This window comes from Lithobates pipiens, unplaced genomic scaffold, assembly GCF_037356315.1.
Source record: "Lithobates pipiens isolate NorthernLeopardFrog02 unplaced genomic scaffold, aLitPip1_a1.2 Scaffold_8, whole genome shotgun sequence".
NCBI classification, from domain to species: domain Eukaryota; kingdom Metazoa; phylum Chordata; class Amphibia; order Anura; family Ranidae; genus Lithobates; species Lithobates pipiens.
In genome coordinates this window covers 119205904-119333113 of record NW_027507903.1, presented here as the reverse complement: position 1 = coordinate 119333113, position 127210 = coordinate 119205904, and the positions used below count along the sequence as shown (strand labels likewise).

The 127210-nt window shown below is 44.3% G+C and overlaps 1 protein-coding gene and 1 pseudogene across 2 annotated transcripts; one reads left to right on the top strand and one right to left on the bottom strand.

Moving 5' to 3' along the window:
- Window positions 1-12014: 12014 nt before the first annotated feature.
- LOC143964668 (U2 spliceosomal RNA) lies at window positions 12015-12096 on the top strand (annotated as a pseudogene).
- A 20915-nt stretch (window positions 12097-33011) lies between these two features.
- LACTB (lactamase beta) lies at window positions 33012-125129 on the bottom strand. Of its 2 annotated transcripts, XM_077472069.1 has the most exons (6): window positions 124810-125127; window positions 88068-88134; window positions 81337-81527; window positions 77865-78183; window positions 62520-62685; window positions 33012-34490 (listed from the first exon to the last, which is right to left on the bottom strand). In XM_077472069.1, exons 1-6 carry the CDS (start codon window positions 124993-124995, stop codon window positions 33974-33976), a joined length of 1446 nt encoding a protein of 481 aa, XP_077328195.1. In that variant the 5' UTR covers window positions 124996-125127; the 3' UTR covers window positions 33012-33973. The 2 variants fall into 2 exon arrangements, with proteins under 2 accessions (XP_077328195.1, XP_077328196.1); XM_077472070.1 differs by lacking the exons at window positions 81337-81527; window positions 88068-88134 and having other exon boundaries at window positions 124810-125129.
- Between the last annotated feature and the right edge of the window lie 2081 nt (window positions 125130-127210).

Here is a 127210-nt window from a genome sequence, read left to right as displayed (position 1 = left end):
ATCATGGCCCCCCTCTTCTACCCGGGGACTGCAGCGGGGTGAGCCGCCCCTCCACTCTCCACCTTCCTCCCAACACCAATAAGCCATCCGCCCCGACTGGCAGACATACCTGCAATCTATGCCGACGAAAGAGGACTTTAAACAGCTCATAGCGGAGGTGCAAGCCACTTGCTGCGCTGAAATCCAGTCCCTGCACACTGGCCTCAAACATCTAACTGACCGTGTGGAGATGGTGGAGGAGGTTCAGGAGGCTAAGCTGGCGGTCCATCGTGCTCAGGTGGAAACCTCTGACCACCGCCTCTTACTACGGGATATGCAACGCCACGTGGAAGACCTCGATAACAGAGGTCGCAGGAAAAAACATCCGCATTCGCGGCTTGCCTGAGTCGGAGGGCGCTGAGGACCTTCAGACTTCACTGCAAACACTATTCAACGAGATGTTGGGCGAAGATCCGGACAAGCCCATAGAAATGGACAGAGCCCATCGGGCCCTGAGACCCAAAGGCCCGGCCTCCAAACCAAGGGACGTTATCTGCAGAATCTACTCCTTCCCACTTAAGGAAGACATTATGCGCAAGTCCCGCGCCATCCGCAATTTGGCCTTCAATAACTCACCGATTCAGCTTTACCCAGACTTATCCTGGATTACGCTTCAAAAACGTAGGCTGTTGCAGCCTCTTCTCCGGGCCCTGCAAGACAAGAATGTACTCTACAGATGGGGCTTCCCCTTCAGCCTGACCGCTAAACACCAAGGAAAGTCGACGACTCTACGATACCCGGAAGATCTAGTCCCCTTTTGAGACACTCTGGACATTCCTGTCCCTCAACTGCCTGATTGGGATCTGGTCGCCTCTCCCCCCACCCCGATGCCGGTGATCTGGCAGAAGGTTCCTTCTGCCAAGCGGCGCAGAGGCCCGGATCCCCACCGCAGGTCACCCAAACGTAACTGAAGCACAAGCCCAGTCCAATGGACGTCTCCCCTCTGCAGTTTTTTCTTTTCCCCTATTTTTGGGGTTTTGTTATTCCTTCCCCCCCCCGATTCCCGGAGCTACACATTCTACTTGTTTTTCTTAACCCGGGCTGGCCTAGGTTGAGTCCCGAGACGGATCGACTCCCGGGTTACTGAGCCCCCCCGTGGTTTAGCACTAGTTGGTTCCTTTTGTGGAGTGGACTGTTGGTGCCTCCCTAACCCGATTTTTATTTTTTTAATTTTATTTCTGGGTTGGGGAGTCGATAAGGAACCGTACAGATCCAGTGTCCCTATAGGACCGCTGGACCTGTCATTTGATGTTGTTTTCTTTTACCTTGTATTGTGTTATTGTTTCTCTTCTTTCTCCTCTCTCTAGGCTTTCTCCTCTTCTCGCTTCCTCAGTGAAGCCATGCCAGTGGTTCTCCCGGTCGCCGCCCCTCCTCCAGTGGTCGCTGCTCCTCCCGAGGCACCTAGGCCTCCAACAAACCAGGCTAAGTATGCCCTATACACCACCCCTACTTGATCATGGCTAGGATTATGTCCCTTAATGTACATGGCCTGAACTCCAACAAAAAGCGGCACCTAGCGCTTAGGGAGTTCTGACAGGCGGGGGCAGATATAGTGATGGTCCAAGAAACACACTTTAACCGGGGAGACTCCTTTGCATTCGCCTCCAGACATTTCCCTCAGGTCTATCAGGCCTTCAACCCACGGAAAAGAGCGGGAGTCCCTTTTACTTGCACCTCCGTGCACCTAGATCCACGGGGCCACTACATTATTCTCCATGGTCTGTGGCGTACGCAGGCACTGACCCTATGCATCCTCTACGCCCCCAATGTCCATCAACATACATTTTTGTCTAGGGTGTTTTCCCGTTTGTTTAGGGCGCCCCCCGGGCTTCTGGTGATAGGGGGGGATTTTAACCTTACTCAGTCCGCACTCCATGATCGCCTAGCAGTGGGCCGCCGGGCGCCTCAGGCTAGGACCCTAAGACTCTAGGCTCTTCCGCCAAATCACCAGAAGACGGGGCCTTTTTGACGCCTGGCGAGCTCTGCACCCACAAGACCGCCAGTACACCTTTTTCTCCACTCCCCACAGCACACACTCGCGTATTGATCATTTTTTTGTCAACGCGACACTGCGGGCGGTCCAATCTGCACATATACTCCCCATCTCCTGGTCAGATCACGCCCCCATAACTCTAACCCTAGCATTAGACCTCCCCCTTCATAAGCCCTGCACCTGGAGGCTGAACAACTATCTCCTGCAGCATGCTCCGGCAAAGGCAGAGCTGGAGTCTTCGCTCTGGCACTACTTTGTTGAGAATGACACTCCAGACGTCTCCCTCGCTACCCTCTGGGCCGCCCACAAGGCTGTCATCCGGGGGCGCTGTATAGCCCTGTCCTCAGCTTTGAAGCGGGACGCACGGACCGCCAGGCTACTGGCCGAAAAACGGCTTAAGACCCTTGAGGCCCGCCTTTTGGACACCCCCCCCCCCCCCCCTCCGTCTCCACCCTTAAGCAAATCGTCCAGACTAGGCTGACACTTCGGGACCTGGCGTTGGATCGGTTGAGAAAGCTCTAGTCCGCCTGCGACAACTCTACTATGACAAGGGGAACAAAGCACAGTCCCTGTTGGCCCGGAAACTGGCGGAACGTACAGTGACCTCTGCTCCGGCCCGAATTAAAAATAGGGGGGGGGGATCTTCTGACCCACCCCCAAGCGATAGTGGACGCGTTCGCAGACTTTCATACTGACCTGTACAACAGACCGGACATCCCCCACAACCCCCCAACCTCGGGCCTGTCTAACCGTATTACCCAGTACTTGGAAAATATAGTACTACCCCGACTGCAAGACACGGCCCTCCGAGAACTGAACGCCTCTATCACTGAAGAGGAACTCCTGGAGACTGTGAGGGCTCTCCCAACCCACAAGTCTTCGGGACCAGACGGGCTCCCCTACGAGTATTACAAGGCGTTTATACCTCTCTTGAGCCCACATATGACCAAGCTTTTTAACTCCTTTCTCCAACAGTCCCTGGTCCCGACCGAAATGCTAGGCTCATTCATTTCCCTCATTCCCAAGCCAGACAAAGACTCGACCGCCTACGCTAGTTACCGGCCTATAGCCTTGCTGAACGCAGACCTAAAATTTTTTACGAAGCTCTTAGCGAATCGCCTAAATACGATCCTCCCTTCCCTAATACATAAGGATCAAGTGGGATTTGTCCCCTTGAGACAAGCAGGGGACAACACCAGAAAGATCATTGATCTTATTGACGTGGCGAATAGGGACAACCTAGCATCTCTGGTTCTAAGTTTAGACGCCGAGAAGGCGTTTGACCGCCTCAGCTGGCCCTTCATGGAGGCTACGTTACACCGCATGGGCTTTCGGGGCCCATATCTGCGAGCGGTGCAGCACCTCTTCACTACCCCCTTCTCGCAGGTTAAAACCCCCTTCGCCACGTCCTCAACTTTCTCTATTGCTAATGGCACCCGCCAGGGCTGTCCGCTTTCTCCTCTCCTTTTTGCTCTGTGCGTGGAGCCTCTGGCAGCTGCCATTAGAAGCAACCCCAACATTCGAGGGATTCCGGTCAGGGGCAGGGAATTTAAGATTTCGCTCTTCGCAGATGACGTTATCCTTACCCTGACTCAGCCCAGGATCTCCCTCCCAACCTCCACTCCGAGCTAGACCGATACGGGGAGCTTTCGGGCTATAAAATTAATCCATCTAAATCGGTGGCCCTCCCACTAAACATGGGGGCGGCTGAGACGACCCACCTACGCTCCGCTTTCCCATACAAATGGGAAAGCTCTTCCCTTAAATATTTGGGCGTTCTCCTTACGCCATCATTCCATACCTTGTACCAGGCTAATTTCCCCCCCCCCTCTATCAGGCGATTAGGGAATTAATACGCAAATGGAAGGCCCACCACATATCGCTCATGGGAAGGATCTATTAAAATGGTGATCCTCCCCAAGCTCCTGTATTTGTCCCATACGCATAGTTACGCGCACTCCAGAAGGACCTGTTGAAATTTGTATGGAACTACAAAAAACACCGGGTCCCGAGCTCTGTCATGACGGCCTTACGCTCAGACGGCGGCTTGGCGTTCCCCGATTTAGTTTGCTACTACCAGGCCACTCAGCTACGGGCCATAGCCTCCTGGTTTCCGCAGAGGTCATATAATAGATGGTCGGAGATTGAAAAAATCTGGCTGGCTCCAGTACACACGAACAGTTTCTTATGGGGCGCTAGGGTCGATATAGACTCGGGTCGGCTACTAGGGCCGATGGCCCAGCTCCATCTGCTCTGGCGGAAGCTCTCCCGCGAACACAGTCTCCACTCGGAGTTCTCCCTAATGACTTCCTTCCTCTGCAACCCGACATTACCGGCTAGCCTGACCCACCAGATATCCTGGCCTTCACGCGACCTGTTTCACTTAGGGCACCTGGTGGACCCCAGAACACGAAAGCTGTTGTCCTTCTCGGAGCTCCAGGCTAAACATGACCTCCCCCATCAGACGTTCTACAGCTACTTACAAATTAGACACTTTGCACAGTCCATGGCCCCTCACCTACGGTTTTCCCTGCCCTCTCCTTTCAAGCAGATAATTCTGGAAGGAAGGAGTCGCAGAGGGTTGATCTCAGACATTTATCGCATCCTCAACACACACCACTTTCAAACGAGGGGTAAGCACTCCTACATGAGACGCTGGGAGGGGAAATTGGGTGAGGAGCTCCCCCTTGAGACCTGGCAGGGGGTGTGGCGCCAGGCGGCCAAGTCCTTTCTGTGTACACTGTACAAAGAGAATGCCTACAAAATCCTCTTTTTCTGGTATCAGACCCCGGACATACTCCACAGAATATACCCCTCCACCTCAGATCGCTGCTGGCGATGTCTGAAGGAGCGGGGCTCCTTGGTCCACATCTACTGGGCCTGTCCCCTGATTGCCCCATACTGGCTCATGACCCGAAGGCTGCTCCAGCGTTTATTTGACATTTCTGTACCCCACTACCCTAAATTCTTCTTACTAGGCCTGTCCCAACCCGCACTGGCCAGGCCGGGCCGGAAGCTCCTTAGGCATATCCTGACAGCGGCCCGCTGCCTGATAGCCCTAAACTGGAAAAATCCGTTGCCTCCGTCTAGGGAGGCCCTATACTCCAGGATCAAGGATGTTGAGCTCATGGAGAAAATGACTGCCAGGGTGAGGGATAAGCTTGAGGAGCACGACCTGATCTGGGGGAGATGGTGGCTGCTGGAGGACTGATGGCGAACCAGTGTGGATATGGTGATGTGGACCGCTGGCGTTCTATTTCCTTTTCTTTGTCTCTTTCTCTTTCTTTGCTTCTCTCTCTTCTTCTCTCTTCCACTCTTTTTGTTACTACTACTGATGGTCCTTGTTCTGTTTTAAGTCTGGCATATAAGCTAGGCAGCAGACCCTGGGTGGTCCTTTGGTTCCCAGCACGGATAACTGACTTTTGGTGTCTTTCGTCCCGCTGTGCACCCTTGGTCGGATTGCCTGATCTCGCTGCATCTCCCAATACTGTGTTATTCTGCACTGTCTATCTACAATGGGCCCCTTGTATTTTGGGAACCATACTGCTATTGCTGTATGCCTGTACTATTACTTTTGTTATACAACCACGAAAAATAAATAATTTGGAAAAAAAAAAACTTTATTAGGTAGTATATGGGGGTCCCTAACGCCATATAAAAACTTGACGCGGAACCTAAATAACTAACTGGCTAACCAGCATCACCAGTGACACTTATACGGTGATTGCTGGTGAAAGGGTTAACTCTAGGGGCAATCGGGGGTTAAAACTTTTATTAGGTTGTATATGGGGGTACCTAACGCTATAAAAACCTGGCGGTGAACCTAAAAAATAATTAGCTACCTAGCGGCACCAGTGACACTAATGCAGTGATCAGAAAAACGATCTCTTAGTGACACTGGCAAAAGGGGGTGAAAGGGGGCAATCTGGGTTAAACCTTTATGGGGGGGGGGGTAAGGGGCTACCCTGGACCTAACACTAACTGCCCTGACAGTTTTTACAGTTACAACTGACACTAAATGCAGTGATCAGTAAGTAAATGATCACTGCAATCAGTGACACTGTGACTGGGAGGGGGGGTGATCGGGGGGTGACTGGGGGTTAAAGTGTGCCTATGTGTACCTACATTTCAGTGTAGTGTTGGTGCACTTACTAGGATGTCTTCTCTCCTCGCCATCTGTCAAAAAGACCCCCCCCCCCAAAACAAAGCTCTATATGTGGGGGAAAAAAAAGGACATAAAATTAATTTTGGAGGAGTGGTGTCACCCCTGTCTGAAACTAAATTTGTCAGTGAGCCTACATCCCTAATATCAAAGAAAAGATTCCTTTTACTTAAAAAGAGTGTATATCCTCTAATGGGAATTTAAATAGGACTACTGCAAATAAATAATAGTGTAGAAGTAAAAAAAAAAAGTTTATATTAAAATTGATATTTATTTAGAAAAATATAAAATCAGTGACTATGACATAAACCAACATAGAGTATTTACAATGGATACATGGACAAAAATGAAGGACAAAGCCTATACTGTTGAAACATAGTGATATACAATAGATAGAACCCGACGTTTCGAGGTGTTGATATGTGAACTTCTTCTTCAAGGGTAGTCGGCTTGGTTACAACAACAATTATGTCTATAGTTCAAAAGGGGAAAAAAAAAAAGACAAATAAAAAGAAGGGAAAAAAAAAAAGTACATGCAGCAAGTACTTTCACTATAATATCAAATTACTGTTCAGTGTGCAAAGCCTTATTAATCATTTTGATAACAATCATATTATACAAACGTGTTCAATTACTAACCCTGTATGTATGAAAGCAGGGCTTCTCCAAAACATACACCGTATCCAATGATTAATCGATTAGCTGCAGCTCTGCCGAAATCTGGGAGTTGTAGCAAGGGGGGCAAAAGCGAGGGGGGAGGGGAAACAGGAAGGCAAAGCCAATCTCACAGATGGACACTAATCCCTCAGAAAGACCACAATCCACGTCAGTCCAAGAGCTTCACAAGGGGCACCTACACCCCACATACATCCCGATTTCCACAAACAGACAGGAGAGAGCCAGCACAAAAACAATGGCTCAAAACCAGCCCTCCCCAGTTGCTGGAAAGAAAGCACAAAATATCCCATAAATTGGTTACTATATTAACCACTTGACCACTGGGCACTTAAACACCCTTAATAACCAGACCAATTTTCAGCTTTTGGTGCTCTCACATTTTGAATGACAATTACTCAGTCATGCAACACTGGACCTATATGAAATTTTTGTCCTTTTTTTCACACAAATAGAGCTTTCTTTTGGTGGTATTTAATCACCGCTCGGTTTTTTATTTTTTGTGCTATAAAAGAAAAAATACCGAAAATTCTGTAAAAAAAATGAATTTTTCTTTGTTTCTTTTATAAAATTTAGCAGATTAGTAATTTTTTCTTCATACATTTTGGCCAAAATTTATACTACTACATATCTTTGGTAAAAATAAGTACAAATTGGTGGATATTATTTGGTCTTTGTGTTTTTTTTTTTTTTCACAAAATTGTCATATTATCAGTTTATTTCTCACACACAGCATATGCATACCACAAATTACACCCCAAAACACATTCTGCTATTACTCCCGAGTACGGCGATACCACATGTGTGAGATTTTTACACAGTGTGGCCACATACAGAGGCCTAACATGCAGGGAGCGCCATCAGGCGTTCTGGAACACCCAGGACAATTCTGACATTTCTCTCCTACATGTAAAAATCATCATTTATTTGCTAGAATTACATTACATAGAATCCCAAAACATTATATATGTTTTTTTAGCAAACACCCTGGAGAATACAATGGTGGTCGTTGCAACTTTTTATCTCGCACGGTATTTGCGCAACAATTTTTCGAATGCTTTTTTTTGGGAAAAAAAACAGTTTTGTGCTTAAAAAAAAAAAAGCATAATGTGAAAGATGAAGTTACGCTGAGTAAATGGATACCTAACATGTCACTCTTCAAAATTGCACACGCTCGTGGAATGGCGCCAAACGTCGCTACTTAAAAATCCCCATAGGCGACGCTTACATTTTTTTTTACTGGTTATATGTTTTGAGTTACAGAGGAGGTCTAGGGCTAGAATTATTGCTCTCGCTCTAATGTTCGCAGCGATACCTCACATGTGTGGTTTGAACACCGTTTTCATATGTGGGCGGGACTTACGTATGCGTTCGCTTCTGTATGCGAGCACATGGGGACAGGGGCGCTTTAAAAAAAAAATTATTTTTTTATTGTTCATTTTCCTTTATTTATTTTAGTTTGATCAGCGATTTTTTTTTTTTTTTTTTTTTTTTTTTTTTAATTGTGACTGCGACATTTTGGCAGACATGTCGGTCAATTTTGACACATTTTTGGGACCATTGGCATTAATACAGTGATTAGTCCGATTAAAAATGCATTGATTACTGTAAAAATGTCATTGGCAGTGGAGGGGTTGTATGACCTAATGTGCATTTTTTTTTTTTACTGTAGGGGGCATGGCTTGGCGTGTGACATCACTGATCGTCATTCACTATGACAGGGGACAGACGACCAGTGACAAGCTCACTAGAAAGCACGGGGAGATATTTGTTTACACTTACCTCTCCCTGTTCTTCAGCTCTGTGACCCGATCACAGGACACCGGCCGCGATCGGGTCCCGTGGCCACGGCACGGAGCTCAGAACCGGGTCGCGAGTGCGCCGGTGGCGGCGCACGCGACCCAGGGCTGGGCTCTTAAAGGGCAATGTACCTGTACGTGCTTCTGCCCAGCCATGCCATTCTGCCGACATATATAAGCTTGAGGCAGTCCTTAAGTGGTTAAGCTGCCCTCTGATAGGCTTGTGACCAGAAATGGGAGCAGTAGGACATGGCTGGAGGAGTGCCCCCCGAGTACAGTGGCCCATGGCGCTATCACCCGTACATCCCCTCAAAGAGGGAGAGCGATGTCTCAAGACATCTATGTGTGTGTGTGAGCGCCATGCCGCTCCAACCCAAAGGGGGGCTGGACACGGGGCCCTGGTGGTGCCGCCCCACGTCAACATCCCGCGGCACAGGTGAGGCATGTCGTTCACAAACCATGTAAACATACTGCCCAATAGTGAGGGAGGCAGGGCATGCCTCTAGGGCTGTACCCAAGCCACCCCCCCTGCGCCGAGTGAACACTACAGAGGCGATGGGGATGAGGGAGAGAAAGAACAGAGAGTAACCCCGCCCACCTCCTAAGAACTTCCCTTCCTTAAGCAGCTGAAGGAAACCGATCAACCATTTGTCATTATAAACAAAGAAAAATCACAGCAAATATTGCAACACCACATTACAATGTAATGTTTAAGTACAAAGTCCAAATGCATATACAGTAATAAAAAATGAAACATCAAATATAACAATTTACAATAACAAAAAAAAAATACAGAAAATAATCACAAATCATTAAATGCATATACTGGACATCTCTGAATAGAGATTTCACTTTTAATTATAAAGTGGTTTATAGGACACAGATTTTATCACTCTAAAGATTCCCACTCAGACCCTCCAGAGGAGAATCCTCCCTCCAAGAATGGCCTAAATGAGATTGCTCCGTTAAGGCCAGGTTGCTTAGTCGCATTTAGGTGGAATATCCACCTCTGCTCTAACTGTAGAAGAAGTTTGTTGGTATTCCCACCCCGTATCCCTGAATGTATCCTATCCATAATGATAAGGAAGGAAATTTTTGGGGTGATCCCACTGTGTAAGTCTCTAGCATGCCTTCCAAGTGGAAGACTGGGATTTCTCGCCTTCATTGACATGGGGCGATATCGTTCTCCATTGGGAAGTGTCACATTGCATGCTGTGTTCATATAGCAACAGTAGTTGCATCCACCATAGGTAAAGCATGGATCTTTTCTGCTGAGATTGTTAAACTCAGTGGACACCAGACAATCTTTAAGTGATCTGGCAAATAAATTCTGGACATTTACTTACAAATGGACCAATGGTCGAGGCCATAGATAAAATGTGCAAATATTTATTAGCAATTGTTTTGAAAATTGCATGTTGGTTAGAAAACCTAGTTATAATCTATATGGTTTTCGGTTTTGTTTTTTTGATGATGGATTATATAACAAATTGCTTCTTGTTCTCAATATTGCTCTATTATAGGCCTTTTTTAGGTTTTCGAGTAACCCCGTAAAAGCAGTCTCTTTTAGCAAGAAGAGGACCAAACGGGAGTGATTCGAATGGGAAACAACATAACAAAACGCATCACTGAATTGCACAATCACCCAGTACATCTTCAGGGTGCACAATCGATGCAAGGTAATAGTTTGTCCAATAGGAACACTTTACTAACACCTTCTCACTCGGACACAAATTCACTCTTTCCTAGACTGTCTAATGTAGATTATAAGGCACCGTTACTCACTGGCGCACATGATGAAAGCTCGGCTATGGGAACGACCGATGGTGAATCACAATGAAATAGAAATCTGGTAAGCAAATCTATACTTCCTTCTGATATACTTCCTTCTCTGCCTAGTGTGGACCTGAATGTGGTGAATTTGTCTACCTATAAACTTTCAAAATTAGGACTTCAAATTCTTTCTTGTGGTCTAAGCTTCTGCCCGAACCAGGATATCAATAAATTTGAAGCCATCAAAGATCTCCAGTTATTTGCCATAAGCTAATTTTGAAACAATTGTATTCCAAGGAAATACCGACAACCTAATTTTGAGTCCCAAGAATTAAAAGCCCTGGATACACTAGTTAGCTTGCTGGAGTAAAATTAGATTCCTGAACTGATTGACCAGATTGACCTGGAACACTTACTAGGCCATTTTGATGAAACAGAACTCCCCGCAATACCAAAATTTAAAAAGAAATCGGACAAATTCCCGCCGTTAAGTATGAACTCTAATGTGCTGGCATTTGTCAAGCTAGTAGGCAGTGAGATATGTAAAATTCAGACAAATAAATCCAAGCAGGACAATATGTCAAAGGATGAAAGGCAGGCTTTGAAAACACTGAAGGAACATCTGGGTATAACAATAAAACCCTCCGATAAGGGGGGTAATATTGGTATTATGGATAACAGGTACATTGATATGTGTATGAAAATCTTGGAAAACAAAAAATGGTATTGTAGAGTTAATGCGAATAAAATCACCAAGATCACCCAGGAATTTTATTCCTTGGTTGACCAGGCATATGGACAAAACATCATCACTAGGTCCGATTGGGATTTTATCAGGACAAAACAGCCAAAAATTCCAACATTTTATTCCCTGCCGAAATTGCACAAGTGTATGAAACGTCCCACTGGTAGGCCCAGAGTATCGGGTAATGGATCACTGACTGAAAATTTGAGTACCTTCATTGACGGGCATTTACGTCCATATGTGACCAGTCTTTCCAGCTATCTCGAGGATACTCTACATTTGTTGCAGATTCTGGATGGTTTAAGTGTTTCTCCAACATCGATATTGGTGGCTATCCGTTGATTACGTTGGGGCACTTTATAGCTCTATACCCCATGATAGGGGTATAAGTTGCATCAGACACAGTGTCTCTCAGCCCTTGTACACACGGTCGGAGATTCCGTCGGAATGTGTCCTATCAGACCGTTTTGTCGGATATTCCGACTGTGTGTGGTATGCATCGGACTGTTTCCGTCGGAATATCCGTCGGACAAAATTTTCCAACTTGCTGGAAATATTTTCCCACAAACTGCTCCGTTCGGACATACTCCGATCATGTGTAGCCTACTCCGACGGACAAAGTGCCACGCATGCTCAGATCAAATTTCTAGACCAAAGCTATTGGCTACTAGCCTGAACGTAGTCCCATCGTAATGAAATAACGTCATCACGTTATGTACAATCAGATTTTCCGACAACTTTGTCCGACCGTGTGTATGCAACAGTTTCGGACAAAATCCAACGGATTTGATTGTCAGAATGTCCGACCGTGTGTAAGGGCTCAGGATGATCGCTTCTCAGCCTTTTGGCTAAGATCAAGTGTAGTATCTGTTATCAGTTACCAGGAGGTGGCGCTTGCTTCCGTCCCTGTTCTACGGCGAGGTGGAGCAGGGGTGGCGGTTGCTATGCAAAGCCTGCTGGTGTGAAGGTGACCTGGAGCGGTTCGTAGCCGAAAGGGAAGCCTTCTGATGAGGATGGAGAACCACTGGTCAGCGCCAGGGGAGGGGACCCTGGCCTTCTGGCTTGGATTGTGGCAGCTTTAGCTCCGGTCAGTTTTTCGGGAGGGAACGTTTGTTCCCCTCTCTCCCACCGGGGGAACGGCCTGTACTTCCCGAATGTAATTAGGTAGGAGTGATGGGAGCGAGGGTGAGGCCTGATGGTAAAGGGCTCTCACTAAGCTCCTGGATCTCCATGCCTTTCTGGCTGGGGTGAAGGCTGCTGTGGTCTGGGGGGGTCGGGGATGCTTCTGTTGAAAAGCCTATGGTGATGTGCCCCTGAAGTGGCAGTTCAGGGATGCCTTACATTCACTGTGATTTATTACTTTGAAGTTTGGCACCACGGACACTTCACCGTATAACAAGCTTTTTTACACCTGCCTCTAGGGCCCGGCCTTTTGGCTAGGACCAGAGGAATTTTTGATTCCTGGCCGGAGGGCCTGGCCATTGTATTGCACAATGGCCACCTTTTCATTCTCCTCTTCACTATCCCTTTCCCCACTTTTTATTTATTTTATTTGTGTGGTTTGTCACGTTTTATGTTTGTCACTTTCACGTTTGATGTGTAGGGTGTCGGTCCTTGGACCTATCCTGAAAGTCTTGTGGGAGGGTGGACATAGGCCTTCTGGCTTGGTTCACCCTCTCTTTGGGGTGTCTCCCTTTGGGGGAGCCCCTACCCTAGTACCTGGGTGGGTCTGTTTCGGCAGACCTACCGGAGAAAGGCGGTCAACCGGCTTCGGCTGGATGGGCCATGTATTTGGTACCTCAGTCCCCGCCTGGAGCCTAACGTCCCGGGGGATCAGGGTAAGGTCCTTCCTAGTGGAGGACAGCAGACACCCGTGGCACAGTTTTGTGTTTCACTCTTTATGTGTGTGCACTTTTTTTGGCACCGGGTGGATGTTTTTGGGTGTGTTTTGCATGCCATAGGCTTTTTCAATCGAAATCTCTCAGGATGGTAGATTTTAGACATGTGCAAAAGGAAAACATTTGTTTAGTTTCGTTTTAATTCGTTAATTAATTTCGTTTAGTTATATTCGTTAAATTCATTTTCGGATTTCATTTCGTTTTCTACCGAATTCGAAAAATCGGTCGCATTCGAAAATATTTCAACCAAATTCGAAAATATTTCTACCGGATTCGAAATTATTTCAACTGCATTCTAAACTATTTCAACCGGATTTGAAAATATTTTGCGACCCGACTTTAGGACCATGTATCTCGAAGTCACTTGGAGATGTTGTAGTGCTAGTTATATTGTGTTTGCAAACCAAATTTGGTGTTTCTAGCTATAAGTGACCCCGAGATATGTGGCCCCAAAGTCGGGTCGCAAAATGTAATTCTCTGCTGCAGAAAAGTTCTTGACATTTTGTGATCTGACTTTGGGGCCACGTATCTCTGGGTCACTTGGTGCTAGAAACCCCAAATTTGGAGATGTTGTAGTGCTAGGTCTATTGTGTCAAATTTGGGGTTTCTAGCTATAAGTGGCCCCGAGATACTTGGCCCCAAATCAGGTCGCAAAATTCATTCTCTGCTGCAGAAAAGTACTTGGCATATTGCCCATATCTGGGGTCACTTGGTGGCAGGTGACGTGGCAAGTGGACAATCCACAACTTAGCCATGTGGCACTCGTGGCCGGCCACGTGGCACTCGTGGCATGTCACGTGGCACTCTAAAAAAGGCCTATAATAGAGCAATATTGAGAACAAGATGCAATTTATTATATAATCCATAGACATGTGCAAAAGGAAACAATTTGTTTAGTTTCATTTTCATTTGTTAATTAATTTATTTCGTTTAGTTATATTAGTTAAATTAGTTTAATTCGTTTTCGGATTTCGTTTCGTTTTCTACTGAATTAGAAAAATCGGTCGCATTCGAAAATATTTCTACCGGATTCGAAATGATTTCAACATGATTCGAAATTATTTCAACTGCATTGGAAACTATTTCAACCGGATTCGAAAATATTTTGTGACCCGACTTTAGGGCCATGTATCTCAGGGTCACTTGGTGATAGAAACCCCAAATTTGGAGATGTTGTAGTGCTAGTTCTATTGTGTTTGTATACCAAATTATCTGGGGTCACTTGGTGGCAGGTGACGTGGCAAGTGGACAATCCACAACTTGGTCACATGGCACTCGTGTCAGGTCACGTGGCATTCGTGGCTGGCCATGTGGCACTCATGGCAGGTGTCGTGGCAAGTGGACAATACACAACTTGTGGCAGATGATGTGGCAAGGGGACAATACACAACTTGTAGCAGGTGACGTAGCAAGTGGACAAATACAATACACAACTTGTGGCAAGTGGACAATGACATACAGCATATGCACTTGCCTTGCGATCGACATCCGTGACTTCTTCAATCAGGCATGCTGACAACTTCATTGATACCATAAATATAAATGAAATAAGATGTGTGTGTTTGTTTTTTTTTTGCACTGGTACACTGCAAGTATGAAAAGTTGATGTGACACACATATATAAGTAAGTATAAGTAACCATCTTCCAAAATTTCTAATTCAAATAGAAAAGATTAGAATAGAATAGAAAAAAAATATAATTTAATAGAATAAAATAGAAAGAATATACAACCATCTTCTGAAATTCAGAATTTGAATAGAATAAATTAGAATTTCGAATAGTATGAATTCAAATTTTTAAATTAATTCATTTTAAATTTGGATAGAAAAGATTATAATAAAATAAAAAATAGACTAGAAAAACGATAGAACAGAATAGAATATATTATATTTTATTCTGTTCTATTGTTTTTCTAGTCTGTTCTTTTATATTCTATTAAAATCTTTTCTATTAAAATCAAAATCATTATATACTAAATTCGAATTTCGGAATATGGTTTTATATATATATATATATATATATATATATATATATATATATATATATATATATATATATATATATATATATATATAATTTCTTTCCGACATTCGAATTTCGTATAGAATGAATTTGAATAGAAAAGATTAGAATAGTAATAGAGAATAGACTAGGACAATAGAACAGAATAGAATATAGATACTATCTATTTCATTTTTTATTTTTTTTGCCGATTACCATTTGTTTTAACCACTTGCCGCCCGCCCTATAGGGAATTGACGGCAGCAAAGTGGTTTCATAATCCTAACCGGACGTCATATGACGTGATTAGGATTATGAGCCGCTGCGCCCCCCCGGGGGCGCGCATCGCGGCTATCGTTGTTGCGGGGTGTCAGTCTGACACCCGGCAACTACGATCTCGGTAAAGAGTCTCCGACGGAGACTCTTTACCATGTGATCAGCCGTGTCCAATCACGGCTGATCACAGTGTAAATGGGAAGAGCCGGTGATCGGCTTTCCCTCACTCGCGGCTGCTCCTCTGACAGGGGGGGTCTGTGCTGATCGATTATCAGCACAGCCCCCCCGAGGATGCCCACACTGGACCACCAGGGACACCACTAGACCACCAGGGAAAAGGTAATAAAATCCATAATCCTCCCTAGACCACCAGGGATGCCAGTCAGCACAATGGGTGCCAATCAGTGCCCATAATGGATGCCAATCAGTGCCCACAATGGGCATCACTGATTGGCATGCATTATTGTTTGGCACTGATTGGCATCCATTACTATAACACCGATGCCGCCTATGAGTGCCCACCTGTGCTGCCTATGAGTGCCCACCTGTGCTGCCTATGAGTGCCCACCTGTGCCGCCTATGAGTGCCCACCTGTGCCGCCTATCCATGCCCACCTGTGCCGCCTATCCATGCCCATCCGTGCCAGCTATCAGTGCCAATTTGTGCCACCTATCAGTGTCCGTCCGTGTTGCCCATCCGTGTCGCCCATCCGTGTCGCCCATCCGTGTCGCCCATCCGTGTCGCCCATCCGTGTCGCCCATCCGTGCCGCCTATCAGTGCCACTTCATTGGTGCCCATCAGTGCCACCTTATCAGTGCCCATCAGTGTAGCCCCATCAGTGCCCATCAGTGAAGGAGAAAACGTACTTATTTACAAAGTTTTGAAACTGAAACAAAAAAAAATTTTTTTTTTCAAAATTTTCGGTATTTTTTTATTTGTAGCGCAAAAAATAAAAACCGTAGAGGTGATCAAATACCACCAAAAGAAAGCTCTATTTGTGGGAAAAAAATGATAAAAATTTCATTTGGGTACAGTGTAGCATGACCGCGCAATTGTCATTCAAAGTGCGACAGCGCTGAAAGCTCAAAATTGGTCTGGGCAGGAAGGTGTTTAAGTGCCCTGTATTGAAGTGGTTAATAAGATCTCCTGCAGACTATTAGCATCTATTTCATTTTTTGCAGATCTCCTGCAGACTATTAGTATCTATTTTGTTTTTCACCAGATCTCCTGTAGACTATTAGCATCTATTTCATTTTTTTTTGCAGATCTCCTGCAGACTGTTAGTATCTATTTTGTTTTCTCACCTGATCTCCTGCAGACTATTAGCATCTATTTTCTTCTTCTTTTTAGCAGATCTCCTGTAGACTATTAACAGCCATTTCACTTCTTTTTATTGAAAATCTCCTGCAGACTGTTAGAATCAATTTCATTTTTTAGAAATGTAGATTTTGTAGATTTGATGACAAGACCAGGGGCTTCCTCCTAGATGCCTTGGAGTTTATACTCAAACATAATCATTTCCCGTCTAATAGGTCCCACTTCCTCCAGGTACAGGGTGTTGCGATGGGGACTTTGTGTGCCCCATCATATGCCAATCTGTACCTGGGGGAGTGGGAACGGTCGATTGGCCAATCTGGCACTTTGGCTCCCCATATGAGGAACATTAGTCTTTGGTATAGATTTATCGATGATGTCTTCCTCATATGGAAGGGCCCACAGGATCAGACCTGAAACAGTTCCTCCATAACTTTTTTGGATGTTACTGTACACAAAGATGAGACAGGCCGTATTAGTAGCAGTCTATTTAGGAAACAAACTTCTGGCAATACTATATTACATTCCAGTAGCTTTCACTCCAAGGCATTGCTGGCCTCCATTCCATTTAGTCAGTATGTGAGAATGTGCAGAAATTGCACTGATAACTTGATTTTTAAAAGAGAGGCCGACTTGCTAAAAGAGAGACTGCTTTTACGGGGTTACTTAAAAACCTGTCTAAAAAAGGCCTATAATAGAGCAATATTGAGAACAAGAAGCGATTTATTATATAACCATCATCGAAAAAAACATAACCGACACTCATATCGATTATAACTAGGTTTTTCTAACCAACATGCAATTTAAAAAGAAAATCGCTAATAAATATTGGCACGTTTTATCTATGGACCCGACCATTGGTCCATTTGTAAGTAAAAGTCCATAATTTACTTACAAGCATGCCAGATCACTTAAAGATTGTCTGGTGTCCAGCGAGTTTAACAATCTCGGTAGAAAAGATCCATGCAAGTACCCAGGTACGTTTACCTGTGGTGGATGCAACTACTGCCGCTATATAAACACAGCACGCAATGTGACACTTCCCAATGGAGAACGAGATCGCCCCATACACTATGCTAATTGCCAGACTGAGGGTGTTGTATACCTTCTTTGCTGTGACTGTTTCTGTTTTTATGTTGGAAAGACTATTCAGCCATTTTGGCGTGTCGTGCCTATTGACATATTGTGTCAATGAAGGTGTGTAATCCCAGTCTTCCACTTGGAAGGCATGTTAGAGACTTACACAGTGGGATCACCCCAAAAATTTCCTTCCTTATCTTGGATAGGATACATTCAGGGATACGGGGTGAGGATATCAACAAACTTCTTCTACAGTTAGAGCAGAGGTGGATATTCCACCTAAATGTATCAGCCACCTGGCCTTAATGGAGCAATCTCATTTAGGCCATTCTTGGAGGGAGGATTCTCCTCTGGAGGGTCTGAGTGGGAATCTTTAGAGTGATAAAATCTGTGTCCTATAAGCCACTTTATAATTAAAAGTGAAATCTGTATTCAGAGATGTCCAGTATATGCAATTAATTATTTGTGATTATTTTCAGTTTTTTTTTTATTGTTTTTGTAAATTGTTATATTTGATGTTTCATTTTTCATTACTGTATATGCATTTGGACTTAACCATTACATTGTAATGTGGTGTCGCAATATTTTCTGTGATTTTTTCTTTGTTTATAATGACAAATGATTGATCGGTTTCCTTGGGCTGCTTAAGGAAGGGAAGTTCTTAGGAGGTGAGTGGGGTTACTCTCTGTTTTTTCTCTCCCTCATCCCCGTCGCCTCCGTAGTGTTCACTCGGCGTGGGGGGGGGGTGGCTTGGGTACAGCCCTAGAGGCGTGCCCTGCCTCCCTCACTATTGGGCACTATGTTTACATGATTTCCATGTGAACGACATGCCTCACCTGCGCCGTGGGATGTTGGTGCAGGGCGGCACCACCAGTCCACTTCTGATTACGTCTGTGGCTTTAGTGTCACAAGTCAGTTATCTGGGTAGGTGTATTTAGTAATGATAGTACTTTTATCTATAGACCTGCAAGTACATTTTATTTTTAATATAGTAACCAATTTATGGGATATTTTATTTTGTGCTTTCTTTCCAGCAACTGGGGAGGGCTGGTTTTGGGCCATTGCTTTTGCGCTGGCTCTCTCCTGCATGTTTGTGGAAATCGGGATGTATGTGGGGTGTAGGTGCCCCTTGTGAAGCTCTTGGACTGACGTGGTTTTTCTGAGGGATTAGTGTCCATCTGTGGGATTGGCTTTGCCTCCCTGTCCCCCCCCCCCCCCCCCATCGCTTTTTCATCTTCCCTTGCTACGACTCCCTGATCTCTGTGGAGCTGCAGCTAATCGTTCAATCATTGGATACGGTGTATGTTTTGGAGAAGCCCTGCTTTCATACATACAGGGTTAGTAATTGACCACGTGTGTATAATATGATTGTTATCAAAATGATTAATAAGGCTTTGCACACTGAACAGTAATTTGATATTATAGTGAAAGTACTTGCTGCATGTACCTCTTTTTATTTGTCTTTTTTTTTTCCCCTTTTGAACTATAGACATAATTGTTGTTGCAACCAAGCTTTGAAGAAGAGGTTCACATATCAACACCTCGAAACGTTGGGTTCTATCTATTGTATACCACTATGTTTCAATAGTATAGGCTTTGTCCTTCATTTTTGTCCACGTATCCATTGTATATACTCTATGTTGGTTTATGTCATAGACACTGATTTTATATTTTTCTAAATAAATATCAATTTTAATATAAACAATTTTTTTTCTACTTATACGCTATTATTTATTTGCAGTAGCCCTATTTAAATTCCTATTAAAGGATATACACTCTTTTTTAGTAAAAGAATTTTTTTCTCAAATTAATTTTGGTACAGCATCACATGCCTGCGCAATTGTCAAATAAAGTAAAGCAGTGCCTTATCGAAAAAATGGCCTGGGCAGGAAGGGGGTAAAACCTTCCGGAGCTTAAGTGGTTAAATGTCAGTTGCATCGCCACAGTTCTACTTGAGGCTACATGTACTGTACATGGGGGATTTAGCCCATCGGTATCTAATTACGGCTTTCGGTCATCGGAAGGCACACAGTGCCCGGTCCCACTTCCAAAAGCCTGTCAAAATCAGGCTGAAATATGTGCCAGCTGGACCCTTACCAAGCCAGTACTCATGTTTACCGTAGTATACATTTAGGGATGTATACCTGCATATCGCCCTAAACGTGAGTACAGCATCCAGCTGCTGCATATTTTGGCCTGTTATAGATTCTGACAGGCTGCTGGCAGTGGGGCTGGACACTGCACCTGCAATAAAAAAAACACTGGGATTTGACACTGATAGGCCAAATACACTTTATGGCCACATGCACACAGACTCTAAAGACAACTTTTTTTTAAAAATTTTGGGTAGATTAAGAAATTATCATTTTTAACTTTTTTTTTTGTCATCTCTCTTTCATTAGTTGTGGGGGGGCTGTCCTTTCTTGTCCCTGCAGCCACAACAAAGAGGAAAACTCTTGTAAACAGTTACTAGCTCAACAAGTGTCCCCATTGGAAGAGTCTCTCTTTAGGCCTGGTTTACACCAATGCATATTTTAGTGCACTTTCGGTTTTGCAGAAATACACGGTGTATTTCTTTAACATGGTTTCCTAGGGATGTAGTTCACATCTGTGCATTTTATGGAAAGGGCCAGGGTTTTATTTTCTGGTTTTTGGTTCCATAGATCAGTGTTTCTCAACTGCAGTCCTCAAGGCGCCCCAACAGGTCATGTTTTCAGGCTTTCAATTATTTTGCACAGGTGATTTAATCAGTTTCACTGCCTAAGACCCCATTCACACTAAGGCGTTAAAAATAGCGCCTGCAAAGAGCCTCTCCCGTCTCTCCAGTGTGAAAGCCCTCGGGCTTTCACACTGGAGCGGTGCGCTGGCAGGACGCTAAAAAAAAGTCCTGCAAGCAACATCTTTAGATCGGTAAACGCTCCTAAACCGCTCCTACCCATTGAACTGAATGGGCACCGCTGCCGAACCCCCGGCAAAGTGCAGCTGCAGCAGCGCTTTGAGGGTCGTTTTAACCCTTTTTTGGCCGCTAGTGGCCAAAAACCCCTGCAAAAATGGCAGTAAAGCCCCGTTTAAAATAGAGCTTTACCTCCAACGCCCCAGTGTGAAAGGGTCCTTAGTAATTACCACAGCCATTTCATCTGAGGGAAATTCTGAAAACATAACCTGGTGTGCCTTGAGGACTAGAGTTGTGAAACAATGCCATAGACTTCAATGGTTTAAAGATGTGTATTGTAAAACGCAAAATGCACCTGCAATATGCAAATTGCAACCAGCACAAGTGTGAATCAGGCGTTACTCCTGTTCTAGTGGCAAACTAAAATTTTGGTTTAGGTCTTGATCACCAGGTTAAAAAGAGGGGTGAATTGCCTTAATATGTCCACATAAATAAATACCTGGCAGGGGTTAATCCTTCCCAATTTTCTTTTTTTGATTTGGATATAGAATTCAGAACAGGTGTATTGTGCCGTTGGGTACACCAGAAATGAATAATTAGCACATTGGCTCTGTTGTAAGTAATCCCTCTTGTGGTCAAATGTGGAACTATGCACGTTTCAAGGATTAGTGTACATTGAAATAAAAAAAAGCTTACAAGTGTTCCTTCAATTAGATGATGTCATGATGCAGGGCCAATAAAATGTGCACATTTATTCACAGCTGCACGGTAAAAGTTATCCCGCATTGTTGTACCTGTTATATAACACATCAGAAATTATACAATTTTAATCACTAAGACCCTGTTCACGTGGGGTGATTTGCTCTGTGCTCCAAGCAGGGCCATCTTTTATTGGCACAAGTGCTGCATACATCCCCGTGCAGGTTACCCATTTTGGTCTATTGGGATACGTGGCTGTACAAACACAACCGCTGTGTCCCCTATATCAGTGGTTTTCATCCCTGTCCTCAAGTACCCCCAACAGGCCATGTTTGCAGGTTTTCCTTTATCTTGCACAACCACTTTCAGACCGGACCATTTTGCTGGTAAATGACCAGAGGTCTTTTTACACTTTGGCACTGCGCTGCTTTAACTGTTAATTGCGCGGTCATGCAATGTTGTACCCAAACAAAATTTGCGTCCTTTTCTTCCCACAAATAGAGCTTTCTTTTGATGGTATTTGATTGCCTCTGCGATTTTTATTTTTTGCGATATAAACGTAAAAAGACCGCAAATTTTGAAAAAAAATGATATTTTCTACTTTTTGTTATTAGAAAAATCCAATAAACTCAATTTTAGTCATACATTTAGGCCAAAATGTATTCAGCCACATGTCTTTGGAAAAAAAAAAGTCAATAATTGTATAGTTATTGGTTTGCGCAAAAGTTGTCACATCTACAAACTAAGGTACATTTTCTGGAATTTACGCAGCTTTTAGTTTACGACTGCCTATCTCATTTCTTGAGGTGCTAAAATGGCAGGGCAGTACAAAACCCCCCCAAATGACCCCATTTTGGAAAGTAGACCCCCTAAGGAAATTGATAAGAGGCATGTTGAGCCCATTGAATATTTTATTTTTTTGCCTCAAGCGATTGAATAATGACAAAAAAAAAATTTTTTTTTTTTTTACACAAAGTTGTCACTAAATGATATATTGCTCACACATGCTATGGGCGTATGTGAAATGACACCCCAAAATAAATTCTGCTGCTTCTCCTGAGTATGGGGATACCACATATGTGGGACTTTTTGGGAGCCTAGCCGCGTACGGGGCCCCGAAAACCAAGCACCGCCTTCAGGCTTTCTAAGGGCGTAAATTTTTGAGTTCACTTCTCACTACCTATTACAGTTTTGAAGGCCATAAAATGCCAAGATGGCACAAAACCCCCACAAATGACCCCATTTTAGAAAGTAGACACCCCAAGCTATTTGCTGAGAGGCATGTTGAGTTCATGGAATATTTTATATTTTGCCACAAGTTGCGGGAAAATTACAAACTTTTTTTTTTTTTTTTTTTTTTAACAAAGTTGTCACTAAATGATATATTGCTCATGCATGCCATGGGCATATGTGAAATGACACCCCAAAATAAATTCTGCTGCTTCTCCTGAGTACGGGGATACCACATATGTGGGACTTTTTGGGAGCCTAGCCGCGTACGGGGCCCCGAAAACCAAGCACCGCCTTCAGGCTTTCTAAGGGCGTAATTTTTTGATTTCACTCCTCACTACCTATTACAGTTTTGAAGGCCATAAAATGCCAAGATGGCACAAAACCCCCACAAATGACCCCATTTTAGAAAGTAGACACCCCAAGCTATTTGCTGAGAGGCATGTTGAGTCCATGGAATATTTTATATTTTGCCACAAGTTGCGGGAAAATTACAAACTTTTTTTTTTTTTTTTTCACAAAGTTGTCACTAAATGATATATTGCTCACGCATGCCATGGGCATATGTGAAATGACACCCCAAAATAAATTCTGCTGCTTCTCCTGAGTATGGGGATACCACATATGTGGGACTTTTTGGGAGCCTAGCCGCGTACGGGGCCCCGAAAACCAAGCACCGCCTTCAGGCTTTCTAAGGGCGTTACAGTTTTGAAGGCCATAAAATGCCAAGATGGCACAAACCCCCCCCAAATGACCCCATTTTGGAAAGTAGACACCCCTAAATTTAGGGGTACACTAGTGAGACTAGGTAATAAATGGCGGGTGCCCTGAAACTATAAAAAAATAACTAACCAACCAGCGTCACCTGTAACAGTTATATGGTGATCACTGGTGAAAGGGTTAACTAGGGGGCAATTAGGGGGCTTTATGCGGTAGTATATGGGGGTCCCTGGCGCTATAAAAAGCTGCAGCGAACCTAAATACCTACCTGCCTAACTAGCGTCACCTGTGACACTAATACAGCGATCAGAAAAACGATCGCTTATTAGGCTGGGTTCACACTGGAGCGATGCGGGAACGCCACGAATGCGCGGCGGGTTCCCGCATCGCATGCCTCCCGGCGGCAGTTCACACTGCCCTATGCGAACTGCTGGGAGTGTCAGTGAAATGTTACTGACACCCCCAGATCAGTTCGCATATCGCAGTGCGATCTGCAAACTCGGATCGCATGGTGTGAACACCCATGCGATCCGATTCTGCTGCGGGCCAAAAAAAGGGTCCCGTGCGAATTTGCGGCGGGTGCGGCGAATGGCTGAACTCGAATCGCACAGAGATCGGATATGATTTGCACTGCAGTGCGGTGCGAATCACATCCGTTCTCATAAACCGCTGCAATGTGAACCCAGCCTTAGTGACACTGGCGACGGGGGGTGATCACGGGGTTAAACCTTTATTGGGGGGGTTAGGGGGGTACCTTAGAACTAAAGGGGGCTAACCCTAACTGCCCTAACAGTTATTAGTCACAAATGACACCCGCCGGGTGATCAGGGGGTTAAACCTTTATTAGGTAATAAATGGCGGGTGCCCTGAAACTATAAAAAAATAACTAACCAACCAGCGTCACCTGTAACAGTTATATGGTGATCACTGGTGAAAGGGTTAACTAGGGGGCAATCAGGGGGCTTTATGCGGTAGTATATGGGGGTCCCTGGCGCTATAAAAAGCTGCGGCGAACCTAAATACCTACCTGCCTAACTAGCGTCACCTGTGACACTAATACGGCGATCAGAAAAATGATCGCTTATTAGGCTGGGTTCACACTGGAGCGATGCGGAAACGCCGCGAATCCGCGGCGGGTTCCCGCATCGCATGCCTCCCGGCGGCAGTTCACACTGCCCTATGCGAACTGCTGGGAGTGTCAGTGAAATGTTACTGACACCCCCAGATCAGTTCGCATATCGCAGTGCGATCTGCAAACTCGGATCGCATGGTGTGAACACCCATGCGATCCGATTCTGCTGCGGGCCAAAAAAAGGGTCCCGTGCGAATTTGCGGCGGGTGCGGCGGGTGCGGCGAATGGCTGAACTCGAATCGCACAGAGATCGGATGTGATTTGCACTGCAGTGCGGTGCGAATCACATTCGTTCTCATAAACCGCTGCAATGTGAACCCAGCCTTAGTGACACTGGCGACGGGGGGTGATCACGGGGTTAAACCTTTATTGGGGGGGTTAGGGGGGTACATTAGAACTAAAGGGGGCTAACTCTAACTGCCCTAACAGTTATTACAGTCACAAATGACACCAATGCAAAAAAAAAAAAAAAAAAAAAAAAATGACATTGGTGTCACTGTGACTGGGGGGCAGGGGTAATTGGGGGGGTGATCGGGGGGTAAAGGGGGGGTGTGAGTGTGCCTGGCATGTTCTACTGTGTGTGTGAGTGTTGGTGCAACTTACTGATCCGCTCTCCTCCGTGTCGGAACGAAAAATACCGACACGGAGGAGAGAATACATCACTTCCTCTCCTGTGTTTACATTACAGGAGAGGAAGTGATGTCACCGGGGATTTCTATTCGTCGGGAGCGATCGCGAGGGGGTGGCCATGAATGAATGGCCGTCCCCTCGTCCGGGATCGCTCCCGTACGAATACCGACCGCCGCAGGCACCGGGCGGGGGCCCGATCGGGCCCCCGACCCGCGGGAGGCAAGGGACGTACATGTATGTCCTTATGCCTGCCCGTGCCATTGTACCGACGTACATCGGCGTGCGGCGGTCGGCAACTGGTTAAGTCAGAGTCAATGGCATGGTATTTTGGACAGCCATTTTATCTAAGAGAAATTCCCAAAACATGGCCTGTTGGGGGTACGTGAGGACAGGGTTGAGAACCACTGCCCTACATGACCTGTAGCTGCAGGTCACCAAACTTAGCCTGTGTGGCTGTGTACGTGCAACAGTGTACCAATGAACTAAAATGAGACGCCGACACAGGGATACAGTTAGGTCCATATATATTTGGACACAGGCACAATTTTCATACTTGGCTCTGTATGCAACCAGAATAAAATTAAAAAGAAATAATCCAAATGAATTTGAAGTGTAGACTTTCATCTTTAACTCAAGGGGTTGAACATAAATATAAAGTACAAATTTTAGGAACTGCAACCATTTTTATACACAGTCCCCCCATTTTCAGGGGCTCAAATGTAATTGGACAAATGAATATAATCATAAGTAAAATGTTATTTTTTTTATATTTTGTTGAGAATCCTTTACTGACAATGACAGCCTGAAATCTGGAACCCATGGACATTACCAAAGATTGGGTTTCCTTCTTTCTTATGCTTTGCCAGGCTCTAAACTGCAGCTGTCTTCAGTTGTTCTTTGTTTGTAGGTCTTTCTCCCTTTAGTTTTGCCTTCAGCAAGTGAAATGCATTCTCAATTGGGTAGAGATCAGGTGACTGACTCGGCCATGGCAGAATATTCCACTTATTTTCCTTCAAAAGCTCCTGGGATGCTTTTGCAGTGTGTTTTGGATCATTGTCCATCTGTAGTGAAGCGTCGTCCAATCAACTTTGCTGCATTTGGCTGAATCTGGGCTGACAGTATATCTCTAAACACTGCAGAATTCATCCGGCTGCTTCTGTCACATCATCAATAAACACCAATGACCCAGTGCCACTGGAAGTATTAGAGATTGATCTTAGTTCATCCGTCCAAAGAATGCTTTTCCAGAATTGGTCTGGCTTTTTTTTTGATGTTTTTTGGCAAAGTTTAATGAGTTTTTTTCTATTCTTCAGGCTTATGAATGGTTTGCACCTTGTGGTGAACCCTCTGTATTTGCTCTCGTGAACTCTTCTCTTGATTGTAGACCTTGACAATGATACGCCCACCTCCTGGAGAGTGTCCTTCACTTGTCTGGATGTTGTCAATGGATTTTCTTTACCATAGAGAGGATACTACGATCATCCACCACTGTTGTCTTCTGTGGGCTTCCAGACCTTTTTATTTTGCTGAGCTCACCAGTGTGTTCTTCTTTCCTCAGAATGTACCAAACTTTTTATTTGGCCACTCCTAATATTGCTGCTATCTCTATGGTGGATTGCTTTAGTTTTTGAAGCCTTACAATGGCCTGTTTTACTTGCATGGACAGCTCCTTTGAACGCATGATTATAGGTCCACAGCAATAGATTCCAAATGCAAATACCACACTTAGAATCAACTCCAGGCCTTTTACCTGCTTAACTGAAGAAATAACAAAGGAGTAGCCCACACCTGGCCATGAAACAGCTTTTTAAACTGTTCAAATACTTTTGGTCCCTGGAAAAAGGGGGGGGGGGGTGGCTATTCTTAAGAGCAACTAGCTCCTGGGTTGTTTAGTTCTGGCCTTCTCCCCCTCCTTGCTATATGCCTATCACCTATTATGGGATTCCTTTATTAACCAATAAAAAGATGAGCAAATAGGCAGGGCTGAGCTGCCAACCTCTAAAGATGGTCTTTATCTGCATACTAGTGCATCCTAGTGTTCTGAGAGTTTGGGGAGCTCCAAAAGAAACATCAAGGTGCATAGGTTTACTATAATAATTATTTTAAAAGAAAACCACACTGTAAAAGAAGACTATTCATATTCCTTTCCTGCTGCCTGCACCTTGGAATTCTGCTCTCATCCTCAGCAATCTTCTACTGAAGTCTACAATGATGTTCACACTTCAAGAGTATTAGTAGTTTGACCTCCACATCATTACTATACTCTGCAATGGGAGATGGTCAGAAGAGTCATTGATAGGTGCAGGGGCTCGATGATGCAGGCAGCTATAGAATATCTTCCTTACTGGTATGTCGTCACTTTAAATTATATAGCTACAAGGTCCCTTTAAAGATGAGCAATATCAAATTTTGCAGCACAGAATTGATTTTTTTTCTTCTAAAAGTTGCTGTTTTTTGAAAACTTCCAGCAAGAATGTGGTTAATTAAACTACATTAATATCTTGCCAGAGTAGGGAAGGATTGGAACCCCTACCAGGCTTTAAATGCTGTGTGCCTCCACTAAGGAGATCCACCATTTCTATTTGAGGTAGTATCCCTTAGCACTGGGATAGAAAGAAGTAGGAAAGCCATAATTTTATGGTTGTTACCAGAACAAATGTTGAGAAGAGATCTTCCAATAAAAACATGTTTGTTGTCTCCTCAATGCGTGTTTAACACCTAAAAGTCTGCACTGCAACCACATGGATTGCACGTGATTGCGGTGCTGCCCCATTCAACTGAGTTGGTCATGTTAGCTGGGGGATCATTTATTTTTTTATTTTATTTTTTTATAATAACGGTTTTAATTGAACTGTGGTGCATACATTTAGAACACAGCATACAACATGTAATTACACACTGAAGAAGTTTACAGCGGGTTACAGATATATTGCATCGTACAATGTGACCAGCATTTATCGTCGGTAATTATAAGTAATATTATTTCCCACTTGTCGGTCAGATCAACAAAGGATACTCTGTCAGCATTCTTATTCAGCCTGTGGTGGGGTATCTTTCCTAAATTTATGTGCAGGTATCAGATTCATTTATCCATTGGTCCCATACCTTATTGTATTTGGCCGAGCAACCTCTGTTGGTGTAGATGCACTTTTTATATGGCAGGGCCACATTAATGTCCGCCTTCCACTCTGCTAGTGTTGGGGGTGTAGGCCTCATCCATTTCCTGGCGATAAGTTTTCTTGCTGAGAACAGAGTTTCCTGCAGAAATATTTTATTGCGTCTGTTGGGCACCTTCGGAAAGATACCCAAGAGACATTGCTTAGGGTCCAGTCCCATGGGCGTACCCATGTTGTCATGTAAAAGGTTCACCACATGCTCCCTGTAGCTTAGGGCATGACCTTGCACATTGGACAGCTGGATGGATACTCCTTCTTATATCACGCTACTCTGAGAGGAGTGAGGTAGGCCCTATGTCGTATATATATTTGGGATAGTCTATCTGACAACCTGGGAGATGCCTCTTTGCATGACTCAAGCACCTCTTCCCATTCCCCATCCTCCATAGGGCCTAGGTCCCTTTCCCACAGTGTCTTCAGGGCATATGCGGTGTTGCTGGATATTGGGGTGGATAGCATGTCATAGTAAGATGAGATGAGTCCTTTGGGGTCTGTGCTTCTATCTTTGGACATAATAGAGTTAGAGGTGGGTTGTGGGTATGCCGCCTGTGGAAATTGTGCACGTGCAGCGTGTCGGACCTGTAAATAGTGAAAGAGCATTTCACATCCTCTGGTCCTGCCCAGTGATACAGGACTACTGGACACACATTGTAAAATGCATCCATGACGAAATGGGCTCACCTCCAACACTATGCCCCAAGCAGTGTCTGCTGAGGATATTTCCAGACCCCGACTCTGATAAATTTCATAAAATATTTCTCCAAGAATCATTACTTACAGCTAGACTGCTTATAGTGAGAAAATGGCTCCAGAGTACACCACCGTCACTTTGAGAATGGATAGTGGCGGTTAACCAGGTTCTTTGATACAAAAAATAAATCTATGTTCATAGAGGCTGTCCAGCTAAGTATGGCAAGATATGGGACGCCTGGTTGGGTAACGCTGCTACATGTAATAAACCTGAATAAATTGCTATTTCCCTATAATCCCTCCATATCGCCCTTTCCCCTGCCCTCCTCTCCCCCCGCCTTTTTTTTTTTTTTGCCCCCTGGGTCCCTTCTCTCTATCCTGCTCTATCACTTAATGGGGATATCTAATCCTCAACAACCGACATGCTGGACGATTATACTCAGCCCACATCTGCGCCTGTTTGATAACAATGATGTAACAAGAATCTGTAATTGATATTATGTATACAGAACCTATGTGTTACCCAGCCTATCATAAACCTGTACCACATGATGTAGCATCCATGTATGATGTGTAACATGCCTTTACTCTTCTTAATAAAGCTCTTTGTTATTTGTAAAAAAAAAAATAGTGAAAGAGCATGTTGTTTTGTATCGCAAAATCTTTCCTGAGTTGGTTAAAGTGATTGGGGGTACCATTAGACAGCAGATGTTGTAAATAGTATATACCTCATGAACTCCATATCTCTTGGCCCTGGATATTTAGAAATTCTACCATGTGTTTGTTGTTCCATAATGGTGTATAATCATTACAACTCGGGATCCCTAGTTTAGTGCAGGCTATGTCCCATATGCGTCTATACTGTTGGAGGAGGGGTGCAATTTCAATATTTGAGCCGGTGTTGCCTGACCCTGTGGTTATAGCATATAGTCTCCTGTTCGTTGTGCCCACTTGGGGCAGATCAAATTTATGAAGCGGTCTCCATTAGTTTTATAGAGGTGGAAAAACTGGGAAAGCTGTGCTGCAATATAATAGTGGTTGAGGTCCAGTAATGCTGTGCCCCCCCCTGCCCGTTGGGTTTTTGAGCGTCTGCCAGGAGAGTTTATGCCTATTCCTACCCCAAACAAAGCTTTAGAAGGGCTTCTAGCGTTTTGAAGTATTTTAGAGGAAGGTAGACAGGGGAGTGCCAGAGGACACTGGGAGATCATTTTTGCTGCAACATGATAAACCCCTATATGACTGCCTTTGCAGCTTGAGGGGTGGTAAAAATTAGGCTCAACTGCCTGTATTTAGCACTCCCAACTGTACATGTAAACTAGGCCTAAAGCACCTTTCAGCTCCTATTTGGGACTGCTAAACACCAATCTTAATGGGAATGCTGTCACTTTAAACAAGCTGCTAGCAGCCTTAAGCAATCCTTAAATCTTGCTGAAGCAACAGTCAGCACTGCAAATAAAGCGATATTAAACCCAATCCCAAAACCAAAACTGCAATGTATTACAGCTTATCAATCATTAGATGTGGTGGATGCATTGGTTTTCTTTTTTTAGACATTTTTCCTCTGTTTTATCCTGCTGATCTGGCCAGTAACACAGCTCCTGTATTATTAGTGATCCCACTCTGGATGAAGCCAAACTCCAGCTATAATCCTTTACAACTGTTTTTTCCTTTGGGGATAAAGGTTTTTTCTACTTCTACTACTTTGTCTGTTCTATTAATACTGCCGTAATAGATTTAAATTACTCACAAGATGGTATTTGGTTCCCAAACGTTTAGCAAAGTTTTTACATATATGGTGGGAATCTCCTAAATTAAAAAAAAAATGGTCTGAAGTGTGTATTATATAATTATATATATATAAACATGATTTTACCTTATTTGGAAAAAAACCCCGCTAGAAGCCTTATTAAATCTCAAACCAAAAACTTTTACCAATACCCATTTCTGTCTTTTGACATTCTGTATTCACTGCTGCTAAAACAAACCTTGGCAAAAGCATGGTGGTCTTCTACTTCAAATTCCACTTTGATCAGGAACAAACTTAATTGGTTTATGCCCAATGAAAAACTTGCTGCTATTGTTTGTCATGATATACACACATTTGAGAAAACATGGTCCCCAATGGATTACATCTTACCACAAAATATTGATAGATCCCTTCTACGTTTATAATATATCCTTAACCACTTGCTTACTGGGCACTTAAACACCCTTCCTGACCAGACCAATTTTCAGCTTTTGGTGCTCTCACACTTTGAATGACAATTACTCAGTCATGCAACACTGTACCCAAATGAATTTTGTGTCCTTTTTTTCCCACAAATAGAGCTTTCTTTTGGTGGTATTTGATCACCTCTGGGGTTTTTATTTTTTGCGCTATAAATGAAAAAAGACCGAAAATTTTGAAAAAAAATTTTCGCATATTTCTTTGTTTCTGTGATAAAATTTTGCAAATTATAATTTTTTTTTCATAAATTTTGGCCACAATTTATACTGCTACATATCTTTGGTAAAAATAACCTAAATTAGTGGATATTATTTGGTCTTTGTGAAAGTTAGAGAGTCTACAAACTGTGGTGCGAATCGCACAAAATTGATCACACCTGATGTACTGGTGGCCTATCTAATTTCTTGCGACCCGAACAAGTCAGGAAAGTACAAATACCCCCCAAATGACCCCTTTTTTGAAAGTAGACATTCCAAGGTATTTACTAAGATGCATGGTGAGGTTTTTGATGTTGTCATCTTTTTCCCACAATTCTTTGCAAAATGAAGATTTTTTTTTTTTTTTTTTTTTCCCCTCACAAAATTTTCAATGTAATAGGTTATTTCTCTCCAATGGCATGTGTATACCACAAATGACACCCCAAAATACGTTCTGCTACTGGCGGTGGCACTGGCGGCACTGGGGCTGACGGCACTGGCGCTGACGGATGGCGCTGGCAGCTGGCACTGGCGGCACTGGTGGTGGCAGGTGGCACTGGCGCTGACGGATGGCACTGGTGCTGGCAGGTGGCACTGGTGCTGGCAGGTGGCACTGGCGCTGGCAGGTGGCACTGGCGGCACTGGGGCTGATGGCAGGCACTGGCGCTGGCAGGTGGCACTGGCACTACTGGCAGATGGCACTGGGGCTGACAGATGGCACTGGGGCTGACAGATGGCACTGGGGCTGACAGATGGCACTGGGGCTGACACACAGATCGCTCTCCCTCCTCACACGCTGTCTCTGTGTGAGGAGAGAGAGACACGGCAATGGGAGATGATCTCATATGTTTACATATGAGATCATCTCCCATTGGCAGCTGCGATTGCGCTGTGAACGGCCGCTTTGATTGGCCGTTCACGGCGATCTGTTTTTGCCTGTCTCCGGGAGACACGGCGAATACAATACTTCCGCGATGCGCGCCCCCGGCGGCGCGCATTGCGGAAGTAAACACAAGGCCGTCCAGGGACGGCCAGGCGAAGGAACCCACCTGCTCTAAGGCCGTCATTCGGCTATAGGGCGGGCGGGAGGTGGTTAAAAACGTAATTTATTTATATGTATTTTAATATACAATTTTTTATATATGATTTGTACTGCTCTTTTTTCTAGAAAATAATAAAAATATATATTAAAGGGATAAAGGTTTTACACGAATAAATAAAAACTGATTGTAAAACACCCATCAGTGGTAAATGGTTTGTCTTATTCTTGTAAAACTGATACATCTGGAAGAAATCTTGCTCTTTTGAAAAACAGACCCAACAGGTTGGGTTCACATATGTGCGGGTTTCTCTGTATCCAAACCGAATGACATGCGAATGTGACCAGTTCTCAATAGAGGCTTATATCCGTGGCGGCTGCGGTCCACATTCCAAAAGGGTCCTGTGTCTTCGGGTCCAGTTCAGGTGCTAATTAAGGCCAAAATTTGGACCTGACCCAGTAAACAGGGACGCACTGGACTCCATGCTGGGAACCATGACCACACATATGTGAACCCGGCCTTACTGGCTGGATCACCAGATGAAAATACAACAAAAAAAAAAAAGACAGATTGAAAACCAATGCCTCCATCACATCTAAGAATTGGTAAGCTGCAATAGAATAAATGTTTGCTTTTGGGTTTAATATCTGTGATAAGATCTGCATATAACATTTTCTAACAGGAGCTGAAACATGCTCTTAAGGCTTCAAGTAAACTGCTCAAAGCTTGTGGAAAGCTTTATAAAAGTTGATACTGCTGTTCTACCAGCTGAAGCCTATGTAAACTAGGCCAACTTCATCTTTTCTCTGTGGGAGATTCCCTCCTACTTCCTGTGGTGTGTGCAGGACAGAAAGTGAAGGGAAATCTTCCTAACACAACATACACAGCAAATCATATACTGATGGGGTTTTAACTATTCCAAACTCTATCCAAAAGCAAAAAAAAACTTGTGGCTCTAGATACTTTGCATAGATAGCAGAGCATATCTTGTGTCAATGAACTACAAGTGTTCTACTAGAAAACAGTTGTGCATTTCTGCATTATTTGTAATAGAAACCATTTTTTTTTTATTAAACTGCTGTAATAGGTATACTCTACAGAAGAGGTAAGCAGTCTGTGAGGCACGACCACAAATAAAGTCTTAGAATTTGATTCCCAGACTGGTACACATGCAATTTAACATTGATACAGAAGGATGTGGTTTTTACTTTGCCATATTAGACCAGCTTCCTGATAAAAGTTACGGTAGTTCCATTATGAACATGTAAATTACAAATCTTTTCTTACTAACCTTGCATCAGTTTAAAAATTCAATAAAAAATAAAAAAAGTTAAAAAGTACAGCTAAATGTAGTAGGTAACTAACTGTACAGGACATATCTGTCCCTTCTGCACTCTGTTATTTTTGGCTGGTGTTATTATACACTGCACTTCCAGTACATAATTTTATGAACTAGAAGACTTTCCTCCTTGGTCAACGATCCTCACCATAAATCTAAAACTTGTGCATAGTCATAAAAAAAACTTGCAGAACTGATCATTCATGAAGTGTACAGTTTCATTACCAATGTACAATTTTTATAACTAGTCTAACTTGGCTTTATCAAATTCCAGTGCAATCTTTAAAGCAGTGGTGTTGAGCCCCGTTTGCTGCATGTTGACTATTATAGTCACCACAATACCTCTTGGTGGGATTACTGTCTGACTGTCCCATAACATGGGATCATCTTCAGGCATAATTAATAAGACACTACTAGCTCCGACTGCCCCTCCTGTGTGTGAAATGTAATGTTTCTGAAGCTTACACTGCCCATAATCCTGTTTTCTATTCACAGTTCCCCAACCCATTGCATATTTCCCATCTTTGTCCCAAGACATCTCAGTATTGGGGACTTGTCTCCACAGCATGCTGATGGTGCCCGGTTTAAGGTATCCTGGAAGACTCCCAGTTGTATTTTGGGCCTGGTAACTATAAAGGAGCACATTGCCAAACGTCAGAAGGTCCCTCACAGTGGATAGAAAACCACCACCTGCCCATTTGTAGGAGTTATCAACATATGGACTGTTCTTAAGCCGCTTCTTGTCACTAAAGATGTAAAACCTGTGGAAAAAAAAAAAAAAAGATAAGCCTCAAAAGTCATCTGACAATGGCAAACATTTATCAATTGGAGAGAGGTCTGGATCACCCACAAGGCAATGGGTGTCTATGACATGGTGTATAATTGGGGTCCTGGTCTTAACACACTCTGCTTTGCTGCATTCTGTAGAAGTGATGGATGGGGAAGTTAACCTGCTCAATCACTTCTACATGTGGACAATGTGGCGTGGTTGGCTCCCCTTCCAAACCTCAGCACTTATTCAGTTCCTGTGTGAGACCAGGAGCACTGTGAGCTGCTTTCAGATGGAAGGAGGTATAAATACTACAGGTCCCCAATTTACTCTGTTATAATTAAAGTGTAAGCTATGGTGTAACAGGTGGAATCTTACACAAAGCACAATAATAAAGAATATATTTTTTTCTCTTGAGTGAACTCAAAAGTGGTAAAATCTGAATAATTCCTGACCACATCATCAGGGATTTTGCATCTAACAGACCTCTAATGACTCAATTCAAGTGGTTAAGCCAGTGTAATATCTTCTTATAATCCTTTGTGGTTAATAATGCTGTGTGCCCTAGTGTCTGCGTTTTTGTTTTTTTTGTTCTATACCTGGATTTCATGGCTCATGTGCCGCCTCTCTCAATCTTACAGCTACAAAATGCAAAATTGATTTGCATTTTAATATGTGAAATAAGTATTTGATCCCGTTGCAAAACCCTTGATGGCAATCACAGATGTCAGATGTTAATTGTAGTTGGGCCACCAGGTTTGCACCAGAGGTGTGCATCTTCACTGGTCTCATGATTCGACCACAGTTATCTGGTCAACTATTCGATTTGATTCCGTGCATCACAATTACTGCCCATGGTTTCCATCAGAAAAAAATTCAAGCAGTCAGAATAACTCCCTGCATGTAGCAGGACATGGAAGAGTCCAGGACACGAGGGAAGGGTATGAACTGAAGGATGGAAGAATCCATGAATAAGAAAGGAAGATGGAAGAGTCTGGAGATGGTGGAATCCATGGATAGAGAATGGAAGGCTGGAGGAGTCTAGGGATAGGAACTGGAGAATGGAAGAGTCTGGGGATGGAGGAATCCATGGATAGAGATTAGAAGGCTGGAGGAGTCTGGAGATAGGAAATTAAGGATGGAAGCATCTGGGGATGGAGATGGAGAAATCTATGGATAGAGAATAGAAGGATGGAGGAGTATGAAGATAGTAACTGAAGGATGGCACAGTCAAGGCATGGAGAAATCCATGTTTAGGAACAGAAGGATTGAAGAGTTCAAAGATAAAAATGGTGGTGGTGGGGGGGTGGGACTGAAGGATGGAAGAATCAAAGGGAGGATGTTAAGATGGTCATCATGGAGTCTGCAGGTGAGGACTATCAGAGGTAGAGGATCCCTTGTGTTGTGAACATGGCAGGGTTGGGGGTGTCTGCGATGGTCTCCTGCTGGAGTCCAAGGTTGGGGATGTCGGGGTGGAGTGGCTCCTGTGTTGTGGCATCTGATTGCCAATTAAATTTGTTCTGTTTATGGCCATATACATTTGTGTGGTGTGTTAATGTGCGTTTTGTCACATATTAATGTGCACTAAATTCAATGGGCTGCCAATGTACTAAAAATCAGATATGCCAAAACAATACTAACACAGCACATTATATGCATTGTGGCACACTGCATTGCTTAGTATATTGGGTTTCCATTCAAAACGTATGGTGCAGCAACATGTGTTCTGGGTACACATAGATGTAAAAGGCCTCTTTCTATCCCACTGGCTGAAATGCTGCCCTGTGCTTACCCCCCCCCCCTCCAAAGCCAAAACACTTTCAGCTCAATGGACATGCAGCACCAATACTAATGTCAGGAGCAGCTTCCAGTCTCAGGCTGCCTTGTGGTATGACCGGCTCCCACCAGCAAGGGGAGTATCATTCTACCAGCACTTGAATAAAAAAATAATAATTAGGGTCTGCCTATAAAGGAAAGACACAATTATATTTAAACACAGCCCAATGAAAGCTTGGAATAGAATAGCATGGTCACTACCTCTCCTGGATTCAAATTCCTCTGCTTATTACTGTACAGAGATCACCTCTCCAGCTTCAACTTCACTGTTTATTCCTCTGTAGTAACCAAGCCTCGATCTGGATGCTGAATACTCAAGCCTCTATCTGGACATTTCAAGCACAGTGTACTGTTCTCTCATCACCCCAGAGCTGTCGAGCAGCTCTGGCAGAGTTGTAATCACTCCAACTCACCAACGATGGACCGGCTTTGAAGATGTGGCAATGGGGCTGGGAGTGACAGCCTGCCCACAGCACCCACGTCATTCAGGTGACTTTCACATTGATGCAGAATCGTTAGAGGCTGCAACGTGATGCATCCATGCGTTGATTATTTTCAACACCTCTAGTTTACACACATCTCTATGTGATTAAGGTCTGGAGATTAAGGTCCTGGAGTGGCCAGCTAATGTGCTTCTTCTTGAGCCACTCCTTTGGTGCTTTGGCCATGTGTTTTGGGTCATTGTCATGCTGGAATACCCACCCATGACCCTATTTCAATGCCCTGGCTGAGGGATGAAGGTTCTCACCCAGGATTTGGCGGTACTTGGCCCTGTCCATCGTCCCTTTTATGCGGTCACGTTGTCCTGTCCTCTTAGCAGAAACACACCCGCAAAGTATAATGTATCTACCTCCATGTTTGACTGTGGGGATGGTGTTCTAAGGGTCATCAGCAGCATACCTTCTCCTCCAAACACAGGGAGTTCAGTTGATGCCAAAGAGCTTAATTTTGGCTTCATCTGACCACAACACCTTCACCCAGTTCTCCTCTGAATCATTCAGATGTTTACTAGCAAACTTCAGACGATCCTGTACATAGGCTTTCTTGAGCAGGGGGACCTTGCAGGCGCTACAGGATTTCAGTCCTTCAAGACATACTGTGTTACTAATTGTTTTCTTGGTAACTATGGTCCCAGCTGCCTTGAGATCATGGACAAGATTCTCCTGTGTAGTTCTGGGCTGATTTTTCACCATTCTCATGATCATTGAAACTCTGACTTGAGATCTTGCATGGAGCCCCAGGCCGAGGGAGATTGACAGTTATTTTGCGTTTCCTCCATTTGCGAATAATCACACAAATTGTTGTCACCCTCTCACCGAGCTGCTTGTCGATGGCCTTGTAGCCCATTCCCGCCATGTGTAGGTCTACAATCTTGTTCCTGACAGGCTTGGACAGCTCTTTGGTCTTGGCCACTTAAACCCCCTTCCTAACCAGACCAATTTTCAGCTTTCGGTGCGCTCACATTTTGAATGACAATTACTCAGTCATGCAACATTGTACCCATATGAAATTTCTGTCCTTTTTTCACACAAATAGAGCTTTCTTTGGCCGACATTTAATCACCGCTGGGTTTATTTTTCTGCGCTATAAAAGAAAAAAGACCAAAAATTCTGTAAAAAAAAAAAAAAAAAAAAATTTTTTCTTTGTTTCTATTATTAATGTTGCAAACTAGTCATTTTTCTTCATAAATTTTGGCCAAAACTTATACTGCTACATATCTTTGGTAAAAAATAACCCAAATCAGTGGATATTATTTGGTCTGTATGAAAGTTAGAGAGTCCACAAGCTGTGGTGTGAATCTCTGAAAATTGATCATGCCTGTCCTATCTCATTTGAGACCCTAACAAGCCAGGAAAGTACAAATACCCTCCAAATTACCCATTATTGAAAAGTAGACATTCCAAGGTATTTAGTAAGAGGCATGGTGAATTTTTTGAATTTGTGGTAATTTGCATACCACAAATCACACCCCAAAACACATACTATTATTTCCGAGTATGGCGATACCACATGTGTGAGACTTTTACACAGCCTGGCCACATACAGAGGCCCAACATTCAGGGAGCACCTCCAGGCGTTCTAGGAGCATAAATTAAACATATAATTTCTTGACTACCTCTTGCACTTTTGAAGGCCCTGGAGCAACAGGACACTGGAAACGCCCCACAAAAGGACCCCATTTTGGAAAGAAAACACCCCAACGTATAATCTTTGAGGCATAATGAGTCTTTTGAACATGTCCTCTTTTCTCTACAAGTTTTTGGAAAATGTGGAAAGAAAATGAAAACACTTTTTTTTTTTCTTTTTACACAAAGTTGTCCATTTATACAATATTTCTAACACATAGCATGTACATACCAAAAATTACACCCCAAAATAGATTCTCCTACTCCTCCCGAGTACGGCAATACCACATGTGGGAGACTTTTCCACAGCCTGGCTACATACAGAGGCCCAACATGCAGGGAGCACCATCAGGTGTTCTAGGGACATAAAATGTCAAATCCAATTTGACTACCTATTACACTTTCGTGAGAAACTGATGGGCACTGTAGTGGCACTGAGGTGGCCTGGATGTTGTATGGCTGAGGCAGGGCTGAGTATGACCGAGTTTGGCTATGTATGGCCGGGTTTTGCTACGTATGGCTGAGTATGACCGTGTATTGCTGGGTATTTCTAGGTACGGTAAGGCTGAGTATGGCTTAGTATTGCTGGGTATTTCTAGGTATGGCTGAGCATGACTGGGTATGGCTGAGTATGGCTGAGCATGGAAGGGGGTGGATGGGATGGCCAAGCATTGATGGATGGTGGGGTATGTCAGCGGCCATTTACCACGATGCGCCAGGTCCTCGGCACCCGACAGTCAAGCATACTCCTGTGTGCGGGCCCCAGATTTTTTTTTAAATGTTTTAAACGCGCACCATCCCACAGAGCTTGCGTGCAGAAGCGAACGCATACGTGAGTAGTGCCCGCATATGAAAACTGGGTTTAAACCATACATATGAGGTATCATAGTGACCAGTAGAGTGAGAGCAATAATTCTAGCCCCAGACCTGCTCTAACTCAAAACATGCAACCTGTAGATTTTTTAAACGTCGCCTATGGATATTTTTAAGGGTAAAAGTTTGTCGGCATTCCACGAGTGGGCGCAATTTTGAAGCGTGATATGTTGGGTATCAATTTACTCAGAGTAACATTATCTTTCACAATATAAAAAAAAAATGGGCTAACTTTACTGTTGTCTTATTTTTTAATTTAAAAAAAATGCATTTTTTTCCCAAAAAAAAAACGGTGTGACAGAAAATATCGCAATGACCGCCATTTTGTTCTCTAGGGTGTTAGAAAAAAAAATGTATAATGTTTGGGGTTCTAAGTAATTTTCTAGCAAAAAAACTGTTTAAACTTGTAAACAACAAATCTCAAAAAAGAGGCTCGGTCCTTAAGTGGTTAAAATGCAAATCAATTTATAACTTTTTTGAAATGTGTTCTTCTGGATATTTTTGTTGTTAATCTGTCTCTCACCGGTAAAATAAACCTACCATTATAATTATAGACTGATCATTTCTTTGTCAGTGGGCAAACGTACAAAATTAGCAGGGGATCAAATACTTTTTTCCCTCAATGTATTTCAGGTTATAAAAGGGGCCAAATTACACAACACACGCACTGTGTTGTATAACATGCTAACAGAATCCCTTTTTTTTTTTTTTAGGGTAACAAACGCTTTAAAGTGGTTGTATACTCGAATTTTTAACTTTTACCTACAGGAAAGCCTATAATAAGGCTTACCTGTAGGTAAACAAAATATCTCCTAAACCTGTACGGTTTAGGAGATATTCCCCTCGGTATGCGCCGCTGACTGCAGCGGCGCATGCGCACAAGGGGATTCTCGGCCTGAAAATCCGGCAGTGGCCGGCCGGCCGGAATGAAATTGACGATATCGCGGCTCCGGCCACTCACAGCACGGAGCCGCGATACCCGGAAGAAAGGCCGAGGGAGCTGTCGGGGCCTCGTTTTAAGGTAAGTATTTCATAATGAGCTAGTATGCGGTGCATACTAGCTCATTATGCCTTTTGCTTTGCAGGTTTAAAAAAAATAAAAAAATTTGCGGGTTTACTACCGCTTTAAGAGCACCTGGCATTGTGGGTATATATATGTAGGTAAATGTATATTCTGCCATCCTGGCTTTATCATCTAGTGATCCAATGATGTCTGAAAAGCTGCAACTATTGTTCTGCATACTTGTGCCATGTCAGGTAGTGAAGTACAAATGAACCAGACAGAAGCTCCCACATACATTATATCCTCACATGTTCATCCTGGTTTGGCCCTGTACTTTTCTGCAATGAAATGATTTGCATAATGATTTTGAAACTCAAATTCCTCAGCAATTTACATATTGTGACTTCCCTGCCATAAATAATTTGTAAAATATGTATTACAACAGAAGCCAGGGTGGATCCGAAGGAAAGATTTATAAATGCAAAAACTCTCTGTATGATTAACTACGGGAAAAAACATCAGTAAGAAACACCATAGCATTAATTTGCTATACTATAAAAATCAAAAATGCTCTTTTAATTTAAGAAAACGCATTAAACAGAAGGCACTGTCATTAAAAAAAAACAAAAAACAAAACACAGTGCCTTGCAAAAGTATTCACCCCCTTGGCTCTTTACTTTTTTTGTTACATTACAGCCTTTGGTTCAATGTTTTTTTTTTATCTGAATTATATGTGGTGAATCAGAACACAATAGACCAAGTTGGTGAAGTAAAAATTAGAATATATACATAAAACTATTTTTCTGAAATAAAAAAAACGAATAATTGGCATGTGCGAATGTATTCACCCCCTTTGTTATGAAGCCCATAAAAAGCTCAGGTGCAACCAATTACCTTCAGAAGTCACATAATTAGTGAAATGATGTCCACCTGTGTACAATCTAAGGCTCGGTTCACACAGGGGTGACTCCGATCCGACTTCAGGTCGCCCCTAGTCGCCTCAGGTCGGACAACATTTAAAAATCAATGTAAGTGAATGAGAGCCGTCTTAATGCACGCTACTGAAGTCGCTCCGACTTCAAAAGAAGTTCCTGTACTACTTGAATCCGACTTGTAGGCGACTTGTACCCATTGATTTCAATGGAGGTCGCCTCCAAGTCGGATGTCTGTCTATACGGAGGCGACTTTGACAGAATTATTAGCTCTGAAGGGGGAAATCCACGCCAAATTTCTGAAAAAAATTTGGCGTGGGTTCCCCCTCCGAGAGCATACCAGGCCCTTAGGTCTGGTATGGATTCCAAGGGAAAAAACGGCGTGGGGGTCCCCCCCCAGATCCATACCAGACCCTTATCCGAGCACACTACCCGGCCGGCCAGGAAAGAGGGTGGGGACGAGCGGGCGCCCCCCCTCCTGAACCATACCAGGCCGCGTGCCCTCAACATGGGGGGTGCCTTGGGGGAGGGGGGGCGTGCGGCCCCCCACCCCAAAGCACCTTGTCCCCATGTTGATGAGGACAAGGGCCTCTTCCCGACAACCCTGGCCGTTGGTTGTCGGGGTCTGCGGGCGGGGGGCTTATCGGAATCCGGGAGCACCCTTTAATAAGGGGGCCCCCCGATACCGGCCCCCCACCCTATGTGAATGAGTATGGGGTACAATGTACCCCTACCCATTCACCTGTAAAATAAAGTACAAAAAAAAACACAACACACAAGATAAAATAGTTTATTGCACAGCTCCGGGGGTCTTCCGTCTTCGGGGGTCTTCTCGCCGGACTCCGCTATCTTCTTCTAGCTCTTTTACTAGCGGAGGAGCCCGGCTTTCTTCCTCGCCGCCGCCCTCTTCTTCCGACTTCCGGGGTCTTGTCCCCCTCTTCAGTTCTTCTGCCAAGTTGCCTCACAAAGTCGTCCTGAAGTCGTGTCGCCCCTGTGTGAACCGAGCCTAAGTGTCACAGCAAACGTGCCAAGAGACGGCCGCACACAAAAACTCACGGACTGGGCAAGGAGGGCATTATTCAGAGAGGGAGCAGAGACCTAATGTAACCCTGGAGGAGCTGCAGAGTTCCACAGCAGAGACTGGAGTATCTGTACAAAGGACGACAATAAGCTGTACGCTCCATAGAGTTGGGCTTTATGGCAGAGTGGCCATAAGAAAGCCATTACTTTCAGCAAAAAAACAAAATGGCACATTTTGAGTTTGCAAAATGACATGTGGGAGACTCACAAAATGTATGGAGGAAGGTGCTCTGGTCTGGTCAAAGAAAACGCTATGTCTGGTGCAAACCCAACACATCACATCACCCAAAGAACACCATCCCCACAGTAAAACATGGTGGTGGCAAAATCATGCTGTGGGGACGTTGAGGGAAAGATGGATGGTGCTAAATACAGCAATATTCTTGACCAAAACCTGTAGCACTCTGTGTGTGATTTGAGGCTAGGACAGAGGTTCACCTTCCAGCAGTAAAATGACCCCAAACACACTGCTAAAGAAACATGCAAATGTGTTGGAATGTCTAGCCAAAGCCCAGACCACAATTCAACTTGAAGGAGCTGAAGCAGTTTTGCAAAGAGGAATTGGAAAAATCCCAGTGGTAAGATGTGGCAAACTCAGGGACTTATCCAAAGTGACTTGGAGCTGTGATAGCCACACAAGGTGGCTCTACAAAGTATTAAACATGGGGGGGGGGGGGGGGGGGTGAAAAGTTCTGCACATTGACTTTTTTGTTATTTTGTCCTAGTTGTTGTTTTTTTTGTTTTGTTTTTTTATTGCGATGCAAACATCTTCAAAGTTGTGGGCATGTTCTGTAAATTAAATGATGCAAATCCTCAAACAATCCATGTTAATTCCAGGTTGCGAGGCAACCAAAAACATGAAAAATACCAAGAGGATGAATAATTTTGCAAGGCGCTGTACAATCTCTCTGTGGTCTTTCCTTTTTTTTTTTATCTCAGCAGTTAGTTGAAGTCAGCTATAGACATTAGGGAACAATAGGTTGAATCTGCCCTAAACAAAAACAATCTGGTCATACATTCCATCCTGCAAGTTTAATGGAAGAGAAGAGGGGTGTTCTAGCTCTGGGGTAGTAATCCTTGGGGGAAACAGCAGGAGAGGAAAGGTGCTGGATCAGGGTCGGATATAGGGTAAGACCGGGCTTACAGGGTTTGAATCTCGGCCGGTTCACCAGGAAGCGTCTGAGATTCGAAATGTTAATGGACAGGCTGATTGTACCAAGTTGATCTATCAACCAGCCTACCAGATTCTTTTGCGATTGTCGCTAGGAGCTGCTATATCCGCTAGCAATAATCACTGTCTTCTCCCAGTGGGGACGGTTTCCCCTGCCCTCACCTCATCAGGAGAAGACAACTGCTCAGCAGGGATTACTGCATCAACATGGTCTGTGTTGGTGGGGGAATTGAGCGAACTTCTTTCCTGCAAACCATGGTTGCAGGCAGGAAAGAAATTTGCTATGTGTATGGCTGGCGGGAAGCTGCTTTTTATTTTTATGTTTTCTATCCCTGCAAAAATGTCTTATAACAGAAATATTATATTTATATATATATTACAAAAAAACAACAACAACAACAACAACACACACACACACACACACACACACACACACACACACACACAGTTGTGCTCATAAGTTTACCCTGAATATGAGTGATAACAAAATTTTCTTTCACTCATGGTTAGTATTTGGATGAAGCCATTTATTATCAACTAACTGTGTTTACTCTTTTTAAATCATAATGGGAACAGAAACCACCCAAATGATACCCAGGTGATTTTGGGCTGATGACATGCACACAAGTTGACACAAAGGGGTTTGAATGTAAACTTAAGAGCACAACTATTAATACTTTTAGGAACTTTTATAAAACTGGCATTGGCCTTTAGGCACTTCCTGAATCACTGACCAAAAAAAAGAGTAAATGCACCACATTAGAGAGCTGGTGAAACACCCAATTTGCATTCTTATTTCAAGTCCCTGACTCCGAGCATTGAAGCCAGAGGATCAGCACGATAGCCTCCACATATCTTTCAGCACAGGTTTCTTTTACAGGTCTTGTCTGAAGTGATTAAACCTGAAGAAAACTACTTAAAAGAATCTACAAAAATGTCAACATGAAAAAATGTAAAATCAAAAACTACTTTTGTCTAAACTACAATATAAAACTCTAAATGTGCACTCACAATATATTTTAGTATTTTTTCCCCAAAAGTGTGGGATAGTTACTATTAACATTTCATTTCTGCTCCTTTGGTAGAGTACCACAGGTCAGAGAGATTACCTATAATATAAGGGTTTCTAATTGCAAATCAATACTCCTTTTATACACACAGAATTCATTATTGTAGGAAAATACATTTAGTCAACACCAGCCAAGGTCTAAAAAAAAAGGAAACAGATTTTAACCATGAACCAGAAAGGACCGATTCTCTGGACTCTAGATGCCACGGTTTCAAATCCTGTAACAACCCCCTCTGAACAGCCACAAGATCACTGGAAGTACTTGGACACTACAAAGGCTGTGACAGTGCTACATCCAGATTTGGATAAAAAGAATAAAATAATAATAAATAAAATAAAAACAAATAATATCATCAGTCTATTAAAAAAAAAAAAAAAAAAAAAAAACCCACACATGGAAACAGAAATTCCTAAAAACAGCCAGCAGAGGTCACTAAAATGATGTATTAGAGTATGAAGATTCAGACCCGAATACAAGGGAGTTTGAGTCTTTGGTATAGATGACATGGAGAATTCGGTTTTGTGGGCATAAAGTTGCTACAAAGTTTTGTTTGTAAAGTAAAAATGACCATTCTGATTTCTTTCCCCCCATGAATGCTCTTTTTTTTTTTTTTTTTTTTTTTTTTTTTATATACAAGAAATAGGATTTAAAAGCTCTTACTGGAGAAATACAAATTTCACAACTAAAAGCTATAAACCCAGAGGAGCCCATTTAGAAGTGTCTTGCAGTTAGAAACTTTCTGTGTTTCTAAAAGATGCCAAATTAAACTCAGATAGATGTAAAAAGTAAAAAGAGAACACTTTAGTAGAGTATTACACTTTTCACAGCATGCAGCATGAAATGTCTGTTTTTTTCTTAACAGATCTTGCTGAGTGGATAATCAAATTCTTTTTCGGTGGCGGGAGCTGGATTTCTGGTCTAATTTCAGGACAGTAACAGTAGTCCGATTATGTACTTGTTTCGGGTCACTTTAGGACACATATTTATTGTGCAGAGTCAGAGAAAAAATCATCATTGTGGCATGTTTCTTGTGGTTTCTTGACCACTACTAGCATTCCTTCTTGGTGAATGATTCCTCATACATCTCTCTCTGCCGCCCTGGGGCGTGGATTGCTTTTCTTTCCTGTAGACTTCAGCCGGCTTGTGTCTGAATATCTAAGATTGGACAGACAAGGAAGTCCCAGGTGTTCAGCGGAGAACTTTGTTAAAGGTAATGCAGATGTTTCGTTCTCTGGAATGTTATGTTCTTTGCCATACACCCACAACCATCAGGAGCAACATTGTGAAAAGGAAAGTAGAAGGCAAATAAAATTTGACGACATATGATGAAATGCAGCAGATACTTAATTTCACTACATGTAAGTTCTAATGATTCACTGGAATGATATGGCTATTATTTTCTTGTATCTTTTTGTAAGAACATGTATTTCACTTTGGTTTATGTCAATAAAATCCCTTTTGAGAAAAAAAAAAAATTTGACAATTATGAATGACTAACCAAGGGAAATGAAAGCAAAAAAGGTAATTTAGTTAAAATGTAGACTGGCTACAGAATGCACAATCCTTCTGTCATTGGGTAAGGTTTGAGCTTTTAATGGGCACAACTTGAAGCAATTGTTTTTATGACAAAGATTTTTTTTTTAACTCAATGGAATAATCTGGGCCATTCTTTCCTCTTTTCTACAAGTAGAGAGAAGAAGCGAAACTCCAGACAACCAGGCTGGACACAGCCGAACAGTCTGACACACGTATTACATAGTTCCGCTTTGTGGCTTTCTATACCACTTCTCCATTGGAATCGGCCTCATTACTTCTGTCCAAGGAGCAAGGAAAGCTCCAGTAAGCAATACTGCTAAAGCAAGACGTAGCCTCATCTAAAGCTAGGTTCAAACTAGCCAAGCTCTGAAAAGCAATCTTCAGTGGATCATTTCACAAATGACAGCTAAGTAGCTGTAGAAAGGTGTTCAGGGGGTGATCCTGCCACCTTTTAACTGCCCGTCCTTTTTTTTGGCAGCTTATTTTAATGTGGTTAATGCACAGCAACTGCAAGCCAAGCATTTGTGTCATGTTTGCAGTGTGGCCCCATTGACTTTAATGGCCAAGTCTGACAGGTAGCGCAAAGAATCGCAACCCCTGCATGTGAATAGCTGAATAGCTACCTCCTGCTGCTGTTTAGCTTTTAGGTGGGCAGCTGGGGGGGCTACAGCTCAGTCACCTGTTTTTACACCCCCCCCCCCCCCCCCCAGCCAAAGAGGCCGAACAGAGGAACAAGTATTATAAGAATGGAAGGCCAAAAATACAAAAAATACACACGCACACAGTAAAACAAGTAATGAACACGTCACCATTTAACTAGGTAAATATACATTCACCGGCCAGTATATTGGGTACACCTGTTCAATTGCTTGATAACACAAATTGCTAACCAGCCAATTACATGGCAGCAACTCAATGCATTTAGGCATCTAGACGTGGTGAAGATGACTTTCTGAAAGTCAAACAGAGCATCAGAATGGGGAAAAAAAAAAAAAGGGGGACTTAAGTGACTTTGAACGTGGCATGATTGTTGGTGCCAGACTGGCTGGTCTGAGTCTTTCAAAACTGCTCATCTACTGTGATTTTCATGCACAACCATCTCTAGGGTTTACAGATAATGGTCTGAAAAAAGGAGAAAATATCCAGTTAGCTGTAGTTGTGAAAATACCTTGTTGATGTCAGAGGAAAATGGGCAGACTGGTTTGAGAAAAGGCAGCACAAATAACCACTCGTTACAATTAAGGAATGCAGAATACCTTCTCTGACCGAACAACACATGGGACTTTGAAGCAGATGTCTACAGCAGCAGAAGTCCACACCGGATGCTACTCCTGTCAGCTAAGAACAGGAAACTGAGGCTATAATTCGCGCAGGCTCACCAAAATTGGACATTAAAAGATTGGAAAAATGTTGCCTGGTCTGATGAGTCACGATTTCAGCTGTGACAGTCAGATGGTAGGGTCAGAATTTGGCATAAACATGAGAGCATGGATCCATCCTGCCTTGTATCAACGGTTCAGCCTGGTGGTTGTGATGGTGTGGGGGATATTTTCATGGCACACTTTGGGCCCCTTAGTAACAATTGAGCATCATTTAAATGCCACAGCCTACCCGAGTATTGTTGCTGACCATGTCCATCCCTTTATGACTGCAGTGTACTCATCTTCTGATGACTACTTCCGGCAGTATAATGCACCGTGTCACAAAGCTCAAATCATCTCAGACTGGTTTCTAGAACATGTCAATGAGTTTTTTTTCCTTTTCACTAAGGAACAACACAATGTTGGTAGAGAGTTGCGACTCTCTCCTCTTCAAATAAACAAAATAGTCTGGGAAAATATTAGGGTTATAGTATGGGATAAAGGATAAATATGATCAGGAATAAGTAGGGGGGGGGGGGGAAGAGAGTCACTAAAGTAAAGGGAAAGGGTAAAGGAGTGATACACTTTACTATTATGTTTGGATTTTTTTTCCTTTTCTCTCTTGGGATGGGAGAGGGGGTTGACCGTGGAAACCATTTAACATTTTTTTTTTGGAAGGTAGTATGAGATTGATCCATGAACGAATGAATGTTGATTGTGGTGATTGTGCTTTGTGTGTGTATTTAAAAAATACACACACGTTTATATATCAGGTTATTAAATTAAATGATATGGAATGTTTTTACAAAAAAAAAATATCTTAATAAAAATAATTGAAAACGACAATAAGTTCACTGTACTTCAATGGCCTCCACAGTCACCAGATCTCAATCTGATAGAGCACCTTTTGGACGTGGTGCAATGGGAGATTTGCATTACTGATGTGCACCCGACAAATCTGCAGCAACTGCGTGATGCTATCATGTCAATATGGATCAAAATCTCTGAGGAATGGTTTCCAACACCTTGTTAAATCTATGACACAAAGAATTAAGGCAGTTCTAAAGGCAAAAGGAGGTTCAACCCGGTACTAGTAAGGTGTACCCAATAAAATGGCCGGTGAGTATTTCTAATAGGTGCTATTGACATGAAATTTTCAGCACATGTCGGTAGCAACCTATGTAATCCACACATACAAAAAAAAAAAAAACACACAAATAAGTTCAGAAATTAAGTTATGTGTAATAAAATGGGATGACTGATAAATAATGTAGTGCTAAACAATGTAAAGAAACAAAAACAGGTAAAAAATGTTGTATGCAAATGGTGAAAACATATGACAAGATTCACTCACAAATGTAATAAAGATGAGAGAGTACATGTATATGGATAGAAAACACAAGTGAAAAAAGTCCCAAAAAGGTGGAAATATCCTTCAGGTAAATTTATAGAGTCCATCACAAGGGTGTTGTTGCTCAGAAGTGGGGTACAATGGCCTTGGCAGGCATGTAGAGCACCAGAGCGAATGTGTCCACCCAAGGTAAGGGGTATACACTCTTACCGGAAGAAGTAGACTCGAGTGTCAGCGACGACGAGTCAATCAAGCAAGGGTTTCCCTCGATCAGCAGACCTCCAGAAACATTCCAAGGAATCCAGCGAACTCCAGGAAAGGATCCAGGAAATCCAAAAGGTAAGCGTAAGGCTGGGATTTAGATGTTAAAAAGCCAGATTGGAAGGCCAAAAACTCTCATCAGAGGGCATATAGAAAGAAAAAGATGCCTCCATATTCTGAAGGTCAAAATGGTGCGTTTTATTGAAAAACACAATATACATCCATAAAAATATAACTCATCACAGAATAAAAGCAATGTGGGGAGCTGAAAGCCCAGGCAGACGCATTTCGTCCCAATAGCCTTCAACTGGGGCATATATCGGCTCCCCCACATTGCACATATTTATAATTTACACATCAGTTAGGATACCAAAACATGGTATGCGGCATCAACCCGGAAGAGGTGCGGCCGGCATGCCTATCACACTCCTCACGTTGAGTCATGTTCCCATGGCACTGTATTTGTGGTCATGTGACCTAGCGGTGATGAGATTATGTCATTATGTTAGGTTTTGATTGGCTGCTGTTAGTCACGTGACCAGCGTCTCCCGTTTCCAGTGAGGCGTTTGCCTTGTCATTTCCGGGTTGACACTACAGGCGCAATCATACCCCTATGACATCATTTTTTGGTTATCCATGGTGCTCTACATGCCTGCCAAGGTCATTGTATCCCACTTCTGAGCAACAATTCCCTAGTGGTGGAATCTATATAAAAATTTACCTTAACCACTTGCTTACTGGGCACTTAAACCCCCCTCCTGCCCAGACCAATTTTCAGCGCTGATGCAATTTGAATTAAAAAAATTGCGCGGCCATACAACACTGTACCCAAATGAAATTTTTATCATTTTTTTTTCCACAAATAGAGCTTTCTTTTGGTGGTATTTAATGACAGCTGGGAGTTTTATTTTTTGCTAAACAAAAAAAGATGCAAAAAAAATAAAAATAAAGTTTCATAGTTTGTTATAAAATTTTGCAAACAGGTAATTTTTCTCCTTCATTGAAATGCGCTGATGAGGCGGCATTTAGGGGTACTGATAGGCTGCACTGGTGGGCACTGATAGGCACAGTTAAGGCGGCACTAATAGGCACAGATAAGGTGGCACGGATGGGTGGCACTAAGGGGCACTGATAGGTACCACTGATAGATGGGACTGATGGGCACTGATGGGTGGCACTGTGGGTACTGATGGGTGGCACTATGGGCACTGATAGGTGGCACTATGGGCACTGATGGGAGGCACTTTTTTAATACTTAGGTGGCACTGGCAGGGGGGAGGTGGGCACTGATGAGCTGGCCGTGATCGGGACTGAAGTCCCTCTCACGGCCGCCAGTGATCGGCTTTTTTTTTTCTCCTCACGCTGACAGCGCGAGGAGGAAAAATAGCCGATTACCGGCCCTGTTGTGTCACATGATCAGCTGTCATTGGCTGACAGATGATCACATGGTAAGGGGTCGGGATTGACCCCTTGCTCTGATCCGTGATCAGGCAAGTCTCATAGACTCGCTGATCACGGGGCGCGCAGGCCGCTTGTGCACGGGACGAAGTCAATAGACTTAGTCCCGGCAAAGCAGGTCCGCGCTGTATCAGTCATTCGGCTATAGCACGGATCTCTAGTGGTTAAGGATATTTCCGCCTTTGGGACTTTTTTTCACTTGTGTTTCTATCCATCATATACATGTACTTTCTTTTATTACATTTGAGAGTGATTCTTATATGTTTTCACCATTTGCATAGAACATTTTGTACACCATTTTTGTTTATTGCTTTACATTCTTTATCAATCCTTCACATTGAATTTTCATCACATTCTTATGTAGCCGCTGTCCTTTCTTGCACACTGGGTCAGCGCAGTAATATCCCTTATCCATAATAAAATGGAATGGCACAGGGAAAAAAGCATTGAACATGCTAAATGAAATGTATTTAATACTTTGTACAAAATCCTTTGTTGGCAATGACAGCTTTAAGACTCCATTATGGAGAAACTAGTTGCATGCATTGCTAAGGTGTCATATTGGCCCATTCTTCCACACAGTCTTCAAAGCTTGATGGTTCCGTGGGCCTCTTCTGTGAACTCTGATCTTTAGTTCTTTCCATAGATTTTCCATTGGATTCAAGTCAGGTGAGTGGCTGGGCCATTCTAGCAGCTTAATTTGTTTCAAAGACAGAAAAAGACTTTCCTTGGCTTTGGGATCATTGTCTTGCTGAAATGTCCACCCTCATTTCATCTTCATCATCCTGGTACATGGCAGCAGATTTTAATCAAGAATGTCTTGGTACAATTTTCCCCATTTCTTCAATGATATGAAGTATGCCAGTACCGTATCCTAAAAAACAGCCTTGCACCATAATTTTCCCACATACAAACCTCACGGTTTGTATAGGGGTGATGTGCAGTGCCAGTTGACCTCCAATTATGGTGTGTATTATGGCATCTAAAGAGTTCAATTTTTGTCTCATCTGACCACACTTGATTGCCCTAGTGTTTCATAGGCTTGTCTAAATGTTGTGCAGAAAATTTTAAAACGAGCTTCAACATGCTTTTTCTTCAGCAATGGAGTCTTGCATGAGGAGTGTGCATACAGGCCATGGCAGTTGAATGCATTACTTATGGTTTTCTTTAAAACAATTGTACCTAAAACAACGTACCCAACAGCTGACCTCACCGTTAGACAACTTACGACAGCTGAAAGCACGACAAACAGTCTCCATCCCCCTCCTTAGAGAACGACCTCCTTGTCAGATGATCCCAAATTAATAACCTGTTACAGTTTAAAGCTAAAGCGTTGATGCAGATTTGTAGGAAAATTTCCTATGAATCGGGTGACAAATGCAGCAAAATGTTAGCACGGTCGCTTTGAAATCAAAGGCTGGTGACATACATACCCCACATATGCACGCCAAAAAGAACAAAGGGCTCCAAACCCCTCGACATTGCCGAAGAATTCCAGAAATTCTATACATCTTTATACAACATAGATAGGGGTCCCCCTTCACAAGAAAACTTACAGTCATACTTGTCTGCCTCTCAAATGCCATAATTGCCCAATTTAGCTCAGGAAGCCCTTAAAGACCCCATCACAATTGAAGAAGTTCAAGGTGCGATAGCAGCAAATAAATCTGGGAAAGCCCCTGACCCTGATGGTTTCACCATCTGTTACTATAAAACCTTTATGCCGACTTTGAGCACATACATGGTTAAATTATTTAACGAAGTAGGCCCTGAATCACCTTTTGCAGTAGAATCATTGCAGGTTCACATTGCAGTTATACCAAAGGAAGGTAAAGACCCAACCTCCTGTGGAAACTACAGGCCGATATCCCTGCCCAATACCGACATCAAGCTGTTCACCAAGATACTTGAGAAAAGGAATTCAACAACATCTATATCACCTCATTCACTTAGATCAAGTAGGGTTTGTACCCAAGAGAGAAGCAAGGGACAAACACCATCAAGGTACTAAACCACAGAACAAATCCTGCACCCCATGCCTGTTCCTGGGCATAGATGCAGAAAAGACCTTTGACAGGGTGAACTGGTACTTCGCGCATGCAGTTCTTCAATATGTCGGATTCAGCGCCAATATGTCCTGGTGGATCTCATCAATATACTCAAGACCCACAGCTGTTGTACGAGGGAACGGAGTCTTATTGGATCCCTTACAAATCTCCAATTGGATGCGCCAGGAGTGCCCACTTTCGCCCCTTCTCTTCACCCTGTCACTGGAACCCTTTCTTTGCTCGGTTCGTAGAAACCCAGATATTAATGGCATAACAGTGGGAAACTTTCAACATAAAGTATCGGCATATGCCGACAACATGTTGTTCTCCCTTACGAACCCCGTGATATCCATCCCAAATCTTTTTAGAGAATTTAATAAATACGGTGCCCTCTCCAACCTTAAAATAAGTTTCATAAAATCAGAAGCGATAGGCATTAATCTCTCACAGTCACTTAAGGTCCAACTTCAGTCGAACTTTAGGTTGAAATGGAGCAACACGACACTGACATATTTGGGCACAAATATTCCAGTCCACATATCAAAAAGGTATTTGGAATAAAATTTCCCCCCCGTTACTTACAAAGTACGCTTATCGATATATGGAATTCTGGTTTACACTCGTGGTTCGGCCGCTGCAATATTCTTAAAATGAGTATACTTCCTACATTTTTATACCTCCTACAGGCTTTACCCGTCCACATCCCATCTATTTCCAATAAATATTAAAAGGTATTTTTTGAATTTATATGGGCCCACAAACACCCCCGATTGAAGAGATCCTAGCTCACATTGCCAAAGCAATATGGGGGATTGGCAGTACCCGACGTACATAAGTACTACCAGGTGGTTCACCTCAGTAGGCTGGTCGATTGGTGCAGGCATGGGTCCTTAAAGCTGTGGATTCAGCTTGAACAAGATCAGAGCCCTATCCCCTTGAATAGAGCTCCATGGTTTTATGATTCCTTACCCATTAAGGTAAAGTCACACCCGCTACTAAGCCAGACTGCAAAGGTGTGCTCCCTCCTGTTCAAAAAAAGGGTCCCTCTCATCCAAGACTTCGCCAATCTTCCCGATTTTGGGGAACCCATGTTTTTCAGCAGGCTATCAGGATGAATCCTTTCAACACCTACTATCATTAGGTTATACACAGGCCTCACACTTTTTAACACAGGGAAAATGGCCCTCGTTGCAAGACCTCATGGATCCATTGGGGCCATTTCACCTGAAGTTTTGGAACGCTTTCCAACCCCCCCCCCCACTAAGCAATTTTGATCAAGCTCTCAACCTTAGAGGAAATATGTTCAACTGAAGGGGCATTACCACACACGCTCTCGAGCATGTATAATCTTCTGATCACTTTCCCAGACTCCCACTCAGTAAGTTACCTCCTTGACGAGGCCAAATCATGCATTCCACTAAAGTGGAAAACCCCAAAATCTCCGACTATTGGGATGTGGCTCACGAAAGTAGAACAAATCAATACATTTGAAGACCTAATCCTAACAGCAGGCACCAACAAGAACGATATTCCAAGACGTGGTCACTGTGGAACATGTTTGTCTATTCTGGGGAAGGTCGCAATTTATTTGGAAGCACGATCTCAGACTAAAATAGCAGTAGTACGACACTAAAGTTCTGGAGATCTGAACCCCCCGCCTCCCAGTTGTTTTGAAATTATGTTCTTTTCACTTCCGCATTATGGCCCCAACAGTGCTCATTGGAACATTCAGAAGTTTAGAAACCCTTCTGTAATCAATGCCATTGGTATATTTTACAACAATAAGGCTGCCAAGGTCTTGAGAGCGCACCTTGCCTGAGATGTTTTGTGTGTGACACCTTTGAAATTAGACACCTTTTTATAGGCCATCAGTTGAGACTGAACCAGCTGATATTAATTTGTACTGACAAGGAGCAGGATTTCTAAATTACTGATAGATTTCAGCTGGTGTCTTGACATTCCACACACCCAAACAAACATGTTTCGCCCCACCCACCTTACCTCCATGACTAAGCCCCGTGAGTGAGGCGAAACATGTTGGGGTTTTGGCCTGGAAGGAGTCCGGCTGGGACTCCTATTACCTATAACACACTGGGCTTGTATGGTGTGCAGTGGCTGAGATTTTTCTCTACTTGTTCTGTGGAGCACTCCTGCTCCTATTAAAAGTCCAACCAGGTTTTCCAGTATTCTGGTTTCTTCCCGCATTCCAAAGCCAAGCTGCTAGGTCAATTGCTGTTTTCTAAAATTGGCCCTAGTATGTGTGCGCATGCAAGATGGATTGTTGGATTGTAAGCAGTTTGAGGACAGGGACTTGTATGAATGTACAATATGTAATTGGCAGGGCTATATAAATACCTATAATAATATAATTTGCTGGGAGGAAAATGTATTTTGCTCAATATACCGGATTAACAATGTCTGCATCAAGGTAATAAAAGTAGGGGGTGCAGTGTCTGCTGGACATTTCTGTTTGAACCTGGGTTACAGCTTTAGGGTAAACGTGTCACCAACAAATAGAACCAAGTTAAGTGATATGCATACTTTGACTTTTGTTCTCTCCCCTGCCTCCCTATTGCTCTTTTATTGCCATTTTAATGCAATTGGCGGCCTCACTGACCAACAGCTAGGTTAAGGAAGTGGGAGGAAGCAGGGCCAAGCTTGATGTTACCAGAAAAGATTTGATTTTCACATTAAGATTCCTAAATCTCTGGATCAACCAATTGTTTTGACATACAGTTTTTACTAATGGTAACCTCTGCTTATGTATTTTTCAAATGAACAAAAGGCATAAGCAGAGTTTTGAACTGCCTTCTTTCAAATGCCCAGGGATTTTTTACATGTTTATTTTAAAAGGGGTTGTAAACTTTTTTTTTTTAATAACAAAACATGTCTTACCTCCACTGTGCAGTTGGTTTTGCACAGAGTGGCCCTGGTCCTCCTCTTCTCCCTCAGCGGCGCTGGTGGCTCCTCCTCGCATTGAGTGTCCATGATGGAGAAGACTCTCCTTAGGTGGACACCCGTGCAGGCGCTTTCCCAAGTCCTGCATCCATTCACAAAGAATGCAGGACACGGCCTCACCCCCCCGGTGTTCTGCCGTATAGTGTCCGGCCATCAAATAGTGTCCGCCCCGTACTGCGCATGCGCAGTACGGAGCAGACGAAGCTTCGGAAAATCTCCGAAGCTGAACGGCGCCTGCGCCGTGAGTGGAGGTGGTAGCCCCACCATCCAAGCGGACATAGGGCTGTGAAAATTAGAGGGCCCCTCGCGGGCGAGGTTTGCTCGCCACGCTTCGGGCTCGGCCTGGCTGCGCTCGGCTCTTTTTTATTCCTACTCTATGTCCACTTGGATGGTGGGGCTAGAACCTGGACTCACGGCGCAGGCGCCGTTCATCCTCTGCAATTTTCGGAATCTGTGTTGCTGTGTACTGCACATGCGCAGTACGGGGCGGAAACTATCGGATGGAGGACGTTATATGACAAGACACCGGTACCGTGTCACTGGATTTTATTGACAGCAGCGGGAGTCAATGGCTGCCCTGGTATCAATCTATCCAATCAGGACAGGAGACACCAGCTAGAGATGGGGTGCTCATTCTTGGCTGGTGGATGACAGTGTTCAGGTAAGTAAAATGGGGGGGGCTGGGGGGCTTCAGCACTACAGAAGGTTTTTCACCTTAATGCATAGAATGCATCAAGGTGAAAAACCATGAGGGTGTACAACCCCGTTAACATCTCTGGGTTCCTTTGGATTCGATAGTGCTACTCATACATATAATATGTACATTTGATAAGAAATCCTGTTCACAGACCATTAAAGGAAGTTTATATATGAAATACGGAAATCCCAGCTCACTGTTACAGCTTCATTGTGAATGGCCCCATATTAGGAAAAAATAGTTTACATATTTTATGTCATAGAAAAGAACTAATGAGGTTATACAGTAATTAAAGCACGTCTTCCCTGTCTGTTCTCCAGCATAAAACTTTACAGAAGGAGTCCTAACATATCACAAATACAGATCTCTTTGTTCCCTTGCTGGACTGTTACTGCTCTACATTTCCACCCCTCCTGTAGTTCCTACAGCTGAGTCAACAAAGTATTTAAAATTGTGAGAAGATTTTGTGTTTGAGACTTTTTATTTTTTTTTATATATCAGAAGACTTCAAACCTATCTCCATAAGCAGTGAAACTGTAATTTTGTAGACTTTTCTAAATAGCTGCAGGATTGACAGTCTTTACACGGTCATATACCCAACACAGCAACTACCATTACAGATATGAACTGGGGATACCAACATTTTCTATTTGCTCTTTTTCCCTCATTTTGTTTCAGAAGTGCGTTTGCCTTTCCCTTTTACCACCTCTGCCAACAAGCCCATCAAGCTTGTTGATAGTAAATGGTAGTCACTTTAAAATAGGTTCCCGCATACAAAAAAAAACAAAAAACTTATCAGCAAAACAAGCAATCAGTTAACATCTTCCCACCTGAGGGTAAAACAAATTTTAAATGCCTAAGCCAAATTTTGCTACTTTGACATGTCTTAATAAAACTGTACATTTCACCACAACTACTTTGCGCATCCAGGTGGATAATACCGCATTTTTTCAGGACAAATTGGGCCTTCATGTGGTGGTAAATGGTAATGGATAGCTCCCGATTTATTTAAAAAAAAATTTATTAAAGAAAAAAACTGGCCCAAAATAGAAAAAAAAAAATAGGAAGAACAGAAAAAAATCCTCCTGCTACTATCAATCGCAGCAATACCACATATGAAGGGCTCAAGTCCTGGGGGAACGCATGGGAACGGAGCAGCCGTGTCCTGCAAGACTTTGAAGTATGCGAGCTGTGTGGCAGGTGCTGCCGACACAGCTCGCAATAGTACGTGCCGCACACCAGGGGTGGACTGACCATTCAGGCATTGCCAGTAGGGGGCCCCATGACAGCTTCCGCTTCGATCTACCTGTCAATCACAACTAGCTGACGGGTAGATAAGGTCCCTGCTGCTAAGAGATAGTATTTAGTTAGACCTCTCGTGATGCGCTCCTCCCCGCCGACCCCTCCTGATTTTCTGCCTCCTCATCCCCCCGCCCCCCGTCTCCTGCATACTTGCTCTGTGCGTCCTGCTGAATCCCCCCTCCTCTATCTTTAGTGCCATAGGATGAGAGAACCCAGAGGAGGAGCACAGCTATTCTGCTCACAGTACATGCAGGGAGAGAGGTGAGCTGAGGGAGGAACATCAGTTTGGGGTGGTAAGCTGAGCACAATACCTGGAAGTGTTTAATGCCAGGAGGGAAGTTTATGTGGAAACATGTGAAGGGTTGGAATAGCAGCGAGTGTGTTGGAGCCCTGCAGAGTTTGCAGCCCCCCCCCCCCCAAGCTAACATACATCTCCTAAGCAGGAACACATCACTTTCTCCCCAAGCTTTCTGTCCACATAATGTGTAGTTAATTAATTTATGACCTTTCCGTTTAACCCTGTGTTATCCAAACTCTGTTCAATGAAAAGTGTAAACTCACCACATAAACACTCTATATACAAAATAAAATTCCCCAATAAAGATCAGAACATGATGTTCACATTTGCATGGAAGCACAATTGAATGAATGCTGCTTATTCAGAGAATTCCCGTATTTATGTTTATTGAGGATTGTTTTCATGTTTTGTTTTTATGTACTAACAGTAAAGCTTCTCACACACACACACACACACACACACACACACACACACACACACACACACAATGAAAAATACCACTTTTGAAGTGTTCGTGCATATGAGCATATCTTTTTTTTTTTTTGTTTTAGTTTTTTTGGTGGGGGAGTGGATCTTGGGTGGGAGTTCCCACACTTTTTCCCCAGGACTTGACCCCTGCACATACAGTGGTGTGAAAAAGTGTTTGCCCCCTTCCTCATTTCCTGTTCCTTTGCATGTTTGTCACACTTAAGTGTTTCGGAACATCAAACCAATTTAAACAATAATCAAGGACAACACAAGTAAACACAAAATGCAATTTGTAAATGAAGGTGTTTATTAAAGGTGAAAAAAAATCCAAACCATCATGGCCCTGTGTGAAAAAGTGATTGCCCCCTAAACCTAATAACTGGTTGGGCCACCCTTAGCAGCAACAACTGCAACCAAGCGTTTGCGATAACGTGCAATGAGGCTTTTACAGCGTCCTGGAGGAATTTTGGCCCACTCATCTTTGCAGAATTGTCCTAATTCAGTTACATTAGAGGGTTTTCGAGCATGAACGGCCTTTTTAAGGTCATACCACAACATCTCAATAGGATTCAGGTCAGGACTTTGGCTAGGCCACTCCAAAGTCTTCATTTTGTTTTTCTTCAGCCATTCGGTGGTGGACTTGCTGGTGTGTTTAGGATCATTGTCCTGCTGCAGAACCCAAGTTCGTTTCAGCTTGAGTACACGAACAGATGGTCGGACATTCTCCTTCAGGATCTCTTGGTAGACAGCAGAATTCATAGTTCCTTTTATCACGGCAAGTCTTCCAGGTCCTGAAGCAGCAAAACAGCCCCAGACCATCACACTACCACCACCATATTTTACTGTTGGTATAATGTTCTTTTTATGAAATGCAGTGTTCCTTCTACGCCAGATATACTTGGAAACACCTTCCAAAGAGTTCCACTTTTGTCTCATCGGTCCACAGAATGTTGTCCCAAAAGTCTTGGGGATCATCAAGATGTGTTGTGGAGAAATTGAGACGAGCTTTGATGTTCTTTTTGCTCAGCAGTGGTTTTCTCCTTGGAACTCTGCCATGCAGGCCATTTTTGCCCAGTCTTTTCCTGATGGTGGAGGCATGAACGCTGACCTTAACTGAGGCAAGTGAGGCCTGCAGTTCCTTGGACGTTGTTGTGGGGTCTTTTGTGACCTCTTGGATGAGTCGTCGCTCTTGGGGTAATTTTGGGCGGCCGGCCACTCCTGGGAAGGTTCACCACTGTTCCATGTCTTCGCCATTCGTGGATAATGGCTCTCACTGTGGTTCGCTGGATTCCCAAAGCTTTGGAAATGGCTTTATAACCCTTTCCAGACTGATAGATCTCAATTACTTTCTTTCTCAATTGTTCCTGAATTTCTTTGGGTCTCGGCATGATGTGTAGCTTTTAAGGATCTTCTGGTGGACCTTACTGTGTCAAGCAGCTCCTATTTAAGTGATGCCTTGATTGTGAACAGGTGTGGCAATAATCAGGCCTGGGTGTGGCTAGAGAAATTGAACTCAGGTGTGGACAACCACAGTTATAGTATGTTTTAACAAGGGGGGCAATCACTTTTTCACACAGGGCCATGATGGTTTGGATTTTTTTTCACCTTTAATAATAAACACCTTCATTTACAAATTGCATTTTGTGTTTACTTGTGTTGTCCTTGACTATTGTTTAAATTGGTTTGATGTTCCGAAACACTTAAGTGTGACAAACATGCAAAGGAACAGGAAATGAGAAAGGGGGCAAACACTTTTTCACACCACTGTATGTGTATGTTAGTTGTTATTTGTACCCACAGTACAGCCCAGAAATAATAGTGTGCATTTTGTTTTTTGTTTTTAAATCCTACCCAAAACACACTGACACCGATACCAAATTAAAAAAACAAAAAACACTAAAAAAAATAAATCCCGACCCTGACGCAAACACTAACCATGGCAGTGGCCTAGATCAAACCTTGATCTAGGTTTTTTTTATTTCTTCTTTTTTCCCACCTTTCTCTGCAAGGGCAGAGAATGATACAATGGGGGTTATTTACGAAAGGCGTAACCACTTCGCACTACAAGTGCAAACTACAAGTGCAAAGCGCACTTGAACGGGCACTTAGAAGTGCAGTTGCTGTAGATCCGAGGAGATCCGAGGGGACACAGGCTTCTGTCGAACAGGCATGCTGGAAAACCAGAATTCGATCGGCATCCAATCAGCACTGGCAGCCAGTCCCCCTGTCAGAACACAATAGCTCATCGGGGAGATCACTATACTTACATGGCATAGTTAGTATAGCGAGTTTCTCCCAAACTCCGCAGTTTTAATTCGATCAGACTGCTGGGTTGAACGAAAAAAACTTGATAGTGTGTACCAGGCTTTACATACACCGTATACCTCACATTTCAAATCATACGATTCCTTTATTTTTGCTACTTTCGTTTAATTTTTTTCACCAAATTACCTGTTTTTCTGTCTTGCCAGAGTCTAAAAGTTTGGAAAAAATGTGCATTTCCCTTTAAGTATATTGTCACATACATTTTGGAAACGTCACAAGTGTCCCTGTAGTAATGGTTAAAGCTCCTTATTGCTGTTGTTTTCTTAAATGTATCTGCATCATTTACAAACATATGAACTGCTCTCTTTTTGAAAATATTAAAGCTGAACTCCTGGGAGAGTAAAAGATGGCAATTAAATCAAGTTATGTGTATAATAATTAAATCAATATAGACAGTGTAAGTAACTGTGTCTTTAAATAGCTCTCCATAGTCCCCTGCACAGCAGGACTAGGAATGGAAAGGAAGTGGTACATTGGGTGGTAGTCAGGCTCCACTACACTGTAGAGAGTGCTGTCAATTTAACCCTGGATGTTTTTTTATTAAAAGGGAGGGTTTTCTCTTGCTGTCCAATAGTCAAGCTGAAAGCAGCAACCAGCTGTAGTGCTTACTGCAGCACAGAAAAAAAGGGAGCCACTTGGCTAGTTCTCACTTTCTGGCAAGGGCATTTGGCTCAGTTCTCACTTTCTGGCAGGGGCATTTGGCTCAGTTCTCACTTTCTGGCAGGGGCATTTGGCTCAGTTCTCACTTTCTGGCAGGGGCATTTGGCTCAGTTCTCACTTTCTGGCAGGGGCATTTGGCTCACAAGACTGGTTGAACTGCACAGCTTTAACAATAAGTAAGAAAGAATTACATTTGTACAGTTTCCTCCTAAAAAGGTAGGAGGAGGGGAAAGGGAACATTTTTAGAAATGGATAGACTTTTTTTCCACTTTAAGGAGTGCTAGGCAGGAATTAAAATGTCTGCCAAATGTCCTTTCTTAGTTATTATGTAAACCGGAGGTTGGCAAGCCATCAATCACGATCGACCACGTGGAGCTGACAGGTGGCTCTGCCCCCCCCCCCAGCATTTGCTGCTCTCAAGTTCTCTGCAGAGTGGAGAGCGGGAGAGGCATCGCAGTGCTGGATGGAGGGTGGGAACGGCCTCAGTGATTGGTTGCTAGGCGGTCCTAGCAACCAATCACCAGCTTGCCATTATGAAATGTTAACTCCAGCAGCTCCTGCTTCCACCCAGCACTATGCCACCTCCCAATCTCCGCTGTACACATGCTGGCAGCGCTGTGTATGTGCGCCCTTGTACTTGCATGTGTGTGAGAAGGGGACAGAGGAGACATTGTTGGAGAGGGGACAGAGGACACTACAGTGGGGGGGGGGGGGGGGATTTGTGATGAGAAATAGCCAGACGACACTGCTTTGGGGGACAGGGAGGCAGAGGACACTGCTTTCAGGGGGCAGGGGAGGCTGTCAGAGGACACTACAGTAGAGGGTGTGATGTGAAGGGGGCAGAGAACACTGCTATGTGGGGCAGGGGACACTACAGTGGGAGGGTGATGTAAAGGGGACAGAGGACACTACTGTGACACACTATGTGTTCTTCATGCCGTCTTTATTGCTTGATACGATGGCCCCCCACCCCATGTGGATCTTTGCTTTACTTCATGTTGCCCAGATAGATATCAACGTCTGAAAGGTTGCCTACCCCTGATGTAAACAAAGCCCAACAGAAAAAAAAAAAAAAAAAACTATTATCAATGCTACATCAAATATGTCTTTAAAAAGAGAACACATTTTAAAAAAATGGTTTCTATGATGTACCTTTTTTTTTTAATCACTACCTTTCCTCGTTTATGTTTTCTATACAGTATATTACCTGGCTCTGTTGTATATAATAGGCTCATGTTCCTCAGCCACAGTATTCTTCATGCCCAGATCCCGAAACATCTGCATCATGTAATCCACAAACTTTTTCCCAGAGGCACGTTCAACCACAGCGCTTAGCAAAGTCCACGCATGGGTAGAATACAGGAACTGTGTCCCTGGAGTAGAAAGGAACAGGCTTAAAAATGAACACAAGTGTGCAGAATGAAAGAAATATCAGAAAACAAGAGATATAAATGTGTTCTGGTGTTAGAATCTGTAACAAAAGAGAAGATATAAATTGAAAAGCTATACGAGTAGGTCCGTTTGTAGGTTTCAGAAGCTGCTCTTGCAAAGTATAATGCATAAACTAGCTGAGAAATGCAGGCGCTATAGTGACCACAGTCCCTCGCAATACCTATGAAGGTACACAAAATACAACAGATAACTGTAGCAACATTCACCATCTGGCCTATTACCAGAACATGTACAACTTTTAAAAAGACCTTTGTGTTCAATTTCTACTTGCAATGACATTCTATATTTTCAAAGAATTCAGAAAAGCGCAGTCTCAGATTCTAATAAGTAGTTCATTGAATAACCAAACACAGGGTAATGTACATGGTAAATAAACACATGTTGGATGCTAGCCATCCCTTTACTGCATGTTATAAAATGACAGATGTATTAAAACTTGAGATTGTGGTCACAAGCTGTCAGCTGATATTTTCTTGTGTGCTTTTATTTGCTGACTATGAGACAAGACCCAAGCTGATCAACTTTCAAGCCAGTTAGTGGGATGTGGGTCTTCAAAGCCACACAATATAAAGTAACTCTACCCTGTTACGTGGCACCTGAGCAAAGCACTATGACTGGTCCATCTGAGTGTAGCCTTTAGAGACACACCATAGATTGCCCTACCCACACTTTCTTGGAAAAAGTCATAAAGCTATAACAGTGATGATAAGCTTAGCTTTGCTTCCTGCTTCATAACAGAAACTGCTCTTTACACAAAAGAGGGTAGCCAGACACGTGCCCATGATTTAACTATGAATTACTGTTTTTTATTTATATTCATGTAGCTGAATCATGAACAAACATGCTATTATTAAAGACAGTTTCCAAGAAAACATGCAGACACTTCCAACATTGGCCCTAAAATGTGGGTTGGGGAAAAAAACAAAAAGAAACAAAAAACACACAAAAAAAAATAAAAAAAAACGTATTTACATGTACTTATGGAAATCATTTGAAAATAGATGTAATCACTGCCCAATAATTTCTGTGGAAAGGGCAGTGCCACTGGTGTCTACAATACACACTGAAATGAAACTACACTGCATCTGACCACCATAAACCAAAAAAATAGGATTTTTAAAACAGCTTACCTGTAAAATCCTTTTCTTTGATGTACATCGGGGGACACCGAGCCATAGTAATAACTATGTGGGTTATATCGGCGTATCAGGTGCTGGACACTGGCACGCCCCTTAAGGCGTGAACTTCCCCCATATAACCCCTCCCATTACTGGGAGTCCTCAGTTTTGTAGCCAAGCAATCAAAGTGTATAAGAAGAAGAAGGGAGGGACCTCTGTGTCCCCTGATGTACATCAAAGAAAAGGATTTTACAGGTAAGCTGTTTTAAAAATCCTATTTTCTTTTCTTACATCAGGGGACACTGAGCCATAGTAATAACTATGTGGGATGTCCATAGCAATGGAAACTGAAGGGGTGGGGGGAGACAGAATCAAGGAAACAGGAGGCCAGAGAACTCCTACTGCAGTGTATGCTGTGCCCAAAGGCAATATCCTCGTGACCTTTAAAATCGATTTGATAAAATTGGATAAATGTCTGCACAGAAGACCAAGTTGTGGTCTTACAGATCTGAGCCATAGAGGCCTGATGATGCACCACCCAAGAGTCACTAATCGCCCTGGATGAGTGTGCTCTTAATAGGAGAAGGAAGAATGTTCTTCTTTAAGCTGAAGCTTGATCAATCACTTGACAATCCCATTTGGAAAATAGTGGATCTTGACGCTGCCTGTCCATATCTTAGACCCACTGGCAGTACAAACAAAACACGCGTTTTGCGAACCGGAGCACTTGCCTTTTAATAGATTCTGATCGCTCTTACTACATCAAGAGACTGTAGTGCTTTCTCTTCCCCAGATTAAGGCTTCTGGGGAGAAAGAAGGAAGAATAATATCTTGGTTTAAACCTGTTACCACTTTTGGTAAGAATTTAGGATGAGGACATCAAACCATCTCATGCTTATGCATGATGAAATATGGCCCTTACAAGACAGAGCCGATAGTTCCAATACTCTTCTAGCAGAATGCCAAGCAAGCAAAAAAGATTATCTTTCTTCTCAAAGAACCAAGAGAATTTCTCGTAAGGTTCAAACGGCTGATTCAGCAAAGCCTAAAAGACCAATTTTAAATCCTAAGGATTTAAAGGTGCCTTGATAGGGGGATAAACCATGTTGCCCCCTAAATAAGCTACGTACCAAGAGTGGGAAGTAAGAGGCCATAGGAAAAGACATCGACACAGGCTGGATCTGGCTCTTGATAAAAGTCAAGGCCAGCTTCATTTCAGATCCCATATTTTATTTTTTATTTATTTCAGTTACTTATATAGCGCCATCAATTTACGCAGCGCTTTACATATACATTGTACATTCACATCAGTCCCTACCCTCAAGGAGCTTACAATCTAAGGTCCCTAACCAACATTCATACATACTAGGGACAATTTAGACAGGATCCAATTAACCTACCAGCATGTCTTTGGAGTGTGGGAGGAAACCGGAGTACCTGGCGGAAACTAACGCAGGCACAGGGAGAACATGCAAACTCCAGGCAGGTAGTGTCGTGGTTGGGATTCAAACCAGCGATCCTTCTTACTGCTAGGCGAAAGTGCTACCCACTACACCACTGTGCCGCCCTATATGCAGGAATCCTGCCTATTGACATACTTCCTGGGGTGCCAACCCCTGGATCCATACCAAGAAACCTATGCCTTCCAGATTCTAAAGTAAGTGATTCTGGAAGCCGGCTTCCTGGCATTAGTCAAAGTAGACACTACTGAAGGAGATCACTCACGTTCCTTTCTCAACCTTTTCAACACAGAGGAACCCTTGAAATAGTTCTTCGGTCTGCTAAAAATTAGACGTCTACAACTCATGATACATTAGTGTGATGGTCAGTGGGAAGACTGGTTCTTACACTTGTGGTCAATGGGAAGAATTACCCCCTTACAGATAGCTAAAAAGATCAATGGTGTCAGTGGGAACTTATCTGAGAGGCAGGAATTGCCCACTGCTGAAGGAACCCCTAGCAACCTCTGGGGGAACCCTAGTTGAGAATCACTGGTCTACAGAGTGGGATTTAACAGTCAAACCTGTTAAACTCCTTGTCCGTAAAGTAGGATGAAATACCGGACCTTGTGCAAGAAGGTATGGCTATAATGGCAGAGTCCAAAGGACTTCTACTGCCCTCTTTATGATCTTGATAAATTAAGATTCTGGGACCCAGCTGGGGATACCAGAATCACCTCCTGTTCCTGCTTAATCCTGCGGAGAAGTGCGGAGGTAGCTGGAGGAAATGCATAGATCAGTGAAAACTGATCCCCTGGGAAGACTAATGCATCTGTTCCGCCTGCTAGCGGACCCCTTGTTTGACATAAAGTTGTCAACCTTATTAATGGATCTGGATGCGAATTAGGTCCATGTCCAGAGTACCCCATCTGACATTGCTAGGAAGATGTCGGGTGAAGAGATCATTCTCCTGGAAATAATTGTTGGTGTCTCAAGTAGTATGCCTGAAATATTAAAATTGCCGATAGGCAAGGAGTGTTGTGTTCTGCCAAAGCTAGAACATTATTCACCTCCCTTTTTTGGGCTGCATGACTTCTCGTGCCTCCCCTGGTGATCGAAGGCAAGCCCCCGCCGTTGCTCCATCAAACTGAATCCTGTCAGGACAGTCCTATAATCTAACCGCCAAGATTCTATGGCCAGATATACTGCCTGAAACGTCCAACAAAGTTGAAGTTGATAGGCAAGGTCCTCTAACGTGGACCATCCCTCCCTGGACAGAATCTTCTTCCAGGGCTGCTCCCTAGCCTAGAAGGCTGGCATCTGTTGTTAACACCTTGCAGAATAAAGATTTTTCCTCCTGCTGGATAACAACCACCAATTTAGGTTCTGACCTATTTTGGGAGCCAAGCGTATTGGAAACAAACAAGGCCTGAATCCAATTTATTCCAGACCGACAGGATGGCATCTTGAAGCAGTCTTTGAATAAAACTGCGCATAAGGGACAACCCTGAAGGAGACCTCCATTTCCCCTAAAAATCTCCTGCAGCCAAATGAAGGAATTTTCCTTTATCCTGATAAGTTGAATTAGTCCTACAATGGAACTGATTTACGTCTGGGGTAAGAATGCCTTCTTTTGTATGGTATCTATAACCAGCCCCCAAGTAACCTCCTTGATGGTTTTAAGGAGAATCTTCCTAGGCTGAGAATCCAACCTAGAGATTTCAGATATCTAAAGCTGAGATCAGACTCTGGTTTTAGACCTGAGACTGAATGATCTATTAAAAGTAGATCCTTTTAATAGGCTAGTGCCATTATGCCTTGAGCCCTTAACCTGGCTAAAGGAGACTCCAGAATCTTTCAGAACACTCATGGTGCTGTGGCTAAGCCGAATGGCATTGCCACGATTGAAAAATATAATTTTATATTTCAAACCGCAGAAATGGTAAGCGGGAAACTTTGGTAAGCGGGAAACTTTGGCACATGGAGATATGCAACTCCCCTCCTTGCAGGATGGACACAGCCGATCAAATTATGAAAGGATCGGATGTTAAAGTGCCGATCTCCGAGATCTAGAATGGGTCTTACCTCTCTGTTTGGCTCTGAGACCTTAAAAGGTTTGTGTCAAAAAAACTAAGAAAGAAAGAAAAAAAAAAAAAAACTTTTTCACTAAGGGAATCTCTGATATCACCGACTGGGATAACAGCTGATCCAGAGGCCAGAAAGAGACTTCTCCCCCCCCCCTTTTTCTTTTCTTTTTTTTCTGGAACCTAAGGAGCATTCTTTGAGGTGACAGACACTCTTGCATAAAGACTGCGGCATCAGCAGCCCCAAGGACCCCACAGGCAGCACCCAAAAACAAGACCCGTTTGGACTCAAGGTACTATACACTACACACGCAACCCAAGGCAGGGATATTACTGCTGAAATATGTGATGCCAAAATCTGCAGGGAGATTCTCCCGCCACAACTCTAGTGTCTGTCTAGGCATGTTCGGAAATATACTCCTGCAAATGTATGTGTACCACATGCTTACCATATATGTACCTATGTTTTGCTCTCATTCTTTTTGAAATAAAACGTTATTTGGAGGAAAAAAAAAACAAGACCCGAACCCCGGACCCTCAGATCGAAAGCTGACTGGGCCATCCGGGCTCTTGAAACTCTAGATGTAACCTAGAGAAGAAAAATCGCAGAAATCCCTCTGCTCTTAACATTGTTCCTGACAGACTTTGAGAATCGCATGACCTTTCCCCTCACCCGAACGACTGGGGGTGCTCCTTAGCCTTAGCATTCTGCTTTATGGGCTTTCTGCCCCCAAGATCCTGGTGCTTCCCCTGGGAACTAAGGCATAGGAGAGGCTGCACAATTAAAAGAGAACTGTCTGAACCTCCTTTTACTGATCAAGAAGGCTTTACCCCTTTTGGATGTGCTTATCCATTCTAAATAGTTGTACCCCAGGACAAGTCTGGCCAAGACTGGCTAAGGGTCTTTCACCTGGTGCTTCGGCTGATTAACCACTTGCTTACTGGGCACTTAAACCCCCCTCAGTCCCAGACCAATTTTCAGCTTTCAGCGCTGATGCACTTTGAATGACAATTGCGCGGGCATACAACACTGTACCCAAATTAAATTTTTATCATTTTTTTCCCACAAATAGAGCTTTCTTTTGGTGGTATTTAATCACAGCTGGGAGTTTTATTTTTTGCTAAACAAACAAAAAAAGATGCAAAAAAAAAAAAAATCATGTTTAATAGTTTGTTATAAAATTTTGCAAACAGGTCATTTTTCTCCTTCATTGAAGTGCGCTGATGAGGCGGCACTGATAGGCTGCACTGGTGGGCACTGATAGACTGCATTGGTTGGCATTGATAGGCACAGATAAGGCGGCACTAATAGGCACAGATAAGGCGGCACCGATGGGCACAGATAAGGTGGCACCGATGGGCACAGATAAGGTGGCACCGATGGGCAAAGACGGGCACAGATAAGATGGCACGGATGGGTAGCACAGATGGGTGGCACGGATGGGTGGCACTAAGGGGCACTGATAGGTACCACTGATAGATGGGACTGATGGGCACTGATAGGTGGCACTGATAGGTGGCTCTGATAGGTGGCACTGCTGGGCACTGATGGGCGGCACTGCTGGGCACTGTTGGGCGGCACTGCTGGGCACGGATATGTGGCACTGGGGTGCAGCACCTTTGTTGAGGCAGATTGTGGGCACTGCTGGGTGGCACTGTGGGCACTGCTGGGTGGCACTGACAGGGGGGACACATTTTTTATACATGTGGCAAAGCAGGGGGCAGGTGGGCACTGGCAGGGCTGGCCGTGATCGGGACTGATGTCCCGATCACGGCCGCCGGTGATCGGCTTTTTTTTTTTCTCAGCGCGAGGAATAATAGCCGATTACCGGCTCCATTATATCACATGATCAGCTGTCATTGGCTGACAGCTGATCACGTGATAAGGGGTCGGGATCGACCCCTTGCACGGATCGGTGATCAGGCGAGTCTCGTAGACTTGCCGATCACAGGGGGCGCGCAGGCCGCTCGTGCACGGGACTACGTCAATAGACGTAGTCCCGGCAAAGGAGATCCGCGCTGTAGCCGTCATTCGGCTATAGCGCGGGTCTCAAGTGGTTAATATTTCAGCCACGGACCTCTGAAAAAAAAAATGCACTAGTCCAAGTATAAGCCATAGGGCTTAAACGATCGAGTTCTTCATAGCATCTGAGACACAGTGCGTCAAATACACCAGCCCCTTGCCGGGCCTGCTGATCAGGCAGAATTTCAGATATCTTACACCTGTTCCTTAACCCCTTGGAGTCCATATTCCAATGCACTGGCGTGACTCAAAATGTGCTCCCCCAAAATAGTGGAGCAGACGTTAAAGGGTTTATGGACTGAGCTACTCCAATTGCAGCCAGAACTTGCAAAAGACATGTTGTCTTTAAAAGGAAAATCCAACCTTAACTTGCTGGATCCTTTAACATCAGTGCATTATCCACTGGACACGTGAGACTCTGCTCACTGAGGCGATTGCAGCATTAATAGCTGGAACGGTGGAACCCCCCCATTTCTTTCATAAAAATGTTCCCATTCAGAATACATAGCTATGCATGAATAGGAAAAACATCCCCAGGTGGGGGAGGTTCAAATGAACCCTATTAGGGGTAGATACCTCAGGAGTCTCTGCTGCAGGCAACAAAAGGGTTACGTAAGGGAGTAGACAAACACCTGACCTGTGCGGCTACTCCCTCCCTGTTAGGATCCTCCGAAGAGGAAAAATAAGTATCTTCCAATATTTGGGAAGATGTACCTGATACCCAGCCTCCTGCACCTCAACAAAAGGAATCTGAGGACTAGATGGGAATCTGCTATGTTTAGTCCTACTGGAGAGACATCATAGCAATAATCTTTTAAATGGCAGAAGAAAAAAACCTGTTTGTATGAAATACACAGGGACAGAAGTGTTCTACCCTTGACGGCTCATCTGACTGGCCACATTTTTCTTTGTACCTCTCAGGGGAGGAAGACATTCTTTTGGAAGGGTTTTCAGTTTGTTGTATACCATTAACCCCTTCGAAACCTTAGAGGAGTTCCTGGTCCCTTTGTCACTCATAGCTTACAGTACAAAGCAGAGGCAGTACCAGCAAAAGAATGTTTCACTTGCTAGGCTATAGTACAGTACAAAAGCTGCTATTAGTCCTAGCTATACAGTACAATGTTGTCAACAAAAGGGAAATGCCTGTGTCACCAAACCTGACCAGCAAGCACTCTGCTCTGTCCCTCCACCACCAGACTGCAGCTTTTCCTGTATCGCTTAAATTACTTCCTCCACGCGTGGCTGGCGTCTGATGCCGTTTAGCCACGCCCCCCACGCAAAAACGCGCCACCCCTTCCTCTTTCAACAGGGAAGTGTGTGAGCGCCGGCACTGGGGGGGGCAAAACGGCTGCAATTTCAAGAAAAAAAGAAAAAGAGGCAGCTGGCTGGCATTCAAGGAGTCAAAAACCACCAATCTGGGGGCCCAGGAAGTGATCAGAACCCCCTTCATACCTGAGGGCCTGAGCTGACTTGAACGGAGAGGAGAGTGAAAGCTTCTGCTGTTTCCAGCTTCGGAATGGTGAGTGCTCAATACAGCCTCCAGTGGTGACACATAGACATGACATGACAACACAATACATGGAAGGAGAGATTCCTTGCAGAAAATCTCCCCTACCTTTCGTTGCCGCAAGGTTTTATCAGGGATAAAAAAAAAATTAAAAAAAATCTTCGCCCTTCACGGTAGGCTCCGAGACCTTGAAAGGAAACCTTCAGGAACAGGGGTACACTCAGGTAATCCTGCAATCCTGGACCTGCAAGAAGACCCTGCCAGTAAACTTTTATTGGCCTCACTACCAAAAAAGTACTGGATCCCAGGGCCCAGCTTTAAAAGCATTCACAAGCAAAAGCTTGTGTCTTCGGATGACGAGGCCCAGGTACCGTTCATTTAGTCCATTATGGAGACATCAGAATGGATCCGGTCAGGATGGCTGGCTCTCATCAAAGGATTACTGCCCATGGAGCTCAGTACCCACATCCTTACACGTGTCCAACACCTTAGTCACTGACGAAAAAAACCGGAGGACTTCCAGTAATGGGAGGGGTTATATGGGGGAAGTTCACGCCTTAAGGGGCATGCCAGTGTCCAGCACCTGATACGCCGATATAACCCACATAGTTATTACTATGGCTCTGTGTCCCCTGATGTAAGAAAAGAAACACTATTTAGTTTTAATACTTAAAGTAAACTCCCCCATCCATCCATGTCTCCATGCTTTATTTTTCTGAGAAATTATTTTTAAAAACACCTTTAGCGTTTCTGGGCAAGGCCATCTTGAGTAAAGTCAGATAATTCATGCATCATTTACTTCCTGGAACCCATCTGCCCTTAGCTCAGGAATAGAGGCAGGAGGGTGTGCTTAGCTAAGAAAACCCCTCCTCCCTTTGAAGACTCCTGGGATCTATGGCAATTGCCTAGGAATGGAAACCAGGAAGTAGCTGAAAAAAAATAAAAATAATAAAGTTTAAAACAAATATATACCTTCCTTTACTAATGCGAGTAGCGTAAGGATTACAAATAGTCAATGTTAATTGAGAGTTTCGCTTTAAAGTGGTTGTAAGCCCTTTCATATACCCAGTGACTAGTCTCAGGTGATACGCAGAGATGAAAATATGAAACAAATCCTCTTACATACAGCAAGTAATACCCATTTTATCTGCAGCCCTCTCTCCTCTACATCAGTTCAATGTCCAGAATTTACACAGCATTTCTGAGCTTCCAGAGTCAGGACAGGGGGATCTGACTTGACACACTGCACAGCTCAGAGAGGAGAGGTGAGTGTTATCTGACACCTGAGTAAAGGTAATGGACACCCCCCTATCTAATCTTATAGGAAAACATGCAAAGCTGAGGCCATTAATCACAGGCTGTGCACTGGAGCCCTCCTCCCTCATTGCTTTAAACCCCTTGGAGTCCCACAACCTTTTAGAAACGATTTGGAGAGATAGCAGAACAAAGAGGCAGAAATAACACTCTTGTGATTGAGGCAAATGCACCACTATAATTGTACATTTGTGCTCATAAGTTTACATACCCTGGCAGAATTTATGATTTCTTGGCCATTTTATAGAGAATACGAATGATAAACACAAAAACTTTTCTTTCACTCATGGTTAGTGTTTGGCTGAAGCCATTTATTATCAATCAACTGTGTTTACTCTTTTTAAATCATAATCACAACAGAAACTACCCAAATGATCCTGATCAAAAGTTTACATACCCCAGTTCTTAATACTGTGTATTGTCCCCTTTAACATCAATGACATATGAAGTCTTTTGTGGCATTTGTGGACGAGGCTCTTTATATTCTCAGATGGTAAAGCTGCCCATTCCTCCAGCCTCCAGTTCCTGTAAATTCTTTGGCTATCTTGCATGAACCACACGTTTGAGATCTCCCCAGAGGGGCTCAATGATATTGAGGTCAGGAGACTGAGATGGCCACTCCAGAACCCTTACTTTATTCTGCTGTAGCCAATGACAGGTCAACTTAGCCTTGTGTTTTGGATCATTGTCATGTTGGAATGTCCAAGTTCGTCCCATGTGCAGCTTCCTGGCTGATGAATGCAAATGTTTTTCCAGTATTTTTTGATAACATACTGTATTCATCTTGCCATTAATTTTGACCAAATTTCCTGTGCCTTTGTAGCTCACACATCCCCAAAACATCAGCCATCCCCCTCCATGTTTCACAGTAGGAATGGTCTACCTATCATCATAGGCCTTGTTGCCTTTCTTCAAATGTAGAGTTTATGGTTGTGGCCAAAAAGCTCAATTTTGGTCTCATCACTCCAAATGACTTTGTGCCAGAAGGTCTGAGGCTTGTCTCTGTGCTGTTTGGCGTATTGTAAGCGGGATACTTTGTGGCATTTTCCTAGTAATGGCTTTCTTCTGGCGACTCGACCATGCAGCCCATCTTTCTTCAAGTGCCTCCTTATTGTGCATCTTGAATCAGCCACACCACATGTTTTCAGAGAAGTTGTTTGTGGGTTTTTCTTTGCATCTCGAACAATTTTCCTGGCAGTTGTGGCTGAAATTTTAGTTGGTCTACCTGACCGTGGTTTGGTTTCAACAGAACCCCTCATTTTCCACTTCTTGATTAGAGATTGAACACAATGCCATTCTCAATTCCTTGGATATCTTTTTATATCCCTTTCCCATTTTATACAGTTCAACTACCTTTTCCCACAGATCCTTTGACAATTATTTTGCTTTCCCCATGACTCAGAATCCAGAAACGTCAATGCAGTAGTTATCAAGCCAAAATCATCAGGGTATGTAAACTTTTGATCAGTGTCATTTGGGTAGTTTAAATTGTCATTATGATTTAAAAAAAGGAGTAAACACAGTTGACCGATAATAAATGGCTTCAGCCAAACACTAACCATGAGTGAAAGAAAAGTTTTTGTGTTTCATATTCTCTGAAAAATGGGCAAGAAATCAAATTCTGCCAGGGTATGTAAACTTATGAGCACAAATGTACAATTATAGTGGTGTATTTGCCTCAATTACAAGAGTGTGATTTTCTGCCTTTTTGTATATTCAGTATATGACCTTCGCAGACATTTTGTGCCCTGGTGACAAAAAATCCACAATTAAACACATTTAACCACTTGCCGACCGCCTAACGCCGATGTACGTCGGCAGAATGGCACGGGCAGGCATAAGCACGTACATGTACGTGATTTGCCTCCCGCGGGTCGGGGGCCCGATCGGGCCCCCGCCCGGTGCCTGCGGCGGTCGGTTTTCGTTCGGGAGCGATCCCGGACGAGGGGACGGCCATTCATTCATGGCCACCCCCTCGCGATCGCTCCCGATGAATAGAAATCCCCGGTGACATCACTTCCTCTCCTGTAATGTAAACACAGGAGAGGAAGTGATGTATTCTCTCCTCCGTGTCGGTATTTTTCGTTCCGACACGGAGGAGAGCGGATCAGTGAGTTGCACCAACACATCCCACACACAGTAGAACATGCCAGGCACACTCACACCCCCCCTTTACCCCCCGATCACCCCCCCAATTACCCCTGCCCCCCAGTCACAGTGACACCAATGTCATTTTTTTTTTTTTTTTTTTTTTTTTTGCATTGGTGTCATTTGTGACTGTAATAACTGTTAGGGCAGTTAGAGTTAGCCCCCTTTAGTTCTAATGTACCCCCCTAACCCCCCCAATAAAGGTTTAACCCCGTGATCACCCCCCGTCGCCAGTGTCACTAAGGCTGGGTTCACATTGCAGCGGTTTATGAGAACGAATGTGATTCGCACCGCACTGCAGTGCAAATCACATCCGATCTCTGTGCGATTCGAGTTCAGCCATTCGCCGCACCCGCCACACCCGCCGCACCCGCCGCAAATTCGCACGGGACCCTTTTTTTGGCCCGCAGCAGAATCGGATCGCATGGGTGTTCACACCATGCGATCCGAGTTTGCAGATCGCACTGCGATATGCGAACTGATCTGGGGGTGTCAGTAACATTTCACTGACACTCCCAGCAGTTCGCATAGGGCAGTGTGAACTGCCGCCGGGAGGCATGCGATGCGGGAACCCGCCGCGGATTCGCGGCGTTTCCGCATCGCTCCAGTGTGAACCCAGCCTAATAAGCGATCATTTTTCTGATCGCCGTATTAGTGTCCCAGGTGACGCTAGTTAGGCAGGTAGGTATTTAGGTTCGCCGCAGCTTTTTATAGCGCCAGGGACCCCCATATACTACCGCATAAAGCCCCCTGATTGCCCCCTAGTTAACCCTTTCACCAGTGATCACCATATAACTGTTACAGGTGACGCTGGTTGGTTAGTTATTTTTTTATAGTTTCAGGGCACCCGCCATTTATTACCTAATAAAGGTTTAACCCCCTGATCACCCGGCGGGTGTCATTTGTGACTAATAACTGTTAGGGCAGTTAGGGTTAGCCCCCTTTAGTTCTAAGGTACCCCCCTAACCCCCCCAATAAAGGTTTAACCCCGTGATCACCCCCCGTCGCCAGTGTCACTAAGGCTGGGTTCAGATTGCAGCGGTTTGAGAACGGATGTGATTCGCACTGCAGTGCAAATCACATCCGATCTCTGTGCGATTCGAGTTCAGCCATTCGCCGCACCCGCCACACCCGCCGCACCCGCCGCAAATTCGCACGGGACCCTTTTTTTGGCCCGCAGCAGAATCGGATCGCATGGGTGTTCACACCATGCGATCCGAGTTTGCAGATCGCACTGCGATATGCGAACTGATCTGGGGGTGTCAGTAACATTTCACTGACACTCCCAGCAGTTCGCATAGGGCAGTGTGAACTGCCGCCGGGAGGCATGCGATGCGGGAACCCGCCGCGCATTCGTGGCGTTCCCGCATCGCTCCAGTGTGAACCCAGCCTAATAAGCGATCGTTTTTCTGATCGCTGTATTAGTGTCACAGGTGACGCTAGTTAGGCAAGTAGGTATTTAGGTTCGCCGCAGCTTTTTATAGCGCCAGGGACCCCCATATACTACCGCATAAAGCCCCCTGATTGCCCCCTAGTTAACCCTTTCACCAGTGATCACCATATAACTGTTACAGGTGACGCTGGTTGGTTAGTTATTTTTTTATAGTTTCAGGGCACCCGCCATTTATTACCTAGTCTCACTAGTGTACCCCTAAATTTAGGGGTGTCTACTTTCCAAAATGGGGTCATTTGGGGGGGGTTTGTGCCATCTTGGCATTTTATGGCCTTCAAAACTGTAACGCCCTTAGAAAGCCTGAAGGCGGTGCTTGGTTTTCGGGGCCCCGTACGCGGCTAGGCTCCCAAAAAGTCCCACATATGTGGTATCCCCGTACTCAGGAGAAGCAGCAGAATTTATTTTGGGGTGTCATTTCACATATGCCCATGGCATGCGTGAGCAATATATCATTTAGTGACAACTTTGTGAAAAAAAAAAAAAAAAAAAAAAAGTTTGTAATTTTCCCGCAACTTGTGGCAAAATATAAAATATTCCATGGACTCAACATGCCTCTCAGCAAATAGCTTGGGGTGTCTACTTTCTAAAATGGGGTCATTTGTGGGGGTTTTGTGCCATCTTGGCATTTTATGGCCTTCAAAACTGTAATAGGTAGTGAGGAGTGAAGTCAAATATTTACGCCCTTAGAAAGCCTGAAGGCGGTGCTTGGTTTTCGGGGCCCCGTACGCGGCTAGGCTCCCAAAAAGTCCCACATATGTGGTATCCCCGTACTCAGGAGAAGCAGCAGAATTTATTTTGGGGTGTCATTTCACATATGCCCATGGCATGTGTGAGCAATATATCATTTAGTGACAACTTTGTGAAAAAAAAAAAAAAAAAAAAAAGTTTGTAATTTTCCCGCAACTTGTGGCAAAATATAAAATATTCCATGAACTCAACATGCCTCTCAGCAAATAGCTTGGGGTGTCTACTTTCTAAAATGGGGTCATTTGTGGGGGTTTTGTGCCATCTTGGCATTTTATGGCCTTCAAAACTGTAATAGGTAGTGAGAAGTGAACTCAAAAATTTACGCCCTTAGAAAGCCTGAAGGCGGTGCTTGGTTTTCGGGGCCCCGTACGCGGCTAGGCTCCCAAAAAGTCCCACATATGTGGTATCCCCGTACTCAGGAGAAGCAGCAGAATTTATTTTGGGGTGTCATTTCACATACGCCCATAGCATGTGTGAGCAATATATCATTTAGTGACAACTTTGTGTAAAAAAAAAAAAAAAATTTTTTTTTTGTCATTATTCAATCGCTTGAGGCAAAAAAATAAAATATTCAATGGGCTCAACATGCCTCTTATCAATTTCCTTAGGGGGTCTACTTTCCAAAATGGGGTCATTTGGGGGGGTTTTGTACTGCCCTGCCATTTTAGCACCTCAAGAAATGAGATAGGCAGTCGTAAACTAAAAGCTGCGTAAATTCCAGAAAACGTACCTTAGTTTGTAGATGTGACAACTTTTGCGCAAACCAATAAATATACAATTATTGACTTTTTTTTTACCAAAGACATGTGGCTGAATACATTTTGGCCTAAATGTATGACTAAAATTGAGTTTATTGGATTTTTCTAATAACAAAAAGTAGAAAATATCATTTTTTTTCAAAATTTGCGGTCTTTTTACGTTTATATCGCAAAAAATAAAAATCGCAGAGGCAATCAAATACCATCAAAAGAAAGCTCTATTTGTGGGAAGAAAAGGACGCAAATTTTGTTTGGGTACAACATTGCATGACCGCGCAATTACCAGTTAAAGCAGCGCAGTGCCAAAGTGTAAAAAGACCTCTGGTCATTTACCAGCAAAATGGTCCGGTCTGAAAGTGGTTAATATGAGCATAAATGCTACAGTATTGTGCACCAAAATCGTATAACACTTCATGTGCATTTGTGTATTTGGACACTGTAATCCTGTTCTACTGAGAAAAAAACAAAACAGCTTTTATGTGCTAGCTACTTCATTACACCATACATACCTGGCTTAAACACCAAAGGATCATTTTTAAAGAGCTCCAAGGAATCTATGACACTGTCAAATTTGTCCTTGATATAAAACTCTTCTGGTTCAAGGGCTTTAGCCTTCTTGGATTTTCTGCAACCCGCTTCCTTGGTCTTGCTTTTTTCTTCTGCTTTACTTGGTCCAGTATTATCACACCGCTCTTTCTCTGTGCTGCTCTCTGGGGAAGCTGCAGCATCAGAATTTTTTGCAGTTCTTTTCCTGATTTTCTGGATGTCCTTGTCGTAGTGTCTGATCCCACTTAGGTGAGAGGCCAACAACCTTGTTGTTATTGCCACCTACAATACAAGCCAACATTTAGTAAATACAAACTATAACCTATATACTGCAGATAGACATACAAGCAGCAAACTTGGTAGTTCTTATTAATGAATGATTTAAAGAACAAGTCTGCAGTTACACGTGGCAATCATACATATTTCAGACATTACAGCAGGAACACTAAGGGGGTTATTTACAAAGGGCAAATCCACGTCGCACTGCAAGTGCACTTGGAAGTGCAGTCGCTCTAAATCTAAGGGGTAGATCTGAAATGAGGAGAAGCTCTGCTGATTTTATCATCCAATCATGTGCAAGCTAAAATGCTGTTTTTTTATTTTCCTTGCATGTCCCCCTCAGATCTACAGTGACTTTACTTTCAAGTGCACTTGCAGTGCAAAGTAGATTTTCTTTTAGTAAATAACCCCCTAAGACCCCTTTTGCACTGGGGTGGGCATTGACGATAAAACGCTGCTAGTTTTAGCGGCGCTTTACCATCATTTTAGCTGCGCTATTCGGGTTATATGGCCGCTGTGGAGGCGTTTTGCAGGCACTTCAGCAGCGGTGCCCATTCATTTCAATGGGCAGGAGTGGTGTATACACCACCCCAAAGATGCTGCTTGCAGGACATTTTTTTTAACCTGCCAGCGCAGCTCCCCAGTGTAAAAGCACTCTGGCTTTCACACTGGGGCAGCAGGGGAGGTGTTTTTCAGGGACCATTTTTAGCCCAAAAGCGCCTGAAAAACGTCCCCGTGTGAAAGAGGTCTAAAGAAAAGTGATCTTTGGTTGGTTGCATTACAGCTCATTGCATGAATGACACACCATGGAGGAAAAAGGTTCCACATAATGAACTGAAAGTGTGGCCTTGCTTTCCAGCAATGAAGAAAAATAGCCCCAAGTGTAGAGTGTGACAGGTAAAAAGAAAATATCTAGCATTTGTCTAGCAGAAGGAAGTAGGAAGTGTAAATTACAGAAATGCCCTATGCTATATCTAGAAAGGAAACAAGGGGAAAATCTCCACCGGTGAGGTACAACAATAAAGCACACACAGGATTTAACCTTTTGTCCTCTGTATCAAAGACTACTGGCAAGCTTATACTACGTTCCATCATCAAAGAAAGGGGAACGCCAAGGGTTTTTCACAGTTTTCTATTCATCATGAACTAAACATTCACATTTTTAGAGAAGAGTATACTCTTTCTAAATGCTCTGACCATACCCCTGATGAAGTAAAGCACTTAGGCTCGGTTCACACAGGGGCGGCACGACTTGCAGCGCGACTCACAGAAGCGACCTGCACACGACTTCAGCGGCGACTTGCAAAACGACTTCTGTATAGAAGTCAATGCAAGTCGCCTGAAGTCGCCCCAAAAGTAGTACAGGAACCTTTTTTCTAAGTCGGAGCGACTTTAGTCGCTCTTATTAGAACGGTTCCATAGTACAGAACGGAGCGCGACTTGTCAGGCGGCGAAGTCGCCTGGACAAGTCGCCCCTGTGTGAACCGAGCCTCAGAGGAACACGCTGGGGTTCATTTACTAAACCTGAAGAGTGAAAAATCTGATGCAGCTGTGCATGGTAGCCAATCAGCTTGTTCAACTGCCCTGTAGCACTTTTACTGCTACAGGGTGGCAGCTGTGCGCAGGATCATAATTCCCCTAGTAAAAGCAGTACACATAGTAAACACAAACACTGGCAAGGCACACCGTTAATCCTTTGATCACCCTAGATGTTTAACCCCTTCCCAGCCAGTGTCATCAGTACAGTGACAGTGCATATTTTTTATAACTGATCACTGTATTAGTTTCATTGGTTCCCGCAAAGTGTCAGTTAGTGTTCAATTGTCTGCCACAATATCGCAGTCCCGCTATAAAAGTCACTGATTGGCGCCATTACTAACGACTCATCCAGGAGGTCATAAAAGAACCCAGAACAATAGCTAAAGAACTGCAGGCCTCACTGATCACGATTCAACAATAAGAAAGAGACTAGGCAAAAATGGCATCCATGGAAGAGTTCCAAGGCCACAGCCACTGCTTACCAAAAAGAACACAAAGGCTCATCTCATATTTACCAAAAAAACATCTTGATTATCCCCAAGACTTTTAGGCAAATATTTTGTGGACTGATCAGACACAAAAAGAAATTACTTTTTGGAAGGAGTGCATCCCATTAAATCTGGCATAAAACTAATACAGCAATTCAAAACAAGATCATACCAACAGTCAGACATGGTGGTAGTAGCCTGATGGTCTGGGGCTGCTATGCAGGACAATGATCCAAAACACAACAGCAAGTCCACCTCCAAATGGTTCAAACAAAGCAAAATGTATGTTTTAGAGTGGCCATCATTTAAAAATGGCATTTTGTATTTACTCGGGTTATCTTTGTGTAATAATAAAATGAGTTTGATGACAGTGTAACAAATATGCAAAAAATAAAAAATCTGGTTGGGTGGGTGTTGCCCCTCTGTGGTCGAGGGGCGTGAGGTATCCCCGAATACTTGATGGGGTGAACTCCGTCCCCGGGCATGGTGGGGGCATCCTGTAGCCTAAATCATAAAACTGTTTTAAGGAAACAGGCTATGGTGACAAGCCCAACGCGGGTGCTCCGCCACAACAGTTTTAGAAACATCCCAACTGGAATCTAAAAACGTATAAAGGAAGATAAAGAAATTTTCATCCGGCTTCAGCAGATGAGGTGGTGGACTATCTGTGATTGTAACACACACACACACACACACACACACACACACACACACACACACACTGTACATATGTAGGGGGGGGGGGGGGTTGGGGGGGGGGGTCATAAAAACCTCCGAGAGGATTTGTCTTCATAAAATTTGCTTTATTGTCGCCCAACACAGACCTTACAAGCTTACACAGGGTTTGACTCCAGACCCAAATTGAACAAAAGAATAGAAGGAGAACATGCTGAAAATTTACAAAAGACAAAAATGGGATTGTTCTTTTAAGAGACTCATTTAAGAGGTCAATTGAGCAAAGCAGAGTCTTGTTACCTATCAGTATAACCATTTCAATATAATGTATATGATATTCCTATATTAAAATATACTTCTGCCCTATAAAAAATATGATTGACTGGCAAAAATTAGGCAGTTGAGAAGCTGCAACATTATTGCAATGAGAATAAATCCTTGTGACTTTTCACACCTTTTCACCTTCAAACTCCTTTTCTGGGAACTCCGGTACATACTTCTGCACTGGTGCGTCTAGATCTAGCCGACCCTCTTCCCAAAGCTTGGCCACTGCCGTCATAGTAAAAGACTTGCTGATACTGGCTACACGCATGACACTGTCTGCTGAACACGGAATCCGGTTCTCCACATCAGCAAACCCAAGCCCTATGGGAACAGAGTACAAGGTGCAATGCAATGTATGTTATTTTATCGATTTTTATAAATCATCTAATCGTGACCTCTTAGATCACTAGTGAAGGACCTTTAGAATGTCATAAGTGCAATGTTTGTATCCCATAAGTCATGACCTCTTTTGGGGCTACAGGAACACTTTTGAGGGTCATCAATATTGAAAGATGCTGCAGACATTAGGAGTGGTGCAAGTAAGTGCAAGCAACATGGTGATTATTTCCTACAGCAGACACCTGGCTGTATTAGCTATGCGTAGTGATACATTAAAGTGTTTGTTAAGGCAATATTAAAAGACCAGCCCCTCTATTACAGTGTGCTATGCCAGCCTCCAAGTTGTATTTAAAAATGAGCAGTGTAAACACTGAATTTCAGTTGCCTTCAAGCCGGTCACATCACTCATGACCACTTTCCAGCTCTGATGGATGTCTTCTGCGGGAGGGGCCATGATCTCCCTCTGACATCAGAGGGAGGATCACGTGACCTCTTGTCTCCTCCACAGAAGCCATCCATCGGAGCTGGAAAGCAGCTGAGAGTCACGTGTCCGGCCTGAAGACAGCTGAAATTCAGTATAAACACTGCTCTTTTTTAAATACAACTTACACAGTGTTCTATGCCAGCCTCTAATAGAGTGGCTGGCAGTGACAAATTTAATATTTTATTATTACAACAATAGCGGCGGGAGGGACGGGGCCGGAGACAGACAGAGAGGGCACTGACAAGCAGGAAGGAGGGGGAGGAGAGCAGCCTATCAAGAAGGGAGGCACTTTGACCATGGTGATCCCATGATGATCAGGGTGGAGCTGCCCTGGTTATCGTGGTCTGTTTAGAGAGGGCACACAGGAAGTGGTTGGTTTAGGTTTTGTTTTTTTTACAGTTTAGTTGGGGCAGATTACATAGCACAAGCACTGTGCTGTGTAATCTGCTTTAAGGGACCGGAATCTACTTTTATTTTGGGGGGGGGGGGGGGGGGGTTAACAAATGCTTTAAGGTGCATTCTTTTGTGTCCTGGGGAGGGAGGAAGCCATGCTATGATGTAGCAGGGAAGGCCCCATCATGCTAAATTTCTGACTGCAACAGAAGCAGTAAATTGAGTACCCCCCCCCCCCCCCATCTACTCTGCTCACACCCAGTGAAGAGGCTGTGATGCTGCGATGTGTGTGTTTGACTGCATACACAGTACAAGAGCATATATGTGTGTATAAATCTAGATAATGAATGTACGGTATGTGTGAAGGTGTATCAGCATATTTGTGAACGTACAGTATGTATGTGCCATATACAGTATCTCACAAAATTACACTCCTCACATTTTTGTAAATATTTTATTATATCTTTTTATGTGACAACACTGAAGAAATTACACTTTTCTACATTTTAAAGTAGTGAGTGTGCAGCTTGTATAACAGTGTAAATTTGCTGTCCCCTCAAAATAACTCAACACACACAGCCATTAATGTCTAAACCGCCGGCAACAAAAGTGAGTACACCCCTAAGTGAAAATGTCCAAACTGGGCCCAAAGTTTCAAAATTGTGTGTGGCCACCATTATTTCCCAGCACTGCCTTAACCCCCCTGGGCATGAAGTTCACCAGAGCTTCACAGGCAGGTTGCCACTGGAGTCCTCTTCCACTCTTCCATGATGACATCACAGAGCTGGTGGATGTTAGAGACCCTGCGCTCCTTCACCTTCCATTTGAGAATGCCCCACAGATGCTCAATAGGGTTTAGGTCTGGGGACATGCTTGGCCAGTCCACCACTTTTACCCTGAGCTTTTTTTTAGCAAGGCAGTGGTAGTCTTGGAGGTGTGTTTGGGGTTGTTATCATGTTGGAATACCGCCCTGCTGCCCAGTCTCTGATGGGAGGGAAACATGCTCTGCTTCAGTATATCACAGTACATGTTGGCATTCATGGTTCCCAATTTGGACATTTTCACTTAGGGGTGTACTCACTTTTGTTGCCAGCGGTTTAGACATTAATGGCTGTGTGTTGAGTTATTTTGTGGGAACAGCAAATTTTACATTGTAGCAAAGTGTAATTTCTTCAGTGTTGTCACATAAAAAGGTATAATGAAATATTTACAAAAGTGTGAGAGGTGTACTCACTTTTGTGAGATACTGTATGTGTATATTCACTCTGCCTTACCAGTGCAGAAGAACACAACAAATAATAAAATAAATTGTTCTGCAGATGTCAAATCATAGTAATGCGTAATCTCCTCCATCCATTGATAATACTAAAGGGAGATGCAGCAAAATGACTGCTAAAATGTCTGTATCATGTGATAACGCTCTAAAAGGATAAGTTCACAAAAAAAAAAAAAAAATTTTTTTATAAAATGCTCATTTTTTGCAGGTAAAAAAAAAAAACATGCATTCATTATTTTTTTTGCAGGAGCCTGTAAAGTATTGCACCAGCAATTAGCAGATTGCTGATGGCATTCAGGCCCACTGCAGACCTGTCAGTGTTTCTGCTTCCTCATACCTCATAGGTGGAAGCCGATACATTCTGACAGGTGGAATCAATGAGCTACCACAGTCCTCCACAGACCAGCTGCAGTACACACTGGCCAATTTCTGCACAACATTCGACCTGTTTGTACTAGGCTTAAACCACTTCCCTGACCGGCGCACGCCGATATACATCGGCAGAATGGCACGGGCAGGCATATTGGCGTACAGGTACGTCCAATTTTAAATGCCGCCCTGCCATCACGAGCACACCGCAGGTGGAGCGCTCGCATGCCGGTCGGGACCCCCGTGAGTCCGATCACGGGTCCCGTGGACTCGATCGCCGCAGGCATGCCCGCGATCGTCTCAAAGGGCGGCTGAGCGAGGAGATGCCATTGTAAACAGCATCTCCCCGTTCTGCCTAGCAACAAGTGACGCTGATCTCTGCTCCACGTGATTGGAGCAGAGATCAGTGTTCACTAAAACAAAGCCCAGCCCCCCCACAGTCAGTAACACACCCCTAGGAACACTTAACCCCTACACTGCCACCCCCTGGTTAACCCCAGGGGTGATCAAATACCACCAAAAGAAAGCGCCATTTGTGGGAAAAAAAGGACGTCAATTTTGTTTGGGAGCCTCGTTGCACGACCACACAATTGTCAGTTAAAGCGACGCAGTGCCGAATCGCAAAAAGTGGTCTGGTTTTAAGCCAGCAAAATGGTCCGGTCTGTAAGTGGTTAACCTAATGCCAAGCCACAAAAAGCATTTGTCATGTAAATTAGTGACAAAGGCCAGCAGCCTCTGGTTTATCTTGTATGATCCCCAAAGGTCAAAGATGTCAAATGACAATCCAGTTACTGGGATCAAACACCCTCTAAAACTGCACCTACAAAAATAGTATTTGAGGTTATGATAAAACAAAAGGTTGGGTGTATAAATATATATTAGTGTACAGGAAATCTGTATTGAGAAAATTATGTAAATGCAGCTGATGATCACTGATTCTGAAAATGCAAGTTCCCTAACTTCCATGTTAATCCACAGGCTTCAATACTTTTTGAGTCACTAAAAGTCGATCAGAATTTCTGACTTGCTTTTTCAAAATCAGTGACAGCCTTAGGCAGAACCAGCCCATTACTCTATGCCCTTGTACACACGGTCCGAAATTCCGACGGAAAATGTCCGATTGGACCATCTTGTCGGATAATCCGACCGTGCGTGGGCTCCATCTGACTTTTTCCATCGGAATGTCCGAGCAACAAAGTTTGAGAGCTGGATATAAAATTTTCCGACAACATGATCCGATCGGACTTTATCCAATCGTTTGTAGAGAATTCTGATCGGACAAAGTGCCACGCATGCTCAGATCAAATTACGAGACCAAAGCTATTGCTTGCATGCAAACAAAAATCCTGTTTGTTTGTTTTTTCCTTGCATATACTTGGGTATTCTTTGCAAAGTGAAATATTACCACATTCACTAAGCTAAGGCCTCATGCACACGAGACGCAGTTAAACGCGTGTTCAGATGCAGTTGGACACTTTTTTCAACTGCCCCTGAACTCATTCAATGTTATCCTATGTGTCCATGCACACAGTCTCGTTTTTTGCCGTTTTTATGCAGTTGCGTTTAACCTTGTTTTTCCAGAAGCAAAAAAATGGGTTCAGACGCAAAAATTTCCACGTTTCAGACGCAAAACGCGGCTAAACGCGGCACCCGCGTTTATAAAGGAACCCAATTTTTTGGACCAGAAAACTCAGAAATATGATCTGAGAATGACATTTTATGACCCGACTTTGGGGGCCCATATCTTGGGGCCACTTATTGCCAGGAACCCCAATGTTATGTCATGCACTTTTCTGCATCAGAGATACATGGCCTCAAAGTCAACTGTGACCATCTGCGGCAATGTAATTTGGTCATTAGGGTTGGGTGTTATGGTAAGTGGTTATCCGTTAGGGTTAGGGTTATTGTTTAGGATTAAGGGTTGGATTAGGGTTAGGGTTGTTTAGGGTTAGTGTAAGGGATAGGGTTAGCTGTTAGGGGTAGGGTTAGTGTTAGGATTCTGGATATTTTAATAAGGCATTAAAAAATATTATACTACCATATACAGCAGCAAAGAATTAAAATATAATAATCAATACATATTTCACGATAAAAATATAAAACATGTATGTGCAGCTGTGTACCTACCCTGACAAGTTTTTTAATTTTAGCTGGATGTCCATTGTCACATTTGATCTGCTCTTAGAAAAAGTACAACCTGGTCTGACATTCGTTGACACCAATATGAGAAACAGTGTGTCACCAGAGGAACTGCTGTTGGCAACGATCAGGTATGTGTATATATTTATAAAATATATTTATCTATAGATGGACAGATGAATTTTTTTCTCTGTCCTTTATTTTAAAAAAAATAATGTCTATTTATAGCAAATTATCCAATTTTTTAAAATATCGAAAATTTTCTTGTGGCAATTTTTAACATGTTAAAAATATATAAAAAAATTGGCCAAATAAATTTAAAACAATTATAAAAAATCTAATTAACAAAGATTTGCTTTTAAATAAAACAATTTGAAACTAGAAAAAATTAATAAAAACATATATTAAGATAAAAAAAAAAAAATTAACTATTTTAATATTGTTTTATATTAGAAATAATGAAAACATGTTAAAAATTGCCACAAGAAAATTTTAGATATTTTAAAAAATTGGATAATTTCCTATAAATAGACATAATTTTTTTTAAAATAAAGGACAGAGAAAAAAATGTATCTGTACATCTATAGATAAACATATTTTAGAAATATATACACATACCTGATCGTTACCAACAGACGTTCCTCTGGTGACACACTGTTTCTCATATTGGTGTCCATGAATGTCAGACCAGGTCGTACTTTTTCTAAGAGCAGATCAAATGTGACAATGGACATCCGGCTAAAATTAAAAAAACTTGTCGGGGTAGGTACGCAGCTGCACATACATGTTTGTGAAATATCCAACAGACATTCGCTGTCCCATCAACGGATGGGTCCAATATCGATGAGCTCTGACTCTGGACCTCTCACAAAATTTGCGACGACGTTGCTGTCTCATCAAGTGCAAAATCAGGAGCATTTCCTGACATATATTCAATATGGGATCCATTTCAAAATATATACCACAGAAAGAGAGGCAAATGCAAGTGTACAACTGCTCTCTATGCTGCTGCTGCTGCTCACTCTGATCAAAATAGCAGAAATAGTTAAAAAAAACATGCTTTGAGAGCTTGGGCAGGGTCTACATGATGTTATCTTTATAAACGCTTATAAACGCAAACGCGGCTAAACGCGGCATGCAAACGCGGCAAAACGCGCGTTTCTAAACGCGCGTTTCAGCTTTTTTTGAGCAGAGTTTTCACCTGCTTCTCGTGTGCATGAGGCCTAAGGCTGGCCATACATTATACATTTTTTTGTAGCATTTCCCTATTTACCAAAACCATATAATATGAGGTCAAACCTAAACACTTTCAATTTGAATGTAATCAGGTAGGCCCTTGCACTGCATAGTTAAAAGGTAAATTGAACAAGAAATTTGTATAATGATTGGCCAGAGAAAAAGCTCTTCCAAAGTATAACCACGCTCTACTCCTTTAGTAAATCAACTCCATTGTCTCAGTCACCAGAATGTCTTTCATACATGACTTTTCTTTCAAAGAAAAATACATTGAATGTATATTAGGCATGATGTCACTGGCTGGGGAAAATAAACAAAAAAACATTATAACATTTTATACGTATTTACACTGACAACATAAATATCTGATCAGGACAATGGCACATTTTTGCAACCAAACTAAATATGAAATATTAGATATTGCAAGTGCAAATTATCTTTGTCTGAGGTTCTATGATACACCAGCATGAAAACAAATAAGCTTTGTGTAGTTTATTTTTGAAGCAGTTAGTTTTCATAACAGAAAACGCTATTGAAATTGTGTTTTGTGCACACAAAGGGATTTGTCTCCAGACTATCGCCTCTTACATTCATGAATTAAAAGTAGTATTCCAGACACGCTTACCTTCTGTCCAAACAGTTTCACCATCCACAGACACACCCACCACTATTCCTGGAGATCCCACCTCATCCTACATTAAAAAAAAATAAAAAAAAAATCAGCATAAAGTTACAAAACAAAAAAGTATCCTTATAGCACTTATCCTTATAGCACAGGGATCTCAAACTACGGCACTCCAGCTGTTGCAGAACTACATGTCCCATGAGGCATTGTAAAACTCTGACATTCACAGACATGACGGGAATTGTAGTTCCCAAGACTCCTTTCACACTGGGACGTTTTTCAGGTGCCTGTAAAGCGATTGAAAGAAGCCTCATCTGCAATCCCAATGTGAAAGCCCAAGCGCTTTAAGAGCCCTTTCACACTTCCAGCGCCTGAAAAAAAGGTTCGTAAATCTCCGCTTAAACTAGCATCGCTTTACTAGCATTTTTTGAGCGCTATTGGGGCGCTTTTAACCCCTGCTAGTGGCCAAATAAAGGGTTAAAAGCACCCACAAAGCGCTACTGCAAAAAAATCGCTTTGCAGGCGCTTCCCATTGATTTCAATGGGAAGGGTCGCTTTAGGAGCGTTGTATTCACCACTCCAAAAGCGCTGCAAAGAAGCTGCTTGCAGGACTTTTTTTTGACGCTCTGCCAGCGCAGCGCCTCACTGTGAAAGCACTCGGGCTTTTACATTGGGATTGCAGTTGAGGCTTCTTTCAGGCACTTATTTTAACGCTAAAGCACCTGAAAAACGCCATAGTGTGAAAGGGGTTTCAGTGTGAAAGCACTCAGGCTTTCACATTGGGATTACAGATGAGGCTTCTTTCAGGCGTTATACATGCGCTTTTTTAATGCTAAAGCACCTGAAAAACGCCCCAGTGTGAAAAGGGTCTAAACAATTGCAGGGCCATATTTTGGAGACCCCTACTTTAGTAAGTCCTTTTTCAGCAAAGGTACCCACATCATGAGAGAACTGTCATCTTATAACTGTTATTTCCACAAGAGGAGGAGAAAGATAAAGGAGGAGCAAATAGTTGTTAATTGCATGCCCCCAGCACTGTGTTGTCACTGAAAGCTCCTGGTCACACGGCAACAATCAAGAGCTGGTAGGATGGGCTCCTGATCACATGATCATTGTGACATATATACAGTTCATATTAGCTCTACAAACTATTACTCATGTGCATTGGCATATACAACCTGAAAAATATAAAGTAAACTAAGTTCCAGTGCGGCTACCAACCACTGGAAAAATGGATATCAGGATACAGAAAACAAAAAGCAGCGCACGATGGAAATCGCATGAAAACGTATTAGCCTTTAGATAAGTAACATGATGAATTTATTGCACTAAGAGTCAAATATAAAAAGCTGCATTTCCATCGCACTCTGCTTTTTGTTTTCTGATCATTGTGACAGCCTATCACAGTGGTCCCTGGTGTTTACAACTGCTAAAAAGCGAAAAGTATACTGTATTGTTGTCAGTGATATCATAAATGAAACTTGTAAAGTTTGAAAGAGAAGTAAGTGGTTACAGCATCAATCCGATGCTGCATCTGTCCCCACTGCTTCTAAGGTCGGTCATAGACAGTTCGAATCTCAGCCAGTTCCTGCTGAATCAGTTCCGCCGATATATTTGAACCACATATGGGCAGGCTGAATGTACCAAGCTGATCGACTGATCAATCAGCTTGAGTACAACCAGCCTGTCGGATCTTACATGTGATTAACACTAGTGGCTGGTATAGCCACTAGCAATAATCGCTGTCTTCTGGGAAGCTGTCCCCGCCGGTAGAATACAATGACTCAGGAGGAGGAATTCACCCTGTCAACATTGTCTGTGTTGATGGGGGAATCAAGCAAATTTTCACCATGTATGGCCGGCATAACACTGAGAACTGAGTGTTAAAAGATTGCTGATTGCGCTCAGTTCTTAGTCTTCAGCGAGCAGAGAGGCAGTGACTGTCAGACTTCGGCTCTTTGCTCCTCTAGCGCTAACTAGCATACCAGACTGGAGGGGGAGGGAATGGCTAGCTCAGTCTCCCTGCGACTCGCTGAGAGGCTGAGCCAGCTGCCTGTCCAGGCATCTGGGTGGATCCCGATTGTAAAGTCAGGAGCTTTCCCAGAGCCTGGACCAGCTAAGTGACATTAGCCGACAGTGGATTTCAGCCCACTGTCAGCTGAAAATGGGTCACAGGAGTGCAAAACCAACTGCACTCCTGTGATCCCCAGGAGTAATACAGCCAAAGGAGCTTTGGCTATACTTCTCATTTAAGGGAAATGGACAAATTTCTGGCATAAAGGGAATGTGTGGCTTACCACAATGCATTTCCATGAGTGGGCCAACACACTGAAAACAATCCGTTTCCCATGCTGCTGATATCTTATCTCAAAAGTTGTTAAACTGAAAAAACAGCAGTAAAAAACATACTGAGCAAATATGATTACCCCCATGCCCATATATAACTGCAAACTATACACACAATGAAGGATTTCAAAACATTTATGTGCATATGTAGGATTATTTGTACAAGGATGATCTACTCTTTTATAGGTACATCTAAAAAAAAAAAAAAAAATGTATAATATTTTACCGAAAATATATAATCACACTTCATCTTTTAACCCTTATGAGACTGGGAAACACTCTCTCCTATTTTCAATGGCTTTCAGATGGACTTCCTTAGATATTACTGCTGGTGTTTCTGGCATAGCTGGTTATGTCTGGTGATGCACAGATACAGTGCCTTGCAAAAGTATTCACCCCCTCCCCCTGGCTTTTTACCTATTTTATTACATTTTTTACAGCTTTTAGTTCATTGTTTTTTTTTAATCTAAATTATATATGATGGACCAGAACACAATAGTCCAAGTTGGTGAAGTAAAATTAGAAAAATATATACATAAAATAATTGGCATGTGCGTATGTATTCACCCCCTCTGTTATGAAGCCCATAAAAAGCTCTGATGCAACCAATTACCTTCAGAAGTCCCATAATTAGTGAAATGATGTCCACCTGTGTGCAATCTAAGTGTCACATGATCTGTCATTACATATACACACACCTTTTTGAAAGGCCCCAGAGGCTGCAACACCTAAGCAAGAGGCACCACTAACCAAACACTGCCACAAAGACCAAGGAACTCTCCAAACAAGTAAGGGACAATGATGTTGAGAAGCACAAGTCAGGGTTAGGTCATAAAAAAAAAATATCCAAATCTTTCATGATCCCTAGGAGTACCATCAAATCTATCATAACCAAATAGAAAGAACATGGCACAACAGCAAACCTACCAAGAGATGGCCCCACACCAAAACTCAGGGACCAGGCAAGGAGGGCATTAATCAGAGAGGCAAAACAGAGACCTAAGGTAACCCTGGAGGAGCTGCAGAGTTCCACAGCAGAGACTGGAGTATCTGTATATAGGACGACAATAAGCTGTACGCTCCATAGAGTTGGGCTTTATGGCAGAGTGGCCAGAAGAAAGCCATTACTTTCAGCAAAAAACAAAAAGGCACGTCTTGAGTTTGCGAAAAGGCATGTGGGAGACTCCCAAAATGTATGGAGTAAGGTGCTCTGGTCTAAGGAGTCTAAAATTTAGCTTTTTGTCCAAAGAAAACGCTAAAGCCCCGTACACACGAGAGAACTTATGTCCGACAGACTTCCGAAGGAGTTCTGCCGGAGTTCCGACAGAGTTCTGATGGACTTTTCGACTGAGCGGACTTGGCCACACACAATCACACTAAACTCCGACGGATTCGAACGTGATGACGTACGACTGGACTCGAATAAGGAAGTTCATAGCCAGTAGCCAATAGCTGCCCTAGCGTCGGTTTTAGTCCGTCGGAATAGCATACACACGAGCGAATTTTTCGGAGGGACCGGGTCTGGCGGAGTTCCGTCGGAAAAATTTGAAGCATGTTCCATATTCTAAAGTCCGTCAGACTTTGGCAAATCAAAAGTCCGTTGCAGCCCACACACGATCGAATAGTCTGACGGAATCAGTCCGTCGGACTTTGGATGTTGAAAAGTCCGCTCGTGTGTACGCGGCATATGTCTGACACAAACCCATCACATCACCCAAAGAAGACCATGGTGATGGCAGCATCATGCTGTGGGGATGTTTTTCAGCAGTCAGGACTGGGAAACTGGTCAGAGTTGAGGGAAAGATGGATGGTGCTAAATACAGGGATATTCTTGAGCAAAACCTATACCACTTTGTGTGATTTGAGGCTAGGATGGAGGTTCACCTTCCAGCAGGACAATGACCCCAAACACACTGCTAAAGCAACACTTGAGTGGTTTAAGGGGAAACATGTAAATGTGTTAGAATGACCAAGTCAAAGCCCAGACCTCAATCCAATAGAAAATATGTGGTCAGACTTAAAGATTGCTATTCACAAGCGCAAACCTTCAAACCTGAAGTAGCTGGAGCAGTTTTGCAAGAGGAATGGGTAAAAATCCCAGTGGTAAAATGTGGCAATTTCAGAGACATATCCAAAGCAACTTGGAGCTGTGATAGCCACATAAAGTGGCTTAACATAGTATTGACTTTGGGGGGGGGGGGGGGGGTGAATAGTTATGCACATTGACTTTTTCTGTTAGTTTGTTGATTCACCCTGAGCAGGAAGATGACAGGTCTGTCTCTGCACTCCGTGCAGGGACGGACCTGTCGGCGCGCCGCTCTCCCCTAGGGGGATCAGATGACGACGGACCGGACCGCACAGTCCATCGTCACTCAAACCAATGACGGATGGAAAAGTAGGTTTTTCCTCCTTCACACTTTTTCGGATGGGAGCGGGTCAGATGTCAGCGCACATGTCACAGCTGACATCCGACGCTCCATAGACCTCTATGGAGCATCCGTTCAGGTCTGCTTGAAAAACTGACAGGCAGACCTGAAAGGATCAGCCATGTGAAAGAGGCCAAAAGGCATACAGTAGCAACTCGAAAGCAAGGGTAAAAGGGACTTTCTCTGGGGGCAGTGCTCAAGGGGGGAGAAGCCAGGAGCACCGGTGGGGGACCCAAAAAAAGAGGAGGATTGGAGCTGCTCTGTGCAAAACCATTACACAGGGAAATCAAGTATAGCTGGTTTGTGATTAAAAAAATGAAAATAAAACAAAGCTTTTTTATCATTTTAAAGTAACTACACATTAAGAGCCGGTTCACACTGCGGGCGATGCGAGGCGACACGACTTGCCTCACCTCGATCTGACAAGTCGCCCCCGTTCTGTACAATGGAACCTTTTTTCTGAGTCGGAGCGACTCGAGTCGCTCCGACTCAGAAAAAAGGTTCCTGTACTACTTTCGGGCGACCTCGGGGCGACTTGCATTGACTTCTATACAGAAGTCATCTGCAAGTTGCTGCTGAGGTCGCGGCAGGTCGCGGCGAGGCAAGTCGGTGTCGCCTCGCATCGCCTGCAGTGTGAACCGGCCCTAATTGGTAATAGTGCTGAAACCATGATTTAAAAGATCCAATATGTGCAACCCTAAAGAGGACTCAAAATGGACTGCAAGCGACTCTGAAAGGCTAAACCTGTATCCCAACACTGATGAAAGGGAATCTGCCTATTTAGCCGTAAATGGACAAATAGAGCAACAAAACAATGCAGTTCAAAAAAGCAATATCAAATATTTGATTTCATAGCTCAATCTAAACAGGTAGAATTGTCCTCATATTTATTCCTTATTTGTGACCTTCATTAAAACTTCCACAAGGTACCAAGGTTCTCTGAACACAGTAACTTTGTGTGTTGCCATATTAGAGAAATAATAGAAGCTTTGTCTGTTTCTCAATGAAAGCCATCATCTGTAAAAATAAAAGTGGTTAGAATTGCCATCCTACCCCTTTCATCTTCTCATTATCTGTTTTCAGGAGGAGGCACAGCGTTTAACCCCTCAGTTCAGTTTAATGAAAAAGGAGATTTTTTTTTTTTTTTTTTTACAATTTGAGATATACTTTGAGATCAAGAACCTCATCCTGCTGACTGGACAATAAAAGGAGCAACACCACATGCATGACCTCAATGATAATGCAGGGAATCAGCAACATGGCCAAGTTTTAACACACATGTGCCAGAAATGTGGGTATGCAATATTTTGTTTCCAGAGTTGCAGTCAGATTTGAGAAAACCCCATATGATTGTCTACTAGCATATTATAAAAGACTTACCTTGAAACAAAGCCCTCCATCGGCAGAGGCTTCCATCTTCACCCGGTCTTCCTTCTAGGTTTGCAGCTGCTTAAATGGCCAATGCGCGATGATATCACTCTCACGCATGCGCGGGAGTCACGGCACAGAGCTCAGAAGGAACAGCATGGGTATGCCATTCCTTCAGAGCGCATGCGCCAGCGATGTCACCGTTTGCCATACAAGCGAATATCTCCTAAGCGGTGTACGTTCAGGAGATATTTACCCAGCTGGTAAGCTTCATTATAAGCTTACCGTTAGGTACAAATCAAAATGCGCTGTTTACTACCGCTTTAACACTTTGTTCAGACAGACAGTGTTCATATCTAGTTTGCCACTTATAATGCAGCTTAGCAATCGTTAGATATAGTGGCTGCATTAGTCTTTTTTTTTTAGGATTTTTCCCCTCTGTTTTTACCTGGTGATCTGGCCAATAACCCACCTCTTGTATTAGAGTGCCCCCACTCTGGATGAAGAAGCACAGGGGTACATTTGGACAGCAGCATTGTCAGTCTGGGAAGGAGGGGAGGCTTAGATGCAATTAGTAGCAGATTTAAATGCATTAACAAACTGAAACCAAACTCCAGCTAACACTTTACATACAGTTATAGCAAACATTTTTTTCCCCCATTTGGGATAAAGGTTTTAGATAAATAAAAGCGGATCATTGTAAGCACCCGTCAGTGATAAATGGTTTGTCTCAACCCTCTAACTGCTACATTTACAGGGGAGCTTCTTTTTTTGAAAAACAGACTTACTAGCTGTTTTAACAGGTGAACATAAAAGAGAAAAAAAAGGTATAAAAAAATAAGTTATGGAGTCATCACATCAAAGAATTGGTAAGCTGCAATATAATAAAGGTTGGTTTTGGGTTTAATGCTGCTCTAATTACGGCAAACAAAGCTCATCAGACCCTTCATTATCAAAGTGGATGTAAATACCCAGTGAAGTGAACAGCGTGAGATGATACACAGAGATGAAACAAATCTCCCTACATAAGTTTTACATGTATATGTGCTGTCTACATCTTTATATATTCTTTAGAAAGTGTACATAGTGTTAGGAAATTCTCTCTTCCTGGTTACCACTGCAGTGAAGTCTGGGCATATAGGCAAGACAGCTGATTGGAGGAAAAGCACACACCCCCTATCCTCATAGCTAAAGACTTTCCGCTCTGTTAGTTGATTGTTCAGCTCAGTGCTAATCTATTTATAGCATCCTCCCCAAGGTGACGGAGAACTTAGTGCTTCGAAGAGAAATAACAAAACACTGCAGATATGTGTCCAGCTCAAATTTCATGAATGAAAATGTGTGTACAGTAGGTACCGCGTTTCCCTGAAAATAAGACCTATCGATTTTCTAAGATGGCTGCAATATAAACCCTACCCCAAAAATAAGCCCTAGGCAAAGTACTTGTAAAAACATGTAATTCACGCTGTAAAAGGATTATATAAAATGTCCAGTGTGTATTTATGTAACATTATTGTAAAAATAAGCTATTTACAACGCTTATGGGACCTGCTGGAGGTCTCTGCCTCTCCTCCCAGTTCTCAGAGCAGGGCCGACGTCAGTGTGGATCTCGACATCTACCTCAGCAGTGCTCGGAGCGGGGCAGAAGAGCTCCAGCAGGTCATGTGAGTTCTGGTGGGTCATGTGAGCGCCCAGCAGAGCTCTAAATAAGGTCGTTTCTACAATGTTACATAAAGACCCACACTAGACATTATATAATCCATTTTCAGAGCGGATTAAATGATTTTACAAGTTATACTGCGTCAGGTTGGCTCAGCTGCGCGACTCGCCATAGCTGTACGTCGGTCAGTTTAATAGCTATAGCAGGCGCGCCCACATCGCTTCGCCAGAGCCGATGCACGTGGCCAGACTCCGCAATGTCCATCGGCCATCCATGATCACTCCACAGAGAGCCAGAATGGGGATCTGTCAATGTAAACAGATCCCCGTTCTGATGGCAGAAGAGAGAGATCGTCTGTTCCTAGTGATCGAGAACAGCGATCTCTCTCTCTACTCCCAGTCAGTCCACTCCCCTCACAGGTAGGAACACCTCCCTAGGACACACCTAACCCCTTGATCGCCCCCTAGTGTTAATAATAATAATTCACCCCCTGAAAATAAGCCCTAATGCATTTTTTGAAGCCAAAATTAATATAAGATTACATTTTCACTGAAAAGCGGTACATGAATTTGTCACCCACACTGATATTCATGTGGAGGAGCACTGGAATTCTAAAGGGTGTATTAGACACTCTTTATGAATTCCAGGGACCTGTTATGCATTTCAGTTATCTTACAAACCTGGCCTGTTAGCGGGCCCTGAGGACAGGGTTGATGACCACTGGAATAAGGTATTTACTGGCAGAAAAAAAAAAAGTTTTACTATCCAAAGTTAAAACAACAAGGGCAGAAGATTTAATAGATGGAAATTTGAAAAAATGACTGAGGTCTGCTTTAAGTTTTCTTTGGACCTCACAGTATAGGGTTCATGTACACTGACAGTTACAGGCCTTACTTAGGATTTTCTCCAATTGAAACATTGGGACAGAACATGTGACTGTAGCAGACAACCCCTCCCATACAGAACACAGGAAGGAAGTGGAATCAGGTGTGAATGTCTACTAAACAGTAGGATGATCATTTTATAGACTTCTACCTAGTACCTCATCTGACACTTCCAGGTCCGAGGCCTGCTCCCGCTGTGAATAAACAGTAGCGGGTACCACAGACGCGATGTCCCTGGCTCCCACCGACTATACAGGCAGAACAGGTGTTGATCCTGTGTTTCTGCAGAGCAGGAACAAGGATCTGTGCCTTCCCCTAGTCAAAGCACCTCCCCCACAGTGGGAAAGCACAACCTAGGCATACATTTAACTGTTTGATCACCCCTGATGTTAACCCCCTCCCAGACATTGTCATTAGCACAGTGCATATTTTTAGCACTGATCACAGTATTAGTGTCACTGGTTCCCAAAAAGTGTCAGAAGTCCAATCTGTCCACCACAATATCGCAGTCCCGCTATAAGTCACTGATCGCTGCCATTATTAGTAAAAAATAATAATAATAATTATATATATCTATCCCCCATGATTTGTAGGCTATAACTTTTATGCAAACCAATCAATATATGCTTATTTACCAAAAATACATATTGGCTTAAATTGCTGAAGAAATGTAGTGTTTTACATTTTTTTATTGGGTGTGTTTTATAGCAAAAAAGTAACAAATATTGCTTTTTTATTTTTTTTTTGTTGGTCTCATTACCTTTTTTTATTTTTTTTAAAAGCCAAACCTTTACTACCACTTTGAGGCAAAAATAACCTTAGGCTCCAATCTCCTTCTCACACATGATCGGTGTGTGAGGAGAACCCGGTAACATCTCGTTACCGCTTCGCTCTGTATTTACATTTAGTGATAGGCTGTTAAAGGATCACAGCTAGGGATGAGCCGAACACCCCCCGGTTCGGTTCGCACCAGAACTTGCGAACGACCCCCGCGTTCGGCACGAACGTTAGAACCCCATTGAAGTCTATGGGACTCGAACGTTCGAATTGGAAAGTGCTAATTTTAACGGCTAATATGCAAGATAGTGTGCTAAAAAGGGTTTGGCGATCTGCCTCCTGCCTCAGGGGACATGGGTCACTGCAAAAAAAAGTTTTAAAAACTACCGTTTTGGCGGGAGCACTGATTTTAATGACGATTAAAGTGAAAAAAAAAAAGTGAAATATTCCTTTAAATATGGTGCCTGGGGGGTGTCTATAGTATGCCTGTGAAGTGCCACGTGTTTCCCGTGTTTAGAACAGTCCCTGCACAAAATGACATTAAACGAAAATAACACCATTTAAAACTGCTTGCGGTTTTAATGTTATATCTGGTTCCTGCAATATGGTTGAAAATCATTCAGAAAAATGGCATGGGTAGCCCTCCCTGCCCATTACCAGCCTATTTGGGTCTTGTACGCATATTAAGGGGAACCCCGTACCCATATTAAAAAAAGGAAATGCGTGTGGCCCCAAGGCCCTATATACTCAGAACAGCAGTATACAGGCGGTGCAAACAAGACAGGGACTGTGTAGGTTTGTTGTGTTAAGTTGAATCTGTTTGTCATTTTCAAGCGGTACATTTTTAAAGTGTAGCTCCAGTCAAAAAAAATATCTTTAAGCTTTTTGGAAAACATAGGGAAGGGTTATCACCCCTGTATAATTTGTTTTGTCGTCCATCTTTTTTCATCTCACTTGCTGTTGTCTCCTTCCGTTTGCAAGTAGGAGATGTTTGTAAATTGGATGTTTGAAAGTAGGGGCCTGCCCTATATGCTCTGCAGAAATGGCGGAACAAGGTGTTGGTTTTGCAACAACATTGTAAGCCCTCAAAGTGACTCTTGGTGGCCGCTGGAGCGCCCTGCTGTGAACGATTATATCAAGAATTGTAATTACATGCCATTGTTGAACAGTGGTAGAAAAATTGACCTTTGGTGGTTGTGGTGCTGGTGCCACAACACTATAAGTCCTCACAGTTACTCTGGGTGGGCACAGGAAGGGGCCCTCCTGTGAAATATTATATCAAGAATTGTAATTACATGTCCCTGTTAAACAGGGGCAGAAAAATTGGGCCTTAGGCACTGGTGCCATCACACTGCAACCTCTGCCATACACTCTAGTTTTATTGCAGGAATTAGCCCTGCTGCAAAGCATTGCATCAAAAATTGTACTTAAACGCCCCTGTTAAACAGGGGCAGAAAAATTGGGCCTTAGGCACTGGTGCCATCACACTGCAACCTCTGCCATACACTCTAGTTTTATTGCAGGAATTAGCCCTGCTGCAAAGCATTGCATCAAAAATTGTACTTAAACACCCCTGTTAAACAGGGGCAGAAAAATTGGGCTGCTGGCATCACCCAGAACCAAAAATGTTCTTCCAACATATCAGCGGAGGAGGAAGAGGATAGACAATCAACATAACAGGACAGTCACTCAGCATCAGCATAGGCAGTCTTGAAGGGATGTGGTATTTCAAAAAAAATTATTCGGTTACATCAGCTTCAGGTGCTTGGTAGCTGTGGGTGATCCAAGACTGATTCATCTTGATGAAGGTCAGTCGATCAACTGATTCGGTGGACAGGCGCACCCTGTGATCGGTAACGAAGCCACCAGCAGCACTGAAGGTGCGTTCCGAAAGAACGCTGGATGCAGGACAGGCCAGGAGCTCAATTGCATACTGTGCAAGCTCTGGCCAGTGATCCATCCTCAAGACCCAGTAAGCCAGAGGATTTTCAGTGGGAAAGGTGTCCAAGTCTGACCTTGCCCCTAGGTATTCCTGCACCATGTAAATTAGACGCTGGCGATGGGTGCTGGAACCAATCATACCTTGGGGCTGCGGACTAAAAAATTGTCTGAACGCATCAGTCAGACGGCCACCTTCTCCACCGCTCCTTCTGACTGATGCCTCAGCAACACGTTGTCCAGGACCAGGAGTTTGTGACCTCCCAGTCTCTGGGAACGCGTTGCACAGAGCTTTCTGCAAGGCCTCCCGGAGATGTCTCATCCTCTGCTCCCTCTGCGATGGCAAGATAAGGTCGGCAACCTTACCCTTGTACCGTGGATCAAGGAGAGTGGCCAGCCAGTAATGGTCCCTCTCCTTGATCCGAAGAATACGAGGATCCTTCCGCAGGCTTTGCAGGATCAGGGAGGCCATGCAGCGTAGGTTAGCTGAGGCATTCGGTCCGGAGTCCTCTGGGTCACTAAGGACAACATGATCCGCAGCTACCTCCTCCCAGCCACGTACAAGTCCACGTGTTTCTTGGGACTGTAAATCATCCCTATAAGACTGCTGCTGCTGATGCTGAGTGCCAGCCTCCACCTCCATGCTGACACAATCATCCTCCTCCTCCTCTTCCTCCTCCTCACCCTCTTCCTGTGTGATGGGTGGCACAGCAGGAACACTGTCTGGATAAAGGGGGCCTTGAGAGGCAAGGAAGTCCTCCTCTTCCTGCCTCTGTTCTGCCTCAAGTGCCCTGTCCATTATTCCACGCAGCGTATGCTCCAAGAGGTGGACAAGAGGTATAGTGTCACTGATGCATGCACTGTCACTGCTCACCATCCTTGTGGCCTCCTCAAACGGTGACAGGACAGTGCATGCATCCCTGATCATGCCCCACTGGCGTGGTGAGAAAAAACCAAGCTCTCCTGACCCTGTCCTGGTGCCGTAGTCGCACAGGTACTCATTGATGGCCCTCTGCTGCGTGTGCAGCCGCTGCAGCATGGCCAATGTTGAGTTCCATCTGGTGGGCATGTCACATATAAGGCGGTTCTTGGGCAGGTTCAACTCCTTTTGGAGCTCAGCCAGCCGAGCACAGGCATTAAATGATCGGCGGAAATGCACACAGACTCTCCTGGCCTGTTTCAGGACATCCTGTAAGCCGGGGTACCTGCCCAAGAACCGCTGCACCACCAGGTTAAGGACGTGAGCTACACAGGGCACATGGGTCAGTTGTCCCTGTCGGAGGGCGGAGAGGAGGTTGGTGCCATTGTCGCAAACCACCATTCCTGGCTTAAGCTGGCGTGGCGTCAACCACCTCTCGGCCTGCCCCTGCAGAGCTGACAAAACATCCGCCCCAGTGTGGCTCCTGTCCCCCAAACAAACCAGCGCAAGCACGGCATGGCATCGTTTTGCCTGCGTACTTGCGTAGCCCCTGCAACGCCTACGGAGCACCGCTGGTTCTGAGGACAGAGCACTGGAAGAGGCCGTGGAGGAAGAAGAAGAGGAGGGGGTGGAGGAGAGAGGTGTGTCACAACCAATAGTAGCATTTTGGAGGCGTGGTGGCGGAACAACCTCCAATACTACTGCACCTTGTCCTGCATCCTTCCCAGCAGCCAGAAGAGTGACCCAATGGGCCGTGAAAGACAGGTAACGTCCCTGTCCATGCCTGCTGGACCATGAGTCAGCGGTAATATGCACCTTACCGCTGACCGCCCTGTCCAGCGAGGCAAGGACATTGCCTTCCACATGCCGGTAGAGAGCCGGAATTGCCTTCCGTGAGAAAAAGTGGCGTTTGGGGACCTGCCACTGAGGAACCGCACATTGTACAAACTCACGGAAGGGGGCCGAATCTACCAACTGAAAAGGCAGCAGTTGAAGTGCTAGCAATTTAGCCAAGCTAGCATTCAACCGCTGGGCATGTGGATGGCTGGGAGTAAATTTCTTCCGCCGGTCCAGCAGCTGGGGCAGGGACATTTGTCTGCTATAATCGGACGTGGATGTACCACTAGCAGAGTTCCCGGAAGCACTTGGCTGTGACACACCTAATTCTACACCTTCATTCCTCTCAGAGCAGGTTTCAGAGAGGACTGAAGGTCTAGTGGGGTTGGAGATGCCAGCTGATGAGGAGCAAGGAGAGGTCCGCTTTGTTCTTTGGTGTGGGTCTTTGAGGTATGCTTGCCAACGAGCTGCATGGCAGGTCAACATATGTCTGGTCAAGCATGTGGTGCCCAAGCGGCTGATGTTTTGGCCACGTGAGATACGCTTGAGACATATGTTGCAAATAGCAGCGGTGCGATCTGATGCACTCGTCTCAAAAAAGGCCCACACCAAAGAACTTTTAGAATAACGCGCAGAGGAAGCGCTCTGCGCAGAGGAAGCGCTCTGCGCAGGCGGAGCTCTGCGGTGTGATTCAGTCGGTGTGCTGCCCCTAAGCTGGCCCCCGGAGGGCATCCTGCCTCGATGGACATGTGCCTCCTCCTCCTCCTCCTCCCTCCTTCCAGGCACCCATGTGGAGTCAGTGCCCTCATCATCCCCTCCCTCTTCATCGCTGTAGCAAACCTGGCAGTATGCTGCAGCTTGTGGAACATTACTGCCAGATTGCTGTCCTTCTTGAGCATCCCCTCTCTCTGTGCTCACGCTACTGCCTTCCTCTAGCTGAGTGTCATCATCAGAGCCCACCAAACACTGGGCATCCTCCTGGAGCATGTACCCAACACTGTGCTCAAAGAGTTCAGGAGACTCCTCAGGAGGACGTGGTGGGTCTAGGGAAGGAGTCACTGATGATGACATTGAGAGGAGGGACGACGATGTGTTGGCAGCTGCTTTTCTACTACCCTGAGACTGGGTGAGAGAGGATGAGGAGGATGAAGAGGGCTTGGTCATCCACTCTACCAAGTCGTTGGCATGTTGCGGTTCAACATGTCCAGCTGCAGAAAAGAAGGACAAGCATGTCCCATGGCCACGTGCTGATGACAATGCACCGCGTCCCCGACCAGCACTGTTGTCTCTAGACACAGAGCCTGCTTGCCCTCTTTTATCGGCTCGCGCCTGTCTGCCTCTCCTTGCTGGCCTTCCAGACATGGTAATGGCCTGAAGGGAGTTGGGTAAAACAGTAGTTGGGTAGTTTATATTGTGCTGGAGGCACACAACACCCACTAACTCCTGCAGATGCCTTTTTTATAGAACAGCAGAGTTAAAGGGGTATATACAGATGTATACTGTGCTGTGCTGGAAGCACACACAACTTCCAATAACTCCAGCAGATGCCAATCGGGCCCAAATACAGAACAGCTATGTAGGTGGATAATAGCGGTATGTACTGGGTACAGAGCAGGCACACAGCACGCACTATCTCCTGAGTGACACTGCTGACTGCAAGCTCTATTGTTAAAGATGGACCACTAACTATATAGGTGAGGTGAATATCACGGTGTATACTGCGGTCAGGGCACGCAGACAATAACAAGAAAACAGCAGAGTTAAAGGGGTATATACAGCTGTATACTGTGCTGTGCTGGAGGCACACACAACTTCCAATAACTCCAGCAGATGTCAATCGGGCCCAAATAGAGAACAGCTATGTAGGTGGATAATAGCGGTATGTACTGGGTACAGAGCAGGCACACAGCACGCACTATCTCCTGAGTGACACTGCTGACTGCAAGCTCTATTGTTAAAGATGGACCACTAGCTATATAGGTGAGGTGAATATCACGGTGTATACTGCGGTCAGGGCACGCAGACAATAACAAGAAAACAGCAGAGTTAAAGGGGTATATACAGCTGTATACTGTGCTGTGCTGGAGGCACACACAACTTCCAATAACTCCAGCAAATGACAATCGGGCTCAAATAGAGAACAGCTATGTAGGTGTATATAGTGGTATGTACTGGGTACAGAGCACGCAGACAGCACGCACTAACACTACTGACTGCAAGCTCTATTATTAAAGCTAGATCACTAGCTATATAGGTGAGGTGAATATAGTGGTGTATACTGCGGTCAGGGCACAGACAGTAACCACTACACAAGAGCAAAATAGTAAATCAGCCAAAAACGATTGGTGTGTAACTGTGTTGAAGGTACACAGAACACCCACTGCTTCAGATGCTAACAAACACTACACGAGGCCGCCTGAAAGGCAGCTTTATATAGTGTGGGGCGTGCACTACACTGTCTGAGCTATGATTGGCCACAGGCAGGATGCCTGTGACCAACCATTGCTCTTCCCGCTACTGGCGCTGCGATTGGCCAAGCATGCGGGGTCACAGTGCATGCTTGGCCAATCGTGAGACAGCAATGCATTGCGCCATCGCAGTGCATTGTGGGCCACACGAATTTTGCCGCGAACGGCCCAAACGTTCGGAATTCGGCGAACGCACGAACGACCGATGTTCGAGTCGAACATGCGTTCGACTCGAACACGAAGCTCATCCCTAATCACAGCCTATCATGTGGTAAACAACCGCCGGCCAATGGCTGTTTACCAGCGTCGGTGACAAGCAGTGTTCCCGGAAACACACTACCACCAATGTGCTCACATGTGCAAAGTGGTGGCGTACCATCTGTGATCGCCTGTGACTTCATCAGGGGGGTAAACAGCTATGCCCAATGGCTGTTCACCCACCCCCCCCCCCCCCCTCAGTGGCAAGCCGCCACCAAAGGTATCGGGTTGCACCCACACGATCGCGCGCATGCCCTGTATAGACGGAATGTTACGCCTGCCCAGGACAAGACATTGACCTTAAATAATTATCACAATGAAAAAACACCTTAAGTGCATAAAAAACAAAACAATGTGTAAAGTGAAAAAAATATAAATCAAAGTCCATTCAAGGAAAGTTCCTGTGTGGATCCAAATAAGAGTTGGTGTCACCACGGTGATTTAAACACGATCCAAAAACTCATAAAAGTGCCCGTCACCGTACAATGAATGTGCTTACCAGAAAAATAAGCAATTTGGGCGTATGTAAATAATCGATGGGTCCCGTCAAAAGATATCCTCCTTTTAAGTGGGTCAAATCTCCATCTCCCAATAATGCCCTCCAGATATTAATGTGCCTCGTGGAGCTCAGTAATTCCCGAAAAAGAAAGGGGCTCCTATGGATGTTGGAGATTCCTCACTTTGCTCTTTTCAAAATATACAGTCTTGAGCAGGAGCTTCGCATCCGATGCACTGCTCGGTGGGTCAGATACCTGGTCCTTTGCTGTGTTCTATGGCCACCTGTACGTTTAGGAGGGCCAGGAATCTGATGCTCCCAGATGCCGAAGAGCCTTCTAGTAGCCTTAACTCTAAAAGACCACTTTGTGGTCTTTTAGAGTTAAGGCTACTAGAAGGCTCTTCGGCATCTGGGAGCATCAGATTCCTGGCCCTCCTAAACGTACAGGTGGCCATAGAACACAGCAAAGGACCAGGTATCTGACCCACCGAGCAGTGCATCGGATGCGAAGCTCCTGCTCAAGACTGTATATTTTGAAAAGAGCAAAGTGAGGAATCTCCAACATCCATAGGAGCCCCTTTCTTTTTCGGGAATTACTGAGCTCCACGAGGCACATTAATATCTGGAGGGCATTATTGGGAGATGGAGATTTGACCCACTTAAAAGGAGGATATCTTTTGACGGGACCCATCGATTATTTACATACGCCCAAATTGCTTATTTTTCTGGTAAGCACATTCATTGTACGGTGACGGGCACTTTTATGAGTTTTTGGATCGTGTTTAAATCACCGTGGTGACACCAACTCTTATTTGGATCCACACAGGAACTTTCCTTGAATGGACTTTGATTTATATTTTTTTCACTTTACACATTGTTTTGTTTTTTATGCACTTAAGGTGTTTTTTCATTGTGATAATTATTTAAGGTCAATGTCTATTCATTTTGATATTACTTTTTGACATTTTTTACTATAGGGTTGGCGCAGTTTTTTATTTTTGCATATTTGTTTGGTGTTATATCACATCTATTGCTGCTGCCTGTTTCACATTTAGTTTATTTGCTTTCATGTTTCTTTCCTAGCGCGGAATAATTTTTTCCATTTGCCCAGGACAAGAGCCATGCCGCCTGGCCGTCATATGACGGCCAACAAGCGGTTAATGTACTGCAAAAACCCTAATAAAATGCTCCTAGAAGCTGACACAAAAATTCTATTACAAGCATTTTTCATCCAGTGCTTTTTTTCTAGCTTTTTTTGAGCTTATGAAAAACACTAGCGTGCAAGGAGCCTTGGGCTTTACAACCACTTAAAAATGGAAGTCCGATGCTTTCCAACCCTAAGCATCGGGGGGGTTTGGCGATGCCGGAGATTCGGAAATACTATTACGCTGCCCATCTCAGTAGACTTCTAGACTGGTGCCGCCATAAGGACACCAAACTTTGGACGCAGTTAGAACAGGACCAATCTGACATTCCATTGACGGGCAGCCCGTGGTGCTATGGAGACTTACCTATTGAGCTTAGACGTCACCCACTGATAGGCAATACTGCAAAGATTTGCTCACTCCTTTTAACTGACCCGGACCTGTCGACACCTGACGCGCCGGTGCGGCCTGTGATCGGTCACCCGAATTTTACTCCTGGTCTCAGAGACAAGTGTTTCCGGGACCTTTGTAGACAGGGTCTCTCCCAAGCGTCCCATTTTAGTCAACTGGGTAGATGGAAGACGCTCGCGGACTTGACAGACCCGGGGGGCCCATACCGCCTTGACTTTCTACGGGCCTCCCAACTATCCCATTTTCTCCAGAGTATGCCGCCGCCACCCACTGACTCACAGAGACCCCTTACCTGCCTGGAGAAGCTCTGCACAGAGACCGGGACCCTCGCCCACACATTGTCTATGGCATATGAAATGTTGATTGAACCCCCAAGGGATTTCCAGCCCCCATATCTTGCCAAGTGGGAAGAAGACCTTGCGGTCGCTTTCACAGACAGTCAGAAGCGACAAATAATCAATTACACCCACAAATCCTCACTATGCACTGGACAACAGGAAACAAATTTTAAAATTATCTCCCGCTGGTATAGAACTCCCGCTCTCCTGCACAAGATCTTCCCGACGACCTCGGACAGATGCTGGAGGTGCCACTTGGAAGAAGGTACCCTCCTGCATATATTCTGGTCCTGCCCCCGATTACATAATTTCTGGAGAGAGGTGTGGTGCATTACCCAGACATTCACTGACAGGGAGGTGCCGTTTTCACCTGCCTATTTTCTTTTTCATATGACGGATATTCCTGCCCGGAAATATGGCAGATCCGTGATACGACACCTACTGGATGCTGCTAAGGCGTGCATACCTCTCAACTGGAAATCCCCTAACCCGCCGACTGTCGCTCAATGGCTACACAAAGTAGATGACATTAGCAGGCTGGAGGACCTGATCCTCACCAGCCAACACCGACAGGAAGCGTACTCTAAGACATGGCAGGCATGGAATGCCTTCAGGTATTCCACTGAAGGTCGTGCTCTCAGGAGCGCTGAGTGATGGCCTTTTCGGGATATTGCTACAGAATCTTTTTTACCTACCCCCTTTCCCCCCTTCTCCCTTCCCCCCTTCCTCCTCTTTTACTGGCCTGTCCCTTTTGCTAGGTTACACTCTTGCTCAGCGGGCCTCCTCCGGTCTTTTAGTATCCCTGGGAGGACCGCTGTAGGGAGAGTTTGAGATTACAAATAAAAAACAAAAAATATAAAAAAGAAGGAGGGACCACGTGTGCAAGGTCAGATACATTGCTGCTCACCCGCACGTGGACGAGCTGTTCACCTCCCTGGAGGAGACGGTGTCGGCCGCGGGAGCTATATGGGTCAAACTGACCCTACCCTCTAGGCTTCCCTAGCGGTGAGACCTTAACGAAGGGCGTTATGCCTACATGGGTATAGAAATGTTGCTGTTTGTTTATTTTGCAGTTGTATTGTCTTCTATACTTTTGGTTGTACTGATTCATGTACCCTGGTCTTCCTTGTATTAAATAAAAAATTTGAAAAAAAAAAAAAATGGAAGTCCGAGATAACCCTAACTAAAACTGTCCGAGCAGCAGCATGTGATCATGTGCTGCGATTGTGTCACAGCCACAGCAGACATATCTGCAGATGTCCTGATTATGCCCCACTACAACATGGGCGATGGCTTGCTTAGGTTATGCTTTTTTCACAGTCACTTTCAATATCAGTACATATTTCAAGAGTTGTTGTGTCCACATAAGGTGCACATCTAAAAATCTAACAGTGGCCGGACAAACCTAAAAACACTGGGAGAAAATAATTTATTTCAGGTACGCCACCTCTTAGCTGGTATGTACTTGCACACTGGAACATACATTCCATAGCAAACCACACTTGTTGGTAAATTACACACTGTGGCCTCACAGAACATACTGCAAGAATATGATGTGGTCGCCTGGTCATGTCTGATGCACCATCATACATACATAAGCTTTACAGCTCACTTACAGTTCTCTGTTTCGATGTTACATGCTGCAGTGCCATTCATTAAGAAGTATTATAATACAGGATTTATATAGTGCAAACAGTTTCTGCAGCGCTTTACAACATGGGGCAGACAGTACAGTTACAATACAATGCAATACAGGAGGGATCAGAGGGCCCTGCTCATTAATCGCTTGCCGACCGCCTCACGCCGATATACGTTGGCAGAAGGGCTCGTACAGGCAAACTTATGTACTTGTACGTTGCCCTTTAGGCCGGGTTCACACCGCTGCGATGCGGGAACGCCGCGAATCCGCGGCGTTTTCCCGCATCGCATTACTCCCGCCGGCAGTTCACACTGCCCTATGCGGACGGCTGGGAGTGTCAATGATATGTTAATGACACCCCCAGATCCGTCCGCATATCGCAGTGCGATCTGCCGACTCGCACAGGAATCGGATCGCATGGTGTGAACCCCCATGCGATCCGATTCTGTTGCGGACCAAAAAAAGGGTCCCATGCGAGTTTGCTGCGGGAGCGATGCGAATTCAGCCATACTATCTGTATGGCTGTACTCGCATCGCTACGGAGATCGGATGTGATTTGCGGTGCGAATCACATCCGGATCTCCCCCCGCAGCAGTGTGAACCCAGCCTTAAGAGGCAGACGGCGGCAAACTTTGTGAAACGAGTCGCGGGTCCCACGGACTCGATCACCGCAGGGATACCTGCGATCGCCTCACGGAGCGCAAGAACGGGGTAATGTAAACAAGCATCTCCCCGTTCTGCCTAGTGACGGTGTCACTGGTCTCGGCTCCCTGTGATCGGGAGCAGAGAGCAGTGACGTCCCCCCCCCACAGTTAGAAACACTCCCCAGTACACACTTAACCCCTACACTGCCCCCTAGTGGTTAACTCCGTCACTGCCAGTGTCATTTACACAGGAATCAGTGCATTTGTATAGCACTGATTGCTGTATAAATGACAATGGTCTCAAAAATGTGTCAAAAAAAAATTACTAGTAAAAAAAAAAAAAAAAAAATTATTAATAAAAATGGCATAAAACTATCCCCTATTTTGTAAACGCTATAACTTTTGCACAAACCAATCGCTTATTGCGATTTTTTTTTTTTTTTTTACCAAAAATATATAGAAGAATAAGCATCGGCCTAAACTGAGGAAAAATAATTTTTTATATATACTTTTGGGTGATATTATAGCGAAATATAAATAATAATTAGTTTTTTTTTCCAAAATTTAGAGCTCCTTTTTTGTTTATAGCGCAAAAAATAAAAACCGCAGGGGTGATCAAATACCACCAAAAGAAAACTCTATTTGTGGGAAAAAAAGGAAATAAATTTTGTTTGGGAGCCACGTCGTACGACCGCGCAATTGTCAGTTAAAGTGACACAGTGCCGAATCGCAAAAAGTGCTCTGGTAAGGAAGTGGGTAAAGCTTACAATCTAGAAGGAAGGGTAGAAGAAAATATAGGGAGCTCAAAAGAGGACATCTATGAGCAACCAGGAGGGGAAAAGGGGGGACTATTGCGGTACCATAGGGATAGAATCGTTTGGAAAAAGTATTTTTCTAAAAGCACATTTATTGAAAATATTAATTGAAAATGACATCACAGAAAAAGGAGAAAAACAATTCCAAGAGACAAACATACATCTCAAAAAGTATTACAAAAACATTACAGAGTTATAATACAGTAGAGTATAATGCCCTTTCAAAGGAGGCAAAGGTCATTGGATACAGGGTTTTTTGACGTATTTCCTCGACTAGTTTTGCGACAGAGCGTCGCTTTCTCAAGAGGCGTCACCCGTAAAATCTAGTAAAATATAATAATGATTTATTAAAGAAACATTTTGATATACAGGAAGCAAAGGAATGAAAATGAAATAACAATGTCATTATGCAACAAGGTTTATAAAATCCAACGACTAACCCATGTAAAAAGACAGATCCAAAAAAGGCAGAGGGGGCAATTTAGTGAGGTGCCCTGAACCTGGGGACAGACAAGGGGGGTAAAACGGCAGTAGCGGCAGAGGCAGTTATCAGCTGGAAGCAGAATAAATTAATGTTCAATTTATTAGAAAATTTCCCCATTTCAAAAAAGAAAGAAAAAAAAAGAGGAAGAGGCAAAACTAAAAAATAGTAGTTAAACCCAGATACCGAAAGGAAAGAAACAAGGAGAGAAGGAGATTTGAGGATTGGCCCAGAACTGGGCACCCACCATCCAGGTAAAGACACCATAAGTGAAAGCGATAGAATGAATGGTGCAGTTTGCCAAGCGATTGATTACATACCCCACACAGTTCGAGAAATAACTCGCAGCTGGGACAGCTAGGGTTTATGTAGATGCAAAAGATAGAGACTTGCCATCAAAATTCAGGGTATCCGAAGCTGACTGTTAGCAAAGTTTATTTGAAAGGAAAGGGTCAGTTTCACTGTCCCAGAACTGCAATAAAGTTCAAGGCAGGAATGCTGCAAACAGCAGTGTTAGACTAGCAATCAGGGAGAGCATAACTCAGTGGGTGATGGCATAATAAAAATCTTCACCCACCGAGCATTCTAATGTTAAAAGGAGCTAAATAAGGTAAGCATTTGAGGTTGAAAAGGTTAACTACCGCAGTTGCGACCTACCTACAGTGAAAGGATGTGATCGTCCGCCTAGCTGCTGCCGCTCTGTTGACAAGCGCCGGACCAGCGCCATAAGAACCCCCAACCCGGAAGTCAGGGAGCGTCATCAGTGTTCTCCCTGACCGTCGCACATCCATTCTCAGTGCGCAGGCCCTGAGAGGACTGCGCGCGCGCACATCAACCTGGCGGAAGCTAAGAAATCTAAGCCGATGCCAGGGAGAGGGAGGGGCGGAACGCGCCGTCAAAATAGGGAACGCCCACCTGCCCATCCATCTGAGTGGACGCAGGCTTGCCGGGTCTGATGGCCAGAGGTGCGCGCGCATCTCATGGAGTTGTGCACACACGACTTCTGCACCGAGTATTATAAAATATCGAGGTAGAAAGGGAATCACATGGATATTACCCATATAGATGGGATCATATCAGGAACCCTTGGACATCACTTGTCCGTCCCATGGGGGGAGCATGCAAGCTCCTCAAGCACCCCCTGACTGGACTGTCCAGATAGTATGGGAGTCAGAGGGAATACAACACATAAGATATGAAACAAGACATTTGTAATAGGTATAAACAGAGTGGGGGACCACAATGTCATCTAATGGAAAACCTACCTATTCACTATCGGCAACATTGTGGAACCCCACTATAGTGAAGCAAGAAAAAAGATGATAATAATGAAACACACACTCACCTACCATACAGGCAGGGGTGAAAACGGAAAAGGGGAAGTGGAGGAAAAGAAAACACCCGCTAAAACTGTTGTCCTGAAACAGACACATTTTGCTAACAAGAGTATGATAACAGCAAAAATATTATACGAAACAACAGACAAGACAGCAAAACAACATCCCTCTTGTGGAGAGCTCTCCGGGGCTGCAAAGAGCAGTGTAAACAACTAAAAATTATATTTAATTATAAAAAATGTTTATATGAATGAGCCTCATTTAAGCCAGGGGGAGTGAGGGCATTGAGACGTTCGATCCATAGTGTTTCACGTCTAAGGATCTCTCGGTCCCAATTACCTCCTCTTGGATCTTGTGGGATGACTTCTAGGGCCAGAAATTTTACATTTTCAGGTTGGAATTTATGGTATAAACCAATATGTCGTCCTATGGTCGTAAGCTTACCATTAGTGGAGTAATATACATGATCTCCTAGGCGCTGTCGTAGTTCCCTGATGGTCTTGCCAACGTAAAACGCGTTACAGGCACAGACCATCAGGTATACCACTCCCCTAGTACCACAGTTGGCATGATGAGGAGGTGAAAATAATTCACCATTGGGGAGGATATATGATTCTCCTTCCAATATCCAGGGGCATCTGGAGCAGTGTCCACATTTGTGTGTACCACGAGGGCCATCCCAAGAACGGGGTTGGGCCCTATAGTGGCTATTAGTCAACTTATCTCTCAGTGAAGTGGCTCTTCTGAACACAAGTTCAGGAAATGGTCTAACATATTTACCTAAGATGTGGTGCTCAGTCAATAGATGCCAATGTTGTGAGAGCAGATTACGTAGCTGTTGGTGATGACTAGAAAATTTAGTTATGATTCTTGTAGTGCCAAATGGTTTAGAGCGCGGAGGGCCATATAAGAGAGATAAGCGAATGCGAGAGAAGGCTTTGTTAAAAGCCTTTCTCAGAGCTGTATGGCTGTAGCCTCTGGCCAAAAGGCGTTTTCGTAGAGCATTGGCCTGATCTCGAAAGTCCCCGTCCTCGGTGCAGTTTCGCCTCAGCCTCAAATATTGGGCATAGGGGATGCTGCGAACCAGAGGACGGGGGATGTGAGCTCGAGGCATGCAAGATAGTATTTCCGGCAGTCGGTTTGCGAAAAAGGTTCGTAGTCAATTTCCCTAGGGTATTCTTACTGATTAGGAGATCCAGGAAAGAAATGTTCGTTTGATCTAGAGTGTATGTAAAATGCAAGTTAAACTGATTCTGATTCAAAGTGACCATAAAGGCATCTAAGTTGTGTCTAGTGCTGGTCCAGTTGATAAACAGATCATCAATATATCTGTGCAAGCATAAAATATGATCCAAAAAGTGTTGTAATTTTTCATCGCCAAAGATAGTCCTTTCCCATCCTCCTAAATAGAGGTTAGCGTATGAGGGAGCACAAGCTGTACCCATAGCTACCCCTTGGGTCTGCAAATATAGTTGATCCATGAACAGGAAGTAATTTTTGGTAAGTATAAACTGTAGTAATTTTAAAATAAACTTGTTCATGGGCCAGGTGGTATGATCCTGCTCCATAAGGAACGTCTCAGCCATTCGGACGCCCTGCTCGTGGGGGATGCTGGAGTATAATGCCTCCACATCGATAGCCACGAGCAGGGCGTCCGGAGGGACCTGGATGTCCTCAATGTGTTTCAACATGTCTGTAGAGTCCTTTATATAGGAGGGCAACCCCAAAACGTGGGGCATGAGGAATGAATCAACAAATCCGCTTGCGTTTTCGGTTAATTAACCTTTCCCAGACACAATTGGTCGGCCTGGAGGTTTTACTACATTTTTATGAGTTTTTGGTAATGTGTAGAAAGTCGGTGTTCGGGGAAACGCAGTATTAATAAATTTAAGAGTGTCTGTGTCAATGAGGCCCCCCCAGAAAGCGTTCATGACAAGATCTCGAAATTCTGCAGTGAATGTTTCTATTAACGAGTGATCGATAGGAGTGTACCAAGAGACATTTTTAAGAACCGTAAGGCACATTGATTGATACTGTGCATGCGTCATCAGGACTAGGTTGCCTCCTTTGTCTGACTGTTTTACTACTAAATCAGAATTCTTTTGTAATTGTTTGATAGCTTGTTTTTGTTTAGGGGTCAAATTTGATGGTGGATCTGACCACTGACATTTTTTTAAAGACTTAATAGATTCATGTAAGAAGGCCCAGATGGTGGACAGGTCATAAGGTTGGGGAATGACCTGGATTTGAGTTTTACATTTTTATTAATTATGGACGCCGAACCTGAGCGGCAAAGAATTTTGTCCACGGATTCGGAGTCTACATCCACAGTTGGAGTCTCAGTAGCTCCTTCTTCGTATAACAACATTAGGTCTCTTAGAGCTCTAAATTCTTGCATAGTAAAAGACTTTGTACGTTCAGTAAGTTCCTTTTCCTGATTTAGTTTTTTACGATCTGGATCAAAGATGAATCTATAGGTGAGATTTCTTGCAAAGAGATAAAGATCTTTTATTGTCTCCTATATGTTTATAGGTTCCGAGGAACAGAAACCTAGCCCTAATTGAAGTACATATTCTTCCTCACGGAAGAGTTCAATGGGGGTCAGATTTATAATATTGAGAGTGGATGCTGCCGTTGCATTGGTTGCCTCAATATCTATTGGTTGTTGGGCAATGTTACTAGTAAAAAAAAAAACATTATTAATAAAAATGGCATAAAACTATCCCCTATTTTGTAAACGCTATAACTTTTGCACAAACCAATCGCTTATTGCGATTTTTTTTTTTTTTTTTACCAAAAATATATAGAAGAATAAGCATCGGCCTAAACTGAGGAAAAATAATTTTTTATATATACTTTTGGGTGATATTATAGCGAAATGTAAATAATAATTAGTTTTTTTTCAAAATTGGCGCTCCTTTTTTGTTTATAGCGCAAAAAATAAAAACCGCAGTGATCAAATACCACCAAAAGAAAACTCTATTTGTGAGAAAAAAAGGACATAAATTTTGTTTGGGAGCCACGTCGTACGACCGCGCAATTGTCAGTTAAAGCGACACAGTGCCGAATCGCAAAAAGTGCTCTGATCAGGAAGTGGGTAAAGCTTACAATCTAGAAGTAAGGGTCACGTGGAACAAAAAGTAACAGTGGTGGGGGGGATGATCAGATGGAGAAAAAGAAAATACAGTTAGGTGTGGGAGGGATAGGTTTCTCTCTAGAGGAGGGTTTTCAGGGATTGTCTCAAAGCTAATAGAGTTGGAAATAATCGGACAGATTGGGGTAAGGAGTTTCATAGGATTGGAGGTCTGGAAAAGTCCTGGAGGTGAGCAAGGAGAGAGGTGATGAGGAAGCTAGAGAGTAGGAGGTCTTAAGAAGAACAAAGAGAACAATTAGGTTATTATTTAGAGACTAGGTCAGTGATGTAGCTGGGGCAGAGTTGTGGATGGCTTTTTAAGTAGTTGTTAGTATTTTGAATTTAATTAGTTGGGTGAGCGGGAGCCAGTGGAGGGATTGACAGAGAGGAGTAGCAGACACAGTGCGATTGGTAAGATGGATGAGTCTGGCAGCAACATTCATGATGGATTTAAGGGGGAATAGACTATGTAGAGGTAAGTCAAAGAGGAGGGAGTTGCAGTAGTCGAGACGAGAGATGACCAGGGAGTGAATTAAGAGTTTTGTTGCGTCATTGGTTAGAAAGGGGCGTATTTTGGAGATGTTGCGGAGGTAGAGGCGGCAAGATTTGGACAGCGATTGGACGTGGAGAGTTCAGAGTCCAGGATTACACCTAGGTCCTTAGCATGTGGGGAATGGGGATGGGCTTATAGTTGCACCATCGATTTTGACAGAGAGATCGGGGGACGAAAAATTAGAAGTTCAGTTTTGGATAGATTAAGTTTGAGGAAGTGGTGTGACATCTGATAATAAATTAGTGATACGTGAGGAGACTGAAGGAGTGAGCTGAGGGGTAGATAAATTGATTTAAGTGTCGTCAGCATAGAGGTGGTATTGGAAGCCATGGGAGGCTATCAGGTGACCCAGGGAGGAGGTATAGATTGAACATAGAAGAGGTCTAAGAACAGAACCTTAGGGGACCCCAACAGAGAAAGGAAGATGAGAGGATGAAGTAGAATTGTAAGTAACGCTAAAGGTGCGATTAGATAATTAGGAAAAGAACCAGCGAAGAGTACAGTCATGGAGAACAAAGGCGTGGAGTTTTTGGAGGAGGAGGGGGTGGTCAACCATATCAAAGGCAGCAGAGAGATCCAGGAGTAGGAGTACAGAATACCGTCCATTGGTTTTGACCGTTAGTAGATTGTTTGTTAGTTTTAGCAGTTTCTGTGGAGTGTTGAGGATGGAATCCAGACAGAAGGGGATCAAGAAGGCTATTATCAGCAAGGCCACTCATTCGGCTGTAGATCAGACGTTCAAGGAGTTTGGGTAAAAAGGGGAGCAAGGAGATGGGGCATAGGTTAAGACTGGATGAGTCCAGTGAGGGCTTTTCAACTTCTTTAGCGGTAATCCCGAATGTGGCTCGGGGTGTATTTTCAGTACCAAAAGCGGTAACCCCCAGCTACACTCGAGATCGCATCGCAGGATCCATGCAAAGTTACTTACCTTGTCCCCAGGATCCTGCGATGTTTCCCCTGTGTGTTTGCAAGCTGTCCTCTGCCGGATCTACAGTGCCAAAATTCAAAAGAAGTGAAAAACACACAATACATACAGTACACTGTAATCTTATAGATTACATTACTGTATGACATTATTTTACCTCCCTTTTGTCCCTAGTGGTTTGTCCAATGCCCTGCATGCAGTTTTATATTATAAATACTGTTCTTTCTGCCTGGAAACTGGAGATTGTCCATAGCAACCAAAAAGCCTCCTTTACATCAAACGTGGTTTTAGACCAGCTAGAAAACAGCGAAAATTAGAATCACTTGCAGATTTGAGCGATAGTGATTTGAGGGGAAATTCAAACACTGAACGTAATGACAGCGACAATTGTGCAACTGAGCACATTTCAGTGTTTTTGATTTGATTACATTATTGAATCATTTTTATTTGTTATATTTATAGTTATTTATTATATTATAATTTATGACTTCACGTTTCAAACTTTATCATACCCGAGATGTCTACTAGACTCTTGTTTGGACAGATTTAAGTGAGTTATTCCCAAGAATTACAGGCCTACAATACAAAACGCCAAATTTCCATGCAAAACATTGTACCGCTTGGAGCATCAAAAATCTGAAATAATAATACCGCCAGGGAGGTTAAGTATGGGGCTGACAAGTGCTTGTTTTAGAGAGTTGGGGAAGATGCCAAAAAAGAGGGAGAGATTGAATATGTGGGGTAGAGAGCGTGTAGAATAGAGCTAGAGGGTGAAAATAGCATTTGTGAGGGAACAGGATTCAGAGGGCAGGGGGTAAGATGGGCCTTAGCAAGTAGTTTATGAACCTCATCTATAGTGGTGGGGCTGAAAGATAGAAGTAATGACTGTACCTGTGGACATGAAGTGTAAAGCTTGGAGGGTATCTGAACAGTAGAGATCTCCTCATGAATTGTATCAATCTTCTGTTTGAAGTGATTGGCGATCTCCTGGGCATTGAGTGAGTTGGTGGGTGGAAGACGAAGCAGAGAGTTGAAGGTACAGAGGAGTTGAAGGGGACGGTACGATAAGGTGTTAATGAGAGAGATGAAATAGGTCTGCTTGGCAGTGAGGAGGCTGGAATTGTATTTTTGGAGGACAGCTTTATACTGGCTGAAATCTTTCTGGGACTTTGTCTTATGCCACAGGCGCTAAAGAGCACGGCTGTTTTTTCAGATTTGTTTGGGTTCAATTTTGTTTGGGTACAGCGTCGTACGACCGCACAATTGTGAGTTAAAGCGAATCAGTGCCGTATCGCAAAAAATGGCCTGGTCATTAAGCAGCCAAATCTTCCAGGGCTGAAGTGGTTAAGAATAGAGGACACAGCTGTCAGAAGGAGTGGTAGACAGTGCATAAACATGGTCACCTGTGGTCTGTGTGGTATTTTTCAAGGCGTTTTCTTGTGTTCCTTTGCTTTGTGCATTTGCTGAAGTGCAGAGTCAGAAGTGCTCCCACTTATAGAAATACCCCCACTTTCAGAAAGAATTACACTCCAGTGTGCCTTCGACATACATTCATCACAGTATGACACAATGTACAGCAACTCTCTACTGTGCATTGTGGTGTACTGCATTACAAATTGTTGAATTTTTTTTGCCCATTCGGGTGCATTGGTCCATTCATTTAATTAGGCTGCCTTAATGCAACACACCACCATGGCAAAGTGTCAATGTGCCCCAACCAAATCAAGCCTAGACAATGATGTCTGTACACAGGAAATCGGTCGCTTTTTTATGCAGCTTTAACTGCCAGGTAATTATCCCCCATTGGGGTAAAAAAAAAAAAAAAAAGAGCAAAGCTCACTTTAGCCTGGTGCCAGTCATTTAATGTCTCCAGGGAATGTTCACCAAGGATGAGCATAAGCCTGTTCATATCCTAATCCAAACCTGCCTGACCTATCCTGCCAGGAAGTTGTCACTGCGCACCACCATTCATAAGCAGCTGAGGCATTCTCTGCCCCCACAGTGTATACACACCCCTTGTCAGTGGTGGCTGGTGCTAACAATTTTTTTTTGGGGGGGGGGGGGGGGGGGGGCGCAAAAAAACTAAAAGAAATTTGAAGAAAAATAAAATAAAAATCAAACGCAGCCACTCTGCCATCAAACGCTGCCAGGGTGACAGTGTGCCCCCCTGCTCGCCTTCTGCCCCGCACTTCCCCTCTCTTGTGGGGCAGCGGGTGATGGCAACGAGCGGGCTCCTTCATGTGTCTCCTGCACTTCTCCCGTCCTCTACTACCGTCAGGTGTCCAATAGCAGCGCCTGTTTTAGCCAACCAGATGACAGGTAACCTTACCTGAGCAACCTGACTGGCTGAGAGGCAGGGTCAGTGTTAGGGAAGCGATGTATTCACTTCCCTAACACACCAATGAGTAATCACCGAACGCACAGCAGTGCACCTGCCGTTTACCCTTTTGGAAGCCTAGTAGAGCCTATGACCCTAATCAGGCACTTCCAAAGAAACCCCACCGCTGTAATTCATATGCCTGGCGCCCAACAAGAGGCCGGGCATATGAATAGGAGGCGGCAGTGGCGACCATAGATAGATTCATGCAATGGGCGATCGCTCATGTGGGTGTGACTACCCAACGATTGTTTTGTCAACAACCGACGTCATCAGGGGTACGCCCACATGCCTGCGCTGACGCTCTAAATAGGCTGCTGGCAGGTCAGAGAAGTGCTGCTATTAGGTTCAACCAGGGAATGAGCAAAGTCGCATCCAATTGCCAGCAATCACACGATTCAAATGGGTGCAACGCTGACTTTGTGGTGATGCATCGATTTGGAAAAGTAGTACCTGCACTACTTTTGGTGATTTCGGTGTGACTTGAATAGAAATCTGTGCATGAAGCCACAAAGATGTCTTCAACGTTGCACAGAAGTTGCACTGACATGCAGCTTTGAAATCGCACCATTTCAAAGCTGCAGTCAATGTGAACAGGGCTAGGATCCAAACATACCTGATCTCCATCCATCTCTTCCAGAACAGGTAAAAATTTGTGTTGACAGAAGCTGGCCTCTCTCATGGTGGCCATTTGCTAGAGCTGCACGACTAATTATTAAAAAAATAAAAAAATAAATTGCGATCTTGATTTAACCCAGCTCACAATCTTGATCCAGCATTTCTACAATTCATGTAACAAGTGCAGAGCAGTTCTCTGCTCAGAGCTGTCAAAAAAAAAAAAAAAAAAGCAGCTGGCAAAGTTTTTAGCCTAAGGCCGCGTACACACGGGCGGACTGTTCGCCCAACCTTGTCCGCTGAACAGTGTTTGGGCGGACAGTCCGCTCGTGTGTGGGCTTTCAGCGGACAGTTTCAGCGGACAGTTGGACGGACAAAATCTTTCGGAAATTCCGAAAAACTGTCCGCTGAAACTGTGTTTGAGCGAACAGTCCGCCCGTGTGTGGGCCTGTCCGCTGTACTTTCGAAATGAGCAGACTGTTCCCGCTCGGAAAGTCCGCCCATTTCGAGCGCGTGTACAGGTAGGCGGGGCCCGCGAAGGAGACGTCGCGGGCTCCGCCGCCTGGAATGGGCTTAAAGGGGAACCCCAACGCCGAAAAAAATCGGCGTGGGGGTTCCCCCAAAGTCCACACCAGACCCTTGTCCGAGCACGCTACCCGGCCGGCCAGGAAAGGGGGGCGAGCGAGCGCGCCCCCCCTCCTGAGCCGTACCAGGCCGCGTGCCCTCAACATGGGGGGTGCCTTGGGGAAGGGGGGGCCGCGCGGCCCCCCCACCCCAAAGCACCTTGTCCCCATGTTGATGAGGACAAGGGCCTCTTCCCGACAACCCTGGCCGTTGGTTGTCGGGGTCTGCGGGCGGGGGGCTTATCGGAATCCGGGAGCCCCCTTTAAGAAGGGGGCCCCCGGATACCGGCCCCCCACCCTATGTGAATGAGTATGGGGTACAATGTACCCCTACCCATTCACCTGTGAAATAAAGTACAAAAAAAAACACAACACAGGGAAAAAATATTTTATTGCACAGCTCCGGGGGTCTTCCGTCTTCGGGGGTCTTCCGTCTTCGGGGGTCTTCTCGCCGGACTCCTCCGCTATCTGTGTGTAGCTCTTTTACTAGCGGAGGAGTCCGGCTTTCTTCCTCCCCGCCGCCGGCCTCTTCTCCCGACTTCGGGGGTCTTGTCCCCCTCTTCGGTTCTTCTGCCGGGCCACCGCGCCTTCTTGTAGCTCTTTTACAGGCGGTGGCCCGGTCTTCTGTCGCCGCTGCCTTCCGTTCTTCTGTCGCTGCCTTCGGTTCTTCTGCCGGGCCACCGCGCCTTCTTGTAGCTCTTTTACAGGCGGTGGCCCGGTCTTCTGTCGCCGCTGTCGCCGCTGTCGTCGCCGCCGCCGCCGCCTTCCGTTCTTGTTCTTCTTCTTCTTCTTCTGCTTCTTCTCCTGGAGATGTTGACTCGACGAGCTCTCCGGCCGGAATGCCAGAGCCGCGCTGTGCGGTCACTTATATAGTGACAATGGGGCGGTGTCACATGGTATATGTCACATGGGTTGGTCACATGGGTTGATGTCACATGGGGACTATGACATCGTAAGGGGGCGGGGTCACCATGTGACCAACCCATGTGACATATACCATGTGACACCGCCCCATTGTCACTATATAAGTGACCGCACAGCGCGGCTCTGGCATTCCGGCCGGAGAGCTCGTCGAGTCAACATCTCCAGGAGAAGAAGCAGAAGAACAAGAAGAAGAACAAGAACGGAAGGCGGCGGCGGCGGCGACGACGACGACAGCGGCGACAGAAGACCGGGCCACCGCCTGTAAAAGAGCTACAAGAAGGCGCGGTGGCCCGGCAGAAGAACCGAAGGCGGCGACAGAAGAACGGAAGGCAGCGGCGACAGAAGACCGGGCCACCGCCTGTAAAAGAGCTACAAGAAGGCGCTGTGGCCCGGCAGAAGAACCGAAGAGGGGGACAAGACCCCCGAAGTCGGGAGAAGAGGCCGGCGGCGGGGAGGAAGAAAGCCGGACTCCTCCGCTAGTAAAAGAGCTACACACAGATAGCGGAGGAGTCCGGCGAGAAGACCCCCGAAGACGGAAGACCCCCGAAGACGGAAGACCCCCGGAGCTGTGCAATAAAATATTTTTTCCCTGTGTTGTGTTTTTTTTTGTACTTTATTTCACAGGTGAATGGGTAGGGGTACATTGTACCCCATACTCATTCACATAGGGTGGGGGGCCGGTATCCGGGGGCCCCCTTCTTAAAGGGGGCTCCCGGATTCCGATAAGCCCCCCGCCCGCAGACCCCGACAACCAACGGCCAGGGTTGTCGGGAAGAGGCCCTTGTCCTCATCAACATGGGGACAAGGTGCTTTGGGGTGGGGGGGCCGCGCGGCCCCCCCTTCCCCAAGGCACCCCCCATGTTGAGGGCACGCGGCCTGGTACGGCTCAGGAGGGGGGGCGCGCTCGCTCGCCCCCCCTTTCCTGGCCGGCCGGGTAGCGTGCTCGGACAAGGGTCTGGTGTGGACTTTGGGGGAACCCCCACGCCGATTTTTTTCGGCGTTGGGGTTCCCCTTTAAGCCCATTCCAGGCGGCGGAGCCCGCGACGTCTCCTTCGCGGGCCCCGCCTACCTGTACACGCGCTCGAAATGGGCGGATTTGCCTCCGCCTTACGTGGGCGAGTCCGTTCATTTCAAAAGTTGAGCGGACTGTTTGGCAAACAGTTCGTTGAAACAGTCCGCTCGTGTGTGGGCAAGTCCGCTCATGCAAATTTTGAGCGGACTGTTTGCCGAAACTGTTTGACGAACAAGGTTGGGCAAACAGTCCGTGCGTGTGTACGCGGCCTAACACTGCTCAGCGCTGAGAGATAAAGAGAAACATTGTATATCATTTGGTTCTTTTAGATCAGGGGTGCCCAACCTTTTGAAGAGCGAGGGCCACCTAAGCGATTTGGTAACCGGTTGCGGGGCCACAATGAGCAGAGCGGGTGCATGACAGCCCACTCTACTCTATAGAGCCCACTTTACTTTTTTTTTTTTTGCGGATCGGATTGGAGGTAGGCATTTGTAAATGGACACAAAACTTCTACTCCTTAGCCCTTGTACACACGGTCGGAGAATCTGTCGGAAGGAGTCTTATCGGACCGTGTCGTCAGATAATCCGACTGTTTGTGGTATGCATCGGACTGATTCCGTCCGAATCTCAGTCCGACCCAATTTTTCCAACATGTTGGAAATATTTCCCGAACAACTGGGCCGGACGGATCTAATCCGATCATGTGTAGAGCATTTTCATCGGACCAAGTGCCACGCATGCTCAGATCAAATTCCTACATCAAAGCTATTGGCTACTAGCCTGAATGTAGTCCCATCGTGTTCTGAAAGATCGTATTTTTCGCCAACTTGGCCCGACCGTGTGTATGCAACAGTGTCGGACACAATCCGTCGGACTAAATCCGAAGGGCAAAATCCGACGGATTTGGTTGGCAAAATCTCCGACCGTGTGTACGTGGGCTAAGAGGTGAATGGAGGGTCCAATTGGGTTAGACTGACTGTGTGAAATGGGCTTATGGCTCAGTGCAGGTAACCCCCAGGTGCACTGCTCTGCACCTGCAGATCAGTTTGAAAGCAGCCCAGTATCCACTGCAAGACAGATATGCCCATATATACACTGTGATGTTAGTAATAAACTTACTATTAATAACAGTATTCTATTCCATCACAGAGCAGGAGGTCGCAGACCACATCAAAGGGCTCCGTGGGCCACTGGTTGGGCACCCCTGTTTTAGATCCAAGGAATGAACTATGATCTGTAAATGAGGTCAGTTTAACCACTTAAAGAGGAGTTTCCATTTGAAAAAAAATAAATAAAAGTCAGCAGCTACAAATACTGCAGCTGCTGACTTTTAATAATTGGACACTTACCTGTTCCAGGGTCCAGCGATGCAGGGAAGGGGGGGGGCATTGCAACTGTGGGCACCCACTGCTCATGCGCACGCGGTGCCACGCAGTCATCTGGGACCTGTCACGTGTCCCAGATGACTGACAGGAGTGAGGGGGTCGAGCTGAGCCCTTCCTGCGCAGAGGGGAAGTGACGTCACCAGCACAGGCACTGAAGGAGGCAGACTATGAGGGACCCCCTAGCAACAGGCAAGTAAAAAAAAATTAAAAAAAATAAAAATTCCACATTTTTTGGGGGGAATTTTAATCTTTTTTTTTTTTTTTTTGTGTGTGTGTGTGTGTGCGCAACACCACTTGAAGGCTGACCTTCAGTCATTTTTTTTCATCTTTCCATCTATTAAATCTTCTGTCCTTGTTTTAACTTTGAATAGAAATTTTTTTTTTCTTGCCAGTAAAAAACCTTATACAGCCAACTTCCTGTTTCTTGTCTGGTCACTAGCCTAGGCTTATGACATCATGCACAGCTCTTGCTCTCTTACTCTCATGAGAGTTTGCTAGGAAGGGAGGGGGGTGAGTCATAAGAGGGCCAATGAAAGCTGCAGAGCTGGATGTGTGTGTCTGTGTAAATCCAAGAAGTAAACAGGCAGCAGCTTTACCTGCCCAGTTAAAATGGATGCAGACATACTCAGTGGAGAAATATTTCAGCAGCATATTTGCCAAATACAGAATCACAGTATATATAAAATATGCAAAGTGGTTGGAGGGAAGCTTCAGAATGGCAAAGATGATTTTATTACAAATTATGTGAGCAGACTGCAGTTCCGCTTTAAAGACTAAAGCCTCGTACACACGATCGGATTTTCCAAAGACAAAGCATCTGACTTTTATCTGAGGGGCGTGAACTTGTCTTGCATACAAAGGGTACACAATTGCCGGCCAACAAACACGAACGTAAAGACATACTATGAGAAATCTCAGCTCTTGAGTGCCACCCTTTGGGCACCTTCTGCTAATGTTGTGTTTGGTGAGCATTGATTTCAAGCATGCATGTTTGTACTTTGTACTTTTGTGTGACAGACTTGTGTACACCCGATAGGAAAATCCGACAACAGACCATTGTCCGCCGAAAATTTACTAGCCTGCCATCCAACATTTGTTGGTGGAAAGTTGGCCAACAATTGTCTGATGTAGCGTACTAATGGCCGAATTTTAGGCAAACAGTCTGTCATCACACAATTCCCGAACGAAAATCCGAACGTGTGTATGAGGCTTTAGACTCGATTTAGATTGGATTTGATCAAACTTAATGGATCCGCCAGGGCCAAAAGTGATGGATTGTGTTGTCTTGATAGAACCAAGCTTCTTTGGTCATGATGAAGCATGAGCTCAGGCCTGTTCGCATGATCCACGTGCAGAGCCCGCTAGGAAGTCGGCGCACAGGCAGCGAGACATTGCCCGATCTCTGCAGCGGCTCACTGCCTTTCATTAGTGCAGCACTACGCCAACTTCCTGGCGGGCTCTGCACGTGGAGCATGCGAACATGCCTGAGCTCATCCTTAGTCATGATTTGAGTCATATTTCCATCAAACACATTATGAGATCGCATGCTGATGCGACCAGTGGTATCGGTTGTGCCCCAATAGAAATCAATGGCACGGGATACATGGAGCTCCGGTGCAGGTAAACATGGCCCTGTACAGGTGTATGGTGTTTGGAAGGAGGCCTAGATCTATGGCATAGGAGGGTTATTATGCCTACTCAGTCATTTGCAGATAAATCAGATATTAAAATCAATGCATGTATGATCACTAATGGACTAGATTGTACATGTATTCATACTTCGTGTATGTTGTAGCAAACATACCTCTGCCTACATATGGCAATATAAAGACATTATCTCACCACACATACAATGTGCCATTAGAAGGGCTCATTGAAGCCTGATATCGGCGTTCATCATGTGTGTAGGAGATTAGCAGCCTCCACTGACTGTGCCCAGGTGTGCAGAGTCCCCCGCACAGCATGCTGGGAGTTGTAGTATATGGAGTCCCCGGCCCTCCTCGGTTACCTTCACCCTCCTCAGTAACTCCCGGCTCCTATCTATGGCCGTGCCGTAGGCCGCCCGGCTTTTTCTTTTCCTCTGACCGTCCTCCTCCCCGGGGCTCTCCGAAACACTCGCCGCTGCCACGGCCAGGCCCAGACCGAGCAAAACTCTCGGGAAGCCGCGGCCAGGTCGCAGCAGTCGGGACAACATGGTTCCTGTCAGTCCCCTCTACGGACTACAAATCTACTCCAACCCCGGGGTATGGGCCCACTTCACGGCCACATACAGGGGAGGGCTGAGCCTTGGTGCCACTTTCCTCAGTCACTTGGTACAGACCGCCACTTAGAGGGAAACGACGAGGAAGGAACCAAGTTCATATCCTGGGGGGGGTAAACATTGAAACAATTTTCTAATAATGTGTTTGAAATGGCCCTTCCCAATTAATTCTCATACATGTGTTGACAGGGACTTGTATTGTGCTCCCAAATGTTCATTTTCAGGTGTAGGGGAAAGTAAACCAAATTGCAATTCCTGTGTCCAATACTATAGAAACTTAAAATAGAACTAAAGGCAAAACTTTTTTTTTTCAGTTTCCATAGAGTAATGGCCCATACACACGATCCGAAAATCAGACAAAAAATACCGCTTTCGACTCGATCGTTCGATAATCGGATCGTTAGTACAGCGCTTTCGAGAGCCGATCACGACATTTCATCCGATATTATTTCGATCGGACAAGCACGAAAAGTTTCCTCGTACAATTTTCATATAGTCAGTACAGTTGTCGTCCGAAAATACAACACAAATACATTACAACACATGACATCATTTCTGTCGTACAAGAATTTTCATGACTTTAGTAACCTATTCAATTTGCGACTATTAAGCGAAAAAAGTCGTATGCTATTCGGATCATGTGTACGGGCCATAAGGGAGGGTTATAACCCTTAGGGTTTTTTTTTTCTTGTCATCTGTGTTCTATTGTGGAGATTTCCCTTCACTTCCTGTCCCATAACCAAAACAGGAAGTGATAGGAAGCCCTGCAAACTGAAGGAGTTCCGCCCGCCGCACGAAAAAATGGAAATCCAGCAGCTACAAATACTGTTGTAGCTGCTGACTTTTAATATATGGATACTTACCTGGCCTTACCTTCGGATCAACTCTCGGGTGCTACGGCTGCCATTACTTGTAAGGGAAACCAGCAGTGAAGCCTTTTGGCTCCACAGCTGTTTCTCTACTGCTCATGTGCGGAGCGCGCTACGCATTCTAACTGGCCCAGTGGCAGAGGAAGGAGGAGGGGGCTGAACTTCTGAGGGAGTAGGGAAGGGTACCTGTCAAAATGCGCCAAATGTGGCACCGGGGGGGGGGGGGATGAAGCAGATAAGTGGAGGTTCTACTTTTGGGTGGAACTCCGCTTTAACCACTTAAAGTGGAGGGCCACCCAAAAAAAAAAAAAATTGCATTAATAAAAAATTTTTTTTTTCACTTACCTGAAACGCTGTTAACCCCTTACCACGTGATCAGCTGTCAGCCAATGACAGCTGATCATGTGACACAACAGAGCCGGTAATCGGCTATTATTCCTCCTTGCGCTGACAGCGCGAGGAGAAAAGAAAAAAGCCGATCACCGGCGGCCGTGATCGGAACATTAGTCCCGATCACGGCCAGCGTATCAGTGCCCACCTGCCCCCTGACAGTGCCACCTATGTAATAAGATAAGTGCCCCCATCAGTGCCACCCATCAGTGCCCACAGTGCCACCCATCAGTACCCACAGTGCCACCTATCAGTGCCCACAATCTGCCTCAACAACAGTGCTGCACCCCAGTGCCACATATCCATGCCCATCAGTGCCATCTACCAGTGCCCAGCAGTGCCAACTATCAGTGCCACCTATCAGTGCCCATCAGTCCCATCTATCAGTGGTACCTATCAGTGCCCCTTAGTGCCACCCATCCGTGCCATCTTATCTGTGCTCATCTTTGCCCATCAGTGCCGCCTTATCTGTGCCCATCAGTACTGCCTTATCTGTGCCTATCGGTGCCACCTTATCTGTGCCTATTAGTGCCGCCTTAACTGTGCCTATCAGTGCCCACCAGTGCAGCCTATCAGTGCCCACCAGTGCCGCCTCATCAGCGCATTTCAATGAAGGAGAAAAATGACCTGTTTGCAAAATTTTATAACAAACTATGAAACATGATTTTTATTTTTTATTTTTATTTTGCATCTTTTTTTATTTGTTTAGCAAAAAATAAAACTCCCAGCTGTAACTAAATACCACCAAAATAAAGCTCTATTTGTGGGAAAAAAATGATAAAAATTTCATTTGGGTACGGTGTTGTATGACCGAGCAATTGTCATTCAAAATGCATCAGCGCTGAAAGCTGAAAATTGGTCTGGGCAGGAGGGGGGTTTAAGTGCCCAGT

Coding starts and splice junctions, on each gene's coding strand:
- LACTB (XM_077472069.1), bottom strand. CDS start 124,995: ATGTTGTCCCGACTGCTGCGACCTGGCCGCGGCTTCCCGAGAGTTTTG. Junction 62,686..77,864: donor TCCTTTGGTGTTTAAGCCAG/GTATGTATGGTG, acceptor TTTCTACTCCAG/GGACACAGTTCCTGTATTCT. Junction 34,491..62,519: donor ATTATATACAACAGAGCCAG/GTAATATACTGT, acceptor TTTTTTCCACAG/GTTTTACATCTTTAGTGACA.